A 143043-nucleotide genomic window follows, 5' to 3' on the forward strand; every position below is an offset into this window, starting at 1 on the left:
AAACCCCGTCTCTACTAAAAATATAAAAAATTAGCCGGGATGGTGGCGGGTGCCTGTTGTCCCAGCTACTCGGGAGGCTGAGGCAGGAGAATGGCGTCACCCTGGGAGGCGGAGCCTGCAGTGAGCCAAGATCGCGCCACTGCACTCCAGCTTGGGCGACAGAGTGAGACTCTGTATCAAAAAAAAAAAAAAAAAAGTTGTCAAAAAGATAAAATGGTCTCTGCAAGCTCCATGTCCTAGGTATAGTCCTTCCTATCCTGCTGCCAGATCAGTGTGATCCCTGCAGGGTGGAAGCCCAGGGCCCAGCACCTCAGGGTGATATTACAGTCAGAGATGGGGTCATAGTGGGTGCTGGTGGGGAGTACCTTTGGGGGTCTGAAGAAAAGGGTCAGAGGAAATTTAGAACATTCATTTCCCTTCCATAGGCCATTCAACAGGGCTCATTGATCGCCCTAAGGAAAGGATTTTAGGAAGAGAAACTCAGATACCCACATCTACTCGAAGAGTCCAGGGGGAACACTTTCCTGTTTCAAAGCAGAGTGAGGCAGGATATAGTTGGGTGCACCAGGTCTGAAAAGAGGTGAGGGGGTCCTAATTAAGTAGTGAGGGCCAGGGTTAGAACAAGCTCCAAAAAGAATCAGGATGGAGGCAGAAGATAAGGTCTGAGAGAGACAGTTCAGTTCTTCAGGAAGTAGCTGCAAGATCATGAACATTAAAAACTTTTATACATCAAAATATACTATCAAGAGAGTAAAAAGACAATCCACGGAATGAAAGAAAGTGTTTGCAAATCATATATCTGATAAGGGTCTAGTATTCAGAATATATAACGAATTCTTAAAACTCAAAACATAAAGTCAACCTATTTTTTTTTTAAATGGGCAAAGGTCTTAAAAGGACCTTTTTCCAAAGAAAATATACAAATAGCCAACAAACACATGAAAAGATGCTCAACATCATTAGTCGTTAGAGAATTGTATATCAAAACCACAAAGAGGTTTTGTGGTTTTTGTCTAGTGTTTTGGACTGACTTCTAGTGGTTTTATACCCACTAGAATGTATTATAGGATGGCTATAATAAACAACGAAACAAACTGAAAGTAAGTGTAGATGAGGATGGAGAGAAATTAGAACCATGTGCACTGCTGGTGGGAGTGCAAAATGGTGCAGCAGCCATGAAGAGCAGTTTGGTAGTTCCTCAAAAAGTTAAAATATAAAACTATCAAATGAACCACACCTATATCCTCCAACAAAAAAATTAAAAACAGATACTCAAACAGAACCTTGTACACAAATGTTCATAGCAGCACTGTTCACAATAGCCAAAAAGCAGAAATAACGGAAGTGTCCATTGATGGCTGAATGGGTAAACAAAATGTGGTATATCCATATAATTGGCTACTATTCAGCCATAGAAATGAATGAAATACTGATATTTGCTACAGCATGGATGAACCCTGAAAACATTATGCTAAGTGAAAGAAATCAAGACACAATAAGCCACAAATTGTATGATTCCATTTATATGAAATATACAGAATAGACAAATCCGTAAAGGCAGAAAACAGATTAGTGGTTGCTAAGGGCTGGAATAGGGAAAAATTGGAAGTGACTCTTTAATGGAAACAGGTTTCTGTTTGGGATGATGAAAAAGATCTGGAACTAGATAGTGGTGGTGATTGTATAATATTGCAAATGTACTTAATGCCACTGAATTGTACACTTTAAAATGGCTAAAATGATACATTTTAAGTTAAGTATATTTTACCACAATAAAAAGAGGGACCACTGCGGGGCACTGGGTGAGGATGTAGGGGACATTTCAGTATGCTCTTTGCAGCTTCCAGTGAATCTATAGTATTTCAAAATAGTTTTGAAAATTTATTAAGCAGTTACTAAGCATAGGCACTATCTTCATAGTGATACAATTGTTTTAAATTAGAGATACACACTGATTTATTATGGTGACAATAACTCAGATTCCTCAATGTCCAAGACCTGTCTTTTCTAACGTTTTTGCTACTTGAATTCAGAATAACAGTCTCTCAATCCTTCTCTCTTTTGCCTCCTGACAATAATGATACTCGTTTTTACTAGTTTTGAAAGTGCTAAATGAACTTAATGTTCAGGGAGTGACTAAGGCATAGTTTCTATGGTTACTGGAAGACTTCATTTCTTGATTCGATTTGAATAACCTAAGTTTCTTCTCTCTCCTTTAATTTTATTTAGAGTCCTAAAAGGGCATAAATTTTGAGTTATTGAACTGCTAGAAACACTTGAGAAAGCTACTGCATTCCAGGGATTCAGTTTATTTTCATCTTTCATCTAGGAAATCTATTTTTGCATATAATATGCCACTATCACATATCTTTATGATGTATCTGTATTAATACATAGAATCATATATCAATGTATAGAATATAAATGTTATATATGTAATCACATATTTATAATTAAACATGAAAAAGGACAGTTTTGGAAAGAGGAAGAGGGCTGTGATCTTTAGAGTTATATATTGATGGAAACCTACAACAAATAAACCACAAAGACTCACAAGTGAACCAGATTCCAGATCCTGTTTTGTCTGCCCCTCGTCCTAACTGGGACCTGATTCCCATGATCTCCCACATGAGAGGAATCACTTAGTGACTGAGCCATGAAATCAAAACTCAGTTTCCCCACTGCTATCCCACTGTAGACATGTTCAGTCACGTGCAATCATAGCACACTCAAGACAAACTTAGCCAAAGATCAGATTAAGTGTGCAAGAGTCAACGAGCTCAGTCATCCCAAATTAAACTAACTGGAGGAGCCATGGAAGGTAAGCTGAGGATGCAAAGGGCCCAGGTATGCATGAGGTGTTACTTTCAGGCTACACATTTTTGTTGGACTGAAAGTTGGCCCAGGTAGGCACTATTTCCAGAAATAAATTGTCAAAGGATAACTCAGAAACATTTACTTACATGTACACTGTTTAGTATTTTCTACACAAATAATTTACTGACACGTGAAGGAGGCAGTGGAGAGACCAAGTCAGGGACAAAGGCAAAACAAGGATGTGGTAGATCAGTGATCCCCAACCTTTTTGGCAGTAGGGACGGGTTAACCAGGGACTGGTTTCGTGAAAAGCAATTTTTCCATGGAGCAGGAAGGGTATGGTTCCGGGATGAAACTATTTCACCCCAGATCATCAGCAATTAGATTATCGTAAGAAGCATGCAACCTAGATCCCTTGCATGTGCAGTTCACAGTAGGGTTCATGCTCGTATGTGAATCTAATGCTGCCACTGATTTGAAAGGAGGTAGAGCTCAGGCACTAATGCTGGCCCATCCCTCCCTTCCACCCCTGCTCACCTCCTACTGGACAGCCTGGTTCCTAACAGGACACGGCCCAGTACCAGTCCACAGGGCCTGGGGGTTGGGGACCCCTGTGGTAGATTGTTACGTCGGTGATCCCCAGGGAACTAATGAACCTCCCAGCGTTCAAACTCCAGTGTAGCCCCTTCCACATTGAATCTGGCATTGGCACTGTGCCTTGCTTTGGCCAAGGGAACATTAGCAAGTGTGACTCCAACAGAGGCTTGATAAGCACTTACTTTTTTTTTTTTTGAGACAGAGTCTCACTCTGTCACACAGGCCTGAATGCAGCGGCGCAATCTTGGCCCACTGCAACTCTGCCTCCTGGGTTCAAGTGATTCTCCTGCCTCAGCCTCCCGAGTAGCTGGAATTACAAGTGCCTGCTACCACGCCCTGCTCGTTTTTTTGTATTTTTAGTACAGACAGGGTTCCACCATGTTGTCCAGCTGGTCTCAAACTCCTGAACTCAAGGCAGGCCCCTCGGCCTCACAAAGTGCTGGGATCACAGGCGTGAAACACAGCACCCACCCAAACACTTACATATTGGGATGCTTCTGTAGAAGCCAGAGGGGATGTAAGAAATACAACTACCCTGAGACAGCCATGCTGTGAGAACATCAAAGCTAGCGAGGGAGCAAGGCTACTTGGAGAAGCAATGAGGTGCTAAACATGTGAGTGAAATTTCTTGGGGCTTCTAGACCACCTACCAGACACCAGCTAAATGCAGCTATGTAAGCTCATTTCATATGGAACAGAAGAACCACCCAGCCAAAGTCTTTCAGAATTCCTAGTTCACAGAACCAGAGGAAATAATAAATCATTATGTTTTAAGCTCCAACATGATGAACTGATTTTTTTATACAGCAATCGATAAGCAAACACAGGGTTTATAAGAGAAATAAAAGAAAACTGCATTCTGGAAGTAGTAAATTTTGTTTGTATGCTTTTGGCATAACCTTATTAGCTGGCATTTAGCAAAAAGGTCAGTCTAGGAATTCTGTACTTCAGTAGGCTTTCTAGGGATATTGAAGAAAACATTTTAGTTGTTTATTCTTAAGAAAACTCTGAGAGTTTACCTATGGGACATAATTGCAAAATGTCCGTCGGTGTCCTTTGTTAGCATCTTTGACTTTGTTAGTTCAGGTTTGTGCCATTTCCTTTATCAGAATTTTATTAAAGACAACTTTGAGACTGGGAAAAGACCTGAGTCTTTTCTATGAGTGGGCCTAGAGGATACAAACACTCTCCCCTGCCCCATATTTTTCCCCTTGTTTAAAAACAGCAGCAGTGGCATCATTCTCTCCAGCTCTTCAGTCAGCAATTACGGCTGCCCCAACACGGAATGCCCTAAGGTGGCTCAGGACATTGATAGGGAACTGGGGCCATGGCCTTGGAAATGCAAGCTGCTGAGTGAGGCCAAGTGGTCTATGGAAATCACGATCTCCCTGCATGGTGGGATTATAAAGGTGACCAAAAAACAGAGACAGAAACAGAAGAAAATGGAATTAAGAGTTGAAATACCCACAGAACAGAATCATGGAATGTAAAACAAGTAAACTTTATTTGGGAGATGGGGTGAATCCATCACTGGTTACTGGGACCCTGAGTCTGCATTTTCTCCTCAGGAAGGCAGTCTGAAATGGAGTGGGCTGTGTTTGGCAAGGGTTGTAGTGGTTTGGAATCTGAGTAAATGAGCGGAATCAGAGAAGCAGAATTAGTTTTCTGACTGTGGTACTTCTCACACCAACCCAGAACCTGTCCATGTGTCCTCTTCACTCTACGTTCTCCGTTGTCCCTATTCTCTGGGGGTGTCCTCCATTTTCTCCCTCACCTCTCACCTGCTTGGCTCCCGAGCTGGGCCTCAGGCCTGTCTCCCCAGAGTAAATGCCCAGGATCATTGAGGAAGCGTTGGCTGCGCTGGCATGTTAGGCAGGTCTGTACCGTCCAGCGCTGTCCCCTGCAGCCTAAGGTGAACATGGGAAAAAGAGTGTCCATGTTTAGAAGTTAACAGTCTCTTGCTGCCAGTTTTGCCTCCAGTGTTTTTCAGTAGGTATCCCGGCTCCCCCACCACACCCCGAATTTGAATGCACATTTGATGGTGTCAGGCCTCGGCATAAGCTCCATCGATTTCCTGGAACTCTTTAAGATAAAGTTCAAACTCCCTAACAAAACTTCAAGAACTGGCCTGTTTCCCTCTCCAGTCTCATGTCTTGCCCTCCTACCTCAAACTCCAGCCTCCTGAACTCTCATTTCCTTGACAGCACCACAAGCTCTCTTGTCTCAGTCTCCACACATGCCTAGAATTTCCATCTCTCATTCCCTTTGCTTATCATGAACTTCGCTACCACTGGCATGAGTAACTGAGCATTCTGCTCCCCCAGTTAATCTTTTTCTACACCATTCTGTTTCTTAGTCTGTCCCATCAGACCGTAATTTCAATGAGAATAATGAATCTAGCACAGTACCTGACCTGACACATTTTAGAAAATAAGTATTTGCTTAATAAATGAATGGTGATGGGAATCATGTCCTCCACAAAGCCGAATAACATCTATTATTGTGCATGGGTGGGGTTGCCTCTTAAAAGTTATTCTTTATTGCCCACACTGGAAGAAAAAAAAAAAAAGCCAAGCCCAAACCCTAGTTTGTGCAAGTGGCATTAGCAACTTAATCCAAACCCGAAGAAGGAAGACTCCTGCGAATCCCACACCCAACATCCATCTAAAGTGAGAAAGGCGTTGTTGGCCTTCAGTGCCCGCCCCCCACCCCGCCCCCCCACGCCCCCAATGCTCCGCAATCTTCCACCTCGGTTGGAGCACTCACGTCTCTGGCGCTGGGTGCAGGTGAGGCCCGGGACAAGGAGGGAAGAGCAGCCTCGACAGAGAGTCCTCTTCACCGAGGGGTCCCTGGGGGCAGAAGAGGATAGTGGTCCGGCGCCCGCGCTCCCTCTCGCGTTCCTCCCGCGTCCCGCCCGCCGCCGACCCCGTGGCTGTCTCACCGCCGCAAGACGAGCCGCTTCGCAATGGTCCTCTCAGTGTAGCAGTAAAACCTCGCCAGCGCCTGGTTCTCGGGGTCCTGGGCAAGGACACAATGGGCGGCCTGCGGGAGGGGAGCGGTCACTCTGGGACGCCGAGCACCGTCCCCGTGGGGCCCTTGTCGCAGACTCACCTGGTACAGGAAGTTGAGCCTCTGGAAGGCCTCTCGGTCCTTCACCGGCCCCGCCATCAGCGCCGCGCTCCAGGGCCGCCCGCAGCCCCACCCCTCGCACAGCCCCGCCCGGGCGTCCGCGCGAGGCCTCCTGGGAAGCGTAGTCCCCACGCCCTCGGGCGCCTCCCGGAGGCCTCACAGACTCATCTGTTTCTAAACCCAACCCCAGCAATCCATGCCCAGGGTCCCTTTATGAATTTTCAGTGGTTTTGTCTTCCTCAAGCTCATGACCAATTATATCACGTAGAGACCTAGTGGAGCAGGTGAGGATCTTAAATCGGCTATTTTCAGGACAGAAGGCTGGTCTCTTTATGTAGCTAGGTTGGGGAGATGGTTATGTGCAATTTATACCCGGCTAGAGCTTCTGCCCTACTCTCCTGAGGTCCGAAGCAGATGCCTGTAAGATCTACAGACGGAAGGCACAGAGGTAATACATTAAAAAAAAGCACTGGTGCCAGTGGGGGTGAAAGTGGGAAGGATCATGAGGATGCTGGAGGGAGGGAAAAGGACTCCCGGTCCTCAGAAAGCACAGTTTACTCCTACTATTCCACCTACCAAAGAAACACACTTCCTGTTATGCAGCGCTGGACACACAGTAGGTGATCCTCACTTTCTGAGTGAATGGTTTCCAACTCCTAGGCTTAGGTACAGCACAGAAGTCTGTCAACAGCATCCCCTGCCCCTGAAACTTCACCCCACTCCCCACACTGACATTCACCTCACACCCCTCCCTCTGACCTCTTCTATCTTCCATTTCTTCTGTCTGGTGTCCTGTGACTCACAGTGACTATCAGTTACTGAAGTCAGAAGCAGAGGGACATGAATTGGAGGGGTAGAAGATGAATGAACCCTGAGATGGGGAGGGCAGCATAAGTCAGGAGAGGATAAGACGTCTCTCCACTTTCAGACCCAATGCCAGGTGGGAGCAGACAAGCAGGGCTCCAGCTGGGAGGAAGGACATGGCTGAAACCTCCTCTGGAACTAGTTTCACAAGGGTCCTCAGACTCAAATGAGAGAGGTGTGTTTAAAATGTAGATGTAGGCTGGGTGCGGTGGCTCACACCTGTAATCCTAGCACTTTGGGTGGCTGAGGCAGGCAGATTACTTGAGTTCAGGAGTTCGAGACCAGCCTGTCCAACATGGCAAAACCCTGTCTCTACTAAAATTAGCCGGGTGTGGTAGTGCATGGCTATAGTCCCAGCTACTCTGGAGGCTGAGGCAGGACAATCGCTTGAACCTGGGAGGCGGAGGTTGCAGAGAGCTGAGATCACCACTGCACTCCAGCCTGGGCGACAGAGCAAGACTCTGTCTCATAAATAAATAAATAAAATGTAGATGCCCAGGCCCACCCCAGACCTTGACTAACCACTAAGGGTGAGACCCAGGAACATGCATGTCTAACACCCAGTGATTCTTACACATCAGTACAAGGCTGTCACCAAATTACCACACAACACAGAGATCACTTCAGTGGATCCTTTGTTCCATATTATTTTAACCAACCAAAGTATCTTGCCACAAAGAACCACAGTCAAGGCACAAAGGTAAGAGGAGGAGAGTCTGGACAAAGTCCTGTTGAGGTGGTAGGAGGAACTGAAATGTCCTCAGTAAACTGCAGATTCTTCTCTCAGTCATTTCTGTGAAGATTACCTGAACAGCAGATAATCCAAATTGGTTTAGTTTGGTTTGGCATGCATCACTTTTACCTTTTATGACAACATATGTACCCTATAAGTTGTTTATTTTGGCCTAACATGAAAATCATTTACATTCTCTGAAAAGGGAAATGGCAAAGGGTGAGGGATGGCAACAAACAAGCAAAAGCCTGGCTTAACACCAGTTCCAGGCCAGACGCACACAGATCAAATGAAGTTGCCTATCTGGCCCTTCCCTATATACCACCCTCTTCCACCCTGTCCTTAGGGTGAGAAAGACTCCATAACTTTCTTCCTTTCTGGCTTGGACACCTTGGCCAGGTAAGAAGGCTGACAATTTGGGAGCAGCCACTTAGTAACATTCTTTAAGGCCAGGGCTTTGGATACAAATATCCTTCTCCTTCCTCTAATACCTGACTCTCCTTTCCAAGTTCCCTTGGGAACACCGTGAAAGGATAGATGTGTCTTGTAGGATCTCTTCCACTTTGCCTCTGGAGAGGAGCAAGGTGACTGACTTATTGGTATAAAGAGGCAGGCAATAAGCCAACTCTGCTGAAGGCTGAGGCAGGGACCTGGGTTCTCCTCTGCTTTCTTTTCAGCCTCTCCTTCTCCCCACATTCCTACCTCTGGCCAATCCTACCCATAATGGCAACCTTACCCTTGGAATAGAAGACCAAAGAAACCTCCCTCCCCTTCATTAATCTCTAGGAATCTGTTCCTTTAGCCCACTTCCCTGACCCTTCTAGCCTTGTTGATGTCCAATCTCTGCCCTCAGAAAAACTCCTCAATATCTAGACCCATGAGAGCATCTGTCATTCATCTCTCTTGAATTCAGAGGTACACAGACCCCTGTGATCTACCTCAAGAAGCAAGACTATCCTGGGTCAAATAACCCCCTAAAAAGATGTGCAGGGGTTTCTGTTTCCTCCTCTGGTTTGAGCAAGTCAGACCCTCACGGATTTTTTGTTTCTGGAAAAGCCTCTCCTTCCTTCCCAACCCGTCCTTGTGCAACAGAAAACCTGATGGACTTCAGGGTAGACAATCCTCTGGGAACCAGCTCCCCACCCTGACAGTTAGGAGGAAGTCACAGCTGTGCTCTCTCATCCAGCCCAGTCCTACCTCCCCCTCCACACAAAACCATCCTAGAAACCGAGGTGTTTCTCCAAGATGATTCAGGACTGGAACCAGGTGGACACGAAGACGTTCCAGCAGGACACAGGAAGGAGGCCCGTAGCACTTGACCCTGCCTCACCCCAGTCATTCCCACATCCCAACCTGTCACTCCCAATCTGTTGGGGGCCTGATAGTAAGTGGTGCAGCATTCTTCCGTCCAGCCCGGATGCCTGGGTAGAAGAGGGGCCAAAGTTTCTCAGTAAAAGTATCAGTGAAGGTGTAGATATGAGAGCGGTCTGTGACATTGTAGAAAGACAGTGTGCCGGCCTCATAGTCTAGGAATATGCCTACCCGCTTGGGTTTCACCTTGATGTGCAAAGGGGTAAAAGGTGTGGTGGTGGCCGCATATTTGTCCCCATTCCATAGCCGCACCCGCCAGTAGCCAGTCTCAGGGAGTGGAGTCAACTCGCCCTTTCGGCTCACGGAGTCCCGGCATACACCCACTGCCCAGTGGGTCTTGTCGCCCACCTCCACCTCCCAGTAGTGTCGACCTGAGGTGAAACCCTCAGTAGCCAGGACGCAAGGGTAGAAGGTGAAACGCCTTGGTGTGTCAGGGAGATCCCGGAGTCTTGTCTCCACAAACTTGACGCTCTTACGATCTTCTGACAGGACTAGGTTAGGATGAGCTGTCTCAGGGTCCAGGGTCACATCCGCTGGCGGGAGAAGCCAGAGTGGGGAGCTAGATGAGGATGGGAATAGCTAAATGCCCCTGCCTCACTCTTCCAGCCTGCCTTTACAGAGCCTGGTCCCTTAAAGGTCCCCAGAACAACCTGGTTTGGTTAACTTTCTCAATCCATGGTGTCACCTAAGGGAGGGGAGAAAGCAATGGCTCACTTCTCACACTGACCCTAAAGTAAACAGATAATAATCTCGAGTCTGCAGTGGCTGGTAATCTAGGTTCCTGCCTGGTCCTCTCTTCATCTCCCTCTGACATTATCATTTATCTCACTATGTAGAGAAGTACAAGGTGTAGTCTGAGGTGCAGAAAAAATGCAAAGTGTTAAGAAGGATGCAGAGCAAGACAGCATATGGTCTAGGGATAGGGTGACCATGTGTCTGTTTTCCAGGAACTGGCCTGGTTTATGACTATTTTTCCCTGCATATTCACATTAATATAATGACACTCCCTTTCAGTTTCTTTTTTTTTTTTTTTTTTTTTTGAGATGGAATCTCACTCTGTCCCCCAGACTGGAGTGCAGTGGTGTGATGTCAGCTCACTGCAACCTCTGCTTCCTGGGTTCAAGCAGTTTTCCTGCCTCAGCCTCCAGAGGAGCTGGGATTACAGGCACCCACCACCACATCTGGCTAATTTTTATATTTTTAATAGAGATGGGGTTTCACATGTTGGCCAGGCTAATCTCGAACTCCTGACCTCAAGTGATCCGCCAGCCTTGGCCTCCCAAAGTGCTAGGATTACAGATGTGAGCCACCGCGCCCGGCCTTTCAAGGTAATGCAAGTTTACATGGTAAATTATATAATCACTCTACCCGATGACTTTGGCAAATTATTTAACCTTTCTGGGTCTCTATTTAGAAAAGAATGGACCTAAGAGTAGATAACACTTAAGGCTTCCTCTCACTCCAAGTTCTGTGACTCAGGGTGAGACTAAAAGCCAGATAAAGCGGTAGGTGTGTGTGGGATAAGAAAAGTGAGACATGGGATAACTGAAACCCATATAAGGTAGGACCTAAAAGCTTTCTTCTCTCTAGTGGTTCCTTCTAGTTTCCTTTTGGGAACAACTCACCAATTAGCTGTTTAAGGATTTTCCTTAGGGCAAAGTACTGTCGGGGGAAATTGCTGAAGTTCTTTTCCAGCTCTATGGATACTGAAGTCACCTCCATGGTCTTCACCTTTTCACATCTAGGAGGGATAGGGAGATAGGGGAAGAAAGGGCAGGGTTAGGGGGAAGCTCCAGCCAAGTGACTATTCAGATGTTAACATCTTTAGGGAGAAATTAAAATTCTCCATCTTCCCACTTTCTTCCTCCTCCCTGAAGAGCTCACCTGTTGCTTTCTTTTACTAATCCAAGGAGAGCCTTATGATCCTGTGGACAGATCCTTGAGAGTGAGCCTCCGAACCTTCTAGGAATATTCCTATATTTCATGCAAATGGATGATTGCCCTCCCTGCTCTCCCAACCCCTTCCTCCTGCCATCTTGTTTGGACACAATTCCACCCATTGGCACAAGCAGAATCTGATTCTACCTTATCATTCTCCTTCTCAAGAAGTCTTGATGTTCAAAGGGGAAAAGGGATTATTATGCCCAATAATTTGTTCTCTACCTGGCTTCATGGGCACAATGAACATTCTCCCATACCCTGCCCAGACACTACATGACTTTCCCAACCTTACCCCAACCCAAACTCCTGACTGTACCCCTCCTCTCTAAGCCAAGACCTAACTCACTCAGAGAGATACAACAATCACTTACTTTTCCAGGGTACTTTTGACATCCTAGAAGGAAGGAGAAAAGAAAGCAATATTGGTCCTGGTAGTCAATGGTCCTGAAGGCAAAAGGATCCCCCCTCCTCCCCAAAGTTCCACAGCTATAAAATAGGGATAGGATAAACTGAGGGTCACACACTGCAAGAAGAGCTCCAGAGGGACCTGAGTGCACTTCTCCCAACCTAATCCCTACTTTCAACTGTTGGTCATCATGAAGCTTGGTCATTTATATCACTTCCCAATGATTTCTTTTATGCTTGTCTTTGCTCCTCAAGGATGCTGGGAGCTCCCTATAAGGGACAAGGATTGTGTCAATTCTTTACTCTGTCCTCCAAGTACCAACCACATATCTCACTCCCCTTGAGGATCAGTACAGAGAGTTCCAGACTGGTGGCATGGGAACAAATCACACATTCCTGTTACGGTTTGGTATCCCCTGTCTTGCATTAGTTAATAAACATTAATAACTGGCCGGGCACAGTAGCTCACGCCTGTAATCTGAGCGCTTTGGGAGGCCAAGGCGGGTGGATCACTTGAGGTCAGGAGTTCAAGACCAGCCTAGCCAACATGGTGAAACCCTGTCTTTACTAAAAATACAAAAATTAGCCAGGTGTGGTGGCATGCGCCTGTAATCCCAGCTACTCAGGAGGCTGAGGCAGGAGAATCGCTTGAACCCGGGAGGCAAAGGTTGCAGTGAGCCGAGATCACGCCACTGCACTCCAGCCTGGGTGACAGAGCAAGACTCTGTCTCAAAAAGAAAAAAAAAAAAGGAAGAATAAACACATTAATAACTGTGTGCTAATACTGATTTGTGAATACTTGGGGTCCAGAAGACAAAGAAGACAAATCTCTGTCCCACAAGGATTTCCCAGTTTAATGTGAAAGGCAGAACACACATACATGAAAGGCCATAGGAACAAATACCAAGCAATACGTAACATAAAAATAAATGTACAATGAAGCCTCACTGATTCAAATGCTGGTAATCTAATCTCTAAGATAAAAAATATGTTCCCTAGTTTTGCTAACACCATTCATTTACTTAAGAGAACAAAGTATTTCAAACACTTTAGAGGTATTATTAATATATACATATCAAAAGCAATATATTATTTAAACATAATTTCAGGCATACCTCATTTTATTGCACTTTGCTTTATTGTGTTTTGTTGACTGTGTGTTTTTCAGCTAGATGGTTTGTGGCAACCTGTGTTGAGCAAGTCTCCTGGCACCATGTTTTCCAACAGCATGTGTTCACTTCATGTCTCTGTGTCACATTTTGGTAATTCTCACGATATTTCACACTTTTTCATTATTATATCTAGTATGATCTGTGATCAGTGATCTTTGATGTTACTATTGTAATTGTTCTGGGAGCACTGTGAACTGCATCCATATAAGACGAACAACTTAATCGATAAATATGATATTTTATGTGTTCTAACTGATCCACTACCAGCCATTCCCTCATCTTTCTCCATCTCCTCTGGCCTCCCTATTCCCTGAGACACAACGATATTAAAATTATATCAATTAATAATCCTGCAATGGCCTCTAAGTGTTCAAGTGAAGGAAGAATCACATGTCTCTCACTTTAAATCAAAACCTAGCAATGTTTAAGCTTAGTGAGAAAGGCACATTGAAAGCCAAGATGGGCTGAAAGCTAGGCCTCTTGTGCCAAACACGAAGCCAGGCTGTGAATGCTAAGGAAAAGTTATTGAAGAAAATTAAAAGTGCTACTCCAGTGAATACATGAATGATAAGAAAGTGAAACAGCTTTATTGCTGAGATGAAGAAAATTTTAGTGATCTGGATATAAGATCACATGATTCCCTTAAGCCAAAGCCCAATCCAGAGCAAGGCTCTAACTCCTTCAGTTCTATGAAAGCTGACAGAGGTAAGGAACCTGCAGAAGAAAAGTTTAAAGTTAGGTAGGTTGTTTTAAGAAAAGAAGCCATCTCTGTAACAAAAAAGTGCAAGGAGAAGCAGCAAGTGCTGATGCAGAAGCTGCAGCAAGTTATCCAGAAGACCTTGCCAAGATTATTGATGAAGGTGGCTATACTAAACAACACATTTTCAATGTAAACAAAACAGCCTTCTATTGAAGAAGGTGCTATCCAGGGCTTTCACAGTTAGAGAGAAGTCAATGCCTGGCTTTAAAGCTTCAAAGGACAGGATGACTCTCTTACTAGAAGCAAGGGCAACTGGTGACTTTAAGTTGAAACCAATGCTCACTTACCATTTCAAAAATCCTAGGGCTCTTAAGAATTATGCTAAATCTATATTTCCTGTGCTCTAGAAATGGAATAACAAAGCCTACATGACAGCACATCTGTTTACAGCATGGTACACTGAATGTTTTTAATTAAAAAAAATTACTTTTTGTATAGATGGGGTCCCGCTATATTGTCCAGACTGGTCTCGAATTCCTGGCCTTAAGCAATCCTCCTGGCTCGACCTCCCAGAGTGCTGGGATTACAGATGTGAGCCACTGTGCCTAGCCTTTACTGAAATTTTTTTTGGGGGGATGGAGTTTCACTCTTGTCACCCAGGCAAGAGTGCAACTGCATGATCTCGGCTCACTGCAACCTCTGCCTCTCGGGTTCAAGTGATTCTCCTGCCTCAGCCTCCTGAGTAGCTGAGATTACAGGCGCCCGCCACCATGCCCAGCTAATTTTTGTATTTTTAGTAGAGATGGGGTTTCACCATGTTGGCCAGGCTGGTCTCAAACTCCTGACCTCAGGTGATCCACCTGCCTCGGCCTCCCAAAGTGCTAGGATTACAGGCCTAAGCCACCGTGCCCAACCCTTTACTGAAAATTTTAAGTTGAGACCTACTGCTCAGAAAAAAGATTCCTTTCAAAATATTACTGTTCATTGACAATGCACTTGATCACCCAAAAGTTCTGACAGAGATGTAAAATGAGATTCATGTTGTTTTCATGTCTGCTACACAACATCCAATCGGCAGCCCATGGATCAAGAAGTAATTTTGACTTTCAAGTCTTAATAAATGTATTTCATAAAGCTGCTATAAATAGTGATTTTTCTGGTAGATCTGGGCAAAGTAAATTGAAGGCTTTCTGGTAAGGATTCACCATTCTAGATGCCATTAAGAACATTTGTGATTTGTGAAAGGAAGCCAAAATATCAATATTAACAGGCATTTAGAGAAGTCTATTCCAACCCTTATGGATGACTTTTAGGGGTTCAAGACTCCAGTGTTGTAAGTAACTGCAAATGTGGGTTTTCAAAGATTTTCAAAGAAGTTCTACTGTGAGTAAATGCTATTAAACAGCATCACATGCTCAGAGATATCTTTCATAAAAGGAAGAGTTGAAAGTAAACTTCGTCGTTGTCTTATTTTAAGAAATTACCACAGTCACTCCAATCTTCAGCAACCACCACCTTGATCAGCCAATATCGATACAAGACCCTCCACCAGCAAAAAGATTATGATTCCACTAGGAAACCCAACAAATTAATGTGACTTGCTTTATCAAGATACTCGCTTTATTGAAGTGGTATGGAACTGAACCCACAATATCTCTGAGGTATGCCTGTATCCTTTAAACTACGTTTCCGTTCTTTTTCAGCAGTACATAAATCAAATTTCAGGACTTAAAAGTAATGGTAACTGCATTTACAAAATTTTTAATGCGCAGTTTTTCACTAACTCAGGCTAGACTTCCCTCCTTTCAAAAGAATGAATCTTTTCTTTGGAACAGATTAAGCACATAATTGCTGACAAGAGATAAGAACACAAAAATGTTAGAAGGGGATGGGAGAAATCACTTTTCCATAGCAAAGACCCTTTGAGTACACCTGGCAGAAAGAACTGGATTTTGAGAAGCAGAGCAGAAGAATGAGTATCCCAGGCTGACAAAACAGCCTACACAAAGCTATACTGCACTCGGCCTGAGGGGCTATGCAGGGGCAAAGGTCGAACCTTAAGCATCTCGAAGCCCGACTGTAAGCACTTGCCCTCCACCTCGGCAGCCAAGTGGGCCAGGTCCCGGCGCTTGTCCCCAAGGTGAGCAGCATTTTCTCGGAGTCGCTGCAGAATGTCCTGTTCCTCTTCTTCCAGTCGTGAAAGCAACACCTGCTGCTCTTCATCCAGCCGCCTATGAAGCTCTTCAAACTCCCTTAAGATCTGCTGTCGGCGACTTTCCACTAGTCTCTGAGAAGAGAGGGAAGATGTTGTATTAGCAGGGTCAGTGTGGTATAAGGAAGCCTTTCTCTCACCCACCATATGTATGAATTAACACAGACTTCCAGTTTCATTGAAAATGGTTTAACAAAGGCTGGGTGTGGTGACACATGACTGTAATCCCAGGACTTTGGGAGGCTGAGGGAGGCGGATTGCTTGGGATAAGAAGTTTGAGACCAGCCCAGGTAACATGGTGAAACCCCAACTCTACAAAAAATACAAAAAATTAGCTGAGTGTGGTGGTGCATGCCTGTAGTCCCAGCTACTGGAGAGGCTGAGGTGGGATGATGGCTTGAGCAAAGAAGGCAGAGGTTGGAGTAAGCTGAAATTGTTGCACCATTGCACTCCAGCTTCGGCAACAGATCGAGATGAAAGACAGACAGAAAGACAGGAAAGAAAGACAGAAAGACAAAGACAGGAAGAAAAGAAAAGAAAAAAGAAAAGAAAGAAAGAAAGAAAATGAGAGAAAATGGTTTAACAGAACACTCATTTTTTATTCCATTGTAATTTCCTTCTGTAAAGAATGGCTCCATCACTATCACCCCCCTACTGATGACTTGGTAGTGAAGACCACTGGGGATATATATATTTGTTTTAATTTAAGATAACTCAATAATATGATGACATTCACTATTACAGATATCAGAGATATCTGTGTTATTATCAACTGTAAAGTTCTAGTTAATTCAATCTGTCGAGAAAAGGAAAGTACAGGCTGAGCGTGGTGGCTCATGCCTGTAAACTTAGTGCTTAGGAGGCCCGGGTGAGAGGATCACTTGAGGTCAAGAGTCCAAGACCAACCTAGGAAACATAGTGAGACCTTGTTTCAACTAAAAAGAAAAAAAATTAGTCGGGCATGGCAATGCATATCTGCAGTCCTAGCTACTCAAAAAGAGACAAGAGGATGGATGGCTTGAACCCGGGAGTTTGTGTTAGTGTGCTGTGATCACTACTGCGCTCCAGCCTGGGTGAGTGAGATTCTGTCTCAAAACAAACACACAAAAAACAACGAAACGAAAAGGAAAGTACAAATAATAAAAAGTTAAAAATATTGCAACACATGCACCAGATAAAAACCGGAGAACTGGGAAAGTGCAAGAATCAGTAAGAGTTATATGGGTTATTATAAAATATACATATGTAGATTTCAGGGCTGAACTTGTTAAATTGTTTCAAGTAACTTCAGAGAACTGGCAATTCCTACCCCAGGAACAGGTTACAGAAGTTTGTTAGTAATTTAGTTTCTTGAAATTTGAAACATGCTTTCTTTAAGCCAGCACACAGACTTAAGCCTCTAACATTCCTGAAATTTGATAATATAGGACTCAAACACCAGCCATCACACTTTCTGAGAATTATCAGCACATCCTCTCTTCTGCATCTCCACTACAACAAATAGTGATCTCCCTAAAGAAAGAATTCCCCAAGCATCATGTGACTGATGATGAAGCAAAGTGAGAAGCAGAGACTGGGACTCTGGAAGGAAGTGAATAGGGAACGAAAGGCAGGCTTGAGGGTGGAGAGAGAGTCCGGATGCAAAGCCAGGATGGGTCTGACAAGCGTGGCATTTGTGGATTCAAGCTAGTTCCTGGCAGAGGCTGACCAGCTCTTCTAGTTTAGGGCCACTTGCTGCTTCACTTTCCACCACTGCCTTCTCAGTGTACATCTGAACAAAATATATTCTCACATTTGCCCTCAATAAAACACAGCCTTTGTGTGTGTGTGTGCACGCGTGCATATGTGTGTGCATGCATGTGTGTTTGTTTAGGTATGGGTGTAAGTTTAACATTCATGACTGTGATAAATAGGAAGCAAAAAGGCTCTTCCTCTTATAAACTGGTAATCTCTTTTTTTTTCACTCTATATTTTAGGGCAGTGGTTCTTGATGAAGGTGTTATCACACTCTGAGGACATTTTGGAAATAGGCACATCTTCTTGTTTTCCATGGTTGGGGAAGTTCCTGACAATGACGCAAGCACTCCTCCAATGTGTGAGACAATCCGGCATAGTGAACTGACCTGCAACATTTTCTAATGTTCTGCTGGATATTCAAAAACATAGGCCTGGGGGGCCGGGCACGGTGGCTCACGCCTGTAATCCCAGCACTTTGGGAGGCCGAGGTGGGCAGATCACGAGGTCAGGAGATCGAGACTATCCCGGATAACACGGTGAAACCCTGTCTCTACCAAAAATACAAAAAAAATTAGCTGGGTGTGGTGGCGGGTGCCTGTAGTCCCAGCTACTCGGGAGGCTGAGGCAGGAGAATGGCATGAACCTGGGAGGCAGAGCTTGCAGTGAGCCGAGATGGCACCACTGCACTCCAGCCTGGACGACAGACAGCGAGACTCCGTCTCAAAAAAAAAAAAAAAAAAAAAAACAAAACAAAAAACCCACAAAAACAAAAACACAAAAACAAAAACATAGGCCTGGGCTTGAATGCCATTTTATATAGTATAAACACAGAGTAATTCTTACTTGGTTTTACTATACATGAATTTTTCAGCAATAGCTGAATAAAACTCAAGATTATATTCTGTTATACTTAGAATTTTACCAAAAGTTATTATTATGAAAAATCATATCACCCAGAGCTAAGCTACTTATGGTGTTTCAATCATATTGGCACACATCCATCTCAGTCTGAATTTACTGCGTTGCTGATAATGACACATATAGGTGCAAGCATATAACCAGCTACACTGTAAAGTCTTTCAGGGTAGTCATGCCCAAATATTACATACCACATTTTATCATCAATTATGTTTCATTATATTATGTTTCGACATGATAGACTCTTTAAAATTTAAAATTATGCACATAGGTTATTTTACCTGTAATTTTCAGTTCAGCATAATTACAAATTATTTTTTAAAGGGGCATTGAGTCTGATGAGGGAGAAGGAGGGAGTATTCAAATGGTCACAAGAGGAATGTTGGTGGTAGTTTTGGAGACCACTGAAATGACAATTTACAATTTAAAAAACAGGACAGTTCTGTTCAAGCATTTAGAAGGTTTTAAAAAGGTGTATTTCTCTCTCCATCCTTTACCTTGAAGAAGGTGATCAACATGAAGAAGAAAGTTAATGACTAGCAATAAGCATCATTTTCATATTTTTAGGTTTCTTGGAAGGCCTCTAAAAGAACAAAAAACTGTAAAAGTTCATATTTCTAACCAAAATTGGTTCAAATTTTAAAATTTCAAATGCTTACTTTGCTAAAATGTATAAGGCACTACGGTAATAATACTTGCTTTCTGATGAAATGTTGTCATTCATTTAAAAATTCGTGTTTCTATGAATCAAAACTTGTATTTAGCTTCTGGTGATCTCTACATGTCAACTCTTAAAAACTCATTACTTCTTCAGGAAACCTTTAATGAGGCCAAATTTCTATGCTGTCTTCTTATGAACTTGCAGCTGTGCATTTTGTGCCATTACTTTTATTTTCTCCACTTAACTTTAAGCTCAAAGAGGGCAGGAACTGTGTTTTTGCTCATCATTGTTCCCCAGTGTCAAATATCGGGTTTGGCCTAAACCAAGAGCTTAACAAATATTTACTGATTCACGAAGAACTAGTATTCCTGGTTTTGCCACTTACTGGCTTTATGATCTTGGACTAGTCACTTACCCAAGATCCATTTCCTTCTGTGTAAGCTGAAGGTAATAATACCTACCTTAAAGAAAATCTAAGTTTATCCCTACATCTTACTAAAGATGGCCTCAGGATTTCCTGTCTCTTTCTCGTAGCTTTTCTGTGTCTCACTTATCCCAATTTGGCCTGAACTCTAAGACCCTAACAACCCTATAAATCTGGAATGTTATGGATATCTAATGAATTAATGCATAGGACTCAATTCTAGTTATTTTTGCTATAAATGATAATTGTTCACTGTTCAATGGAAGATACACACCAAAATACCATGCTACAAATAAGGCAATGCTATAAAAGAGGTGCAAAATTGTATGAAAATTAAGAATGTTAATTTCTGAAGGGTCAGGAAAGACTGCATAGGAAGTGGCTTTCATCCCGCCTGAGAGATGAATAAGATCCTATGGTGAAGGATGGGGAGGGGAAGAACATTCTAGGACCAATATCATCTAGCATACTTAAGCTTACTTGAGTTTTAAGAATGTGGTCCTAATGTCATTGGATAGTTCTTCTGAGACTCTTGGTCAGCTCCTTTTCCCTTTCTCCCCAGTGAATCTTCCATTCTCCTCTCTTCAAGTCCTCTAAGAAACTCCCATCCCTGCCTTCTCAGCAGAAAGCCTCCTTTGCTGCTTTAACAAAAAAAAGGAGACCAAGAGGCACGAACTCTCTCAGCTCACCAGATGTAAGATATTCTGTCCGTTCTTCACCTCTTAAAATCCCTCTTAATACTTAATTCATGACAAGTAATTTAAGTACAATGTTTAATGACAATCAAGCCTAATAAAATGCCATCATTTTTGAGAGAACTACATTTTCTTTCTTTCTTTCTTTTTTTTTTTTTTTGTTTGACAGAGCCTTGCTCTGTTGCCTAGGCTGGAGTACAATCGTGTGATCTTGGCTCACTGCAACCTCCGCCTCCCAGGTTCAAGCAATTCTCCTGCCTCAACCGCCCAAGTCGCTGGGACTACAGGCACATGTCACCATGCCCTGCTAATTTTTTGTTTTTAGTAAAGACAGAGTTTCACCATGTTGCCCAGGGTGGTCTCAAACTCCCGAGCTCAAGCAATCTGCCCACCTTGGCCTCCAGAATTGCTGGGATTACAGGTGTGAGCCACCACGCCCAGCGAGAACTGCATTTTTCTAATGAACTGGAACTGGTGGATTAAATAGTGTACAGTTAATTCCCTCATAGGCAAATACCCTTCAGAGCAGCCTACATGGGATTGCCTGCCTTTACCTTGAGCTCACCAGGCTTCTTCTCCTCAGAGGACTTGCAGCGAGTGATCTCCTGCAGCTTCTGTTCCAGGGGCTCCAGACACTTCTGCAGTTTTTCCTGAGGGGTAGGGAGGAAGTGGGAGAGGTGACATTTGGGGTTGACTGGTACACCTATCACTCAGAGATTAAACCATTTGTTTTAAACCATTTATTTGCTTCCTAGCCATCTTACTGCCTCTTGATCTGACTTCCTTCCTTGCCTGTCATTTGGGATGTCAACTTCCTACAGTCCCTCCTCCTGCCACCAGCCTGTCCACATCACCTTCTCTGCTCACCCAACTGTCCTTTTACTGAATCTGAGATAGCTGTCGCCAACTCTGTGTCCTTTCTCAACTCTTTCCATTTTCTTACTGAGGCAACTGCCTATTACCATCAAAACAACCTTCTGTACCCTAATATCTTTCTTTAAACCTGTCCTCCCATCCACCTCTATCCACCTAAAATAAAAACATGGTTATTATACTGTAAGTTACCTGAAATCTTGTTTTCAAGAGTAATATAATTAAGCAAAGTATATGATAAAATGCTAACACATTAATATCTCTGTTCCCTTTATTCAAACATTTTCCTTTGTCTCAGCAGTAAGTTAAATGATATGCCATGTTACCCATTACCTGGAGAAGCTGCAAACAATAGAATGGTTCAGCTTAGTCTGGTAGGTATCAGTCTCAAGCAATATTACCTACGCCCAATAACCAACGTGAAAACAAGGAGCATTCTGAGCAGGCAGGCAGAATGAAGAAACCAGACTACTTTTCAGTTCTTCCAAAGTTTAATCTTTTCCATGTGGTTTCATTCATTTATGAAAAGTATGATACCTTCCAAGACCACACATACCAATATTCACCCATAAGACTCATATGTATTGCAAAAGTCAGAGAGAAATTTTAGGGCACTTCTCACCATTGTTCTTTTTCAGGCTAGAGGACAACTGATCACACATACTCTGTGCCCCTGCATATGCCGCTCTGAGAATACAAAGTGAGTAGTAGGAGCTTACGATCTCTACCTAGGGAGTATCTCATCCTCTGCCGCTCCTCCCTTTTTACCCACACTGACATCATGTGTCTGCTTCCCCACCTTGTATTCCTGTGTAGCGTCGTCCAGTGGCACAACGGTGTGGGCCCGGTGGGTGTGGGAAATTGCACATATCAAGCATACAGCCTCCTGGTCCTCATAACAGAAAAGGCTGAGGGCCTCATGGTGTTGGGGGCAAAGGCTCTCATCCCGGATCTTCCGCTTGACGGCCTGGAGCTGCTTGGCAATTTCCACCATACTGCCTAGTTGCCGATTAGGTCGGAGACTGCGGTAGCGCGATGTCTTTCGACAGACAGGACAAGGGAAATCCCTCTCTAGGTCCTCCCACCAACGGGTGATGCAAGCTTTGCAGAAGTTGTGCCCACACTCAATGATGACAGGTTCCTTCAGATACTCCAGGCACACAGAGCAGCTCGCCTCCACCTGTAAGTTCTCCAAAGCCGCAGCTGTAGAGGCTGCAGAGGCCCCAGCCTCTAAGAGACTTGTCTCTGCCATAATTTACCTTGGGAGTGGGGAAGAGGACAGAGAAAATAAAAATATTAATTGGAGGTTTTTTTTTTTTGCATCCCTGACCCAACATTTATCCCTATGTTAAGTCCTAACTCCAGATTTGCCCCTTCTTGTTATTCTCCATCTTCTCTTCCAATCAATTCAAACTCTGTTTCTCCATTTCCAAAACTTATAACTCCCAGCCATCAACCTTTTTTTTTCTTGTTAGTAAACTGACACATAACCCCCAATTGATCTATCTTGTCTCTTACCTCTGCTTTCTCTTGTTAGAAAGAGAAGCTTCCTTCAATTCTAGCTTAGCATACTTCTCCTGATCCAGGCTCATTCCACTTGTATCTTAGAACCAATAGTTCCAGACCACTGTATCCTCGTTTGACATACGTTTCTAATAGATAAGAAAGGAATCTAAGAAGTAAAAAATGTCATAAAAATATTAACATTTCCTAAATTAACCATATTTTAAAGTTTAATGTTATAAGAGCTTTATGATGAATCCACTGGAGTCTAAGCTTGATTCTCTGACACTGTTCTCTCATCCTTCTAAATCACAATATCCAACCTTTTGGCTTCCCTGGGCCCACTGGAAGAAGTGTCTTGGGCCAGACATAAAATACATTGACACTAATGACAGCTGATAAGCTTAAAAAAAAAAAAAAAACTCCATGCATAACTTTTGTTCTATCAGCTACCACAGAAGGTCCATGCATAATTTTTGTTTTATCAGCCACCACAGATAAGCAGAGTCCTCATATTGAAAGGGTTAGATACCACTGTTCTAAAGGCTAACAAATGGAATGAATGAGGCAAAGGCAACCTCCTCTTTTCAGGAAAATCTGAAATTATTCTTCCTTTTATCCATCAGACTAGCCTAAAGGAAGTCTGCTCTCTTCTTGGAATCACATTTCATGCAACATTCCATTTCTATTGTGTTGATTTGGACACTCAGAACTGCTGAAAACCGATAAATTATGGCAACTATATTAAATATTACTGAGCTCAGGCCAACAACTTCTTGAAAAGAGAGCAACAAGTCTATTTGTAGTGACTGGAATCTTTCAATATAGCTATTGATAACTAACACCCTGGGCATACTGTGTCTGCAACTAATAGGTTCTGGAGTGGTTGGGAATTAAGAGACACAAAAGCAGCAATGAGATCTCCCTCAAGTGCAGCCTCAGAAGAATTGGAAATGCATAGAAGAGATTTATAAAACACAAGGCTGGCCCCCCACTCCATCCTTAAAACGTCCATACTTTTAGCCATGGGTAAGTTGATTTAACTATCCCCATAACCCTTTCTCCTCCCGACCCCCATCCTTCTCCAGCGACCTACTGGAAGGAAGGAAAGAAATTTGGTAGATCTATGTGCTGAGAGATAAGTGCCCATGTAATGAGGTAGGTTAACAACAGTTGTTCCTGTATATATTGTTGGCATATACAAATGTGTTTGATTTGGAGTAGGAACTGATAACTTCTTTGGATTTGAATTTCTTCTGTCAGCAATAGGAAAGAAGTTCAGTCAGATGATTTCTCTTTATCTGTGGGAATCCAACTTTGACTTGTGGTGGCCCTACCTCTTCCTCAGTCTTTTACAAATTAAGTGGCCTCCTCACCTGAGACGAGTAGAACTGTATGCACAGTAAGGCACCAGGACAGATCTAGACTGGCAAAGAAGTGGTGAGAGAAATGAGGAAAGGGTTAGGGAAGAATGGACAGGACTCTCAACTACAGTCATAGTGAGACCTTCAGTGCCTCTGGATTAGTCCTTCCTCTCCCTCTACTCCTTGTGTCTCAGCTGAAGGGCAAACTTCAGGGACAATCTCATTTTGTTTCTACCACTGTTCAGCGTCCCACCTTGCGACCCTCTCCTGAGAGGTTGTCCACAACTCTGTCCCACCCCCGTTTCCATCTTCTTCCGCCAGATCTGGGGCAGGGGGATTGGAGAGGGGAAAGAGGAAACGTCGTGGCTGGCAGGGTAGGAAGGGATGCGTGTCCAGGTGAGAAAGAGGTGTGACGTGAAGATGGGATGCCCGCCGCTATGACGCAGCCGAGACCCGCGGTGACTGCGTCAGAGTTTCACCCGGGGAGCTGAGCAGCAGCGGGACGGGGGAACGGCGGGGTAGCCAAGCAACGCCGGACGCGCTGACGTCGCCGGGGCGGCAAAACGTCCGCCCGGGCCCGAGGCGGGCGGAGGCAGCTGTGGTTACGTGCGGGGGACCGGTGACGCAGTCGCGGGGCGCTGGGACGCGGCTTGCGGAGCCGGCCGGCGGGGGCAGGCCCCAGGCTTGGGCGCGGCGGCGGGACAGCACCTACCTTCCCGGCTTCGGGTCCGGGAGTGCGGGGCGCGGAGCCGCCGGAGCGCTGCCTCCCTCCTTCCTCCTCCCCTCGCCCCCGCCCCGCGGCGCGACACACAATACTCGCCGGAAGCGGAAGCCGCGCCGAGGCTCGTGTCAGTGGAAGCTGGGTTGTCGGCGGGCGGCCGCGGCCGGGTCTAGCGGTGCCTGCGGAAGGAGGAGGAGGAGGAGGGCTGGCGATGAGAACCAGCAGGAGGAATCAAGGGCAAGGAGGGACCCAGAGGGGCAGGTGGCTGAGATGCTGGCGTCCAGGTGACCCGAAGAATCCTCTGGAGAGAGGCCCGCGCATGCGCGTGCTCGAGCGCTGAAGCCCATTGCCCGCAGGGCGGTGGACTGGCGCCCCGGCCGGCGAGGCTGTCTCGTCCAGGCTCAAGGCCCCGGCTCTGGCCAGGCGCCACCACCTCCCGGTGCAGCTGAAAGTCGACGAAGAGGGCGGGGCGAGGGCGGCTTGTGGACTTCCACACTTTTCCTCTCTTCGGGCCAGTCCGGGGAGAGGGTGGCTAGCTGTGGCGGCGGCCAATTACGTGGCGGACCTGCGGGGCTAAGCTGGCACGTCACTTCCGACTAGTGGAGTTTTTAGCCTTTTAACATTCAAGGATTAGGTAAGTTCTCCCCGCGGTAGACTTCAGATACTCTTTGTCCTGCCCCTGCTTGGCGAAATTTACCGAAATTATCTACCTATCCCGCTGGAGTGGGAGCCGGGAGAGAGCTGGAACCGCGTCTCTGCTGCTCACCTTTGTATCCTTAGCTCCTTCGCGTGGGGTCCGACCGCAACACGTGCGCTGAATAAACGCTTGTTAACTGGGTGAGAGCCAAGGCCTGTTCTTTCCACTTCTGGGGCTGTGACTTGAGTTTCTCCGCAGGAGCAGATAGTGTTTGTGAAGGGACTGCGGACTGATGCATTACAGCCTCCCTGCTTTGCTCGCCTGATGCTGGAAGCTTAGCAGGTCTGTGATTTGGAGGAAGTGGATGAGGTGATGAGGCTGGGGAAGAGTATGCTGGGAGAGGTGTGAGGGGCCCGGGAAGAGGTGATGGGGCTGGGGAGGGGCTAGTAGTGGATAGAGGTGTGAAGAGGCTGAGGAGGAGGGGTTAGTGCTAGGAGGGGTGTGATACGGCTGGTAGAAAAGATAGCTTGCTCCACCTCCCCGCCGCCATCACTAGTCATGGAGAATATTGATTGAAAGAGATGAGCAGATTTTGATGTACTCTCCTCGGTGAGAAGGGGCCCTACTTTCCGGTGTAAGTTGTGCTGCTGTTTACAAACACCCTGCATTATTTAACGTCTCATCTTGGGAGCCAGAAACTATTTACTTGCAGAAAATATAATCCAATATGTAAGGTATAAAGATTTGGGATCACACATGCTAATTACAGTTGTCTACCTTTACTGTTCCTTTTTTTGTGCCAAGAATTGAAGAAGATTAAATTTGAGAAAATTACATTTGATATCTTTTTTCACATTGCTATGTGGCCGTTAGGGATTTTAGTAGCAGCACTTGTTCTAATTCACAAGATGGCTCACTTGTAAGGGTAGTTTGAAAGCCACTAACTGGGCAGTGAGCCTTCTTAGCCGTGGCTTCGGAGGGAGAGATTTGGTTTTGATTTGTTAATTTGTGGCGCTTAAGATGTTGATAGCCCTCCTTTCTGGCTTTCTGTTTGTAGATAACCAGGAGGAATGTGATTAGACTAAGGAAATTAACAAGAGGAGGTCCAGTTCTAAGGACTATGAAGAATGTGCTTGCCTAGAGACTGATATTAAGGGGATTTTATGCTGAATATGGAAGGAAAAAAGGGAGACTGTCTAGGTAAAACTATAAAATTATTAAGCGCAAGTAGTATGACATATAACAGGGCTTGGCAAATCTTTGCTGTAGAGAGCCAGAGAGGACATCTTTTTGGCCTTGTGGTCCGTACTCAGCTTTCTCCTTGGAGTATGAAAACATCATTAGACAATACTAAATGAAGGCTGGGCGCGGTGGCTCACGCCTGTAATCCTAGCACTTTGGGAGGCCGAGGCGGGTGGATCACTTGAGGTCAGGAGTTTGAGACCAGCCTGGCCAACATAGCGAAACCCTGTCTCTACTAAAAATACAAAAATTAGCCGGGCGTGTGGCGCGCACCTGTAATCCCAGCTACCTGGAAGGCTGAGGCAGGAGAATCGCTTGAAAGCAGGAGGCAGAGGTTGCAGTGAGCCGAGATCTTGCCACTGCACTCCAGCCTGGGCGACAGAGCGAGACTCTGTTTCCAAAAACGAAAGCTAAATGAGCATGGCTGTGTTCCAATAAAACTTTATTATGGATGCTAAAATTTGAATTTAATAACATTTTCAAATGTCATGAAATACTCCCCTTGGATTCTGGCCCTCCCTCCCCAATCATTTAAAAATGTAAAAACCATTCTCAGCTTTTGACTCATACCAACACAGATAGTAGACCGTAGTTTGCCGACTCCCGACAGGATAATAATGAAATATCCAGTATTTTTCAAGCGATAGTAATTGGGAAAGAGTGAAAACAAGCTATAATCTCTTAATTTCATCTGTCTGTTTACCACAATAATAAAGAGGATCTGAATTCTTAACAGAAATTTGTTATGGCCTTTGAAAGTTGCCAAGATATATGAATGTACTTATATTCTCTAAACAAGAAAAGATATATTCCTTGTTTAAAAAGGATTGCAGTTCAAGAAAAGTGGAATAACACCGAGTTTTGATGTTGATTTATACCAAAGGATTTTCAACACAGGAATATGCAAAAATGAACTGTAATAATGGGATGTAATTAAACAAATTTTAAATATACATTTTTAATGTTTTTATATCAGTAAGGGAAAACAGAAGCAATCTTGAAATAGGACTGAGTCATATAGAGCAAATGGGCATATAAGCAGTGTAGGTAGGAAACTGGTTGAGGTCAGATATGAGATGGGAGGGATGAAGGCGGGGTTTAATTGTCCAAGACTTTTTAGATTTTTACTCATGAAAAGGCAATATATCTAATCCCCCTCCATTTTTTTATTATGAAAAATTTCAAACAGAGACAGTTTTCAGCTTGCTTTTTATACTTTATAGTGGCTTTTATTGTTCCAGTTTGGTGACATAGCGCTACCTCACTCTTTTTCAAGTCTGCGTTATTCATTTTGTAGACATGTGATTTATTCAACAATTTTGAGCAGACATTTAAGGTTCTTTCCACATCTTATTAAATAAAGGCTGTTGAGAACATCCTTGTACATATCTCTTTAAATCGTCATGCCATTATATTAGTAGGATAAATTCCTGGAAGTTTGGCTGCTGGGTTGGAAGGCATGGAAATTTAAAATTCTATTAGATTCTTCCAATTATCTTTCCGTAAGCGCCTGGCAAGGTGTCAGAGCCCTGGCACTGGGAAGTGGTCAACTCTCAGGTTGGTAAAATGAATTTACCATACCTACAAACAGTATAGGTTTGAAAAAAGGAAAGTTTATTAGAAAGGAAGAACTGAAACAGCCTTTGCAAAATGATAACTGAGACAGTGAAAGAGATCTAACGTAACCAACTCCATCTTGCTTCTAAGCTCCAAGCTGTTCTTTTTTTTTTTTTTTTGAGACAGAGTCTCGCTCTGTCACCCAGGCTGGAGTGCAGTGGCGCGATCTCGGCTCACTGCAAGCTCCGCCTCCCGGGTTCACGCCATTCTCCTGCCTCAGCCTCTCCGAGTAGCTGGGATTACAGGCACCTGCCACCACGTCTGGCTAATTTTCTTTTTTTTTTTTTTTTTTTGTATTTTTAGTAGAGACAGCGTTTCACAATGTTGGCCAGGCTGGTCTCCAATTCCTGACCTCCGGTGATCCACCCACCTTGGCCGCTCAAAGTGGCTCATCTGATCATGTGGCCCCCACCCAGGAACTGACTCAGTGCAGGAAGACGGTTTTGACTCCCTACGATTTCATCCCTGACCAATCAGCACTCCTGGTTCACTGGCTTCCCCCCCACCCACCAAGTTATCTTTTAAAACTCTGCTCCCCTGTGCTCGGGGAGACTGATCTCCCACACAGCTGGTTCTGCGTGAATTACTCTTTCTCTATCACAATTTCCCTGTCTCGATGAATTGACTCTGCCTAGGCAGGGGCAAGGTGAACCCCTTAGGCGGTAACAGAACACTGCAGAAGAGTGCAGTGGGGCGCCTCAGCAAGAGGACTGAGTGTGCTGCCGTGGATTTTTCTTTAGAGGTATTTATGGACCTTAAGGCAGGAGCTTAGGATAGTAAAATGAGTTTCGGCATGGCATTTCAGAGATGTGTAGAAATTTTAGTTACTTCTAAAAGTTGAAAGAGGCCTGGAACCAGACTTTAGATACTAGGAAAGTTTAATTACTTCTGAATTCCCAGAAAAGGAGTTTCACCTACGTCTGGCCCGCCTACGTCTGGCCCGCCTACGTCTGGCCCGCCTACGTCTGGCCCGTTTGGTGGTCACCAGGTGGTCTTTGTTCCCTTTGAAATTCCTCAGATAAGGAGCTTTTGTCTGTAGGGCCTATTCAATGGTCAACAGGTGATCAACCTCATGGTCAAGCTCAGTAAGGTTGCACTTATTTTTATCCACACCAGCATATCATGAAATACGGTAGTCCTCACCTTATCCTCGGTTTCATTTCTCAAGGTTTCATTACTCTTGGCAACCACAATCTGAACATTTTAAGTGGAAAATATCAGAAATAATTCCTAAGTTTTAAATTGGCACCTAAACAATTCCTGGTTTAAATTGGGCACTGCACCATTCTGATGAACATGATGAAATCTCATGCCGTACCACTCCATCCCTCCCCAGGATTTGCATCATCTCTTTGCCCAGTATCCACACTGTATATGCAACCTGCCTATTAGTCACTTAATAGCCTTCTTGGTTATCAATTTTACTGCCTAAGTATCACAGTGCTTATATTCATGGAACTCTTATTTTACATGACAGTGGCCCCAAAGTGCAGGAGTACTAATGGTGGCAACTTGGATATACAAAAGAGAAGCCATAAAGTGCTTCTTTTAAGTGAAAAGGTAAAAGTTCTTGAAATTTTTAAATGCTGAGTTTGCTAAGATCCATGGTCAGAACAAATCTTTGTATCCCTGAAACTATAAAGAAGGAAAAAGAGCTGGGCGCGGTGGCTCACGCTTGTAATCCCAGCACTTTGGGAGGCCGAGGCGGGCGGATCACGAGGTCAGGAGATCGAGACCACGATAAAACCCCGTCTCTACTAAAAATACAAGAAGGAAAAAGAAATTTTTGCTAGTTTTGCTGTCACACTTCAAAATGGAAAAGTTGCAGCCACAGTGCATGTTAAGCACTTAGTTAAGATAGAGAAGTCATTAAAATTGTGGGTGGGAAATATCACCAAAAAAAAACTTCCTATTAACAGCAATCGGGTTCAGTACTATCAGTGGTTTCAGACATCCACTGGGGATCTTGGAACATATCTCCCAAGAATAAGAGGGAACTACTATAGTCTGTTTTCCTACAGTGGTGCCATTCCTGATATTTTCATATTTTTAAAAATTTGCTAATATTTTTATTTATAATCCTTAATAATTCCATAACAGGTCTTGTTTTGCAGGTAATGTTTTTAACCTTTTGTCCGTAGATAGGTGTTTACTTCATTTCCTATTGATACTTAGTTTCCTCTTTTTTTCTGCTACACAGTATTACAATAATAACTTTCTGAACACGTCTTGTGCTGGTAGATTTTTGTGAAAAAGGTTTCTGGGTTGAAGGATATGGCATGTTTCTAATTTGATGGATGTTGCCATATTGCTTTCTCAGTAGCCTGTTAACCTTTACATTTCCTTACAACAATGTATGATCCTTGTCCATTCCCACTTGCGCAGCAAAGATACGTATTATGTATGTTTTTATTTTTTTCTCAGCCAATAAAGAGAAGTCTTAGTTACTTTTAATTATGTTTTCTCTTCCTTTAGTAATTTTGATTATGTTACTATTTGCCATTCAGATTGTTTTTCTGTGCATTTTCAATTCTATCCTTTGCCCGTTTTTCCTGTTGGATTGATTGTTTGGATCAGTCTGCATACATATGCACACATGTATGTGTGCTTGCCCTATCCGTGTGTCCATGCATGCAAACGCACACATGCACACACACCCCTACCTGTCCTCATTAAGAAATCCATCCTGACCTCTAGATTCTGATTTGCTTTCTTCGGTTTTCTTACAATATTTTTTATTCCTTACATTTAAATATTTTTTAAAAATATCATATAAAAGGAGAATCTTAATTTTTCTCCAGAGCAGTGCTGTCCAATAGAAATATAATGGAAGCAAGCCAGGTGCGGTGGCTCACGTCTGTAATGCCAGTACTTTGGGAGTCCAAGGTAGGTTGATCACTTGAGGTCAGGGGTTTGAGACCAGCCTGGCCAACATGGCAAAACCTCATCTCTATTAAAAATACAAAAAAATTAGCCAGGCCTGGTGGCTCATGCCTGTAATTCATTCCAGCTACTTGGGAGGCTGAGGCAGGAGAATCGCTTGAACCCAGGAGGCAGAGGTTGCGATAAGCCCAGATCGCACGACTGTACTCCAAACTGGGTGACAGCAAGACTCTGTCTCAAAAAAGGAACTATAATGCAAGCCGCTTATATGATTTTAGGTTTTCTAATTATACTGCATTAAAAAAGGTAAAGAGAAACAGGTAAAATTAACTTTAATAATATATTTTTTATTTTACCAACCTAACCCATTATATTTAAAATATTATCATTTTAACATGTAATCAATTCTAAACAATTACAAATAAGATATTTTATGTTCTTTTGTATACTAAGTCTTTGGAATCTTGTGTGTATTTTATACTTACATCACTAGGTCTGTGGTAAAGTGCTTATGGCCATTGTGGGGCTCAGAACTCATACCCGAAAATGTGGTGCTGTGGCATAGTGAACTGAAGAAACCCTAAGTTCTCTGTGACCTCCCCATCCCCTACCTCCTCTCTCAAATAAGTTGAAGTTTCTTTATCTGCCTAAGATCTACACCCACCAAGGAGAACTGTTGTTTTTTCTTGCCCTCCCTTGTAAGATCCAGAATGTACTCACACCTGAACAGACCCTTTCACTGTCAAAGAGAACTATTTACATGTTGATCTCTGTTCCCAGATCCATTCATTCTCCCTGGTATCAGCTCACAGCAGCTCCACCAAGTAGTACAGAGTCCCCATTGCTTCACATTCTCTCAGTACTTGGTATTTTCAGACTTTTGAATTTTGGCCATTTTTACTGAGTATTTTCCATGATTACAAATGAGATAGTGTATATTGTCCTATGTTTATAGGCCATTTGGTATTCTCTATTCTGAAACATCTGTTCTGCTCACATTTTTCCATTGAGTCATCAATCTTTTTCTTATGAACGAGTTTTTTGTTTATTTTTTAGAAAAATAACATTCATTCCTGACAGTTCCGGAGGCTGGGAAGTCCAAGGTCAAGGGGATGCATCTGGTCAGAGCCTCCTTACTCATGGGAACTCTGCAGAATCCTGAGGTGGTATGGGGCATCACATGGCAAAGGAGCAAAGCATGCTAGCTGAAGTCTCTTTTCCTTTTATAAAGCCACTGGTCTAACTCCCATGATAACCCATTAATCCATGAACATCTCTTAAAGGCCCCACCTGTCAATACTGCCACATTGAAGGTTAAGTTTCAACATGAGTCTTGGAGGGGACAAACATTCAAACCATTGCATTCTGCCTGTGGTCCCCCAAACCCATGTTCTTCTCACATACAACTACATTTATTTAATCCCCATATCCCCAAGGTCCTAACTTGTTTCAGCATCAACTCAGAAGTCCAAAGTTCCATCTGTGAAATCAAAACAAGTTATCTACTTCTAAGGTACAACAGCAGGACGGGCATAGGATAGACATTCCCATTTGAAAAGGTAAAAGTAGGCCAAAAGGAAGGGTTAGCAAACCCCAAGCAAGTCCAAAGCCTAAGAGGGCAGACATTAAATCTTAAAGCTGGGGAATAATCATCCTTGACTCTATATCCAGCATCCCCCGTACCTGGAGGAGTTCCTTTTTTTTTTTTTTTTTTTTTTTCTGTTGTAGAGACAGAGTCTTACTGTGTTGCCCAGGCTGGTCTCAAACTCCTGGCCTCAAGTACTCTTCCCACCTTGGCCTCCCAGAGCCCTGGGATTACAGGCGTGAGCCACTATGCCTGGACTGGAAGGGTTCTTTATACATTCTGTGATACGGATTTGTGTCCCTTCCCAAATCTCATGTCGAATGAAAATCCCAAATGTTGGAAGTGGGGCCTGGTGGGAGGTGATTGAATCTTGGGGGTGGATTTCCCCCTTGATGCTGTTCTTGTGATAATGAGTTCTTGTGAGATCTGGTTGTTTAAATGTATATCACCTCTGCGCTCTCTCTCTTGCTCCTACTTCTGTCATTTAAGATGTGCCTGCTTTCTGTTCACCTTCCGCCATGATTGTAAATTTCCTGAGGCCTCCTCAGAAGCAGAAGCCACTGTGCTTCCTGTACAGGCTGCAGAACCATGAGCCAATTAAACCTCTTTTCTTTATAAACTGAACTACCCAGTCTCAGGTATTTCTTTACAGCAGTGCGAAAACAGACACATACAGTCTGGATATAAACTCTTTGTCCTTTGTATGTGAATCTGGATGTAGTAGTACAGGTGCATTTAGTTTTGCTTCATAAGCATTTATTATGATTCCTGCATCTTCCTGTATATGCTTTACTTAAGTAAACAGATCTATAATAAAATTCTGTAGAAGATTTTTTAAATCTTCCTGTCCCCAAACTACTATAATAAACAGCTAGTTGCCTTAGAGACCACTGCAGAGTTTACTATTTTACAACCTGGCCTTTAGTACTGACATTAGGCAAACTTAATGTTGTTTAATAGTGTCAAAGAAAATACTGAATGGTCTCCTCATAATCACACCAGAGATTTTCCAATTTGTATTGATAGTAGGGAGCTTCTGGTGATCTGGGCTAAGGAGTAAGATAATGAAAATAGAATTTAGAATGTTTTGCATAGGAATAGATGTCCAAATGGATAAGACAAAAACGGGACCAGAGACAAGAATATCAGAGAGGAAATGGATGCTTAATGTGAATTGAAGGAATGTCTGAACTAGACTAAAAACCAAAATTACAAATGAGAAGTGCAGGGAAACCAGGTGTTAAGTGTGTGCTGAGCAGTAGCTAGAAGCTTGGTGTGGCTGTGACTGGAGTGCCTGAAAGGGCCTGGGCTCTGCAGAGGTGTGTTGGAAGGTGATGGGCTAGGAGGTCCCCTCTTCCCTTCCCACCTTCCCTCTTTCCATGAGGTAATTGCATGCATGGGGTTGGGGACTGGCAGACAGGTAAGGACTTTGTCTGGTAGGAGAGAAGAGAGTGAATGGGAGGGTGGAAGTGGAACAGGAGGAGAAAACAACTTAGACAGAAAAACTCTGCAAAGTAATATAGCTATATCATGATATACAAGGTGCTCCGTGCTATAATTTTAAAAATGAGATTTTTGAAGCCAGACCATCAGAAGTTCAAGTCTAGAAGTTTAGTCCTTTACTAGTTATAACTTAATTCAATTTACTCTTAATTAAGTTATAACTAGTAATTTACTAGTTATGTGACTTCAAACAAATGACCTTTTTAAACTTAAGTTTTTAATCTGTAAACAGTATATAATACTAGAGTGTTATTAAGTGATTTTCTATAAAGCAGTGGTTTAGTTAATGCCATATTTGTAATGTGAAAGTTATTTGTAAATAGCTTGATAATACGTTTTACTATTAAAAAAATCACTGTCACTCATGATTAGTATATTTTATTTCATTTAGGCTAACTGCAGCATCCAAGATGCATGGTGATGAAATTACAATTGGATTGTGTCTGTATTTCTTCTGGACAACAGGACTTGAATGCAAAGGCAGCACCAAGCAAATCTAGAGTGAAGAGTCTCAACAAGTAGCTTAACAAGATAGTTTCAGGCCAAAGATGATGTATTTAGTGGAATTTAGAGAATATCCCTTTATTTGAAGTTTTCCTATATTGTTGTGCTGGAAATGCTTCACTGTATTCAGTCAATTACAGTGGGTACATGGAATTTTGATATTGCACCTGATTTTGTCCCATAGAACAATTTATTCCTCCAACACCTCACTCAGGTGAAAATTCAAGAATTTGCATGGGTAGTCATTCTGATGCATATCTCCAAGCTTGTATCTTCCTCCCGCTGACAATGATTCGTTAGTCTCTGGCTGTATCTACATGTGATGTGTAAGATGTCTGACAAAAGTCAGAGAAGCCCGTTGTTGAGTTTTGTCTCCAAATCTAAGGATCAGTACTTTTGCCAGATTGGGCTGCTTCTGTTTGAAAAAGACAAGCATGGGGGTGGGAGAGATTGCTGGTTATCTTCCAACACCTGTCTTCCTCTTTTTCCTGAATAAAAAATTTTAGCTGGACACATGGCTGGCTGAATACAAGTTACATTTTTCAGCATCTCATGCAACCAGGTATGGCCACATGACTGGCCAGTGAGAGTGAGCAGAGATGGTGTATGCAGCTTCTGGTTCATGCCCCTTGCTTTGTCCCACTGTTTGGAGTGCAGTGCAGGTATGGTGGTAAGCCCTCTCAGACCCTGTGGTGGGCCCAGTTCCTTAGGGTAGTCATCTCCAAACTTTGCTGCACGTTAGAATTACTTTTAAAAATCCCAGTTCCTGGGTTACACCATGTGTACCAATCAAATGAGAATGTCTCAGGGTGGAAGCCAGACATCATTGTTTAAAAAAATAAAGTGATTCCAGTGTGCAGCAGAGTTTGGGAACCACTGCCTTGGGAGTTCCAGAGCAGGAACACTGAGGAAGTCTGTGTTGCTGACAGCATTTTAGTCCAAGACTACCTACAACAAGACCATCACATGTCGGAGAAACAGACTTCTACCTTGCCAAGCTAGACGCTATTTCAGTGTCTCATGGAGTGATCTTCTCTAAATTCCTAAAAAGTCAAAAGATTTAGTGTTCAGTAGGCCCATTGTGATATCATCTTTAGGGTACAAGTTGTTCTTTTGATTTTGCTAAGTACTCTGTGGTGAAAATCAGTGGTGGATGCGGCAGCATTGTCAGTGCTTCGTGTTCCTAATTTGGTCTTAGTATCAAAAAGAGCCATCAGTTCCCAGTGCTCATCATCGGCCCCTTGGCCTTCTTCATTTCTCACTCCTTGCTAGTTAAATTCAGGAGTTCAATGGGTAGGTGATCCCAGTACTTGTGGCCACTTATGCGACACAGATTGATTTATTCTTGACAACTTAGTTTGCTTTCTCCATTTTGGTCAATGATATGGGTAGTCATCCAGGTAGATATCTTATCCTATTTACCAGTTGCGAGTTTCTCATTTCCTAATTGGTTTTCCTACCTTCAGTCTTGCCACCCTTTGATCCACTTGTACATTATGGAAAGAAGTAGCTCTAAAACAAATAAGACCCTGTAACTGCTGCTTAACAGCCTTCATTAACAGCTTTTTGTCTCAAAGTCCAAACACAAGGTCTTTCATCATTCAGATTTAAAGAGCCACCACTTTCCTTGCCATGGTGAGGGCTAATGTTACTATATTACATTCATTCCTGTTGAATGAGATGCAGCTTTAGATTTTTTTCATTTTACTGTATTCCAAGTTAGAGTTGGCTTGAAAGATGAAAGATGTCATGGGTTTGGGTTTACCAAGAAGCAGACTGTGAGATAAGAATGTGAGTATAAATAGTTTATTTTAGAGGTGATCTTAAGAAATCTCCCAGTTACACTGTGGACACTTGCATCTCAATCCCACTGGAAAACTCAACACTAGAATAGTTCTCAGTTATACCATCCAAGGGGGGAAGAAGCTGGAGTATTTATCTACCAACTGCCATTTTGCTGTTGGTTGAGTGCTGCTTTCAGGGATATTAAGCTTTCCCTTGGTGCAAATTAAGCATCCCAATCAGCCAGAAAAAAGCTTACTGAAAGAGCAGTTAGTAGTCTTCACACAGAGGTGAATGCCTGAGGCAGGGCTAGCTTCATGGACATATACCTGTGGAGCTGGTTTACTGGTCTGCTGCTATCCTCTTGAAATTCTTGAACAAGGGACCCCACGTTTTTGTTTTGCACAGGGATTCACAAATTCTGTAGCCAGATCTTGGTCTAAGGGAATATAAATGGTACAGCAGTAGCTTCTGTTACAAAACCTATTAGTCATTCCTGTGAATTTCTAAGCAGGGACCATTTTTATGCCTGCTGTCTGGTACTATGCTTGCCACTGAATATACTCAATGAATGTTTGTTTTAAATGATTAAATTTTCTTTCCTATTTTAATTTTTTTCACAGGTAAAAGTCTCACAGTGAAAAACCTGAGGACCCTTACCACAAGTGTCCTTTGCTCCTAGCTACTGATACTGGATTCCACTCGTGATTCTCCCTTTCTTAGCGCATTCATGATATAGACGTCAGTCTGTGAGCTGGAGGAGGACAAAGGCAGTGGTCCTGTGAATTCTATGCTGTAGCTTGGGTTAAGGGATTTGGAATTGCACTTGTTCCAGAGGTATGTTAGAGGCAGGAAGAAATCACATAGTGGGTGTCTTGTAGGCAGAAAGAGTACTTACTAGGACTTGAAGACTGTTAAAGGTTCTTATGTTAATTATCTATTGCCCTGTTTTTCTCCCAAGATTAATGGTTGAAAACAATAAACTTGTATCGTCTCACAGTTTGCGTGGTTAGGAATCTGGAAATGGCATAGCTGAGTGGCTCTGGCTCAGAGTCTAATGTGGTTCCATTCAGTATCAGCTGGGGCTGCAGTTGTGAAAGTGTGAGCAGGGCTGGAGGATCCTCTTCCAAGGTGGCTCACTCATGTGCCTGGCAGGGTGTGCTGGGTGTGCCTGAGGCAGAAGGTGTGTTTCCTGTCACATAAATCTCCTTTTAGTGTGTCTTCATGGCATGGCTGCTAGCATCCCCCAGAGCAAGTGATTTAAGAGCAAGAGCAGGGAGAAAGCTACAGTGTTTTTAATGACCTAATTTCAGAAGTCACATCTGTCACTTCTGTTTATTAGAAGCAAGTCATCGAGCACTGACCACACTCAAAGGGAGGGGAATTAGGCTCTGCCTTTTCAAAGGAAGCATATCACAGAACTTGTAGATGTATATAAAAACACCATAGGGTTTTTAAAGAGTCTCGTATTATAGAGCCTTCAGAAGTAAATTCCCATGCCCTTTACCTTACCTGTGAAGTTGCTAATCTGATACTAATTGTTCATTCTCTTGCTGTTCTGCTCAGTGTCCCTTCCTGTGTGTTGATACAATAACTAGGGTTTATAACCATCCTCTGAGAAGATAAAAAAAGTTAGGCACATGGAAGGAAAATGGATGGAGTGGTGGTAGTATGCATTTATTTCCTAGGGCTGCTTTAACAAGCTACCAAAAACTGGGTGGTTTAAAACAACAGAAATTTATTCTTTCAAAATTCTGGAGTCCAGAAGTCTGAAATCCAAGTGTCAGCCAGGTTGGTTCCTCCTGGAGGGTCTGAGGGAGCATTTGTTTCATGCCTCTCTCCTAGCTTTTGGCATTTGCTGGCAATCTTTGGCATTCCTTGGCTTGTAGATTCGTCACTACAGTGTCTCCCTCCATCATCACGTCACACTCTCCATGGGTATGTCTCTCTGCATCCAAGTTTCCCTCTTACAAGGAAACTAGTCATTGAATTAAGGGTCCACCCTTAATTCAGTATGACCTCATCTTGATTATATCTTCAAAGACCCTATTTCCAAATAAGATTACATTCTGAGGTTCTGGGTGGACATGAGTTTGGGGGACACTGTTCAAACCAGTACAGGGTATAGATATTAAAATTCATGGGTGTCTCTAGATACTCTTCACCAGAGAGGAGAGTTTCCATAACACTACAATAGCCAGATGTCCCTGATGCAGGCATGTTGTTGGGCATGAACTAGTCAGATTGTAGGACTGTGGCTGCTACTAGCTCATATGTACGTATCTAATTATAGGAAGCTAAGAAAATTAGTATTAAGTACAAGAGGTTGAAAATGGTAATAGCATGAAGATTATTTCTCAGAGCACTCTTCTGTGCCCTTATTGTCAAGTGGTCCTGGGAAATGGACTTTTATCAAGTCTGACTCTTATGTTACCACCTTGCTTGAGTGCTCAGTGCCATGAGATCGTCCCAGAGGTGATCTCTTGCATACCCTGGTCTTTAGGCAAAGCCTTGTTTTCAAATCACACAAGTAAAAGATGTGCTCCACTAAGTGACATTTCAGTGGAAGAATCAGGATATTGATAGAGGAAGCACTTTTACCTCTTGACTGGTGTGTCATAGACTAGGAAAGTGTGGAACTTGATTTTCCTGTTTCTCAAACTGGCTCTATTTCTTTAGGAAGGGACCAAAAGGAGCTGCCCCTAGTACAGGGAGCAAACAGAGGTTTTCTATAAATGTTAAATTAAGGAATTTTTTTCTCATAGGGATAGCTGTTGGCATAATAGTAGCTAATGATTATCTATAGTGACTCACTGGACTTCCACAACATCAGTATATGATAGGTTTCATTACCCCATGTCTCTCCCCACCACCATTGCCATCCATCAAAACTAAATTATTGATGGTTTCCTAAATCTAATGCCCTGTCACACCGCTTGATGCTTTTACTGTTTCTTCTTCCTGGATTTCCCTTTGCTTATATTGTGAAGCCCTCCTAATCTTGCTCTAAATGTCAGGTTATTATTGTTTGTCTCTGTACTACTTTTATATGTTTAACTAGTATTGTTGGATTATTGATCTTTTCATATCTGAACTGTGCTACACTGGAGAGCTACTTTAGCATGGAGATTGATTTTGTTTTTCATTCCCTAACAGTGCCTGACACATGGGGTGGGGGTGGGGGCTTAGTTCAAAGAAGGAACCCAAGGCTCAGCATGATTGAGTAATTTGCCAGAGGTCACACATCTGGTGTATGGCAGAGCTAGAAGAAGAATCCAGATCTTTAGCCACTCACCAACTATAAAGAAAAAAACACTGCACAGAAGTCAGGATGTCCAAGGACTAATCCTGGGTCGACAGCTCTTGTGTTACTCTACCTTGATGAGATATTTTACCTTTGTGAAATTTTCTTTATCACTTGTAAGGCTATTTCTAGATCCGTGAACTGCAAGTTATATTTTTATGCATTTTTCCCCAAGGAATTTGAAAAAGTGTCAATATTCTATTCTATATAGTCTTTTAAAAATCAATGTCTGAAGAGGCAAGTTGGCTGTAATGTAGGTGTAGAGAATGTCCTCCTCTGGCTCAGAGTATTAGGAAGTCAGACTAGGCATTCTGTAGGGCCCAGGGCTCCTCTTGACTGTTGTAGCCTGAGTCTTCATACCTCCCCTGAACACTCTCCATTGATGACTATATGGCCCTTTATTCATCCTTTCCCTCATCAGCATGTTGAGATGTCACATTTTCTCAGCAGTCTTGCTGGCGTGGGTGTCCTGTGTTGTGGGGAGATGGGGGAATGGGGCGGGGAAGAGCCTTTTTTCTGCTGTCCAAGGTCCTGAAGACATGTTTCTGTGTTTCCTGAAAGTTTCTCAGTTTCCCAAATGCAAGTTTGAGATTTTATTTGTTTTTGAAGAAATTAAAGAGATGATAGGTGATCTGCTAATGACTTATTGGAAGTCATAGGAGAGTGGAGGGAACTACCCAGGTGATGGTGATAGAGTTTGATTTTCTCTTTCTTTCTTTTTTTTTTTTTTTGAGACAGAGCCTTGTTCTGTTGCCCAGACTCGAATACAGTGGTGCAGTGGTGAATTCTTGGCTCCCTGCAACTGCCGCCGCCTCCTGCGTTCAAGTAATTCTAATGCCTCAGCCTCCCAAGTAGCTAGGACTATAGGCATGCACCACCATGCCCAGCTAGTGTTTTGTATTTGTATTTGTATGAGGTTTTGCCATGTTGCCTGGGCTGGTCTCGAACTCCTGAGTTCAGGCAATCTGCCTGCCTCGGCCTTCCAAAGTGCTAGGATTACAGGCATGTAATCCTACATCTGGCCCAGATTTTCTATTCTTTTGCATTTCTCTCTCTCCTAGTCCCTTTCCTTTGGCTGTCTTTTTTTTTTTTTTTTTTTAGACAGAGTCTTGCTGTATCGCCAAGCTGGAGTGCAGTGGCATGATCTCGGCTCACTGCAACCTCCACGTTGTAGGTTCAAGTGATTCTCCTGCCTCAGCCTCCCAGTAGCTGGGACTACAGGCACATGCCACCATGCCCAGTTAATTTTTGTATTTTTAGTAGAGACAGGGTTTCACCACATTGGCCAGGATGGTCTCAATCTCTTGACCTCATGATCTGCCTGCCTCGGCCTTCCAAAGTGCTGGGATTACAAGCATGAGCCACCTTGCCCCGCCTCCTGTGGCTGTCTTATTGAGTCATTTGTCTCTGCTTTTCTTGTTGCTCTGGTCTCAGTCTTGTGATTTACTCCTAGAGGTGCTGGCAAGCCTGAGCTCAGATTTAGGAATAATGGGGTTGGGACAGGAGAAGGATGAGATAGGGACTAGCAGCTGATGAAAAGGAAAGGTGGACATATTCATCATAGGGGTTTCAGGAACTCCATTATCTCACACTCAGCCTGTTTGTCATCTCTGGGATCAACACAGTGTTATCATCGATCAGCCCCCAGATTCACTTCAGTGAATCTGTAAAGAACAAGCATGTCCTCCTCATCCCATGAATTCTCCTGCTTAGAAAGTCACCTGAAAGTGATAGCCCTTAAAGTCCTCAGTCTGCCCCTTTAGAACACCACAGAAAGATCCCTGGATGGAGATCCTGACCCTTAAGTATGGAACTACTGGGAAGAGATACTTGGAGATTATCATTACCTGGAGGGCTAGTGACATCACTTTCTTTTCCCTTTATCCTCATTTTTTTCCCTTAAAAAACACACACACACACACAATTTCTTTGCTATTTGCTGTTGGTATCCAGTATGCCATTGCTTTCTTAATTAATGAGATATGTTTTCCCTCCCTGTATGCCTATTTTAATTGTCAATTTCTGATATCTCTAAACATGTCTTTGTTGTCCCCTCCCTCCATTTCCACTTCCACTGCCCTATTTCGGTTCTGGACTATAACAATTGCCTCCCTACCTTTATCTGAGCATTTGGTCTCACTCTCTTGCCACACTCCCAGCCTTTCCCCTGTATGGCCTCCTTAGTGATATTTCTAACAAAAAACTCTGACTAGTATTCCCCTACTCAGTCATCTTTAATGATTCCCCTTCACCTCTTGAGTAAAATCTAAATCTCTTTGGAAGGGTGTTTGAGGTTCCTCATGGTCTTGTCCTTTAGGCTGGACTAAGGTTATGGATGAGAGACTTGTGAGGAAGAAAAACCAGTTCTAGAGAAATAAAGGCATGGCATCTTTGCACACTTACAAATGCAGGAAGAGAAGATTTAAAACCATCTTTCTAGAATCTGCCCTTTGGCTGGTGAAAAGAGCAAAGTTGATCCTTCTGTGTTGTTGACCTGAGACTGCACCTTTTTCAGAAACCCAGATCTTTACAAACTCCTCATGGAAATTACCCTATCTCTGCAATAGAGGAAGGGCGTGGAGCATTGAAGATACCCATTAAGCGTTCACTTTCCAAATACTGAAAGAGTCCGTAGGAAACAAGTTTTATTAAGGTTCTGTGTTAGACACTGTGCTAGTTCCCATGGATATAGGGTGATCAAGACCAATATGATCTCTTGTTACAGGAAGCTGAGCCCATATCTGGGAAGACAGACAAATGATTCCAAAATATTTCTCTAGGAAAATAGCCTATTCCACACCAACTATAGTCTTGATCATAACTCTTTTTAAAGTTGGATATTTTCATATTCCTCTTTTTTCTTAAAATCATAAATCTCTCCTCTACTTCTTTCTCTTTTGCTGTCAAATCAGCATTTTTAAAAGCCATTTCTTGGCCTGGCACAATGGCTCATGTCTGTAATCCCAGCACTTTGGGAAGCCAAGGTGGGTGGATCACCTGAGGTCAGGAGTTTGATACCAGCCTGGCCAACATGGCAAAACCCCCATCTCTACTAAAAATACAAAAATCAGCCAGTGCAGTGGTGTATGCCTGTAGTCCCAGCTACTCAGGAGGCTGAGGCAGGAGAATTGCTTGAACCTGGGAGGCAGAGATTGCAGTGAGCCAAGATCACACCACTGCACTCCAGCCTGAGCAATAGAGCTAGACTCCGTTAAAAAAAAAAAAAAAAAAAAGCCAGGCCAGGTGCGGTAGCTCATGCCTGTAATCCCAGCACTTTGGGAGGCTGAGGCGGGCAGATCACGAGGTCAGGAGATCGAGACCATCCTAGCCAACATGGCAAAACCCCATCTCTACTAAAAATACGAAAACTATCCAGGCATGGTGGCGCATGCATGTAATCCCAGCTACTCAGGAGGCTGAGGCAGGAGACTTGAACCAGGGAGTCGGGGGTTGCAGTGAACCGAGATCATGCCACTGCACTCCAGCCTGGCGACACAGCGAGACTCCAAATAAAACAACAACAACAAAAAAGCCATTTCTTAATCCTGCTTACCTGTGTAACACCATCTTATCTTTTGCTGCAGTGAAGTTGTCTGTGTTTATCTTCATTTCCTCAATTCTCATCATTCTTGAACTTCTGCAGTCCTCCTTCCTCTTGCTACCCAATTTACACTATCCCCGTGGTCATCAGAGGTTTTTCCCTTGGTCTTCTTTCTGGCATCTGACACCACTCAAGCTACTACTTCCCCACGTCTACATTTGCTCTCTTTTGTCCCAGAAAATTATTGGATACAGTCTAGGATACAATTTTCCCTTTGTTTCCACATATACCACACACACCTTGCCTCTCCTACAAACCTATCCAAAATCTTCTTAATTCCCCTCACATTCCCAAAATGAGCTGAGTAGTCTTTGAAGTAAAAATTAAGCTAAGTTTCACCTCCATTTCACTTGTGCATTTTGCTCCTTTTTTTATTTTTTTAAACCTCTTTCAAATGATCCTTGGGCTTCGAGTACCACGATCTACCCAGACTTGCATTCCCTGGGCTGTGTTCTAGTTCTGGTCATGTCAGCTTTTCCCTTCTGATTGAATCGTTGTAATTACTTGAGTCTCATTCCGTCAGGCAATATCCACAGTGAAGAAGCCAGTGTGCGTTGTGGCAAAGCCCAGGAAGACCTAGGTGTGAATTTTTGTTTTACCGTTTCCTGCCTGTGTGACTTATGCTATGGGGCTTCACTGGTCTGGGCCCCAGTTTCTCAGCTCTTAGATGACATCATTTTGTTGGGAGGATTACATGGAGTAATATGTATAATATATCTGATAACTAAGCAGTTTCAGTTAGTGGTAGTTGTTTTTATTTGACATAGTCTTGATAAGTATTAATTTCTTCCTAAGCCCAGGGTATTTGTATTTTGACAACAAATAAGTTTTAAATAAATCAATCTATAGATATTATGGAAATCTGGACCCCTATATCCTAGCTGAGGAAAGGTATCTGGCACCCATTGCCACATAGGAGCCCCTGGGCTCCAGGACACCAGGGAAGAGAGGTTAAATAGGTCCCCCTCCTCTGACATGATACCCAGTGATTCAGTCAGGGTACAATTGGGAAAACAAAACCCATACCACATGGACTGGTTACAAAAGTCTTGAATAGCTAAATGCAAAGCAGGATGGCTAGGTTGCATTATGTAGACAACGGTGACTCAGGTGGGCAGGCCCTACCTCCTTGAGGTGTTATCTGTGGACAGATTTTTGTGCGATTGTGGCACAACCCTGGGTTTCTTTCTTCATGTGCCTGTTCTTAATGGGCGCAGGAGAGATAATTCAAGGGAGCAAGGGACCTGTAGAATGATCATATCCTCTTTTTTCTAGCCATAAGGTTATGAATCATATATCTTGGGGGTCTGATTCTAAGGGAAAGAAGTGTCTGCCATAGCAGGAGAATGGAAGGCAGACAGCTGTTGCTATTACTAGAGTTTTAGCAGCCCCCATAACTCAGCTAGCCCAGACTAGGATCTCAATATGGGGTGAGATGTATTTTCCAATATTTAATAGCAAATGATGTAACTTTGTCATCTTCATGTTGATCTTAAACATCTCTCTGATGAACAGTATAAGAAAACAAATGATCACTTAGAGGATTCTGTTTGGTAGTTAAAACCGTATTAAAATAGAGAGGGAAGAAATTAAGCCTCCTTGATGGTGAAGAGATTGGGAACCACCACTCCAGTGTTAGAAAATATCAAATGACAGAAGGTGGGCTATATTAAGTGGGAATTTCCAAACCCCACCCCCTGGAAGGAATGCTTGGTGACAAGCCTTAGAGGAGAGAGATGCTTGTCTAGCCCATTGCCTGTGTGCCCAGGAAGAGATGTGCACACCTTGAGATACAGAGAAGACTCTAGTGGGGAGAAGCCCCAGGCCAGCTTGTCAGCACAGGGCATCGGAGGCCCCCAACCAGCTCCAAGTTCTGAACAGCACACAGCCTTCAAAGGCTTGTACTGCTGCTCATACCCAGCAGAGGCCTTGCACTAGGCCTCCCCATGCAAATCAGTGTCCCTGCAGGGTAGGTAAAGGACCTCTAGCTGTGCTCCCTATGGGGGAACAAATATCCCGTGGGACACTGAGAGACTGGAAGATTGCCCAACATTTATTTACTGATCTGTGTTCACCACAGAGCCTAAGGTATCTATTGGTATTGTTTCAACCAGTACAAGTGATTCTTTCATTTAGTGGTCATCTCTGCACTCCACCACAGACTTTTGGGAATTACAAGATGAAAAGGGCCACATTCTCACCCTGGCATAGCTCAGAAAATTTGGTTGGGGAAGTAGGGACATAGACGGGATCACTACACAATAATTTACTAAGCTGTGAGAACTGGAGTTGCATCAGTGACCAGAGTGCATTTGAGCCAGAGGTAGAAGGTACTATAGACAAAAGGAACAACATGCACTGTAGGCTGTATCATTAGGTACAATTTTCTGTCCTTGGGGGAGTCTTTTTAACGCTAAGACAAAAATTATGAATATAGAAAGAGGCCACGGTTCATCTTTGCAATTCTTTCAGGAGAAAACTTGCTGCAACTCACTTCCTAAGTTTAAAAAAAAAAAAAAAAAAGAATAAATGATATGAATATCACCTGAAAGAATTTGAGGTCTCAAACTTGAGAGGATCTTTGAACAACAATCTTGGGGAATGCCTAACAGTTCATACTCATTTCTTGATGTCTGCAGATGGAAACTCTACAGCCTTACATATATTTCTTTTTTCTTTTAACTACTTTATACTCACAGAAAATCAGTGTTCAGCACTTCTAATAGCAGGTCTAGTGGAAGCTTGAGATCAGAACAGAGTTCCAAAAAGAGAAACTGAGGACACACAAGGCAGAGCAGTACCCCCTTATCCATGGGGACCTGTCTGACTGGAGGTAAGGGAGAAGATTCTACTTCACAGAGAATCAGGGAAGGTTAAAACTGTGTGTGTTTGTGACACTTTTGCTCTCTTGGGCCCAGATACAGGCTGGAAATCCTTTGGGTTCTGGTGACTCAAAGTGTGGCCAAAAGGACCAGCAGCCTCAGCTTCTCTGGGAGAACATATGAGTGCAGAATTTCAGGCCCGCACCAAGTTTTTAAAGGTCTTCATTTTAACAAGCTGCTCTTAATTTGCTTACATATTAAAATTTCCAGAAGCACTGTTCTAGGACCATCTTTAAGTGTTATCCAAAAACATGTAAGATCTTTTTTCAAAGCAAATTCTCAAGCTCTACCCTAGAGGGATTGCGTCTGGTTCTCTGGGGTTGGTGTAGGAATCTACATTTTTGGCAAGTGCCTTAGATCCTTGTGCACACTAGCATTTGAGGATTGCTGCCTTAGATGGTGGGAAATCTGAGCAGGGGAGGGCTGTGGGCTGAAAATGAAATGATGATGTTTAGGAACTGGCACAAGCATGCTTCTGCTCCTGGTGGGAAGCAGTGGGACAGATCCAGTTGATTGTAGAGAATGCAGACCTCATGTCATGCTCAAGTGTCACCTTAATGTAATGGCTGGAGACAGCCACATATGACCCTCTCATTGTCCAGTCAGTAAGCTCAATCAATGATAGGAACCACTGACTCTGGTAATTAAAAACTTATTGCGGCCAGGCACAGTGGCTCATGCCTGAAATCCCAGCACTTTGGGAGGCAAAGGTGGGCAGATCACCTGAGGTCAGGAGTTCAAGACCAGCCTGGCCAACATGGTGAAACCCCGTCTCTACTAAAAATACAAAATTAGCCGGGCATGGTGGGGGCGCCTATAATTCCAGTTACTCAGGAGGCTAAGACAGGAGAATCACTTGAACCCAGGAGGTGGAGGTTGCAGTGAGCTGAGATCGCATCATTGCACTCCAGCCTGGGCAACAAGAGTGAAACTGTCTAAAAAACAAACCAACAACAACAACAAAAACACTTATTGCGGGGCAGGTTCTCATAAGAGGCCATGGGAAAGCCATGTCTGATCTCAGGGACACAGGGTCATCTGGGCCTCTGGCTAATAGAGGCCAAAGAATGGGACTATTTTCCCTGTGAAATCCTGAAGACCAAAAATGGTGGCGTCTTTATCTGCATTAGCAGAGGTAATTTGCTCTTTCTTGAAATCCAAGGTCACTTCTACTGTCTGGGGATTTTGATCCAGGGTCAATGTGGTTTCTCCTTTACAGGAAAGCTGAGTCAAAGAAGGGTGAGGTGGTTTATGTTGGTCATTGGCTACCTCAGATTTTAGAGCAGCTCTACCTTGATTGTGGGGTTGACCTTATTTTTTTTCCTGTCTTCTTCTCCAGGTGAGGAAAGAGGACTTCCTGTATATCTCTATCCTTTTGTTTCCATTACTCACTTTCTGTGGCTGCTGCTGCAGAAGCCACTGCTGACTGATGTGGATACCTCAACTTTTGGTTTACAGAAAGCCTAGGTGTCTTTTGGCCTCTCTCCAGGTCGATAGCCATGGCTCCTGAAAGAAATAAAAGATGATCATCTTTCTAAAAAGTCTTGTCTGAATTATTAATAACTTAACTGGAGAATCTCACTTTTCCTACTCTCATATTTTAACCACAGTTGCTCTAACACAGACCTTTGAGGATCTTTTCATGACTTCATTCACAAATACCTATTTATGTTGTACAGATGCTACTAGGAAGGAAATAGGGCTGTCTGTTTTGACTGTGGAACTTAATTTGGTCTCTTATCTTTGTGCATGCAACCCTGTCCTTGGGATAGCTTTCTTGAGCATATCTACTTATGTTCAAGAGGTAAATTGTCCTGAAACCCCCATTGCTATAAGTATTTATTTTATTACTCATAATACTTAATGCTCTTAAAAGTTGGGTTTTTTTTTTTGTTTTTTTTTTTAAATACCTAAACTTCATTGAGATACTTTGAACTATTTATACAGAAAACGGAAACTTCTAATACCTGGCTTCTGTTTCTTAAAATGTTATGATCATACATGGCTTAGGGCTTTATGGCCAAATAACTTCACTGAACCCAGGAAAAAGAATAGATCCATCTGAAGCAGACCCGTAGCTTCCAGCAGCCTAAATTTTCCGCTCCATTTGTATCCTACATTTTCTGTGAGGAAAAGAAGTGGAAGGAGACAAGCCTCAGCCCTTCCCCTGGCACCTTTACTCTTTACCCTTCCTCCTGGCATGGTGGAAAGTGCACTGGAGGAGGAGTGAAGGGCCGTAGGTTTGCATCCATGTTCTGCCACTTGCCAACCTTAATGGCCCTTACAATTGATTTACCCCCATGAAATTTGGAATGATTTCTAAAGTCTTTCCTCGCCCTGAATGTTAACATTTTCTGATAGTCAGGACTTTCTGTAGCTTCACCTTCCTTATTTAGTGTTACTTGTTTCTCAAGACTGAACAGAGAAGGAAGCTGTCAAAGTGTGCTGGGCACACACCCTGCAGCAGGGCAATGGCCAATTCTAATCTCAAGTCATTAGGCTGCAGTAGCATGACCACTGCTTCCTGTCTACCCCCAGAGGGTAGAGACAGCTGAGCTCCTGTAGTTGGGGTCAGGCCCAGCCACTGTGTAGGGACAGTGATTAGTGTTGTGTCACCAATTCAGGGAAGGAGCCACCTTGTCTTATTTTCCCTCTTGAATTATCTTGATATGACCCCATTATAAATTTCCTTTTGTAAACCTCTGTCTCCCAATTTCTCCTTTTAGCTTACTTTCTACTGAAGTAGAGGAACAGAAAGTACAACTTCCATCCTCTTTCATCAGCCCTGAGAGCAGAACACAAGCCCCATTACTGGGAACTATATCCTTGGCTCCCTGGATGTGGCTATTAACTTCTGGCCTGCCACTCTATCACATATGCATATGGAGATGGTGTCATCCATGTCCCTTACCCTGTATTTACAACTTCTATCACCCAACAATGCCAGTGGCCCTGATAGTCCCTCTGGGAGGGAGAGAAGAGTAAGCTGGAGTCACCCCTTCCCTGTACTTCCCACCTCGCCAGGCCTGTTGGTGTTAGTGTCCCTTCTGATCTTGGCCTGACCCTTGTCCCCTGGGCACTGGGCTGCAGGTTGGAGAGGCAGCATGATGGAGTGGGGATAACACATACTCCAAAACCAAACAGAAGCCAGACCTGGGTTGGGTCCTGGTGAAACAGTCTAGAGGCTTGGTGACCTTAACCTCCTAATTAATCTTCCTAAGCATAAGTTTCCTTATCATAAGTTACGTATGGTAAAATTTTCCTTGGATGTATTCATTTTAGCATGACTTGAAATTATGTGTGAAGGAACCTGGTCCACAGAAGTTGCCCTGTAAATTCAGATTCACTTTCCCTTGGACATATGGATGACATTAGCTCATTACAGTTATGACCTCCCTAAAACTCCCAAATATTCTTTAAGTTCTTCTCTTATTTTCCCTTTAGTTTGTTTGTAGTCATATTTCTTAGTTCTTATATCAGGTAGGATTCGCACATCTTCTAGTTGGACAATATTGGAGAAGACACCACATTTTGACTGAGTTCCAGTGATATGACAGCCTTTCAATTCTCTAATCTCACAGAAGTTAGAAAAAAAAGTAGATAATCAAAATCCACAGAAAATACAGAAGATTCCATTAACTCTGAGGATGATTCTGAGGTATCCTTAGGACCTCAAGAAAGTTGTTCTCTCCTGGGCCTGTAGAGAGTTCAAGTGCCAGGAATCTACCACAAAGTAGGGGGGAGGTGTGGGGCGGGGGGGTGGGGAGCGCAGTGAAGTGCTGAGGGGCTTCTCAGTCTTCTTTAATTTGAGTGAGAAGAAAAGAGCACTTCCTCATTTTAGAGTACAAGGTGTGAACTCACTCTCAGCTGCCAAGTGAGCTTCACCTTGGGCTGTTGTGCATGCTTTCTCCTGGTGCTTTAAGCCACCTTGAGATGTACAGACCAATACTGGCCATCACAAAAATATACTCGAGTACATAGACCATTGACACTATAAAGCAAATAAACAATGAAGTCTACATAACAGCCAAATAACAACATGATGATAGGATCAAATCTGCACATATCAATATTAACTTTGAATGTAAATGAGCTAAATGCCTCAATTAATAGAGTGGCAAGTTGGACAAAGAAACAAGACCTAACTGTATGTCTTCAAGAGACCCATCTCACATGCAGGGACACCAATAGCCTCAAAGTAAGGGATGGAGAAAGATCTATCAAGCAAATGGAAAACAAAAAACAGCACTCTCTATCCAACAAAAACAGAATATACATTCTTCTCAGCTGCACATGGTACATACTCTTAAAATTGACCACAATTGCTTTATTGGCCAGAAAGCAATTCTTAACAAATTCCAGAAACCTGAAATACAGGCCGGGTGTAGTGGCTCACGCCTGTGATCCCAACACTTTGGAAGGCTGAGGTGGGCAAATCACTTGAGGTCAAGAGACCAGCCTGGCCAACATGGCGAAAACCCATTTCTACTAAAAAATATAAAAATTAGCCAAGCATGGTGGCATGCGCCTGTAATCCCAGCTACTTAGGAGGTTGAGTCACGAGAATTGCTTGAACCTGGGAGGAGGAGGTTACAGTGAGCTGAGATCATGCCATTGCACTCCAGTCTGGTTGACAGAGTGAGACTCATCTCAAAAAAACAAAACCTGAAATACCAACCACACTCTTGGACCACAGTGCCATAAAAATAAATACCAAGAAGATCTCTCAAAACCATATAATTAAGTGGAAATTAATCTACTCCTGAATGACTTGGGTAAACAAAGAGAAATTAAGGCAGAAATCAAGAAATTGTTTACAACTAATGAAAACAAAGATAAAAACATACCAGAATCTTTGGGACACAGCTAAAGCAGTGTTAAGGGAAAACTATAGTGCTAAATGCCCACATCAAAAAGATGGATCTCAACCTAACATCACATCTAGAGGAACTAAATAAACGAGCAAACCAGCCCCAAAGCTAGCAGAAGAGAATACCCAAAATCAGAGCTGAACTGAACAAAATGGAGATGAGAAGAACCATACAAAAGATCAAAGAAAGCAAAAGTTGGTTCTTCAAAAGAATAAATAAAGTTGATAGGCACTAACTAGACTAATAAAAAAAGGAGGAGGGAGAAAATCTAAATAAACACAGTCGGGAATGACAAAGGGGACGTTGTCACTGACCACTCAAAAATACAAAAACCGCTTGGAGACTGTTATGATCACCTCTGCACAAAAACTAGAAAACCTAGAAGAATGGATAAATTCCTGGGAACATACAACCTCCCAAGATTGAACCAGAAATTGAAACCCCAAACAGACCAATAACAAGTTCCAAAATTGAATCAGTAATAAAAAGCCTACTAACCAGAAAAAGTCCTGGACCAGATGGATTCACAGCCAAATCCTACCAGACATATAAAGAAGAGCTGGTATCATTCCTACCAAAACTTTTCCAAAAAATTGAGAAAGAGGGACGCCTCCCTAACTCAGTCTATGAGACCAGCATCATTCTGATACCAGAGACACAACAGAAAAAAAGAACTTCAGGCCAATATCCCTGATGAATATATATGCAAAAATCCTCGACAAAATACTACCAAATGAAATCCAGCAGCACACCAAAAAGCTAATCCATCATGATCAAGTAGGCTTTATCCCTGGAATGCAGAGTTGGCTCAACATATCCAAATCAATAAATGTGATTCATCACATAAAGAGAACTAAAAACAAAAACCACATGATACCTTAATAGATGCAGAAAGGCTTTTGGTAAAATTCAATATTCATTCATGTTAAAAACCCTCAACAAACTAGGTTTGAAGTTATAGTCCTCAAAATAATAAGAGCTATCTCTGACAAACCCAAAGCCAACATAATCCTGAATTGGCAAAAGCTAGAAGTATTCTATTTAGGAACTGGAACAAGACAAGGATGCCCACTCTCACTACTACTATTCAACATAGTACTGGAAGTTCTATTTGGAGCAGTCAGGTGAGAGAAAGAAATAAAAGGCATCCAAATAGGAAGAGAGGAAGTCAAATTATCTCTCTTCATAAATATTGATTCCATACCTAGAAAACTCCATGGTCTTTTCCCGAGGGCTTCTAGATCTGAAAAAGAACTTCAGCAGAGTTTCAGGATACAAAGTCAGTTTACAAAAATCAGTAGCATTTCTATACACCAATAACATCTAAACTGAGAACCAAGTGAAGAATGCAGTTTCATTCACAGTAGCCTCAAGAATAATAAAATACCTAGGAATACAGCTAACCAAAGGGGTAAACAATCTCTACAATGAGAATTTTACAAGACACTGCACAAAGAAATCAGATTACATAAATGGGAAAACATTCCATGCTCCTGGATAGGAAGAATTAATATCGTTAAAACTGCCATACTAGTCAAAGCAATTTACAGATTCAGTGTCAAACTACCAATGACATTTTTCACAGACTTAGGAAAAAAACATTCAAAAATTCATATGGAACCAAGAAGGAGCCCAAATAGCCAAAGCAATCCTAAGCAAACAGAACAAAGCTGGAGGCATCACACTACCTGTCTTCAAATTATAAGGTTACAATAACTAAGACAGCATGGCACTGGTACAAAAAGACACATAGACTAATGGAACAGGTTAGAGAACTCAGAAATAAAGCCACATACCTAAAACCATCTAATCTTCGACAAAATTGACAATAACAAGCAATGGGGAAAGAACTCCCTATTCAATAAATGGTGCTGGGATAACTGGATAGCCATATGCAGAAGAATGAAACTGAACCCCTATCTTTCGCCATATATAAAAATCAACTCAAAGTGGATTAAAGACTTAAATATAAAACCTAAAACTGAAAATACTAGAAGAAAACCTAGGAAATACCATTTTGAGCATCAGCCCTGGCAAAGACTTCATGAAGAAGACTCCAAAAGCAACTGCAACAAAACGAAAAATTGCCAAGTAAGCCTTAATTAAACTAAAGAACTTCTGCACAGAAAATGGAACTGTCAACAGAGTAAACAGCCTACAGACTGGGAGAAAATATCTGCAAACTGCGCGTCTGACAAAGGTTTAATAACCAGAATCTATAAGGAACTTAGTAAGCAAAAAAGAACCCCATTAAAAAATGGGCAAAGGACATGAACACTTTTCAAAAGAAACAAGAAAAAAATGCTTAATATCACTAATTAGGGGAATGCAAAACAAAACCACAATGAGATACCATCTCACACCAGTCAGAAAGGCTATTATTAAAAAAGTCAAAAACTAACTGATGCCGATGAGGTTGCAGAAAAAAGAGAACACTTATACACTGCAAATGGGAATGTAAATTAGTTCAGCCATTGTGGAAAGCAGTCTGGAAATTTCTCAGAGAACTTAAAACTACAGTTTAACCCAGCAATCCCTTTACTGGGTATATCCCCAAAGGAATATAAATAGTTCTACCTAAATACACACACACATGTATGTTCACTGCGGCATTATTCACAATGGCAAAGATACGGAATCAACCTAGATGCCCAGGTTCGGTGGCTCACGCCTGTAATCCTAGCAGTTTGGGAGACCGATGTGGGTGGAGTTCGGTGAGGTCAGGAGTTTGAGACCAGCCTGGCCAACATGGTGAAACCTTGTCTCTACTAAAAATACAAAAATTATCTGGGCATGGTGGCGGGTGCCTGTAATCCCAGCTACTCAAGGTAGGAGAACTGTTTGAACCTGGGAAGCAGAGGTTGCAGTGAGCCGAGATCGCGCCATTGCACTCCAGCCTAGGCGACAGGGTGAGACTCCGTCTCAGAAAAAAAAGAAAATGTACATTAGAATACTGTACATCTAATCTAATACCGTGGATTAGAATACTACACAACCATAAAGAATGAGATAATGTCTTTTGCAGCAACATGGATAGAGCTGGAGGCCATTACCTTAAGACAATTAATGCAGGAACACAAAACCAAATACTGTATGTTGTCACTTTTAAATGGGAGCTAAACATTGAGTACACATGGACACAAGGGAGCAACAGACACCAGGACCTACTTGAGGGTGGAGGGTGAAAGGAGGGTGAAGACTGAAAAACTACCTTTTGGGTATTATGCTGATTACCTGGGCGACAAAATTATCTGTATACACAACCCCCACGACATTGTAATTTACCCATATAACGAACCTACACATGTACTCCTTGAACCTAAAATGGAAGTTGAATAGTGAAAAAAAATAAAAAAAATTTTTAATGAGGGAGAAGGGGACTGGGCATTGTGGCTTCTACCTATAATCCCAGCACTTCAGGAGATTGCGGCGGGAGGATTGCTTGAGGCCAGGAATTTGAGACCATATTAGGGAACATAGTGAGACCCCATCCTTACAAAAATTTTAAACACTAGCAGTTGTGGCATGCGCCCATAGTCCCAGCTACTCAAGAAGATAAGGAGGGAGGATCACTTGAGCCAGGAGTTTGAGGCTGCAGTGAGCTGTGACCATGCCACTGCAGTCCAGCCTGGATGATAGAGCAAAATCGTGTCGAATGAAAAAGAGGGATGGGGGCAAAAAATTTTGCCTTGAGCTGGCCCTGCCATTAGATGAACCCATTAAGAGCAATTTCTGTTTGGTAGACTCAAAGTTCACTGATGGATGCTGTCGTTGTTAGATCACTTTTAAAACTGTACAGTGTGGTCCAGCACAGAGCACAGTCTTTCAAATGAAAGAAAGCTGGATTTAAATTCTGACTGCCTCCTAGGGCGTAGCCTTGAACCAAGGACATTCCTTCAACTCTTGCTTTGATCATAAGTAAAATGAAGGATAATCAGTAATGTGAGTATACTGAAAAAAATGAAAGCATTGAGCATGGTACTGGCATCCAAAAGAGGCTCAATAACTTTCTTTATTTTTATTTCATAGAATTCCTGACCTCAAAGAACATATCTGTGAGTGATTTCTGATAGGGAAACATGTTGACCTTGCCCCAAATACCTAGTACTTTCAAAAAATAGTCACATGTCTAACAATCTATACAAATTCTTCTCTCTTGTCAGGTAGAAGTGAGAGCAAGAGTCTAACAGCAAACACCCTTCTGACCTCTGAAATGCTTCAAACTAGATTACAAAGATTTTGTTGTCACGGATGGGGGACACAGCTGGGAGTGTTGGAAACCACACCCACTTCTGCCTGAGGGAAAGACAGGATAGTAGCTAGGTGACCACTAGATACCCTCTCTCAGAGTTGAAGGGTCCTTAAGCCTGAGAGGTCATTATTGTCATCATCTGTGCCCTGTAATGAGGTGTTAGTAGGGGTGATATGTATTTCTTCTGGACTGGGAATTTAACTGCTGGTTTATGTTCTTCCAGAGCTCCCTCTTTGCCCACTAGCAGGGCATTAGCTGGTGCTGAAGACAGTGGCTGCTTGGTGAGCCTGGATCTCCAAGTGACTCCAAGTGACCCCCTCAGCAACTCCTGATGAACAGGTAGCATGTAAAAGAAACCTTTTTGGTTTATACCAGTGAGATATGGGAGTTGTATATCATTGCAGCATAATCTAGGCTATAGATGATCCAATACTGCTACATTAGGGTCTTTGATTTCCAGTCAGGCCCTATGCCTAGGATAGCTTACTGCTGGCACACTCTTCAGCCAGTCTCTCAGCTCTGCACAGTACCAGATATGCCAGGATTTTGGCCTTTGATTCAGAGCTCTTTTCTGGAATTTTCATCATGACCAGAGAATAACTCTGTCTTGCTTTGCTGACAAGAAGTATTAATCTAGAAATGGCTATAGTTATAGTTCATACAGGAAATGTGTTGCAAAAAATTGAGCTAATCTAGAGAAGAGAAAATAAAAGATGGGAAGTCTTAGTTGCATTCAAATCCCTGGTTCCAGTTGTACCTGAGGTGCAGTTACATTATTGTTCCTTTAGTTTGCTAAATAAGATAATGAATCCCCATGTTGACAAGGTTAAGTTAGATTTCTATAATTTTTCTAGGAATAACATAGTGTTTTTATTTGCCCAGATGTTATAGCTCACCTAAAAAAACCCTATGTATCCAGGGCTTTTGTTGCCTTTTTTTTTTTTTTTTTTTTGAGACAGAGTCTCGCTCTGTTGCCCAGGCTGGAATGCAGTGGTGTGATCTCAGCTCACCACAACCTCAGTCTCTGGGGTTCAAGTGATTCTCCTGCCTCAGCCTCCCTGGTAGCTAGGACAACAGGCATTCACCACCACACCTGGCTAATTTTTGTATTTTTAGTAGAAACGGGGTTTCACCATGTTGGCCAGGCTAGTCTCAAACTCCTGACCTCAGGTGATCTACCCGCCTCAGCCTCCCAAGGTGCTGGGATTACAGGCATGAACCACCATGCCTGGACTATTGCCATTTTCAGTGTTGTGTCCAGTGACGTTTCCTTCACACCAAGAAGTCTTCAGGGGATTCATATATGGCTTGTGAAATCCTCTAGTGACGTGGAAGTTTCTATGTCATGGAGATAGAGAAATTGTGATGCCTGGATGCCTGAGGTTTTTTGGAGTGAGGTACTATGCATTTGCAAGTAATTGTAAACTGTATAATGCAGGATTAAAAGATAAACTATTGTTGCATTTAGAACTGTGTTTAGAATACAATAATTTGTTGTTGTTGTTTTGTAATAGGACTGAAGCCAATATTAAAGCAAGTCAACCAAAGGTTCTCTGGTGTAGACAAGACAGCAAAAGGACAGACGACCTTGTGGAACCTAGCATTGTTCTCCTTCTGCAGCACTAAGTAACATTTGTGCTCTGTTAAGATCTTTGCAAACCACACACAAGAATTGCTGGTCATCCTGCCAATAGATGCTGCTCACAGAACCAAATTTCCTGTGCTGAATTGTCACTCATGGGCTTGAGAGTAGGAGACTGGAGACCAAGGTGGCTAGAATCCAGTTGGGCCTGAAGTCTCCCTGTTGAAAGGGCTCCTTGTGGAATGAACAGCACATGACTCCCGTGGTGGATCTGATAGTGGCACAGCACCAAGTGATGCAGGCCTGCCAGGGGCCACAGACACAGAAGATGCTCCCAGGGTCCCCCGTGTACTCCAGACACACTGCAGGCCACCTCTCCCAGCAGGTTCCCAGTCATGGGCCCCATCGTCATGACTTCTGTCCAAGGTGTGCTCAGAAATCTCTTCCTTAACTGTGACTTTCTGACAGGTGGAGGATGTGGTCAGGAGTGGGAAAAGGATTCGAGATGGGAAGAGGGAGGGGTTCAGAATGAAGAGAGATAATCTGTGCCACAGATGCTGGCCCTGCAGTTAGCTCCCACCTAGTCCGTGCACACATATTCTAATCCCCTCCCATTCCTCTACATGCTGCGGCCAGAGAGGCGTTTCTCAAAGTGGAAGTCTCATCCTCACTTCTCCGGTTACAGTGCTGGGCCATGGATAACTTACAAGGCTTAGCAGGAACTGTCTGCGCACTCCCCCTTCCTGCCCACTACCTTGTTTCCCTCCAGTCGCGAGAGCAAACATTGATTGAGCATTAACTATGTGCCAGGCTTGTCCTAAGTCCTTCACATGTATTCACTCAAACAATCCTCACAACATTCCAATCACATCTCCCATTTCACAGTGAGGGTTCTAAAGCACACAGTGGGTGAGGAACTTGTCCAGGGTCACACAACTAAGTAGGGGTGGAGAAACATCAAATCTAGGTGGCCCAGGTGGTGGCCAGAACCCATCAGCACCTCACTACAGCTGCCTCCAGTTTCTCCCTCTAAGAAATACTCTTCCCTGTCAACTCCTGTTGTCCCCTGGGCTCAGTTGACATGTCATCTCCTTGAGGAGGACATCCTGAGATGCTCCCCGACTAGGGTGGGCACCCACTTCCACACTCCAAATGCCTATTTGACCTATGTATTGCTGCATCCCCACTGCCAGGCAGATAGCGGGCCCCTAATAACTATGATTTGAGCAAATAAATATGGTTCTTCAAAAAATAGGGAGGACTCCTTGCTTCTGATAATGGTGGGCTAGGACATTGGACCAACCCTCCTGCAGAAAATAGCCATTTATTTTGATGCAATATACCTGGCTATGACTAGAGATTTCAAATATTTGGAGGGCTATTATGTGAAGAATTATACTTACTCTTTGTGACATAGAGGTCAGAAATTGGTCGTTTCCATAGAGGATGAGAGACACAGAATTGTGCTCATCATAAGTACCTTTTTTAAAAATTAGACTTAGTAAAATGGGCTGCCTTGGTAGGTGGTGAGTTCTCTGTCACGAAAGAGATTCAGCCACTTGCTCTGAGAAAGCATGGAGAATATCAACATTGTAAGGGTCGACCACCTCATCTCTGAGGCCCCCTCCTCACTTAGGTTGCCATTGCAGGTGGAACACTGGGCTGAGTGTCAAAGAACCTGGGTTCCACAAGCTGTGCGATCATGGCTGGTTGTTTTGGATCTCATTCCTTATCTGTTATTTAAGCTCACCCATCAATACTGACCCACTTCACAGAGTTATGAAGGGATTAAATTAGGTATTACATATAAATCTTTGTTTTGTTTGCTTTTTGTTGTTCTTTTTTGTTTTGCTTTTTTCTTTACATTATGAAATCCCAAGTCAACTTTTTCCATTCTTTTATTTTTTAAAAAATTGACATCATCATTATAACAACAAAATCATTTTTAAAATGAAAAAACTCACCTGCAACCCCACAATCTAATACAATAATCACACTTTTTTCCCTTTATTCTCCTTTATTGTGACCAAGGATGACTTTGGGCATTGCTGTGAGGAACTATTTCGTTTAACACCCTGCCACTTGAACATGATTCACACTCAGCCTTTCACCACCCTCCAAGTAGCTACACATGATATGATAATAGTATTGGTGGTGGTTTTAGAGAGTTGGAGAGAAAACTGAAGTTGGATTTGGGTAAAAGAAAAAAGAGTGGGAATTATTTTTTCTCCATTCTAAAGCCCATAGAGCAATGTTAATTGTTACCACCCCTCTGCTATTCTGTCTCCTCAGGTACTGTGTGCAGAAATGTGATTGAGATTCAAGTCAGGGCCTCTCTGCCCTTTTCCCTCCAGAAACAAAACCAAGATAATTTATCCAGAACAAGGTGAAAAAAGGAAGGGAGGGAGGAGAAAAAGTCCGGGTCTTACCTGGGATTCTCTGTCTCCTGCAACATGAAGGGTTTAGCGTGGGAGGAGGTGGTGAGAACTCTGGGAGAGAAAAAAGGAAAGAATAGTTTTACCCATGCTGAAGTTAAACCTTCACCTAGAGAAGCAAAAAAAAAAACCACACTTCTCCATTTTGTGCCTCCCTTCCTAGAGTTTAGCTCTTTGGCTAAACTTTTTAGCCAAAAACCTTTTTAGCCAAAGGTTTAGCTAAGTAATTGGTTTTACCAAGGCACTCACTCCTCCTATCCCGAGTCTATTTGACTCCCTCCCCATCATCCCCCTCACCTCTTTTCAGGCAGGGTGGGAATAGCAGCAGGAGGAGATTTTGGGAGCCTGGCAACTCCTGCAAAGACCGCAGGACAGCCCCTCTGTGGGGATGCATGGTGCCCCATCTGCTGCCCTTCTGAAGAATGCACTGCCTTCACTACTGTGTTAGAGTCCATCCAGACTGTTCTATCCAAAAAAGAGTTTCTTTTTCCCCCACAGGCAATCAGGAAATGATTCCTTTCCCGACTGCTTCTGTCTAGTGCCTGGGAATCTTGAGTCAATCCCTCAGTAAGTCAGTGACTAGGGAAATCTACCCTCTCTGAACCTCCCAGTTCATGTTGCTTAGGGAACCTGATATTTTCATGAAACCTGCCTACACATGGGCAGCCCAACAGCAGAGCAAATGGTGGTGACCAAAGTGAACAAAGAAGTATAGTTGTGCCAGCTTCCTAGTTGCCCATGTGGACAAGTCAGCAGGATCAGGACACAAGGAAGAGTAAACGTGAGACAGCATGTGACTTCTGCGATTAACAGATTTTTAAACCCTGAAATTTTGCTAAACTTTTGGTGAAACCTGAACTTTCTTCGTTGCATATACTGGCACTATCTGTACCATCATACAACTGTCTCACATTAAAGCTATTTTTCTTGAGCACTGATGAGTAAGGTTGGTATGTTTGAGTTCCTCAGATCAACAAAATCTCATTTTCCTGTAAGTCTTACAGTTAGTATTTAAGGAACTAAAACTTAAATACATTTTGTGAAGTGGTTGACACTTCATTGATAATGATTTATTGCTTGGATTAATAAATTTTCCAAAAGTTGTCTTATTATGTAGAATACGGTTTGCAACCAGCAGAACCATTGATCTATACTGCAATGATATGCACTATGTATAATTGTTTAAAAGCCTCTACTTAATGATGTAAAATGCTCTAATTACACATTTGGGTAAACTGTATACTAACATCTGATGGCATTTTTCCACTGTTTGTTGCTTTTTTCAAATACTTTATTGTACAAAGCTGTTCTTAATATTTTTCAAGTTTTTTTCTTTGAATTTTGCTAATGTTTTCCTTGAATTATGAGCACTGACAGAATGTGCTTAGCACTTTTGGCTATTCACACAGCTTTTGAGCATGATTTGCATCCAATATTTACACTGCTAGCAATAATAAGCCATCTGTGAGTTTTGTCAAAAGTTATTGGGGAGTTTTTAAATTTTAGAAGTGCAAATTACTGTTTCTTTGAACTATTACGCAGTTGCAAAGGCATTTCCAGTTATATTTTGTGTACAATATCAGCTGTTCCAGATTATGATTCATTATTAATATCATTGCTTCCTTCTTCCCTCTGAGGTCCAGAAGATTTATGTTTACAATATTTAGAAACAATGTTAAAAAGGTATCCAAAGTTTGTCACTTTATTATTAGTTTGTTCTTAATAATCTGTTTAGGTTTTTGAATTCATAGATATCAAAACACTGCACAATTATGATTTCCACAGGAATAACAACACACCAACAATAAGAACCAAAAAAAGCAAATAGGCTGCCTACAAGTTTTGACAATATTAGGATAATGATAATGACAGTTTCTCTAAATCTCCCAGTAAAGAATGTGCAGCAACCCAGCAACACTGCTACCTGTGGCCTCAGGCTGCAGTGTCAGCTCTTCCCTGGGTCTCCAGCCTGCCAGTCTATCCTGAAAATTATGTACTTGCCAGCCCCCACTGTCACGTGAGTGAACTGGCCCAGGCTGGTCACCAGGGTCACTTTCTCTGTGTGACATTAATTCATTCAATGTTCAGCAGTCTCTTTGGAGTTGAGATGTACCTATCATCTGCCTTTTGGGTGCTCAGGGTGGAGAACCAGAAAAGTATAACCTAGTGTGTATCCTCAAAGAGCTAACAATATGGAGTGGTACCTATAGGTCTGGAAACACTTTACTGACTGTGAGGCATACCAAGAGATGTCAGAGACCAGTCCCTCCTCAAATGCCAAATGAGATGCAGAAGAAATAGTTTGCTCAAGTTCATAGGCCAGATATCCCAGTGGTCAGGGAGTTTCATGAATGAGATGGAACTTTGCATGGAACCCGAGGGATGTGTATGATTTAAGTGGATGAAGAAAATGAGACTTTCCAAGCAGCTAGAAGTTAGGGAGCAGCAAGATGTGTGGTGGGATTGAGCACAGTGGGTTCAGAGGATAGATTGCAGTTTAATAATTTTTAGTAAATATCTCCCAACTGTTTGGCACTAGTGGAGCAAGTTCTTGAATGCCAAATGAAGGCATAAATCAGTAAGAGGCATAATAAAAGCTGAGCAGTGCTTGGCTTTTTATGAGCCGATCTTGATAGGAGCAGCTATTCGACAAAGTTGCCAGGTCATTGTTACATAGTCTCTGCCTTCTAGGGGCTCACTGCCTACTGGGAGAGACAGTCTGAAAGTTGGTGCAGCATGTAACTGTTGGATCAGGAGTTTGAGCCTGTGGACTGTGGGACCCCCAAGGAGGGTGTGACTACTCTAGGCAGAACAATCCCACAGTTTATTTATATTTAACCTTGAAATTCATTAGAGGATTTTTCAGCAGAGGTTTGGTACTTGTTAAGGTTTGCATTCTCTAGAACCTCAAGGAAAGCTGTACTGTGCATAATGTATCCTCTTATGTTAATGTTGTGTACTGTGATCCTGTTTCAGGGACTTGCACTTAGAATCTGTTACAGTGAGCACAGAAGCAGACCTGTGGGCTCATAGTCTTTACCCTCCACCCATATATACAAGATGAACAGAGTGGAGGTTAAACAACTTGACCAAACAACAGTTCATGGTAAAGCCCAAGACTGTACCTGCCCGTCCAGTGCTTTTTCAGTGTATCCTGGAACTGAGCATAGACCTCTTCCCAGGCAGAGCTGACAGCAAGTAAACAAGATCATAATCAGGGGACCAAACAACGTTGTCTAAAGTGTGAATGTCACCTGAGGAGAAGCTGTGAGATCAGAAGGGTGGGGCAGAGGAGTAGACACCATGAGGGAGAGTCCTTGGGGGTGCGTCTGCCAGACTGACACTGTCTGGTCTGGGCAGTGGAGGGGCTGGCAGGAACCACAGGTACTGGTGGTGTGACTACTACAGTTACAACTGTCTGTGCTTGGACATGGACCCTCTGCAATATGCGGCAGTCTCATTCATTGCCCCCTACATTCTTTTTTTTTTTTTTTTTTTTTTTTTTTTTTGAGACGGAGTCTCGCTCTGTCGCCCAGGCTGGAGTGCAGTGGCGCAATCTCGGCTCACTGCAAGCTCCGCCTCCCGGGTTCACGCCATTCTCCTGCCTCAGCCTCTCCGAGTAGCTGGGACTACAGGCGCCCGCCACCACGCCCGGCTAATTTTTTGTATTTTTAGTAGAGACGGGGTTTCACTGTGGTCTCGATCTCCTGACCTCGTGATCCGCCCGCCTCGGCCTCCCAAAGTGCTGGGATTACAAGCGTGAGCCACCGCGCCCGGCTGCCCCCTACATTCTACACCAAGTAGAAATGGAAGGCGATTGGATGCTTCACAGAGAGACAAGATCTAAGTGGAGAAGGAATGCGTCCTGTGGCTGCGGAGATCCTTGGAGCTTGGAGGGGAGAGCTTGAGCCCCACTGGTGATGACCTCCCACAGCTCGCCAACTCAGCCCTCCCTAAGTCCCCATCGGGGGCCAATTCTCTCTCCGGGGTTGGGGGGACTCCCCCATAGCTCATCCATCATAGGGATGTTGGTATCTACTGTGGGTTGGGTAGGGCTGATGTGCTGAGGATGGCTCCCCCACAAGCAAGAGATGTGGATTTGGGGAGCTTCCCATCTTGTGTTGAAGGAACATAACTCAGAATAGTAAGAGCCAACTATAACAAACCCACAGCCAACATTATACTGAATGGGCAAAAGCTGCAAGCATTCCCCTTGAAAAGTGGCACAAGATAAGGAAGCCCTTTCTCACCACTCCTATTCAATATGGTGTTGAAAGTCCTGATCACAGCAGTCAGGCAACAGAAATAATAAAGGGCATCCAAATAGGAAGAGAGGAAGTCAAACTATCCTTGTTTGCAGACAATGTGATTCTATATCTAGAAAACCCCATAGCCTCAGCCCAAAAGGTCCTTCATCTGATAAACAATTTCAGCAAAGTTTCAGGTGACAAAATCAATGTACAAAAATCACTAACATTCCTATACACAATAGCCAAGCCAAGAGCCAAATCAGGAGCACAATCCCATTCATAATTGCCAGAAAGAGAATAAAATACCTAGGAATGCAGGTAACCAAGGAAGTAAAGGATCTCTACAATGAGAATCACAAACGCTGCGGAAAGAAATCAGAGATGACACAAACAAATAGGAAAATCTTCCCATGCTCATGGCTAGGAAGAATCAATATCATTAAAGTGGCCATACTACCCAAAGCAATTTATTGATTCAATGCTATTCCTATCAAACTTATCAATTACATTTTTCACAGAACTAGAAAAAACTTAAAATTCATATGGAACCAAAAAGCCTGAGTAGTCAAGGCAATCCTAAGCAAAAAGAACAAAGGTGGAGGCATCACATTACCTAACTTCAAACTACAGGGCTACCATGACCAAAACAGCATGGTACTGGTACAAAAGCAGACACACAGACCAGTGGGACAGAACAGAGAGGCCAGAAATAAGGCCACAAACCTACAGCCATCTGATCTTCAACAAAGTTGACAAAAACAAGCAATGGGGAAAGGTCTCCCTATTCAATAAATGGTGCTGGGATAACTGGTCATATGCAGAAGATCGTAACTGGACCCCTTTTACTATGTACAAAAATTAAGATGGTTTAAAGAGTTAAAACCCAAAATTATAAAAATCCTGAAGATAACTTAGGCAATACCATTCTGGACACAGGAACCGGCAAAGATTTCATGATGAAGACACCAAAAGCAATCGTAACAAAAGCAAAAATTGACTAATCAGATTTAAGAGCTTCACAGCAAAAGAAACAACAGGGCAGACAATCTACAGAATGACAGAAAATTTTTGCAAACTATGCATCTGACAAGGGGCTAATATCTAGCATCTATAAGAAATTTAAACATGGAAAAAAAGCCACTCCATTAAAAAATGGGCAAAGGACATGAACAGACACTTTTCAAAAAAGACATACATACAGCCAACTAGCATGTTAAAGAAAACCTCAGTTATCACTGATCATTAGAGAAATGCAAAATCAAAACCACGATGAGATATCATCTCATGCCAGTCAGGATGGCTACAAAAAAGTAAAAAAATAATAGATGTTGGTGAGGTTATGGAGAAGAGGAACACTTACACACTTGTTAGGAGTGTAAATTAGTTCAACCACTGTGGACAGCAGTGTGGTGATTCCTCAGAGAGCTAAAAACAGAACTACCATTTGACCCACCAATCCCATTACTGGGTATTTACCTAAAGGAATATAAATCATTCCACCATAAAGACACATGCGAATGTATGTTCACTGCAGCACTATTAACAATAACAAAGCCGGGCGCAGTGGCTCACCTCACGACTGTAATCCCAGCACTTTGGGAGGCTGAGGTAGGCGGATCACCTGAGGTCGGCAGTTCAAGACCAGCCTGACCAACATGGAGAAACCCCATCTCTACTAAAAATACAAAATTAGCCAGGTGTGGTGGCTCATGCCTATAATCCCAGCTACTTGGGAGGCCAAGGCAGGAGAATTGCTTGAACCCAGGAGGCAGAGGTTGCGATGAGCCAAGATCACACCATTGCACTCCAGCCTGGTGAAGGAGCAAGCCTCCATCTCAAAACAAACAAACAAACAAAACAAAACAAAAAAAAACAACAAAAAGAAAAGGGAAAAATACACATTCAGAGGAGATAAAAAATAAAAAACCATGATGCATGCCTACAGGATCTAGAAAATAGCTTCTTAAGGGCAAATCTAGGAGTTATTGGCCTTAAAGAAGAGATAGAGAGAGAGGAATAGAAAGTTTGTTGAAAGGGATAATAACATAGAACTTCCTAAACCTACAGAAAGATATTTATATCCAAGTACAAGAGGGTTATAGAACACCAGGCCAATTTAACCCAAAGATTACCTCAAGGCATTTAATAATCAAATTCCCACAGGACAAGGGTATAGAAAGGATCCTAAAAGCAGCAAGAGAAAAGAAACAGATAACCTACAATGGAGCTCCAATACATCTGGCAGCATATTTTTCAGTGGAAACATTACAAACCAGGAGAGAGTGACATGACATGTTAAAGTGCTGAAGGGAAAAAACCTTTTACCCTAGAATAGTATATCCAGCAAAAATACCCTTCAAACATGAAGAGTAAACAAAGACTTCCCCAGACAAACAAAAGCTCAGGGATTTCATCAACAATAGACTGGTCCCATAAGAAATGTTTAAGGGAGTACTTTGGTCAGAAAGAAACGGACATTAATGAGCAACAAGGAATCATCTAAAGGTACAAAACTCACTGTTAAGAGTAAGTACACAGAAAAACCCAAAGTATGATAACATTGTAACTGTGGTGTGTAAGTAGAAAGAATAAATGATAAACCAATCAAAAATAGTAACTACAACAACTTTTCAAGACACAGTCAGAAAAAATAAGATAAAATTAGAAACAACAAAAAGTTAAAAAGTGGGGAGATGAAGATGTAGAGTTTTTATTAGTTTTCTTTTTGTTTGTTAATGCAAACAATGTTACTAGGTTAAAATAATGGGTTATAAAATAGTATTTATAATCCTCATGGTAACCTCAAACCTAAAAACATACACTGGATACATAAAAAATAAAAAGCAAAAACCTAAATCATATCACCAGAGAAAATTACCTTCCCTAAAGGAAGACAGGAAGAAAAGAAAGAAGAAGACCACAAAACAACCAGAAAACAAATAAATAACAAGGCAGGAGTAAGTCTTATCAATAATACATTGAATGGAAATAGACTAAACTCTCCAATCAAAAGACATACATAGACTGGCTGAATGAATGGAGAAAACAAGACCCATAGATCTGTTGCCTACAAGAAACACACTTAACCTATAAAGACACACATAGACTGAAAGTAAAGGGTTGGAAAAAGTTATTCCATGCCAATGGAAACCAGAAAAAAGAGGAGTGTTGATTTTGACACAAAAACTATAAGAAGAGACAAATAGGCCGGGCGCGGTGGCTCACGCTTGTAATCCCAGCACTTTGGGAGGCCGAGGTGGGCGGATCACGAGGTCAGGAGATCGAGACCACGGTGAAACCCCGTCTCTACTAAAAATACAAAAAAATTAGCTGGGCGTGGTGGCGGGCGCCTGTAGTCCCAGCTACTCGGAGAGGCTGAGGCAGGAGAATGGCGTGAACCCGGGAGGCGGAGCTTGCAGTGAGCTGAGATTGCGCCACTGCACTCCAGCATGGGCGACAGAGTGAGACTCCGTCTCAAAAAAAAAAAAAAAAGAAGAGACAAATAAAGTCACTATACAATGATAAAGGGGTTAATATGGTTTCCATTTCTGTGTCCCCACCCAAATTTTGTGTTCTATTGTAATCCTCAATGTTGAAGGTGGGGCCTGGTGGGACATGATTGGATCATGGGGGTGGATCTTTCATGAATAATTCAGCACCGTCTTAGTGCTGTTCTCATGATAGTGAGTTCTTCTGAAATCTGGTTGCTTAAAAGTGTGTAGCACCTCTCCACACCACCCGTTTGCCTTGGTCTACTCCTGCTATGTAGATGCTTGCTCCCACTTTGCATTATTCTGTGAGGAAAAGCTCCCTCAGGCCTTCCCAGAATCAGATGCCACTATGCTTCCTGAACAGCCTGTGGAACTATGAGCCAATTCAACCTCTTTTCTTCATAAACTAACAAGTCTTGGGTATTTCTTTATAGCAGTGTGAGAACAGAATAATACAGAAAATTGGTAAAGAGGAGTGAGGCATTGCTAGAAAGATACATGAAAATATGGAAACAGCAGTGGAACTGGGTAATAGACAGTGGTTGGAAGAGTGTGGAGGGCTCCGAAGATAGGAAGATGAGGGGAAGTTTGGAATTTCTTAGAGATTTGTTAAATTGTTTTGACCAAAATACTGATACTGATATGGACAATGAAGTCCAGGCTGAGGAGGTCTCAGATGGAGGTGGGGGACTTATTGGGACATGGAGTGGAGGTCACTTTTATTAGGACATGTGGTTGGAGACATTGTGCCCCTGCCCTAGGAATCTGTGGAACTTTGAACTTGAAAGTGAAGATTTAGGGTATCTGGCAGAAGAAATTTCTAAGCAGCAAAGTGTTCAAGATGTGGCCTGGCAGCTTCTGGTAGTCTGTGCTCATATTTGTGAGCAAAGACATGACTAGAAACTGGAACTTATATTTAAAAAGGAAGCAGAGTGTAAAAGTTTGGAGAATTTGCAGCCTGGCCATGTTGTAGAAAAGAAAAAAAACATTTTCTGGAGAGGAATTCAAGCTAGCTGCAGAAAATTGCAAGTAACAGGGAGCAAAATGTTGATAGCCAAGATAGTGGGAAAAACACCTTGAACACATTTCAAATGCCTTGGGGGCAGCCTCTCCCATCACAGGCCCAAAGGCCTAGGAGGGAAGGATGGTTTCCTGGGCCAGGCTCATTGTCCTGCTGCCCTGCACAGCCTCAGGAAACCGCTCTCCAAATCCCAGCTGCTCCAGCTCCAGCTTCAGCTCAAAGGGCCCCAGGTACAGCCCAGGCTGCTGCTCCAAAGGGTGCAAGTTGTAAGCCTTGATGGCTCCCATGTGGTGTTAAATTAAGCCTGTAGGTGCACAGAGTGCAAGAATTGAGGCTTGGGAGCCTACCCCTAGATTTCAGAGTATGTGTGGGAAAGCCTGGATGTCCAGGCAGAAGCCAGCTGCAGGGACAGAGCCCTTATGGAGAACCTCTACTAGGGTAGTGTGGAGGGGAAATTTGGGGTTGGAGTTCCCACACAGCTTCCCCTCTGGTGTACTGCCTAGTGGAGCTGTGAGAAGGAAAGCCACTGTCCTCCAGATTCCAGGATGGTAGATCTGCCAATGACAGCTTGCAGTGTACACCTGGAAAAGCCACAGGCAGTCAATGCCAGCCTGTGAAAGCAGTGACAGTGGCTTACCCTGCAGAGTCCCAGGGGCTGAGCTGCCCAAGGCCTTGGGAGCCCACCCCTTGCACCAGTGTGCCCTGGATGTGAGATATGGAGTCAAAGGAGACTATTTTGGAGCTTTAAGATTTAATGACTACCTGCTGGGTTTCAGACTTGCATGGGTCCAGTAGCCCCTTTCTTTTGGCCAATTTCTCACTTTTGGAATGGGAGTATTTACCCAATTCCTGTACCCCCACTGTATGTTGGAAGTAACTATTTTTTTATTTTGTAAGCTCACAGGTGGGAGAGACTTGCCTTGTCTCAGGTGAGACTCTGGACTTTGGACATTTGAATTAATGCTGGAATGAGTTAAGACTTTGAGGGACTGTTGGGAAGATATAACTGTATTTTGCAGTATGAGAAGGACATGAGATTTGGGAGACACCAGAGGTGGAATAATATGGTTTGGATCTACATCCCCACCAAAATCTCATGTTCAATTGTAATCCTAAATTTTGGAGGTGGAGCCTGGTGGAAGAGGATTGGAAAATGGGGGTTTCTCATGGTTTAACACCATCCCCCTGGGTGCTGTTCTCATGACAGTGAGTGAGTTATTGTGAGATCTGATTGTTTAAAAGTGTGTGCCACCCCATCCCACTTTCCTCCTGCTCCAGCCATGTAAGACAGGCTTGCCTCCCCTTCACCTTCTGTCATGATTGTAAGTGTTCTGAGGCCTCCCCAGCCATGCTTTCTGTACAGCCTGCAGAACTGTGAGCCAATTAAACCTCTTTTCTCTATGTATTACCCAGTCTCAGGTATTTCTTTATAGCAGTGCAAGAATAGACTAATACAGGGTTCAATTCAGGAAGAGGATATGACAAATATAAATATATATGCAGTCAACACTGCAGCACCCAGATATATAAAGCAAATATGATTAGAGCTAAAGAGAGAGAGTGACCCCAATACAATAATAGCTGGAGACTTCAACACCACATTTTCAGCACTGGACAGATCTTCCAGACAGAAAATAAAAAAGAAACATCAGACTTAATCTGCACTGTAGATCAAATGGATCTAATACATACTTGCAGAACATTTTATCCAATGGCTGCAGAATACACATTCTTTTTTAGCACATGTATCATTCTCAAGGATAGACCATATGTTAGGTCACAAGTCTTAAAACATTAAAAAAATTGAATACTATCAAGCATCTTCTCTGACCACAGTGGAATACAACTAGAAACTAATAACAAGAGGAATTTTTGAAATTATACAAATACATGAAAATTAAACCATATGCTTCTGAATGACCATTGAGTCAATGAAGAAATTAAGAAGGAAATTGAACAATTTCTTGAAACAAATGATAAAGGAAACACAACATACCAGAACCTATGGGATACAGCAAAAGCAGTACTAAGAGGCAAATTTATAGCTCTAAGTGCCTACATGATAAAAGAGGAAAAACTTCAAATAAGCAATTTAACAATGAACCTTAAAGAATCAGAAAAGCAAGAGCAAAACAAACACAAACTTAGAAGAAAAGAAGTAATAAAAATCAGAGCATAAATAAATAAAATTGAAATAAAAATCAATGCAAAAGAACAATGAAACAAAAAGTTGCTTTTTTTTTCAAAAGTTAAACAAAACTGACAAGCCTTTAGCAAGACTGAGAAAAAAGAGACAAGATACAAATAAATAAAATCAGAAATGAAAAAGACATTACAACTGACACTGCAGCAATTCAAAGGATCATTAGGGGCACTATGAGCAACTATATGCCAATAAATTGGAAAATCTAGAAGAAATTGACAATTCCTAGACACATACAACCTACTGAGACTGAACCAGGAAGAAATCCAAAACCTGAACAGACTAATAACAAGTAACAAGGTTGAAGCCATAATAAAAAAGTCTCCCACTAAAGAAAACCAAGGACCCGATGGCTTCACTGTTGAATTCTACCAAACATTTAAAGAAGAACTAATACCAATCCCACTCAAGCTATTGAAAAATAGAGGAGGAGAGAATATTTCCAAAGTCATTCTAGGAGACCAGTATCACCCTGATACCAAAACCAGACAAAGACACATCAAAAAAAGAAAACTGCAGGCCAATTTCTCTGATGACTATTGATGCCAGAATCCTCAACAAAATATTAGCAAACTAAATTCAACGATACATTAAAAAGATCATTCATCAGGGTCGGGTGCAGTGGCTTAAGCCTCTAATCCCAGCACTTTGGGAGCCAAGGTGGGCAGATCACCTGGGGTCAGGAGTTCGAGACCAGCCTGACCAACATGGTGAAACCTTGTCTCTACTGAAAATACAAAATCAGCCAAGTGTGGTGGTGCATGCCTGTAATCCCAGCTACTCAGGAGACTGAGGCAGGAGGATCGCTTGAACCCAGGAGGCGGAGGTTGCAGTGAGCTGAGATTGTGGCACTGCACTCCAGCCTGGGTGACAGAGTGAGACTCCATTAAAAAAATCATTTATCATGACCAAGTGGGATTTATCCCTGGAATGCAAGGATGATTCAACATGTGCAAATCAATCAATGTAATACATCATATCAAAAAGAATGATGAAAACCATATGATTATTTCTATTGATGCTGAAAAAGTATTTTATAAAATCAACATCCCTTCATGATAAAAACCCTCAAAAATCTGTGTATAAAAGAAATATACTTCAACGTAATAGCCAGATATGACAGACCCACAGCTAGTATCATACTGAATGGGAAAAAGTGAAAGCCTTTCCTATAAGATCTGGAACACAACAGGGATGTTCACTGTCACCACTGTTATTAAACAAAGTACTGGATGTTCTAGCTAGAGTGATCAGACAAGAGAAGATATAAAGGCCATCCAAACTGGAAAGGGAGAAGTTAAATTAGCCTAGTTTGCAGATGATATGAACTTATATTTGGAAAAAACCTAAAGGCTCCACAGGAAAACTATTAGAATCAATAAATTCAGTAAAGTTGCCGGACACAAAATCAACATATAAAAACCAGTAGCATTTCTATATGCCAACAGTGAACAATTTTAAATTTAAAAAGGTAATTTCATTTACAGAAGCCACACATAAAATTAAATACCTAGGAATTAACCAAAAATGTGCAAGATATCTATGAGGAGAATTATAAAACATTGATGAAAGAAATTGAAGAGGACACACAAAAAATGGAAAAAATTCCATCTTTATGGACTGGAAGAATCAATATTGTTAAAATGTCCACAATACCCAAAGCAATCTACAGATTCAATGCAATCCCTATCAAAATACCAATAATTGTCTTCGAGAAATAGAAAAAAAATCTCAAAATTTATATGAAAACACAGAATGCCCAGAATAGCCAAAATTATCTTAAGCAAAAAGATCAAAACTGGAGGAATCACATACCTGACTTCAAATTATACTACAGAGCTATAATCACCAAAACAGCATGGTACTGACATAAAAACAGACAGTCCAATGGAACAGAATAGAGAACCTAGAAACAAATCCACACACAGGGAACTCATTTTTGACAAAGTTGCCAAGTACTTATACTGGAGAAAAGAAAAGACAGTCTCTTGAATGAAATGGTGCTGGGAAAACTGGATATCCATATGCAGAAGAATGAAACTAGACCCCTACCTCTCACTGTAGACAAGAGTCAAATCAAGGCTGAGCATGGTGGCTTAGACCTGTAATCTCAGCACTTTGGGAGGCTGAGGCAGGCAGATCATGAGGTCAAGAGATCGAGACCATCCTGTCTAACATAGTGAAACCCACCCCCCCCTACTAAAAATACAAAAATTAGCTGGGCGTGATGGCACATGCCTGTAGTCCTAGCTACTCAGGAGGCTGAGGCAGGAGAATCGCTTGAACCCAGGAGGTGGAGGTTGCCATGAGCTGAGATCGTGCCACTGCACTCCAGCCTGGCGACAGAGCAAGACTCTGTCTCAAAAAATAAAAAATCAAATAAAAAATCAAAATGTAATAAAGACTTAAATCTAAGACCTCAAACTATGAAACTACTATAAGAAAACATTGGGGAAAACCTCCAGGACAGTAGTCTGGCCAAAAATTTCTTGAGCAATACCCCACAAGCACAGGCAACCAAAATAAAACTGGACAAATAGTATCACATCAGGTTTAAAAGCTTCTACAAAGCAAAGGATACAATTAATAAAGAGACAACCCACAGAATGGGAGAAAATATTTGCAAACTACCCATCTGACAAAGAAATAATAACCAGAGTATATAAGAAGCTCAAACAACTCTATAGTAAAAAAAAAAAAAAAAAAAAAAAAAAATCTAAAAGTCTAAGTAAAAAATGGGCAAAAGATTTGAATAGACATTTCTCAAAAGAAGACATACAGGCCATGCGTGGTGGCTCATGCCTGTAATCCCAGCACTTTGGGAGGCCCAGGCGGGTGGATCACTTGAGGTCAGGAGTTCGAGACCAGCCTGACCAACATTGTGAAACTCCGTCTCTACTAAAAATACAAAAATAAGCCAGGCAAGTGGTGCACATCTGTAATCTCAGCTACTCAGGAGGCTGAGGCAGGAGAATCACTTGAACCTGGGAGGCAGAGGTTGCAGTGAGCCGAGATCACACCACTGCACTCCAGCCTGGGCAACAAAGTGAGACTCCATCTCAAAAAAAAAGAAAAAAAGAAAAAGGAAGAAGACATACAAAGCCAGGTACAGTGGCTTATGCCTGTAATCCTAGCACTTTGGGAGGCCAAGGCAGGTGGAACTGAGCCCAGAAATTTGAGACCAGACTGAGCAATATGGTCAAACCCCATTTCTGCAAAATAGAAAAATAAAAAATAGCTGGGAGTGGTGGTGCACACCTGTAGTCCCAGCTACTTAGGAAGCTGAGATGGGAGGATCACTTGAGCCTGGGAAGGTTGAGGCTGCAGTGAATCATAATTGCACCAATGCATTCTAGCCTGGGCGACAGAGTGAGAGACCCTGTCTCAAAAAAAAAAAAAAAAAAAAAAGGATGTAAAAATGGCAAACAGGCATATGAAAAGGTGCTGATGATTATTGATCATCAGAGAAATGCAAATCAAAACGACAATGAGATATAATCTCACCCCAGTTAAAATGGCTTATATCCAAAAGACAGGCAATAACAAATGCTGGTGAGGATGTGGAAAAAAGGGAACCCTCATACACTGTTGATGGGAATGTAAATTAGTACAACCACTATGGATAACAGTTTAGAGGTTCCTCAAAAAACTAAAAATTGAGTTGTGATATGATGCAACAATCCTACTGCTGGGTATATACCCCACAAAAGAGAAAACCAGGGTTTTGCATGGTGGCTCACACCTGTAATCCTAGCACTATGGGAGGCCGAGGAGGGCAGATCACTTGAGCCCACAAGTTCAAGACCAGCCCGAGCAACATGGCAAAACCTGATTTCTACAAAATACAAAAAAAAATTAGGCAGGTGTAGTGGTGCACACCTATAGTCCTAGCTACTGTGGAGGCTGAGGTGGGATCACTTGAACCTAGGAGGCAGAGGTTGCAGTGAGCCAAGATCATGCCACTGCACTCCAGCCTGGGTGACAAAGCATGACCCTGTCTCAAGAAAAGAAAATCAGTATATGGAAGAGATATCTGCACTCCTATGTTTGTTACAGCACTGTTTACAATAGCTACGATTTGGAAGCAACCTAAATGTCCAACAGCAGATGAATGGATAAGGAAAATTTGGTATGTATACACAATGAAGTACTATTCAGCCATAAAAAGGAATGAGATCAGTCATTTGCAACAGCATGGATGGAAGTGGAGATCATTATGTTAAATGAAATAAGCCAGGCACAGAAAGGCAAACATGGCATGTTCTCACTTATTTGTGGGACCTAAATTCAAAACAATTGAACCAATGGACATGAAGAGTAGAAGAATGGTTACCAGAGGCTAGGAATGGTAGTGGGGGGCTGAAGGGAAGGTGGGGATGTTTAATGGGTAAAAAAAATTTTAGAAGAATAAGACCTACTATTTGATAGCACAACAGGGGACTATAGTCAATAATAATTGCACATTTAAAATAGTGTAATTGAATTGTTTGTAACTCAAAGGATAAATGCTTGAGGGAATGGATACCCCATTCTCCATGATGTGCTTATTTCACATTGCATACCTGTATCAAAACATCTCATGTACCCCATAAATATATGCAGCTATTATGTACCCACAAAAATTGAAAATCAAAAATAAAACATATTTTTAAATGTATTATTATTTGTCCTCTGTGAATATAACTCGCTTCTGGCCCTCCTTTTTATAGGTATTTAAAAGAATGCATTTAGGCAGATCAATGGCGTTATATAATATACAAAAACAATAAATCTGCTTTTTAAACATATCACATTCAGCACAGCTGCTGAAGTTGGGGCTAATTATAGGTTACGTTTTCATTAATCCACTGTCATCTGTTATCATCCATCCAATTTTTGTTAGAACTGGAGTGGTGAATTCAATAGTTGATGATGAAACCACAACCCCTGCATCTTTTATGTCTTTGAGTGACAGTTTATTTCATTGCCCCTCAAATACTACATTGTTTTAAAATTTCTATCTTGGTCGATATTAGAAGCTCTCTTAGGGGCATCCACTGGGCCTTTCTTACTACAAATCCTTTACTCCACCCGTGAAATGACTAATGTGTGAGTGAAATAACTAATGTACAAAATAAATCCATCAATTACATATTTGGAAACCAGAAAAATAACCACCAAGCGGATGTGTGGACACAGAGAATCCACTGAGATAGGGGTGCACCTCAGACAGGAAATTATTTTCAGTTCCCCGTGTGCCTCTCCTCTAATGGAAGTCCATGAGGGTGCTTTGGTTCCCCAGGTATCAGTGTCAAATTGGACCCTATAACCAATAGACCTAAAAATATCTGGCCATTCCCCTTTATCAGTGTCTTGATACCTGAGTAAATGGCCATTGATCCCTTTAGGGAAGGGTGTAGAGAGTGTCTACTGTACACACTTATGGTGTTGCAGATACTTCATCAGGGGACGTGACTCTCCTTCAGTGAATGGATTCTGGATCTAAGAACTGGCTCAGGTCTGGAAACTGGGCGAGGGATTCTAAACTTCTATTGGAAAAATTAATCTCAGACTTCAGCTCATCTATTTTTCATCTATTGATTCTAATATTAAACAACAGTCTTACAGGCTGCCCAACTAGAAACACCATAGTCTTAATAATTTCCCTAAATCCCTTGCAGTCAGGATTTCCTGGCTTCCATTCTAACATTACTCACTATTTTGGGAATTTTGTCCATTTTGATTCTGCCTTGCTGCCAGCTGGCCTCTAGCTTTCTGGGACCCTACTGTCCCATTGTTGCTAGGGCACCAAGTTCTCCAATATCATCTCATAGAGTCAGCTCCAGCCCACAAAGGACAAAATTAGGTTAATACCCCGTTCATCTGCCCATGACTTGTTGCCTGATAGAGTTTCCTTTGGGCCCTTCCAAATAAACAGTCACCCAGTGCATGATCCAGTTTTATAGAGTGTATCTATCTATGCCAGCATGCTCACTGCTCTGAGCCTTTTGGTCTCTTTCTCCACAATCTGCCATGGCAGCTCTGGCACATCGATTTTATTTCATGTGAGCCATCACTTTTCATTAGAACAGTTTCATTAAGATAAAATTCATATATCATATTATTCAACCATTTAAACTCAATGGTTTTTAGCATATTCATAGTGCAATCATCACCACAATCAATTGTAGAACATGTTCATCACTCCAAAACTATTTTTAGAACATTTTCATCACCCATGTACATTTATTCTCAAGCAGTCTTCCCCATTTTTCCCTCCATTTCCTCAGTCCTAGGCAACCACTAATCTACTTTCTCTCTACAAATTTATTTCTTATAGACATTTCATATAAATGAAATAATATAATGGATGGTCTTTTGTGACTGGCATCTTTCACATAGCATAATGTTTTCAAGGTTCGCCCACATTGCAGCATTAATTAGTACTGCATTTCTTTTTATGGCCAAATATTCCATTCGATAGATTGACCACATCTTATTCATTCGTTTGTTCATGGGCATTTGTATTGTTTCCACTTTTCAGCCATTGAGAATAATGCTGCTTGACCATTATGTACAAATTTTTGCATGGACATGTTTTCATTTCTCTTGGGCATATACCTAGGAATGGAATTGCTGGGTCAAATACTAACTCTATATTCAAACTTTGAGGAACTGCCAGACTGTTCTCTAAGAGGCTGCACCATTTTACATTCTTACCAGCAGTGTCCAAGAATTCCAATTTCTCCACATCCTCACCACCACTTACTGATATCTGTCTTATTTATTCTAGCTATTCCAGTGACTGTGCAGGGGTATATCATTGTGATTTAAATTTGCATTTCCCTGATGATTAATAGTGCCAAGCATCTTTTCATATTCTTATTAGCCATCTTTATATCTCCTGTGGAGAAGTATCTATTCAGCCCTTTGTTCATTTTTTACTTGTATTATTTGTCTTTTAATTTTTGACTTCTAAGAGTTTATGTGTTCTATATACTAATTCTTTTTCACATATAAGATTTATATATACTTTCTTCTAGCCTGAGGGTGGTATTTTTGCTTTTTTGATTGTATTCTTTGGAACACAGAGTTTTAAACTTTGTTGAGATCCAATTTATCAGTTTGGTTTACTGTTACTTGTGTTTTGGTGTCATATTTAAAAAAACATTGCTTAATCCGAGGTCATGAAGGTTTTTGCATACATTTTTGTTTGTGAGTTTTATAGTTTTAGCACTAACATTTAGGCCTTTGGTCCATGTTAAGTCATTTATGTATATGATATGAGGTAGGGTCAAACTTCATTCTTTTGCAGGTGGATATACAGTTACATCAGCACAATTATTTTTTAACCATTGGCCATTTCATATTTAAAAAACATTTAATTGACAAAGTTGTTCATGGCATACGTCATGATGATTTAATACACATATACATTTTATGATTATTATTGCAATCAAATTAACAAATCCATTACTGCCCATGTTGAACATTAGATTTCTAGGACTTGTTCATCATATAACTGATAATTTGCACCCTTTGACCAATATCTCCCCATTTCTCCCACCCAAGCCCCTGGTAACCACCATTCTACCTCTGCTTCTATGAGTTTCACTTGTTTTAGATTGCAAATATGAGATTATATAATATTTTTCTGTCTGGCTTATTTCACTTAATATAATATCCTCCAGGTTCATCCATGTTGTTGCAAATGTCAGTACTTCCTTTTTCTGTGGCTATTATTCCATTTTGTGTGTGTATGTATACATACACACCACATTGCTATGGTTTGAATTTTTGTCCCCTCCAAAACCCATGTTGTTTCAACCCATTTATATTTCAACATGGGTTGAAGTATATATATATTTGTAGAGATGGGGTCTCACTATGTTGCCCAGGCTGGTCTTGAACTCCTGGACTCAAGCAGTCCTCCCACCTCAGCCTCCCAAAGTGCTGGAATTACAGGAGTGAGCCACCGCACCCAGCTGCATATTGAAATTTAATTGCTATTGTAACATTATTAGGAGGTGAGACTTTTTAGAGGTGATTGGACTATGAGGGTTCCACCCTTGGGGGTGGTTTTAATGCCTTTATAAAAGGGCTTTCAGGAGTGTGTTCTCTGTCCTTTACTTGCCCTTCTACCTTCAGCCATGTGATGATGCAGCAAGATGGCTCTCACCAGTAGCCAGTGCCTTGATCTTGGATTCATAGCCTCCTGAACTGAGAGAAAATACATTTCTATTCGTTATAAATTACCCAGTCTGTGATATTGTGTTATAGCAGCATAAAACAGAGTAAAACATATTTTTAATCCATTCATCAATTGACAGACATTCAGGTTATTTCCAAGAAATAATGCTATGATAAACATAGGGGTGCAAATATTTCTTTGAGATACTGATTTCATTTTCCTTGGATACATGCCCGGAAGTAAAACTGCTGGATCATATACTGGTAGTTCTGTTTTTAATTTTTTTAAAGAAAGATCATTTTAATTTTTTGAGGAAAGACCATACTGTTTTCCATAATGCTGGTACCAATTTACATTCCCACCAACCATGTATAAGGATTCCCTTTCTTCTACACCCTCATTAACACTTATTACCTCTTATCTTTTTGATCATAACTATTCTGACAGGTGTGAGGTAACACTTCATTGCAATTTTGATTTGCATTTTTCTGATTAGTTACATCCAGCACCATCTCATATACATGTTGGTCATCTGTATGTCTTCTTTGGAAAGATGTCTATTCAGGTCCTTTGTCCATTTTTGAATTAGGTTATTTGTTTTATTGCTATTGAGTTGTGTATAATTTCTCGAAAAGATTTTTCTTTCCCCCACTGAATTGCCTTGGCAGTATTTTTGAAATTTAATTGACCACAATTATAAACTTTTATTTCTAGCCTCTCTATTCTATTGATCTGTATGTCTATCCTTATGTCAGTATCACTCTGTATTGATTATTGCAGCTTTGTAGTAACTTTTGCCATGAGCAAGTGTAGTTCCTCAAACTGTTCTTTGTCAAAAGTTTTGTAAATTTTGTAGTTCACTGAATTTCCATATAAATTTTAATATCATCTTGTCAGTTTCTGCAAAGCAGTTAGCTGGGATTTTGATAGAACTGCATTGAATTTGTAGACCAATTTTGATATACTGCCATCTTAATAATATTGTCTTCTGATCCATAAAAATAGAACATCTTTTTATTTATTTAGTTCTTTGATTTCTGTAAAAATATTGTCGGTTTTTTTGTAGTATAAATTTCATACTTCTTTTATTACATTTATTTCTAAGTATTTTATTTTTCCCTAGCTTTATTGAAGCATAATTGACAAACAAGAATTATATATATTCAAGTTGTACAACATGATTTTTAAAATGCGTATATATTGTGAAATGATTACCACAATCAAGCTAATTAACATATCTATGACACATAGTTAATAGTTTTTTGTGTGGTGAGAATACTTAAGATCTATTCTCTTAGTAAATTTCAAGTATACCAATAGTTGCCATCCTGTTGTAAGCCCAAATCACTTTGGCTTAGTGATTTTGGGGACCGGAGATTATTTTTCCTTTCACACTGTACATTAGGTTTCCAGAACTTATTCACCTTATAACTGCAAGTTGGTAAACTTCTACCAACATCTCCCCATTTCCCCTAGCCATGACTCCTAGTAACCACTAAAAAAAAAAAAAATCCAACAACTTTAGACAAATCAAATTTAGAAGAGTTTATTTGAGCAAAAAATAATTTACAAATTTGGCAGCACTCAGAACCAGCAGAGGGTCAGAAAGCTCCACCCAGGAGTGTGCGCAGCAAGCTTTTATATGCCAGACACAGAAGAAGAAAAATCACCTGATTGGCTACAGCTAGGCATTTGCCTTATTTGGGCATGGTGTGATGAGTTGGCTGCTTGTGATTGGGTGAACCCCAGCTAACAGTTATACTCCTAACTTAGGTTTTGATTTGTTTACCTACTAACTTAGGTACACAGGCAGCCTCAGGTCAAAGTTCAGTTAATTCAATTGACTGTTTCTACCTCTGTTTCTCTGAATTCCACTTTATAGATTACACATATAAATGAGATCATACAGTATTTTTCTTTCTGTGTTTGGCTTATTTCACTTAGCATAATGTCCTTCAGGTTTATCCATGTTGTTACAAATGGCAGTATTTCCTTCCTTTTCATGTCTGAATAATATTCGTGTGTGTGTGTGTGTGTGTGTGTATCACAATGTCTTTATTCATCCATTAATCAATAAACACTTTGTTTCTATATCTTGGCCATTGTGAATAGTGCTGCAATTAATATGGGGGTACAGAAATTACTGATTTCATTTCTTTATATATGCCCAGAAGTAGGATTACTGGATCATATGGTAGTTATGTTTTTAATTTTTTGAAGAACATCTATATTGTAATCCATTATGCCTTTACCAATTCACATTCCTACCAATCATGTATAAGGGTTCCCTTTCTCCAGTTTACCAATGCTGATTATCTCTTGTCTTTTTGTTAATGGCTATTCTTACTGATGTGAGGTGATATGTCAATGCAGTTTTGATTTGCAGTTCTCTGATAATTCATGATGTTGAGCACCTTTTCATATACTTCTTGGCCATTTGTATGTCTTTTTTGAAAAAACGTCTATTCAGGTCTTTTGCCCATTTTTGAACTGGGTTATCTGTTTTTTGCTATTAAGTTCTATGGATTCTATAGACTTTACATATTAACCCATTAGTGAATATAAGGTTTGCAAATATTTTCTCTCATTCTGTGGTTTGCCTTTTCATTTTGTTTATTGTTGTGTTGCTGTGCAAAAACTTTAATGTAGTCTCACTTGTTTAGTTTTGCTTTTTTGGCATATGTTTTTGAGGTAATACCCCCAAAAAAATCATTGCCAAGGCCAATGTCTTGGAGCTTTTCACCTGCTTTCTTCTTCAATTTTGCGGTTTCAGGTCTTACATTTACATCTTTAATCTATTTGGAGTTGACTTTGCGTATGGTGTAAGATGGGGATGCAGTTTTATTTTTTTCCATGTGGATATCCAGTTTTTCCATCAGTATATATATGTAGGAGAGTATCCTTTCCCTATTATATATTCTTGACACCTTTTCAAAGATTAGTTAGTTGTATATGCATGGATTTATTTCTGAGCTTTCTGTTCTATTCCATTATTCTACGTGCTGTTTTTATGCCAGTACCATACTCTTTTCATTAATATAGCTTTGTAATATCATGTTAAATCAGGAAGTGTGATGCCTCCAGCCTTGTTCTTGTTGAAGATTGCTTTAGCTATTGCAGTTCTTTTGTGGTTCCATACGACTTTTGAGATTGTCTAATTCAGTTAAAAATCCCATTGGAATTTTGATAGGGGTTACATTAAATCTGTTGATTGCTTTGGGTAGTATGGACATTTTGGCAATATTGATTCTTCTGATCCAAGAACAAGGATATCTTTCCAATTATTTGTGGCTTCAATTTTTTTCATCACTGTTATGGCTTTCAGTGTGCAGCTCTTTCAGCTCCTTGATCAAATTTATTCCTAAGTAATTTATTCTTTTTGATACTGTTATAACTGAGATTGTTTTCTTGATTTCTTTTTTTTTTTGAGACAGAGTCTTGTTCTGTCACCCAGGCTGGAGTGCAGTGGCACAATCTCGGCTCTTGATTTCTTTTTCAGATAGTTTTTTATAAGCATATAAAAGTACTACTAATCTTTGTATGCCGATTTTGTATCCTGCAACTTCACTGATTTTTTTTCAGTTCCAACAGTATTTTGGTGGAGTGTTTGTGGTTTCTACGTATAAGATCTTGTGATCTGCAAACAGAGGCAATTTCACTTCTTTTTTTTCCAATTATGGTTCTTTTTTTCCAATTATGTTATGGTTTTCAGTGTGCAGATTTTTCAGCTCCTTGATCAAATTTATTCCTAAGTAATTTATTCTTTTTGATACTGTTATAACTGAGATTATTTTCTTGATTTCTTTTTCAGACAGTTTTTGGTAAGTATATAAAAGTACCACTAATTTTTGTATGCTGATTTTGTATGCTGCAACTTCACTGATTTTTTTTTTTTTCAGTGCCAGTAGTATTTTGGTGGAGTGTTTGAGGTTTCCATATATAAGATCTTGTGATCTACAAACAGAGGCAACTTGACTTCTTTTTTTCCAATTTAGATCCCTTTTCTTTTTCTTCCCTAATTACTCTGCCTAGAATTATCAGTACAATGTTGAATAGATGTGGCCAGAGTGGGCATCATTGCCTTGTTCCTGATCTTACAGGAAAAGTATGCAACTTTTGCCACTGAGTATGATGTTAGTTGTGAGTTTGTCATAGTCGGCCTTTATCCTGGTAAGATACATTCCTTCTATACCTAAGCCTCCCAAAGTGCTAGGATTACAGGCTTGAGCCACCGCACCTGGCCCAGAAAGTTTCTATTTCTATGTCTTCAAAGTCACTGTTTAATCTACAACATAAAAGTTTACCATTAATCTCACCTCACATCCAGTGTATTTTATGTCTGACATTTTCATCTTTGGAAGTTTGATTTTGATGTTTTATATCTTTCATGTCTCTGTGTAACTTTTCGAACATATGGAATACATTTACAAAAACTGTTTTATGTTATTGCCTGCTAATTCTGACATCTATGTCAGTTCTAGGTAACTTTAGACTGATTGTTTTCTCTGCCTTCTGAGTTGTATTTTCTTGTTTTTATTATATGCCTGGTGATTGTTTTTATTTAATGCCAGACATTATGACTTTACCAGGTTAGGTGCCAGATATTTTTGCATTCTGTAAGTATTCATGAGCTTTTTATTTTATTATTATTATTATTTTGAGACAGAGTTTGACTCTTGTTGCCTGGAGTGCAATGGTGAGAACTTGGCTCACTGCCACCTCCGCCTCCTGGGTTTAAGCAATTCTCCTGTCTCAGCCTCCCGAGTAGCTGGGATTATAGGCATGTGCCACCATGCCCAGCTAATTTTGTATTTTTAGTACAGACGGGATTTCTCCATGTTGGTCAGGCTGGTCTCGAACTCCCAACCTCAGGTGATCTGCCCACCTTGGCCTCCCAAAGTGCTAGGATTACAGGCATGAGCCACTGTGCCTGGCTGAGCTTTTTATTTTTACTGGGACAAATTAAGTTATTCAGGAGCTGTTTGATCATTTTAAGTCTTTTAATATCTGTTAGCCAAAAAACAAAAAGTGTTTAGTCCAGGGCTAATTATTTACCACTGCTGACATAAGACCCTTCAGAATACTCTATCCAATGCTCAGCAAATTATGAGGTTTTCCAGTCTGGCTAGTGGGAGCGGGCATTATTTCCAGCCCTGTATATCACTGGGTACTATTCTCTGAAGTCCTTTTGGATAATTCTTTCCCTGTCTTTGGGTAGTTCCCTTGTATAATATGCTGATTAACTGAAAATTTGAGGGGTACCTCCTGCAGTCTTCCAGTGGTTTTTATCATCAGCTGTCTTTTCTTTGTGCCTTCATCTTTGCATATTCTGAATGTCCTGGAGTCTCCAAGTTCACAACTCTGCCCCCTCACCTCAGTGAACCTCCTGGTTAGGGCTCTGCCTGTCTGCACTCTGCCTTGGAAACTCTGTCCAGGAAGGAAGCTGGACAACTGTAGACCTTACCTCTTCCATTCCCCTTCTCCCATAGATCACAGTCTCTGGGATACCTGCTGTCTAGTATCTGAGTACATAGCTATTTTTTCATATATTATTTTGAGTTTGTTGTGCTTAAGGCATGAGAGTAAATCTGGTCCTTGTTATTCCATCATAATCCAAAGCAAAAGTCAATAGACCATGACTTTTTAATTTTTAATTCAACTAAGTTAAAAATTTTTAAATCAAAGTTAATTTTACTTCCTAAAAACTAAATTTAGTTCTTTTGAAAAACAGTTCATTTTTAGGTTAATACATTCTGTAGGCATTTTCAAGCTTGTCATAATAATTATTATTATTATTATTATTTTGATACAGAGTTTTGATCTTGTTGCCCAGGCTGGAGTGCAGTGGTGCAATCTCGGCTCACCACAACCCCCTCTTCCCAGTTTCAAGTGATTCACCTGCCTCAGCCTCCCATGTAGCAGGGTACAGGCGTGTGCCACCATGCCCAGCTAATTTTCTATTTTTAGTAGAGACGGGGTTTTTCTATGTTGGTCAGGCTGGTCTCAAACTCCCAACCTCAGGTGATCCGCCCACCTCAGCTTCCCAAAGTGCTGGGATAACAGGCGTGAGCCACCGTGCCCAGCTCATAATTATTTAAAATGTAATACTAGTTACATTATTTTGTTTCATAATTCAAATATTGAAGCTTTATGAGGCGCTTATCTATTGTTTCCACTGGTTCTCAATCAGACTGACTTTTCTCCACTTGTGCTTTATACAGTTCATGCTCTGAGCAGCTTTTTCCTTGTAGAATTATTTGGGCAAATTCTTTGACATATGGGTTAAAATATGCATTCCTATAGAGATTTTTGTTTCCTTCTTCCAACTTTTGGATCACCACTAATCCAGGACAATTATTAATCAAAATCATGCTTTGAGGTTATTTTGGCCCAAAATGGTAAAGCTAGTTTGGGCAACAAATCTGCAGGAGTGCTGGCTGGTGGTTGTAAATTCTCAAAAACAGGTTTTGCTGACTCAAAGGTAAATTTCTTTAGAATACTCTTGTGCTGGGGGATGAAACAGATTTTCTTTTCTTACTCTGAGGAAACACATCTTTTGTTTCCCATATTTCATGGGGTACACAAAAGTGTCTCTTATACTCCCTATACAAACAAGTTCTGAGAATCATCTCCTTTGCACTATAGCATATGAAGCTGAGAAAACCAAAGCTAAGATTTTTCCAGATTTGGCAAATGCCCTCAAGATAAAAGCAACTTCCCTTTTTCTAAATCCTGCCCACATTTATATTTTGACCAAAAAGATTATTCCCTTTTTTATATTTCTATACTTTTGGGTGATTTTCATATTTCATCTGTTTTTTAGTTGTTTTTGGTAGATGAGGCAGCCTTAAAACCTAGTTCACCCTATTACTGGAAATGGAATCCCCATTTGCTACTGATTAATTCCTGCCATTAATCTGACACTGAGGTAGATGCTGGAATACAAGTACATCTAGACCAATGCTACTCTCAAAGTGCAGTCTGTGGGCTAGTACTGGTCTGTGGGCTGTTTGTTAGCAGCCCACAATAATATACATATAGAAATTGTGAGTGAACTATGCAAGTAAACTTCTACTTTATCTCATCTCAGACTAGTAACAGTCAAGCAAAAGATGAGCATTTATACCAGGTCACTGGGTCTGCTAAAAACAGTATGGTTATCAGCTGTTCATACAATAGTTTGAGTAGCATGGCATCTAAATTAGGATGGTTTTTTAGGCTTCTGTGAGCAGTCACATTAAAACTGGTGAATGTATAGATACTATACCCAGGAGCATGTACAGATAGAATAAAATATTAAAAATTTATATAAAATGTCAGTGTATACATGGATCCAGTGTAAGACATGGATGTCTTACAGAATCCTAGCAAGAGACAAAGATAGGGAAAAAGCCTTTCGAGTAATCATTTTACCATCACACAATGCTTTTCCATGTATCTGTGTGTGTAAACTGGGGTAGACAAAAGCTGGACCCCAAAACAAACTATCAAGGGAATAAGTTGAACTATGTCATTTATTATAAACTCAACCAAACCCAGGTGCTTGCAATGTACTAGATAAAGTTCTAGTCTCAGATCACGATTCTAGGAATTGAAATTTGTCAGTCTTTTTCCATCCCTCACCCCCTACCTCCAGCACCTGAATTCTCTTCCTATGCTGAAGAGTCTTATTAGAAGGCAGGGACTACCTCCTTCTACAAAAGAGAAAAATTCACCTTCCCCAACATTATTGCAGTTAAACACTGCAAGAGGCTTTGGCTGCACAATTTAGATAACCACATGTGGGCTTCTAATCAGGACGAGATGACACAGAGAGGCTGGGACAGTAAATACTGCATTTTGGTAAAGATGGCTGAGGAGCAGTAGTGAAGCAGTTCTCAGGAGCAGCGGTGATAGCAGTCCTCGCCACAGGGCCCAGTGTCCGCCATCAGGGTATCAGAGGTATGTGCAGTAGCATCTGTGCCCAGGAGCAGGGGCAGTAGTTCCTGTGAGAGATCTGAATTAGGGTGGCTGTGTATTATGTTCCTGGCTGTGTAGCTTCAAACATAGTTCTGTGCCTGATGTGGTTTGGCTGTGTCCCCACCCAAATCTCAACTTGGACTGTATCTCCCAGAATTCCCACGTGTGGTGGGAGGGACCCAGGGGGAGGTAATTGAATCATGGGGGCTGGTCTTTCCCATGCTATTCTCATGATAGTGAATAAGTCTCCTGAGATCCAATGTGTTTATCAGGGGTTTCGGCTTTTGCTTCTTCCTCGTTTTCTCTTGCCACCACCATGTAAGAAGTGCCTTTCGTGTCCCACCATGATTCTGAGGCCTCCCCAGCCAAATGGAACTGTAAGTCCAATTAAACCTCTTTTTCTTCCCAATGTTGGGTATGTCTTTATCGGCAGTGTGAAAACGGACTATGGACTAATACAGTGCCCTTCCCCAAAATAAAATGAATACTAATACCAATATGTACACTCCTTTCATGTTTAAATTAGAAAAATTTGCAAGTCATTGTTTGCTCCAAGGAGTGAGTGTGAAATCATTCTGGGGAGTAGTTTCAGAAAGCAGCATTCAGATATTTTTTCATTATGCTGAGCTGTGAGTCACTTCTAAATCTTCCATTTGGCTATACCCCATGACAGAGAAAATGACATTTATCTCTCAGCATCCTGTCTTACAATTAAAGAAACACATCATCCTTTTAAAAAAACAAAAAAACAAAAAAAACAGAATAAAGCAACATTTAAATGTGGGTCTGAGACCCCTCCCCATCCTGGGCATTCTCCAACTACTGATCTCAGTGATATCAAATGTGGCTGAGCACCAGGTTTGCTGTGGGCTTGTTATAGAATGCTCAGGCCTCTCCACAGATGCCCCTGTGTCAGAATGTTGCGCACGGAGTCCAGGAATTGCTTATTAACAGGCCTCACAGGCAAGGCTGATGCACAGCGTAGCAATCCTGGTCTGCGTTCTTGCTACCAAAAGTGGGATCTGAAGACCAGCAGCATCAGCACCAACAGCAACATTTTATAAGCAGGAAATCTCATTCTCGATTCCAGATCAGCTTAGACTTAGGGTGATGTCCAGGTGATTCCTGTCCACAGGAAAGTCTGGAACTCCCTGGTCTATGTACCTTCTAGACGTGGGGTCAGGACTATGCAGTCTGATCTAAGTGTGTTGTCTGATCAGATCCTTTAGCAACGGAGGCCTAGTGTTCAGCCCTTGTTCCTGTTCTCTTCTATAGCCAATCAATCCCTTGCAGACGTCATCCAGACTCAAGGCTTTAAATAACTTTTATATGACATCACCTCCCAAGTCTATTTCTCCTAAATGTCTCCAGATTCATCTGTCCAACTGCCAACCTGACTACCTCACTGGTATTTCTCAGCGGCATCTCGGATCCCATATCTCCCATAGTGACTGCCTGTGACGTCCCCTCCTCTCATATGCTCCTGATAGTCTTCTCATTCTCGGCTGATGGCAACTCTTTTTAGTCGCAGTCTGACATTTTTGGTATCCTTTCCTCTTCTTTCTCATACCCCAGATTTAGTCCATTAGAAAATGCTGTATAAAGTGATTGGAAATAGTAGGAATCCAATCACTTCCCACTATTTCCACTGCTCACACCGCAGCTGAAGTAACCGACATCTCCAGCCTGAAATACTGCACTCATTTCCCACAGTTTTCCCACCTGCCTTGCTCATCTCCGGCCTTTGGATTCTGTTCTCAGCAAAGCAGCTAGAGTGATCCTTTTAAAAGAGAAGTTGTGGCATGTCTTTATTCTGCTTAAAACTGTCTCATTCAAAATCAAAATCCTTCCCACATACTCGAGCCCTAGGCCCACATGATCTGACCAAATCCCTGACCTTATCTCAGTGACTCTCTGCTCTAGCCATACCCGATCCCGGGTTCTTCCCAGAACACACAGCCATGATCCTGCCCTGGTACATTGACACTGAAGGTTCCTACTCCCTAGAAAAAACTTCTTCCAGATACCCTCATGACAAATTCCTTTATGTCCTTCAAATATTTCATCAAAGGTCACCTTCCCAACAAGGCCCATGCTGACCACCCCAGCACAATAGCTACCTTCTCTGTGCCACAACTCACACTCTGATCACCTGTTCCACAGCACTTACCACCTTCTCACACTTTCCTCATTTACTCTGTGTATATTAGAGTGTATGTACCGTCTGCCTCTTCCCACTGGAACACATGCTCCACAAGGCTAGAGATTTTTCTGATTTTACTTCAATGACTTTCCCCAGATGCAAAAACATTCTGTCACATGTCTGGCAGACAATAAATGTCGGCTGAATGAATGATCACTGTAGAGCACCTCCTATTCTAAAGGCAGTGTCTTTATTAACAGCCTCTGGCCAAATGCGGTTTCGCAGCAACTATAGCCCAAGGTCCCCTCACATTGACATTGAGGCTGCCTGTGCTTTTCTCAGCAGTGCTGCTTGTGTGTCCTCCCTCCATCTCCACATCCCTCCTCCCACACCAACCCCTCTGCACACTGCAGCATGCAATTATATTTCCCTCTTAGGAAACAACAATCTTTGACTATGAATCCCAATTTCCAAACAAATATAAATCTAAGTTAGACTCTGCTTTATAAATCCATGAGTTTGCATTAGAGCCAGTGCTAGGATTACTACAACTCAGGGAAGGGAGAGTGGGTAGGACAGCTGAGCAGAAGAGGAGTTTCACTAGAAAGTTACCTAAGATGAGAACTTGTGGCAACCCTCCTCTCTGCTAATTTCACAATCTAGTTCCTTTAAAAACGTTGGGGAAAAGATAGAAAATACAATCCAAGAAAGAGCCCTGGAACTAGGGTAAAAGCTGCATGGGCTTGAAAATTCATCTCTTAATACCACAGACTTCTGTGTGCAGGGACTGCCTTCCACCTTGTGGGGACAATGACAGGAAAAATGACTTCTGCTGCTGTCAGAGATGAGGGACACCCAGGGGAGAAAGAGATCAGAACCCAGACACCAGAAAAGGAACAGGCATAGTCCTCTATAGAAACAAAGAAACCAAAAATAATGATACAAAATATTAGGGCCAGACCATAGCCTGACCTAGCCTATGAAGCCCTCGCTGTCCACGGTCCTAGAGACAGGACAAGGCCCAGGCAATGTCTGTGTCCCTGTGATCACAGGTCCTGGTGAAACAAGGTTCTACTGAAGGGACACAAACAATGGAGCAGTCAAGATGATCAACCCAACGAATGACCGCGTCAAATTCCATGATGTACTGAGCACCAACTGAGCATAGGCTGTCCACACTCAGCTCCTCACAGCCTCTCTCTCCTGTCTCCATCTACAACAGGCCCAGCACAGCAAAAATGGATTCTGGAAGGCTCTCAGGTTTTACTTCCTCTCTCAAGTTTTAAGAGTCTTGCTCTCCTTTCATTAAACCATCAACCCAACCTCATAGCAAGAATTTGAAAAATTCATATCCAGGTTCTTATTTTGAACAGAGAAGTTGCAGCTCAGTGAAACTTAAAGTGAAGACATGAATAGAAATGTCCCAGCCTCACCTCTGCTGAAACAAGAAACTTGACTGGGGAAGGGAGCACAGGTCAGTGTGGGGTGGTGGTCCTGGTGGCAGTGGTGGACCAGTCGCCCATTTCCTCACATTATGCTAACTGGAACACAGGCACATAGATATATTCACATGTCAGGTGCAGATATAGAAGTCAGGAGCTCTTGAAATTACAATGGTGTATGTCAGAGGAAGGACTTGAAGAAATTTTGTATCTCTCAGTCCCGCTCAAGGCAGCTGTCTCAAGCTACAGGAGAAAATAATCATAAACAAATCCAGGGCAGTCACTGTCCCTCATGACACTCTGAAGAGCCTACCACATGCTTGAGATGTCCAAATCCAGAGAACTCCTCAACAGAGTCATGTCCCCGCTGCCTCACCCCCACCCACTTCAGGCCCCCCAGTGTCTCACCTTTACAAGCCTCATGAGACGCATCAAAGTCCTGGGCACAGTTGCTGCCTGGGGTAGAACAAAAATAGGAACTGGTCAGAGCCCACAGGAGATGTGGCTAGAGGAGGAATCTTGTCTACACTGTCCCAGTGTAGATAGAGGGCTGCTCTAATCCCCCCTACTAACAGGCAGCCTGAGCATAACTCCCTCTTGTTCCATCTGTGAGAAAGAAAACAACCTGTGAGAGGTCAGGGAGGACACAGGGCATGAGGTCTTTAAGAAAACAGCAAATCCTGCACCCCAGGAAAATTTCCAGAACTATGACTGCAGACCCACAGCAGCATCAGGAAACCTGAGGAAAGCAGGTGTGGGGACTGGACCAACTGTCCTCCTGAGGTCTGTCCTCAGTAGGGATCTTCCCCTGTGACCTGTGACTGCTGGGAGGTCCCCGTCACCACAATGATCAAGGTGATAAATTTGTCCTTCGTTTTCACATGTGCTTCACAAAAGAGCAAGTGTTGGCACACAGGGCTCCAGGCTGGGTCGGCCTGTGTGTGGATGGTGCTTCCCAGTGATGAAGCAAGTCACAATTCTATCTGTGGCTTGAAACCGACAGTGGAACAAGAAAACTCAGACCCCACCCCTCACCCCTTCCCTACCTGAGCTTTTCTTCCTCCACATTACAGCAGCGACCACAACTCCAGTGACCACAGCTCCAAGGAGAACCAGGCCAGCAATGATGCCCACGATGGGGATGGTGGGCTGAGAAGACGGCTCTGGGAAAGGAGAGGAATGTGAGGGGTTCTGACCCCCAGACCTCAGCCCTGACCCTGCTGAAGGTCTTCTGCTTTCCCTGAGAAGAGATAACTTACACCCCTCCTTACCCCATCTCAGAGTAAGGGGCTCTGGCAGCCCCTCATGCTGCACATGGCACGTGTATCTCTGCTCCTCTCCAGAAGGCACCACTACAGCCACCCACTTCTCGAAGTTTCCATCCCCTGCAGGCCTGGTCTCCACAAACTCCGTGTCCTGGGTCTGGTCCTCCCCATCCTGCTGCCAGGTCAGTGTGATCTCCGCAGGGTAGAAGCCCAGGGCCCAGCACCTCAGGGTGGCCTCATGGTCAGAGACGGGGTGCTGGGTCACGTGTGCCTTTGGGGGATCTGAGGCGAAGAGTCAGAAAATTCAGGCACTTTGCATTCCTCAAGGGACACTCCAGCAGCATACATGTGACCATCCTGAGAATGGACAGGACACCTGGGGTGGGGAAGGGAGCACAGAACCCAGCCTGGACACAGGAATCTGGGATAATCTCCTATTCCTTGGAAAGTTCTAGTCTCTGACAAGAGAGCAGGGACTTTTGGTCCTGACCTGAGTGGAGGCCGAGGGACTCAGAAGAGCTGGAATCGGAGCCACAGACACACTGAGTGTGTGAAAGAGAACAAGGCCTGAGAGGAAAATTCCTGGTGCCCAAGGCTGCTGCAGGGGTCAAAGGGGACCACGGATCAGTATTTCAGGGACTACCTTCCCTTCCATTTCCTCAGGGACTTCATCCCTTAATTGTCCCAAAGAGCAGGGTGGGCTCTCAGAGTCACTCTCTGGTACAGGATCTGGAAACCCAGGATTCTTCCCATTCAGGACCAGAGGGAGGGCAATATTCTAGCATTGGTCCCATTTTCCTACTCTCCTGATGGGAGGCCAGCCCGGGAGATCTACAGGAGATGAGGGAGGGGCCCCGTGGACCCTGGTACCCGCGCGCTGCAGCATCTCCTTCTCGTTCTCCAGGTGTCTGCGGAGCCACTCCATGCACTTGCCCTCAGGTAGGCCCTGATCTGCTCTGAGTATTTGTCCGCTTCCCACTTGCACTGGGAGATCTGAGCCGCTGTGTTCGCGGCGGTCCAGGAGCGCAGGTCCTCGTTCAGGGCGATGTAATCCTTGCCATCGTAGGCGAACTGTTCATACCTGCGGAGGAGGCGCCTGTCGGGCCCCACATCGCAGCCATGCATCCTCTGGATGTTGTGAGAACCATGGCCGCGCCCCCGCCGTCAGCCCCGAACACCAAACCCCGCTCCTGCCCCGACCAACCCGCGGGGATTTTGGCCTAAACTGAAAATTAAACCGGGTAAAGGCGCCCGAGTTTCTTCCCTGGTCGAGGGTCTGGGCAGGTCCCGCAACCTCGGGGTGGATCTTAGACCCGGAGACTCTGGGGGACCTGGGCCGTCCGTGAGGGATGGGGAGGGATCGTGACCTGCGCCCCGGGCCAGGGTCACTCACCGGCCTCGCTCTGGTTGTAGTAGTGGAGCAGGGTCCGCCGGTTCACTCGGTAAATCTGTGCGTGGCCCTTGGCGTTCCGTGTCTCCCGGTCCCCAAACTCCAGCCCCTCCTGCTCCACCCACGGCGCCCGCGGCTCCATCCTCGGACTCACGGAGTCGCTGTCGAACCGCACGAACTCTGTGTCGTCCACGTAGCCCATGGTGATGAACCCGGGCTCCCCGCGGCCGGGCTGGGACACGGCGGTGCTGAAATACCTCGAGGAGTGGGAGCCTGGAGGCGAGGAGAGGCTGAGACCCGCCCGACCCTCCTCCCGGCGCGGCTGCCCGGGTCCTGCGCCCCCGCCGGGCGGGCCCCTCGCTTCTCCCCGCAGAGGCCCTTTCCCTCCCGACCCCGCACTCACCGGCCCAGGTCTCGGTCAGAGCCAGGGCCCCCGAGAGCAGCAGGAGGAGGGTTCGGGGAGCTATGACCCCCATCCTTCGCGTCTGAGGAGAATCTGAATCCGGGTGGGTGCGCCAGGACTGTAGTGCCGGGATCGCGGCGACGCTGATTGGCTTCTCTAAAAACCCGGCACCCAATGGGAGTGAGAAATGGGATTACGTCACAAGTATCCAGGAGGAAGGTTGGGCGAACCGAAACTCAGGGGAGTGGGCAATCCCCAACCCTGTGCTTCCCCAGTGCAGTCATCGCCCTCGGGGCCTGAGACCCAGAGAGCCACGCCTGGGACCTGGGACTTTGTCCTGATCCCTCTTTTCCTACGCCAGCCTCTTTGTCACACTGACTGCCTGAGTCCTGGTCAAGGATCTGTCTGTGGAAACCAGGGAGAGAATCCCCCGGCTGGCCCAGCCCCTTCCCATTCACTCTCATCCTGGAATCCTAGTCCCTGAACTGGACTTCCGACTCCTTACCTCTCCCCTTGGACTATCCTAAAAGAAAACTCACCCCAGGGAACTTTGATGCCAGAGTGAGCTCGCCTTGGGAATGGCGGTGTAGTGAAAGGGGTTTTCTCTTTAAACCTGAAGTTGTGACTGAAGGCACAAGACAGAGATTCTCACAGAGACCAGGTTTTTTTGTTTGTTGGTTTACTAATACAGTGGTTAGCACAATCTAACCCCTGAATGATCAGGATTCTAATCTGTAAAAGACCTGATTTTGCCTGCTTCATATATAAATGTGAGAGGTGACAGCGTGCTGGCAGTCCTTACAGCCCTCACTCGCTCTCGGTGCCTCCTCTGCCTGGGCTCCCACTTTGGCAGCACTTGGGGAGCCCTTCAGCCCACCACTGCACTGTGGGGCCCCTTTCTGGGCTGGCCAAGGCGGGAGCCGGCTCCCTCAGCTTGCGGGGAGGTGTGGAGGGAGAGGCGCAAGCGGGAGCCGGGGCTGCGTGCGGCGCTTGCGGGCCGGCTGGAGTTCCGGGTGGGCGTGGGCTCGGCAGGCCCTGCACTCGGAGCACCCGGCCGGCCCTGCCGGCCCCAGGCAATAAGGGACTTAGCACCCGGGCCCGTGGCTGCGGAGGGTGTATTGGGTCCCCCAGCAGTGCCAGCCCACTGGCGCTGCGCTGGATTTCTCGCCAGGTCTTGGCTGCCTTCCTGTGGGGCAGGGCTTGGGACCTGAGCCTCCCACTCCTCCATGGGCTCCTGTGCCGCCCGAGCCTCCCCGACGAGCGCCACCCCCTGCTCCACGGCGCCCAGTCCCATCGACCACCTGAGGGCTGAGAAGTGCGAGCGCACGGTAAGGGACTGGCAGGCAGCTCCGCCTGCAGCCCCGGTGCAGGATCCACTGGGTGAAGCCAGCTGGGCTCCTGAGTCTGGTGGAGATGTGAGGAACCTTTATGTCTAGCTCACGGATTGTAAACACTCCAATCAGCACCCTGTGTCTAGCTTGAGTGCACCAATCGACACTCTGTATCTAGCTGCTCTGGTGGAGATGTGGGGAACCTTTATGTCTAGCTCACGGATTGTAAACACACCAATCGGCACTCCGTATCTAGCTCAAGGTGTGTGAACACACCAATCAGCACCCTGTCAAAACAGACCACTCGGCTCTACCAATCAGCAGGACGTGGGTGGGGCTAGATAAGAGAATAAAAGCAGGCTGCCCCAGCCAGCAGCGGCAACCCGCTCGGGTCTTCTTCTACGGTGTGGAATCCTTGTTTTTTTGCTCTTTGCAATAAATCTTGCTACTGCTCACTCTTTGGGTCCACACTGCTTTTAAGAGCTGTAACACTCACCGCCAGGGTCCACGGCTTCATTCTTGAAGTCAGTGAGACCAAGAGCCCACCAATTCCGGACACAAGTGTATCCAAATAGCACTGCAATTCAAGTCATAAAGCTTCTAAGTTTACTTTCCTCAGGCTGTGGATCCATGACTCTGGGTTGTTGCATTTAAAATTATCTTCATTCCATAGCCTGAGTTTCTCTGTGTGAGTCCAGGACACCTCAATACAAAGAAGCAGGATTTGTTACTGTATATTGTAACAAAGAGCCTCAAAATTGCACTGAAGTCAAAATGCCTATCATCAGTGCTTAAGCACTGCTTGTTTTTATGAATTATGCACATCTAAGCAGTGTGCATATTTTATTTGCATACTTGGTATTTTTTTACTCTTATGTTTTTAATCATGAGGCCATTAGTTTTTGGCAGTCCCACAAAATGTATTAAATACTGAATGCATGCAAAGAACCCCCTGCTAGGCTCCTCCACTGCTTTAGGATTATTTCCCTCTGCTCCTTTTCCTCACCTCCTGCTTCTCCAGCCCTTCTCTCTGCCCCTTTCATCCCTCACACCCTCCTCTCCCCTTAGTCCCTGCCACCCTGTCACTCCTGAATTGTGGCACTAACACTGTCCCTCACTTCCTGCCTATGTCTGTTCTCCCTGCAGTGCTCAGCAGTCCTGCTAATGTGACTCAGGTCGTGTCATTTCTTCACTTACAATGGTTGGATTTTGGTCTACCATTTTGCTATATGCTTTCAATTTGTCTCCTATCTTTTTGTTTCTATTCCTCCTTTCCTACTTTCTTATGCGTTAAACATTTTTTTAGTTTATGGTTTTAATTCTAGAGGCTTTTAGGTATATTTCTTTACACGAATTTTTTATTGTTGTAAGAATTGAAACCCGATTCCTTGACTTTTCACGGTGAAGTTCAGGTTATATTAAGCTGCATCCAGCAAAATAAATGACACTTGTAACAGTGTAGTTTCTTTTAGCCTACCACTATGTTATTATTGTTGTATATATTACATCAATATACTTTATGAACTCAATAATACAGTAACACTTTTTGTTTTAAGCATTCATATTAAGTCATTAAGAAAATGAGTGTGTGTGTGTGATCTGTGTATGTGCATAATTTCTGTTGTTAATTGTCCCTTTCTATATATCTAGGTCACCATCTAGTATCATTTCCCTTCAGCCTGAAGAACTTCCTTTAAAATTATATGTCGTATAAGACCCCTAGGAAATGAATTTTCTGATTCTGATGATATAAAAGTGTCTTCATTTTTGCCTTCTTCCACCACCATTTTTTTTCCTTATTGGAGCATTTATGTATAATAAAACTCACCAGTTTTAGCTGCAATGTTTGATGAATATTGGTAATTATTTATAGTCATGTAACTACCACATTGCCCCGATAGAGAACAGTTTCTTTTCCCTAAAAACTTTCCTCCTCTCCCTTTCTATTTAATCCTTGCCTCCCACCCTCACCTCCTTCCTTCACTCAACCACTGCTCTGCTTTCTATTACTGTAATAATGAAATTTCTAGAATTTCATTGATATGCAATCACATGTCATGTAGTCCTTTGTTTGGTCTCTCACTTGGCATAACAATATTTGAGATTTTTCCATGTAGTTAAGAGTAATAACATTTCATTCATTTTTGTCGCTGAGTAGCTACTGAGTATTGTTGGAATTACAGTTTATTCATTGGTTTCTCTATTCTCCAGCTGATAAACATGTGGGTTATTTCTGGCTAGGATCTGTTATTAATGAAGGCACTATAAATAATTGACTACAAGTCTTTGCATGGCCTTACATTTTCATTTCCTTTGGATAAATAAATATTTGTGGAATTGTTGGGTGATATGGTAAACGGATGGGTAGCTGTTTAAGAAACTACCATATTATTTTACAAATTGACTGCAACATTTTTTTGCATTCCTAGCAACAATATAACAGATTTTTATTTTTTCCATATTCTTACCAGTATTTAGAATTATCATGTCTTTTTAACTTTACTTATTCTAGGCGATGTGTGATGGTTTCTCACTGTGGTTTTAACTTGCACTTCGTTGATGACTAGTATCATTGCTATCTTGTCATGTTTGTCTAAGAGACTTATTACATATCTTTTGTGAACAATCTTGCAAATTTAATTATTAATTCCAGAGACTTTTTCAGAATTCCTTATTGTTTTCTACATATGTAATTAAGCTGAGAAAGATTTTATTTCTTCCTTTCCTATTTTTTCTTTTTAAAATTATTAATTTTTTTTTTTTTTTTTTTTTTTTTTTGAGACGGAGTCTCGCTCTGTCGCCCAGGCTGGAGTGCAGTGGCGCAATCTCGGCTCACTGCAAGCTCCGCCTCCCGGGTTCACGCCATTCTCCTGCCTCAGCCTCTCCGAGTAGCTGGGACTACAGGCGCCCGCCACTACACCCGGCTAATTTCTTTTTGTATTTTTAGTAGAGACGGGGTTTCACCGTGGTCTCGATCTCCTGACCTCGTGATCCGCCCGCCTCGGCCTCCCAAAGTGCTGGGATTACAAGCGTGAGCCACCGCGCCCGGCATAAACATTATTAATCTATTCCCTTAACCATAAACATTTAGAGGCTGGGAGTAGCTATGTTTCCGAAAATGTAGCCCAGCAAGTCGCAGCCTCATTTTCCTAGCCCTCACTCAAGATGGAGTCGCTCTGGTTCGAATGCCTCTGACAGTCTTTATGAATGATAAAAAAGTGTAGTCAATCATAAAGCTCTGACTCACTCCCAGTTTGCCCTTTCCTTCCTAGAGAACGTCTTTCAGGCCCTTCCTCCCCTCAGAAGCTTTCAACATCCACTCCATTCCCCTAAACTGGGGACCGGGTACATTGCAGCTTCTTTGGTGCTTCTAGGGACAGGAACAGGGCTTCTTTTAGTTGTGGATTAGGTTTTTATTGCTGCTGTAACAAATTACCACAAATTTTGCTGTTTAAACAACACGAATTTATTCTCTTACACTTCTGCAATGTCGTCGGTGGGCCAGATTCGGATTTTGGGCCACACAAAAGAATTTGAGAGTGAGTCCAAAATAAGACTAGGCAAAGGAGTTTATTGCAAAGTGAAAATACACTCTGAGAGGCAGAGTGGGCTGCTGAAAGCTAGCTCAAAGCTAGAGGCAGCAGTTAGTGCCTTAAGGGGAATTTTCTTTGTGGAAACTGTACATACATATTAATAAAATACTGGTGAGATCAAGTAAGCAAAGGCAGACCTGTGGTTGGCACATGAGCTACATGCTCTAACACTCATCCCATGTATCATTAGTGTGTAAAATCCCCACGTGGTGGTGTGTTTTTTGCTATTACAATGAGGAAAAGGTCACCATAAGCTAAACCTTGAGCCTAGCTGTATATGCAAGACCCTGGAGAAGTTCCTAGTCACCCCTCCACCCTGCCAACCAAGGCAGAAGTTTGTAGCTAATAGCTTCTTGGGCTTTTGGTGCTGATTGGCAGAGATGGGGTAGCTACATCATGAATAAAGGCCTTTTGTTCTCTTTCCCAAGCTGTATAAGGTATCAAGAACTTGTAACCACCTGGCAGAATCCTGTAGGACTGCTTATCTTGCAAGAAGACTTCAGTGCTGATGCGGGAGGGTGCAAGTGAAAAGAATTCACTGTAAAAGGAGCCATGGGGCTTCACACACGGGGCAAGTTAGTATGGCCTCCTAACCTTACTTATCTTGCCTCAGTAGGTCAGAAGTCTGAAACAAGGCTCAACGGGCTAAAATCAAGTTGCCAGTGTGGTTGCATCTTTTTTTTTTTTTTTTTTTTTTGAGACGGAGTCTCGCTCTGTCGCTAGGCTGGAGTGCAGTGGCATGATGTTGGCTCACTGCAAACTCCACCTCCTGGGTTCAAGCAATTCTCCTGCCTCAGCCTCTCTAGTAGCTGGGACTATGGGCGCGCACCACCACGCCCGGCTGATTTTTGTATTTTCTTTAGTAGAGACAGGGTTTCACCATGTTGGCCAGGATGGTCTCCATCTCTTGACCTCGTGATCCACCCACCTCGGCCTCCCAAAGTGCTGGGATTACAGGTGTGAGCCATCATGCCTGGCCTGTTGTTTATTTTATTTTATTTATTTATTTTTGAGACAGAGTCTTGCTCTGTAGCCCAGGCTGGAGTGCAGTGGCATGATCTTGGCTCACTGCAAGCTCTGCCTCCCAGGCTCACGCCATTCTCTTGCCTCAGCCTCCTGATTAGCTGGGACTACAGGCGTCTGCCACCACGCCCAGCTAATTATTTTTGTATTTTTAGTAGAGATGGGGTTTCACCTTGTTAGCCAGGATGGTCTTGATTTCCTGACCTCGTGATCCGCCTGCCTCTGCCACCCAAAGTGCTGGGATTACAGACATAAGCCACCATGCCCGGCCCCTGTTGTTTATTTTTATCTACCATCCTTAGTGGATAGCTCCCTTCCGCATACCCTGTCCTCCCAGTGTAGTTATTTTCTTATTTTGGTAAGCTCAGTGTTCAGTGTTTACATTATTATGACTGTGTAAATGGTATTCACAACTAGGCTAGCAGCTGTGATTACTTTCCCTCTGTCAAATTTACTTTTTAATTTTCCTGAGGTTAATAAATGTCTTGTTCCTTCCTGTGCTTAGTTTCTGCCTTACTAATTACAAGATCTCTCCCAAACTTTCCCCAGTGGCTTCTGCTATGGTTTGAATGTGTCCTGCAAAGCTCATGTGTTGTAAATTGGATCCCTGTATTAGTCCATTCTCATATTGCTGTAAGGAAGTAACGGAGACTGGGTAATTTATAAAGAACGGTGGTTTATTGGCTCATGGTTTTGCAGGCTGTACAAGCATGGTACTGGTATCTGCTTGGCTTCTGGGGAGGCCTCAGGGAGCTTTCACTTATTGTGGAAGGAAACAGAAGCAGGCATATCACTTGGTGAAAGCGGGAGGAAGTGGGGAGGGAGGTGCCACATATTTTTAAACAACCAGATCTCAGGAGAACTCACTATCACAAGGACAGCAGCAATCCATGAGGGATCCTCCTCCATGACCCAAACACCTTCTACCATGACCCACCTGTAACACTGGGGATTAAAATTAAACATGAGATTTACAGGTGACAACACCCAAACTGTATCAGTCTCCAATGCAGTGGTGTTGGGAGGTGGGATCTAATGGAAGGTGTTTGGGTCACGAGGGCTTTGTCCTCATGAATGAATTAATACCGTTGTTGAAGGAGCAGGTTCACCCCTTTTGGCCTCTCTTTGTCCTCTGTCTTGCCCTTCCATCTTCTACCATGTGAAGACACAGCAAGAGGTCTTCAACAGATGCTGGTGCCTTGATCCTGGACTTCCCAGTCTCCAGAACTGTGAGAAAATAAATTTCTGTTCTTAATTGACTCAGTCTGTGGTATTTTGTTATAGCAGCATAAACAGACTATATTAGTTCGTTCTTGCATTGCTACAAAGAAATACCTGAGCCTGGGTAATTTATAAAGAAAAGAAGTTTAATTGGCTCACGGTTGTTCAGGTTATATGGGAAGCATGATTCTGGCACTTGCTAGGCTTCTGGAGAGGCCTCAAGGCCTCAGGAAACTTACAATCAGGAGAAGGCAAGGCAAAGCAAGAAGCAAGGGGGCGGGGGAGGTGCTACACACTTTAAAACAAACCAGATCTTGTGAGAAAATCAGAGAACAGCACCGAGGGGATGGTGCTAAACCACGAGAAACTGCCCCCACGACCCAATCACCTCCCACCAGGCTCCACCTCCAACAATGATTATACAATTTGACCTGAGGTTTGGGCAGGGACACAGATCCAAACCATGACACAGACTAAAACAGTCTCCCTGACTATATTCAAGCATATCCGCGATTCCATCAACCTCACTGTTGTGAAGACGTCTGGCCCACAGCCCTCAGTCCTGCTACCTGTGGACTGGTGCCCACACGCCTGGGGCAGTTCTGGCTTCCTGGATCTTATTCACCTTATCTTGGGCATTCCTTTGCTGAAAATGTTATAAAAAATAATAAAAAAAAAATATTCCTACTACAAGTCTGTGTGAGGCTGGATTTTTTTCATAAACCTCAATCAAAATAACAGATTACATGCAGAAACAGACAGGAAAATCCACTGGTCTTCTAATGAGACAGACCAGAAAAGAACTTGTAAGCATGTAAAATGTAAAAAAAAAAAAAAAAAATACACTCCTCTCACTATATTGTTTTATTTTGGAAAACAGTGATTTCTCATAAAAATATTTCTAACATGTAATGGGTTATTAACACTCTAGATGAATTAAATATTTTGAGTTTTAATTTCTAATATGGGAAATATTAACAGACATAAACAAAATTACCTTTGGCGTCTTCACTGATTCCTAAGAGCATATAGGGATCATAAAACCAAAGCTTTTGAGAACCAATGACATAGCTCCTGGGCCAGGACTCAGGGAGACAGTGTGACAAAGAGCGCTCCGGGCAGGAGGAGAAGGGTCAGGGCGAAGTCCCAGGTCCTCAGGCATGACCTCAGCTCTCAGGGTCTCGGGTCCTGAGGGCGGTGTCTGGATTGGGGAGGCCCGGCCTTGCGGATTCCCCATGCCCGGAGTTTCTTCTCCCTTTCGCAACCTATGGGACTCAGACTATCTGCAGATCCCGAGGATGGGGTCGTGGAGCCCCGAATCCTCCTCCTGCTACTACTTGGGGGCCCTGGCCCTGACCGAGACCTGGGAGGGTGAGTGTGGGGTCGGGAAGGAAACTGCCTCTGCGGGGAGGAGCGAGGGGCCCGCCCAGCGGGGGGCGCAGGACCCGGGGAGCCGCGCCGGGAGGAGGGTCGGGCGGGCCTCAGCCCCTCTCGCCCCCAGGCTCCCACTCCTTGAGGTATTTCAGCACCACCGTGTCCCGGCCCGGCCGCGGGGAGCCCCGCTTCATCGCCGTGGGCTACGTGGACGACACGCAGTTCGTGCGGTTCGACAGCGATGCCGCGAGTGCGATGATGGAGCCGCGAGCGCAGTGGGTGGAGCAGGAGGGGTCGGAGTATTGGGACCGGGAGACACTGAGCGCCAAGGCCCACGCAGAGACTTTCCCAGGCAACTTGCGGACCCTGCTCCGCTACTACAACGAGAGCGAGGCCGGTGAGTGACCCCAGCCCGGGACGCAGGTCACGACCCCTGCCCACCCCCCAAGGACGGCCCGGGTTGCCCTGAGTCTCCGGGTCCGAGATCTACCCGGAGGCTGCGGGACTCGCCCACAGCCTCGATTTGGGAGAGCCACAGCTGCGTTTACTCGGTTTCATTTTCAGTTGAAGCGAAAATCCCCGCCGGTTGGTCGGGGCCGGGGCGGGGCTTAGTGGGCGGGGCTGACTGTGGGGGCGGTGCCAGGGTCTCACACCTTCCGGGAGATGTTTGGCTGCGACGTGGATCCAGAGGGCAGCTTCCTCCGCGGGTATGAGCAGCATGCCTAAGACTACAAGGATTACCCCGCCCTGAACGAGGACCTGTGCTCCCGGACTGCGGCGGACACGGCGGCTGAGATCACCGAGCCCTAGGAGGAGGTCGAAGAGACAGAGCAATCCAGGGCCTACCTAGAGGGCCTGTGTGTGTAGTCCCTACACAGACACCTGGAGTACGGGAAGGAGATCCTACAGCTTGCGGGTGCCAGGGTCTGTGGGGCGCCTCCCTGATCGCCTGTAGATCTCCTGGCTGGCATCCCACGAGGAGGGGAGGAAAATGGGATCAACGGTAGAATATCGCTCTCCCTCTGGGTTTCATATCCTGAGAGTGACTCTGAGGAACAATTAAGTGGTGAAGTCTCTGAGGGAATGGAGGGGAAGACAATCCCTAGAATACTGATCAGTGATTCCCTTTGTCCCCTGCAGCACCTTAGGCACCACAGGGCGATTTTCTCTCAGGCTTTGTTCTCTGCCTCATACTCAGTGTCTTTGGAGGTCTGATTCCAGCCTTTCTGCGTCTCTTGGCTTCCACCCGGGTCAGAAGCTTAAGTGCTTGTCAGAGACCTGGAGCCTCTCAACCTGTGCTGAGTTATCCAGATTCTAGCCCTTCCAAGGAATAGGAACATTATCCCAGATTCCAGTGTCCAGGCTGGTGTCTGGGTTTTGCGCTCTCTCCCCGACCCCAGGTGTCCTGTCCATTCTCAGGATGGTCACATGGGCGCTGCTGGAGTGTCCCATGAGGAGTGCAAAGTGTCTGAATTTTCTGACTCTTCCCCTCAGACCCCCCAAAGACACACGTGATCAACCACCCCGTCTCTGGCCATGAGGCCACCCTGAGGTGCTGGGCCCTGGGCTTCTACCCTGTGGAGATCACACTGACCTGGGTGTGGGACGGGGAGGACCAAACTGACAGTGATTGAGTCTCATGAGATCTGATTTTTTTTTTCTGAAAGGGAATCTCACTCTGTCACCAGGCTGGAGTGCAGTGGCGCAGGCCAGAGTGCAGTGGCGCAATCTCGGCTCACTGCAACCTCCGCCTCCTGGGTTCAAGCGATTCTCCTGCCTCAGCCTCCCGAGTGGCTGGGACTACAGGCACGCACTACCACGCCTAGCTAATTTTTGTATTTTTAGTACAGACGGGGTTTCACCATGTTGGCCAAGATGGTCTCGATCTCTTGACCTCGTGATCCCCCTGCCTCAGCCTCCCAAAGTGCTGGGATTAGAGGCGTGAGCCACCACGCCCAGCTGAGAACTGATGGTTTTTTAAAACTGGAGTTTTCCTGCACCAGCTCTCTCTCCTTGCCTGCTGCCATCCACGCAAGATGTGACTGGCTCCTCCTTGCCTTCCACCATGATTGTGAGGCCTCCCCAGCCATGTGGAGCCATGAAGTCCGTTAAACCTCTTTCTTTTGTAAATTGCCCAGTCTCGAGTATGTCTTTACCAGCAGTGTGAAAACAGACTAATACACAAGTGAAACACATTATACATTTTAATCCATTAAAGACTAGTAGGCAGCATTCCCCACGAGCTGACACAAGAGCCCGTGGGCCTTAAGGGAATATTGGCTGGTAGTCTACTACAAACGGGTAGTCTGACTTCCCCTCTTCCTATTTGGATACACTTTATTTCTTTCTCTTGCCTTATTGCTGTGGCCAGGACTTCCAGTACTCTGTTGAATAGGAGTGGTGAGAGAAGGCATCTTTGTCTCGTGCTGGGTTTCAAGGGGAATGCTTCCCCCATTTGGTATGATGTTGGCTGTTGGTTTGTCATAGATGGCTCTTATTATTTTGAGGTATGTTCCTTCAATACCTAGTTTATTGAGTGTTTTTAAATAAAGGAATGTTGAATTTTATCAGAAGGCTTTTCTGGATCTATTAAGATAATCATGTGGTTTTTGTCTTTAGTTCTATGTATGTGATGAATCACATTTATTGATTTGCACGTGTTGAACCAATCTTGCATCCTGGATATGAAGACTACTTGATCATTGGAATTAGCTTTTTGATGGGCTGCTGGATTTGGTTTGCAAGTACTTTGTTGAGGATTATTGCATCAATGTTCATCAAACATATTGATCTGAAGTTTTCTTTTTCTGTTTTGTCTCTGCCAGGTTTTGGTATCAGGATGATGCTGGCCTCATAGAATGAGTTGGGGAGGAGTTCCTCCTCTTGAATTTTTTGGAATAGTTTCAGTAGGAATGGTACCAGCTCTTCTTCATCCATCTGGTAGAAATCACCTGTGAATCCATCAGGTTCACGGATTTTTTTGTTGTTGGTAGGCTATGTATTAAAGATTCAATTTTGGAGCTCATGATTGGTCCTTTCAAGGAATCAATTTCTTCCTGGTTCAGTCTTGGGAGGGTGTATGTTTCCAGGAACTTATCTATCTCTCCTAGGTTTTCTAGTGTGTGTGCATACGGGTGTTCATAGTAGCTTCTGACGGTTATTTTTATTTCTGCAGAGTCAGTGGTAACATCTTTTTTGTCATTTCTAATTGTGCTTATTGGGATCGCCTCTGTTCCTCATTAGTCTAGCTAGCAGCCTATTTATCCTATTAATTTTTTCAAAAAACCATCTCTTGAATTTGCTGATCTATTGAATACTTTTTTGTGTCTTGATTTCCTTCAGAACTTAACTCATTCTCAACATTTCACAGCCCACTTTCAGTTAATAATGTACTAGTTCACATAAATATAGAAATCTTGCAACCATTTATCCTCTGTACAGCGTCCATCTTTTATACTATAGATATTATATGTAGTGTATCTACATAGGTTATAAGCCCCATAAGAAAGCCTGCTTATTTTACCTTTAAACAGTTCTATGTATATAAAGTAAGATTAAACAGGGGGGAGCAAGATAGCTTTTTGTACTTAGTGTCTACCACTTCTGACATCTTCATCTTTTCTGATAATATCATTTTCCACCTGGTATCATTTGCTTTCAGCCTGAAAAATTTTCTTTACCAATTTTTATTGTACAGATCTGCTGGTGACAAATTCTCTTAATTTTCTTTTACCTGAAATATCTACTTATTTAGCCTTTATCTTGAAGGACATCTGTACTGGATATAGAATTCTTAGTTGACCTTTTTTTTCTTCCAGCACTTTAAAGATGTTATTCTACTTTATTTTGTTTCTCTGGTTTCTGATGAGAAATCATTGGTCAGGACAAGAGAAACAGAGAAACAAAAACTGAGAAAATAACATGATAGACCTAAAACCTATCATATCAATAATGACAAAAACCTATATAAATAACACTCCAATTAAGGGCAGAGATTGGTGACTGAATTAAAGAAAAAAATAACCCAACCGTATGCTCTTTTCAAGACATGAACTTTCTTTCTTTCTTTTTTAATTTAATGCTTATTTTTAGTTCAGGGTACATGTGCAGGTTTTTTATATAGGTAAATTTGTATTATGAGAGTTTGTCATATAGTTTCTGTACCCATTAGTAGCCACCCAGGTATTAAGCCTAGAACCCATTCATTGTTTTTCTTGATCCTCCCCCTTCTTCCACCCTCTATCTTCAAGTAGGCCCCAGTGTGTGTTGTTCTCCTCTATGTGTCCGTATGTTCTCATCATTTAGCTCCCACTCATAAGTGAGAACATGTGGTAATTGGTTTTCTGTTCCTGCATTAGTTAGCAAAGGATAATGCCCTCTAGCTCCATCCATGTTCCTGCAAAGTACATGATCTCATTTTTTTTATGGCTGCATAGTGTTCCATGGTACATATGTGCCAGATTTTCTTTAGCCAGTCTACCATTGATGGGCATTTAGGTTGATTCCATGTCTTTGCTATTGTGACTAGTGCTGCAATGAACACACATCTGCATGTAAAACATGCAATTTCAATATGAAGACACAGATAAATAAAAATTGATGGAAAAAGCAATGCCATACAAACAGTAAGCATGGGGGATTGAAATGGTTATTTTACCACCAGTAAAAGATTTTCAAATAATATATATTACCAGAGAGAAAAAGAGGCACTTCATAAACAAAAGGGTGAATTCAACAGAAAGACACACAACCAGAAACGAGTCCAATAGCAAGTCTTCAGAGTTCATGAAGAAAAATTGACAAAATTACAGAGAGAAGTGGAGAATTCTACAAACATGATTATTGATTTTAAAGCTTTCTTTCAGCTATAAATATAAAAACTAAGAAAAATTTAGCAAAGACACAGAAAATTGAAAAGCATTATCAAGCACCCAGACTTAATTTATTTATATACCTATGCACATCAATGAAAAATACATATTATCTCAAGTATGAATAATACATTTACCAGGAGAAACCATATTTCAGGCCATAAAACAATAAATTTGAAAACATTGAAATCATACAGAATATATTTTCTGGCCATAATGGAAATACATTAGAAATCTGTAACAATAAGTTGATCCTGTGGGACTGAATGCTTTTGTCATCCTTAAACTCACAATTGAAACCTAATCTCTAATGTGATGGTGTTTGGAGGTGGTGCCATTAGGAAGTGATCATGCAATGAAGGCAAAACCCTTATTAATGAAATGAATGCCCTTATAAAACGGACCCCAGATTGCTCGTTGCCCCTTCCACCATGTGAGGACACCAAGAAAAGGCAACATCCATGAATCAGGAAGCAGCCCCTACCATACACTGACTCTTCCCAGGCCTTGATCTTTGACTTCCCAGCCTCCAGAACTGTGAGAAATAGATTTTTGTTGTTTGCAAGCCACATAGACTATGGTATTCTGTTATAACTGCCCAGATTGACTAAGATGATCATGAAAATACCAAGTATTGGAAATTAACATCAAAATTCTAAATGACAATTTATTCAAAGTGGAAATCACTACAGAAATTAGAAAGTCTTCTGTATTCTGAAGGATAATGAAACACAACATATCAAATGTATGGGATGCAGCTGAAGTAGTACTAGAGAAAAAACCGATATCCTTAAATGCCTATATTAAGAAAGAAGGTAGGTCTCAAATTAGTAAATTAGTTTCTGCTATAAGAAACAAAGAAGAACAAATTAAACCAAAGCATGCAGAAAGAAGAAAATAAGAATTAAATGGAAAAAATGAAGCAGAAAGACAGAGAAAATTAATGAGCCCAAATATTGGTTCTATGGGGAAAATCAGTACACATTATAAATTTTTAGCTAGACTGATCAAGACAAAAAGATGCACATTAACAATGTCAAGAAAAAACGAACATCAGTGCACACTCTCTAGATCTCAAAAAGAAATATTGATAATCTCATGTCAATAAGTTTGACAAGCAAATGAAACGAACAATTTCCTTGAGAGAGAAAACTTATGAAAACTGACCTGAGAAGAGATAGAAAATGTGGCCAGTCATATATTGATTGTAGAAATTGAATTTGTAATCAAAATTCTTCTCATATAGGAAACTCCAGGTCCAGAGGGCTTCACTGATGAACTGTATCAAACAAATAATTTAGAAATAACATCAATTTTACACATACCTTTTAGAAATTAAAGGAGGCAACAATTTTAAATTTAATCTATGAAGCCAGCTGTATTAGTCAGTTTTCATGCTGCTGATAAAGACATACTCGAGACTGGGAAGACAAAGAAGTTTAATTGGACTTACAATTCCACATGGCTGGGGAGGCCTCAGAATCATGGCAGGAGGTGAAAGGCATTTTTTTACATATCAGCGGCAAAAGAAAATAAGGAAGATGCAAAAGCAGAAACCCTGATAAAACCATCCGATCAGCCAGGCATGTGGCTCATGCCTGTAATCCAGCACTTTGGGAGGCTGAGCTGGGTGGATCACCTGAGGTCAGGAGTTCGAGACCAGCCCGACCAAGATGGTGAAACCACGTCTCTACTAAAAATACAAAAAAATTAGCTGGACTTGGTGGTGGGCACCTGTAATCCCAGCTACTGACAAGGCTGAGGCAGAAGAATCACTTGAACCCGGGAGGTGGAGGTTGCAGTGAACTGAGACCACGCCATTGTACTCCAGCCTGGGTGACAGAGCAAGACTCCATAAAACAGCAACAACAAAAAAAATCAGGTCTTGAGCCTTGTTCAATACCACAAGAACAGTATGGGGGAAACAGCCCCCATGATTCAAATTATCTCCCACTAGGTACTTCCCACAACACATAAGAATTATGGGAGTACAATTCAAGATGAGATTTGGGTGGGGATACAGAGCCAAACCATATCATTCCATCCCTGGCCCCTCCAAATCTCATGTCCTCACATTTCAAAACCAATCATGTCTTCCCAACGATCCCCCAAAGTCTTTCCTCATTTCAGCATTAACCCAAAAGTCCACAGTCCAAAGTCTTATCTGAGACAAGGCAAGTCCCTTCTGCCTATGAGCCTGTAAAATCAAAACCAAGCTAGTTACTTCCTAGATACAATGGGGGTACAGGTATTGGGTAAATATAGCCATTCCAAATGGGAGAAATTGGCCAAAATGGAGTTACAGGGCCCATGCAAGTCCTAAATCCAGTGGGGCAGTCAAATTCTAAAGCTCCAAGATGATCTCCTTTGACTCCATGTCTCACATCCAGGTCATGCTGATGCAAGAGGTAAGTCCCCATATCTTGGGCAGCTCTGCCCCTGTGGCTTTGCAGGGTATATGTTCCCTTCTGGCTGCTTTCACAGTCTGGCGTTGAGTGTCTGTGGCTTTTCCAGATGCACAGTGCAAGCTGTTGGTGGATCTACCATTTTGGGGTCTGGAACACGGTGGCCCTCTTCTCAAAGCTCCACTAGGCAGTGCCCCAGTAGGGACTCTGTGTGGGGGCTCCAGCCCCATGTTTCCCTTCCACACTGCCCTAGCAGAGGTTCTCCATGAGATCCCTGCCCCTGCACCAAACTTTTACCTGGGCATCCTAGCATTTCCATACATCTTCTGAAATCTAGGTGGAGGTTCCCAGACCTCCATTCTTGACTTCTATGCACCTGCAGGCTCAAAACCACATGGAAGCTGTCAAGGCTTAAAGCCAGCACCCTCCAGAGCCATGGGCCAAGCTGTACCTTGGCCCCTTTTAGCAACAGTGGGAGCAGCTGGCATGCAGGGCACCAAGTCCCTAAGTTGCACACAGCATGGAGACCCTGGGCCTGGACCATGAAACCATTTTTTCCTCCTATACTTCTGGGTCTGTGATGGGGAGGGGCTACCATGAAGACCTATGGCATGCCCTGGAGACATTTTCGCCATTGTCCTGGGGATCAACGTTTGGCTCTTTGTTACTTATGCAAATTTCTGCAGCCAGCTTGAGTTTCTCCTCAAAAAAATGGGTTTTTCTTTCTACTGCATTGTCAGGCTGCAAATTTTCTGAACTTTTATGCTCTGTTTCCCTTTTAAAATGGAATACTTTTAACAGCACCCAAGTCACCTTTTAAATGCTTTGCTGCTTGGAAATTTTATCTGCCAGATACCCTAAATCATCTCTCTCAAGTTCAAAGTTCCACAGATCTCTAGGGCAGGGGCAAAATGCCACCTGTCTCTTTGCTAAAACGTAACAAGAGTCACTTTTGCTCCAGTTCCCAACAAGTTCCTCATCTCCATCTGAGACCACCTCAGCCTGGACCTTCTTGTTCATATCACTATCAGCATTTTTGTCAAAGCCATTCAAGAAGTCTCTAGGAGGTTCCAAACTTTCCCACATTTTCCTGTCTTGTTCTGAGCCCTCCAAACTGTTCCAACCTCTGCCTAATACCCAGTTCCAAAGTCAGTTCCACATTTTCGGGTATATTTTCAGTAGCGCCCACTCTACTGGTACTAATTTACTGTATTAGCCCATTTTCACGCTGCTGATAAAGAAATACCCAAGACTGAGAAGAAAAAGATGTTTAATTGGACTTAGAATTCTACATAGTTGGGGAGGCCTCAGAATCATGGCAGGAGGTGAAAGGCACTTCTTACATGGTGGTAACAAGAGAAAATGAGGAAGATGCACAAGCAGAAACCCCTGATAAAACCATCAGATCTCATGAGACTTATTCACTACCATGAGAACAGTGTGGGGGAAACCAACCCCATGATTCAAATTATCTCCCACTGGGTCCCTCCCACAACACATGGGAATTATGGGAGTACAATTCAAGATAAGATTTGAGTGGGGACATAGAACCAAACCATATCACCAGCATTATCCAGATAAAAATCCCAAACAAGAACATCGCAAGAAAAAGAATCAAGAACAAATATTCCTCTTGAATACAGACTCACAATTCAATACAAAACGTTATCCAATTAAGATATACATAAAATGAATAATATGCCATGCCACACTGGTTTTTTTCATGGGAAAGTAAGGTTGGTTTAACATCTGAAAATTAAACAATACAATTCACCCGATTAATAGAACAAAGAACAAATGTTGCACAATTATTATAGTCAATGCAGAAAAAGCACTTGCAAAATCGAGACTGTTTCATGACAAAATATCTCAGCAAACTAAAAATCGAAAGCAATATCTTCAATGTGGTTAAGGACATCCACGAAAAGTTTACAGTTACCCTCATATTCAATTATGAAAGGCCAGATGCTTACTTCCTAAGATCAGCAACAAAGCAAAGATGTGGCTTTCCTCATTTTTGTTTAAAACACCTTACGAGCATCCTAACCCATGCAATATGGCAAGAAAATGAAATAAAAGACCAACAAAAGGACCAGGTGTGGTGCCTCATGCCTGTAATCCCAGCACTTTTGGAGGCCAAGGTGGGAGGATCACTTTAGTTCAGGAGTTCGAGACTAGCTTGAGCAACATACTGGACCCTTGTCTTTACTATTAATAATTTTTTTTTTTTTTTTTGGCCGGGCACGGTGGCTCACGCTTGTAATCCCAGCACTTTGGGAGGCCAAGGCGGGCGGATCATGAGGTCAGGAGATCGAGACCACGGTGAAACCCCATCTCTACTAAAAATACAAAAAAAAATTAGCCGGGCGTGGTGGCGGGCACCTGTAGTCCCAGCTACTCGGAGAGGCTGAGGCAGGAGAATGGCGTGAACCCGGGAGGCGGAGCTTGCAGTGAGCCGAGATTGCGCCACTGCACTCCAGCCTGGGCAACAGAGTGAGACTCTGTCTCAAAAAAAAAAAAAAAAAAAAATGTTTACTAGGCCAGGCAAGGTGGCTCACACCTGTAATCCCAGCACTTCAGGAGGCCAAGGTGGGTGGATCACAAGGTCAGGAGTTCGAGACCAGCCTGGTCAATATTGTGAAACCCATCTCTACTAAAAATACAAAAATTAGCTGGGTGTGGTGGCACTCGCCTGTCCCAGCTACTGGGGAAACTGAGGCAGAAGAATCGTTTGAACCCAAGAGGCAGAGGTTGCAGTGAGCTGAGATCGTGGGCAACAGAGGGAGACTCTGTCTCAAAAAAAAAAAAAAGTTTACTAAACTGACCCAGATTTAGCAATGTCCAGATAATCCTGATATCTGGAGAACAAAGGCATTCCTAATTTTGCTTTAAAGATAATAATATTGATTCTTGCAAAACACAGTAATTAAGGAAATTAATCCTTTATCACAAACTCTTGCAGCAGAGCACATCTTCCCATGATCTTCTTTTATCATATATATATGTAAGCATATCATATATATATATGTAAGCATATCATATATATATATATATATATGTAAGCATATCATATATATATATATATATATATATATATATATATATATATGTAAGCATTGTACCTAGGGTGGACGCATTCCTCCTCTTACTTTCTTACTTTCTGGAACGCCCTACTCTGTCTATGGAGTAGCTATTCTTTCACCACTTTACTTTCTTAATGAACGTGCTTTGCTGTGCACTCCAGCAGACTTGCTCTGAATTCTTTCTTGCACGAGATCCAAGAACCCTCTTTCAGGGTCTGGATTGGGACCTCTTTCCTGTAACAAGACCACCTTCCACAAGTGGACCCAGGTTCAGTGTCCACTCTGATTCACTGTCCCATGCTGCCCTCCCTAAAGCAGGCACTTTGCCACTGGTTTCACACATCTGGGGTGAAGAACTCTTCTTGGTTTGTCCGGAACCTTTCTGGTTTTGCGTGGAAAGTCCTGCATCCTGGGAAACTCCGCAGTCCCAGGCATCTTATACCATGCTTCATTTGCCAAAAACTGTGACCCAAAAAAATTGCGAACAATGATTTTACTGCAAAATGCTGGAAACTCTGTATAAAGTAGTTGTATGGTATGCTGTGAAAATAGGGAATTTTTATTGGGTATTTGATTTTGTAACACTTTTCTGATTATAAAAGCATTAAATACACATTTGGAGGTACTTGGAGAGACAAACGAAAGCCTAAAGCAATGCTTTTCAAGCTTTGTTATGTGTAAGAATATCTTGCTTGAAATGTAGAGTCCCAGGCTGCAACTCAAGAGTGTGCATCAGGAAGAGTGGAGTGTTGCCCAGAAATCTGGAAGGTAAGAGAAAAGGGTAGCCACTAATAGTAGCTTAAATGAGTTGAGAGTCTGATCTACGTTTTGCGTGTCTAATAGACATCTCAAAATTAGCATATCCAAAATCAGATCCAAATCCTCTTCCCTGGTCTGTCCCTGCCCACGCCCCTACCCTCTGTCAAGTCTTTCCCATCTCAGCATCCTTCCAGTTGCTCAAGCCAAACACCTGGGCATCAGCCTTGTCTCTATTGTTCCTATCACGCCATACCTAATCATGTTAATTCTATCTTCAAGTGTATTCTGAACTTGACTATTTCCCGCAACTCCCATCATGACTTGCCTAGTTTATTTCAATGGCCTTCTGACAGGTGTTGCTACCTCCATTCTTGTTTCCTTGCTTCCATTTAAAACAGAGGAGCCAAAGAAATTAAAACATGAGTTAAAGCCTATAGTCAGAGCCTATCAGTCCTTTGTCCTTTTAGTGCCATCCATCTCACTCAAAGTAGAATCAAAGTCCTTAGAATGGTCCACATGGTCCTACCCAGCGTGGACCCACTCACTTCTGTTGAGCTGATGACCTCATGTCCTGCACTTCACCCCTCCTTCACTCTGGTCCAGACACACTGGCATCCCTACTGCTCCTTATACTTGCTAGGCATGCTTCTGCCTCAAGGCCTTTGTGTAGACTCTTCCCATTGCCTAGAACACATTTCTCTCAGATATTCTCAAAGCTCGCTCTCTTACCTCTTTCAGGCATTTGCTGAAATATCGCTTTCTCTGTGAGGACTTCTCTAACCTCCCTATTTAAAATTGTAACATTTTCTCCCCACTCCCTATTCCCCTTCTTGGTTTGTGTTAATTCATAGTACCTATCACCATCTAATATTACAAATTTTTTGTTTTTTGAGACCAAGTCTTGCTCTGTCGCCCAGGCTGGAGTGCAGTGGCAGGGTCTTGGCTCACTGCAACCTCTGCCTCCCAGGTTCAAGCGATTCTCCTGCCTCAGTCTCCCAAGTACCTGGGACTACAAGTGCGTGCCACCACACCCAGCCAATTTTTTGTATTTTTAGTAGAGACAGGGTTTCACCATGTTAGCCAGGATGGTCTTGATCTCCTGACCTCGTGATCCACCCGCCTAGGCCTCCCAAAGTGCTGGGATTACAGGTGTGAGCCACTGCATCCGGCATATTACAAATTTTTTATTACTTTGTTCGTGGTTTGCCTTCCTCCAACAGAACACAAGCTCCACTGGGATTTTTGTCTGTTTTGTCACTGCTTTATTCCCAGCACCCAGAAGAGCACTTAGCATAAAGTAGATGCTCAATGAGTATTGGTGAAGGCATGGATGGATACATAACATATGACACAGCTTGCAGTGTAAAACAGTGGGGAAAATTAAAGGCTGTGCATTAGATGACACTGAGATAATTAGTTAACCATATGGAAAAAAGGGGAAACAAATATATATTTTGCTCTAAACACAAAAATTAATTCCAGATCTATAAAGGTTTACATATGAAAGGCAAATGTCTTAGTTGTTCAGGCCTCTATAACAAAAATACCATAGACTGGGTGGCTTAAATAACAACCGCTTATTTCTCATAGTTCTAGAGGTAGGGGAAGTCTGAGCTCAGGGTGCACAGTCAGTTTTAGATGAAGGTTCTCTTCTGGGTTGCAGACTGCCAACTTCTCATTGTGTCTTCACATGGTGGAAGAGACAAGGGAGCTCTTTGGGGTACCTCTTTCATAAGGGCACAAATCCCATTCAGCAGTGCTCTGATCTCATGACCTAATCACCTCCCAAAGGCCCCACCTCCAAATACCATCACACTGAGGATTAGGTTTTAACATACGAAATTTGGGAGGGACACAAGCATTTGGTCTGTAGCAGCTAAACTGAAAAATATTTAGTCAATAATATAGATTATCTTTGTAATCTCAAGACAAGGTAGGACTCATTAAACTAGACCAAGAGTCCAAAACATAAAGATTGATATGTTCAGCTACTTTAGAATGAAAAAAAAAATGCTTCTCTCTTCGCAAAAGATGACATAAAGAGAGAGAAAATACAAGCCAGAAACTCCAAGAAGATTTTTGTAACACATATAACCAACAAGGAATTAGTGTCCAGAATATACAAAAAACAAATATTTCCCATAAATCTGAAACCAACGCATTTGTCCCATAGGACTGATTATGTTTTTTCTTTTTTAATAAACATAGAAATTTACCCTACAAGTCTTAAAACTTGAGAAACTTACATTTGTCTTATCTGAGTTCCTTTCTCAGGAGATTGACCATCAGGGCTCCCTGGTAGTATCAGAAAACTGAAACTTACCTTTCACTGCATCTGGTAAGACACTAGACCCCTCACCCTTCATGACTGCCTAACTGACCCCAGGCTGCCTGTTGACCAACTCCTCTTCCTTACCCCTCCCTAATTCCTGTTTTCCCATATGTAGTTACATTTCTCCCTGCTTTATAAACCCTTAATTTTAATCAGTTGAGAAGAGGAGACAGAGTTAAGACTGATCTCCAATCTCCTTGGTTGCAACACCTGAATAAAGCCTTCTTCCCTCGCAATACTTGTTGTCTCAGTGATTGGCTTACTGTGCAGTGAGCAACCTAGACCAAATCCTTGGCATTTTGGTAACAAATCCAAAAGAAAACTAAAAATAGCCAATAGAAGAAAGTATAAAAAACATAAAAGACATTATACAGAAAGAGAAATACAACTGGCCAAAAAAAAGGAAAAAAGAAAGAAAAGGAAAATGCTCAGCTTCATTAATAATTAGGAAAATGCACATTAAAACCAAATGTGATAACATTTCACACATATCAAAATGGCAAAAAGTCAAAAGTCTGACAATTCCAAGTGAAGCTGCAGATGTGGTTTAATGGGAATTTCATCTGCCACTAAAGGGAATGTAGATTATACAACCCCTGGGAAATAGTCTCCCCTCACAAAGTGACACTATATATACTGCAACCACATTCTAAGACTCAGAAATTTCACTACTAGTTATGTATTCTAAAAAGTCTTGCAGGTATGTGCCAGGGTACATGTATGAGAATGCTCATAGCATCATTGATCATAACAGCAAAACTATGAAGACAAACCAAGTTCTAAGAATAGTAAAATGGAGAAGAAAAACACATGGGACTTTCAAATCTGGAATACTACACAGCAGTGAAAATGAACAAGCCAAAGCTATATGCATCAAGATGGTTAATCTCAAAAATAAAGACAAGTCACAGAAGAACACGTACATTACAATTCCACGTATACAAAGTATAAAAATAGGCAAAACTAGACAATATCCTGTTTAGGGATACATACATGTATCAAGGAAGTATAAAGAAAAGCTAGGATGGCCGGTGTGGTGGCTCATGTCTTTAATCCTAGCACTATGGGAGGTTGAGGCAGTAGGATTGCTTGAGGCCAGGAATTTGAGACAAGCCTGGGCGACATAGCTAGACACCATCTCTACAATAATAATAATAATAATAAGAAAAGCTCACTGGGGCCAGGCACGGTGGCTCACGCCTGTAATCCCAGCACTTTGGGAGGCGGATGGGGCAGATTACGAAGTCAGGAGATTGAGACCATCCTGGCTAACATGGTGAAACCCCGTCTCTACTAAAAATACAAAAAAATTTGCTGGGCATGGTGGCATGTGCCTGTAGTCCCAGCTACTCAGGAGGCTGAGGCAGGAGAATCGCTTGAACCCAGGAGACGGAGGTTGCAGTGAGCTGAGATCACGCCACTGCACTCCAGCCTGGGCGACAGAGCAAGAGTCCATCTTAAAATAAATAAATAAATAAATAAATAAATAAATATAAAAATAAATAAATAAATAAAAGCTAGGGAATGATTATCACAAAAAAATGCAGCTCTAGCAGAGAGGGAGAGTGATCTATTGGTTAGGAGCACATAATAAAAGATACTGGAAATATTTGATTGCTTAGAGTGAGAGATGATTACATAACATCCTTTATTATCTCATCAATATTTTAAAATGTGTATATGGATTATATGTACACTTTTGAACATATATTTCACAGTTTTTGAGTAAAGAAAGAGAGAAAAGGAAACAGAGAGCAGGTACAGACAATATTTTCTAGTTTTGCTGTAAATGTGGAGCAGGAAAATAGGAGAGTACCTGAAGCAAAAACCTTTTAAAAACTTATGTTACCGGCCAGGCGCAGTGGCTCACACCTGTAATCCCAGCACTTTGGGAGGCCGGGGCGGGGCGGAGTGGGGGTGGATCACCTGAGGTCAGGAGTTCAAGACCAGCCTGGCCAACATGGTGAAACCCCGTCTCTACTAAAAATACAAAATTAGCTGGGAATGGGGGGGGGGTGCCTGCAATCCCAGCTATTGGGGAGGCTGAGTCAGGAGAATCGCTTGAAACCCAGAGGCGGAGGTTGCAGTGAGCTGAGATCGTGCCATTGCTTTCCAGCCTGGGTAACAAGAGCAAAACTCCATAAAACAAAAACAAAAACAAAAAAACTTATGGTATCAAGGAGTTTGTTTTGTTTTGGTTTTTAAAGCGATAATATTATAACATGTTTGTATGCTCATGAGAATAATTCAGTGAAACGGTAAAAAAAAAATTGCTGAAGCAGGAGAGTGGATATTTATAGATGGTTAGTCCATTTTTGAGAAAACAAGAGAGGATGGGATCTAGCCTTGTCAGGGAGAGTAGAGACATCAAGGTGGTTCTGCTATGGCAGAACTTGCTGGAAACCCACTCTCTAGGGTGCAGGCAAAAGCTGTTCATACCAGAGACACTCCAGTATAAAACCCCTTCAGCAGGGGTGCCTAAGGAAGCTGCTCGCTGCTGGGTGTTGCTGACTGTGACTGCAGTAACTGGACACTGGGTAAGTTTTGGGTGCTGCAGGAGCAGGTGCTGGTAAACTATGCACTCACTGCAGGAACCTGGCAAACAGCACGCCAGAACCAGGAAGCAAAATCGTTTTTCCCAGCAATGACTCTCCAGTGCCCTCTACTGACAAAGCTTCAGGGCCAGGTGGCAAAGAAAACATAATTAAAAGATTCAGGATCATTTTTGGAGCTGAGAGGCAGTAAATCCATAACTCACAAACTGGGGAATGGAGAGATCAGGCTGACAATACCTGAATCTTCCATCGAATCTACCATCACTAATAGTGGGATGAGATCATATACCTCTAAATGTGATACCATAGGTACACAGCACTGCTTTTGAAGTATTCTCCTTAAAAAATTGAACCCAGCCGGGAGCGGTGGCTTACACCTGTAATCCCAGCACTTTGGGAGGCCGAAACGGGCGAGTCACCTGAGGTCAGGAGTTTGAGACCAGCCTGGTCCAACATTGTGAAACCCCATTTCTACTAAAAATACAAAAATTAGCCTGGCGTAGCGGCGGGCGCCTGTAATCTTAGCTACCTAGCTCAGGAGACTGAGGCAGGAGAATCACTTGAACCCAGGAGGTGGAGGTTGCAGTGACCCGAGATCGCACCACTGCACTCCAGCCTGGATGACAGAGCGAGACTCCATCTCAAAAACAAACAAACAAAAAACTCCAAATCTGATAAAGCCTTTTAAGTAAATAAAAATAAAAGCTAAGGAATGATTATCACAAAAATGCAGATTAACGCTTACCTTTACAGCAGAGAGAGACGGACTAGTAGTATCTGGGTTAGGGACATACGGTGAAAGATATTGAAAATGTTTGATTGCTTAGAATGAGAGATGACTACATAGCATCCTTTATTATCTTATGAATCTTATCTAAGATACACAGGAAATAGAGGAACAAGTTAATTGATACCATGAGGAAGCAATCAACCAAATCCAGTACGGGGAACATTCTACGGGATAAATGAACTGGCTTCTCCAGCAAATTAATGGAATGAAAATAAGGGAAGGGTTGATTGTTATAATAAGATTAAGAGACATAATAATAAAATGCAATGTATTGCCAAAGTATAATTTTTAAGAGTCAATGACAGTATCCTATACAAAGAAAAAGTGAGCATGTATCAAAGATGTACTAACAAGAGACTAGTAAAAAAGAACTAGTTCAAAGAGAATTTGGAAGATTGAATATACATACACTGGACATACATCTTCTATACCTCCACTGAACAAAATTCACTGACATTGCTATTGACCAAGAATCATTTCCATTGATATCACTTTTCTACAAGTTACTGTCTACCCCTAAGGAGTACTCTAAATACCCTGAAATACTAAATCAAAGTTAAACTACCCTAGAGAATTAGATAATTTTTACGTAGGCCTATTAGAAAATGCTGCAGTGTCGGCCGGGTGCGGTGGATCAAGCCTGTAATCCCAGCACTTTGGGAGGCCAAGGCAGGAGGATTGCTTGGGTCCAGGAGTTTGAGACCAGCGTGGGCAACATGGCCAGACCTTGTCTCTACAAAAAACACAAAAATTAGCCAGGCATGGTGGCACACATCTGTCCCAGCTACTCAGGAGGCTGAGGTGGGAGAATTGCATTAGCTCAGGAGGTCGAGGCTGCAGTGAGCCATGATTGCACCACTGCACTCTAGCCTGGGTGACAGAGTGAGACTCTGTTTCAAAAAAAAAAAATGTTTTTTTAAAGTTGAATTTGTCATTATATATTATACAATATATTTTCACTAACTTTTGAGCTAATAGACATTTAAAAGTCACCAAATTTGGAATACAAAGTATTTTAAATGACATCCCAAGTCATATAAGAGATTGGTTCAGCCTACGCTTTCTGTTCAAAATCCAGTAGTTAATGCTATTAGCATTCAAAATGCCTTTTTTTCCTTTTAAAAAGGACAGTTAAACCTGTTATTTTTTATCCTGCAGCCAGTTCTTAGCACAAAAGCAGGCAGATTTTAGTAGCACGAAAGTTATTTATTAGCTTATGCCTCTACAAGAAAACAGAAATGTTGGCTTAAAATTGTTTCATTGATGTAACTTTTACCTTTTCCTTTACAGATATTCATTTATTCATTCTGGCCCTAATACCAAGGTATCCTTCACACAAAAGATTCAAACAGATTCTTTGCATCTTTACCAATGGGAGTTTCATGTTTTCAAGTTTTTTGTTTGTTTGTTTGTTTTTTGTTTGGAGGCCTCTTTCCAAGCACTCTAGTATTCTTAAAATCCTGAGATTCTGAATGCTATGTTTTAGCTCAATATGTTTATACTAAACTTAGGGGGAAAAACACTAATATATTTTCCTTACCCATCACAAGGTTTATGCTGAGACTCCAATAACAAAAAACAGACTAACAAGAGAAAAGCATGCACATTTATTTTATCCAAGTTTTACATGACATGGGAACTTTCAGAAACGAAAACCCAAAGAAATGGGGACATTTGCATCGCTGTATAGACAGTCAGGCAGATGTATGATTGCATGGACAAAAGTGTATGAGCTAACGGTGATAAACTGAGAAGTTGGAAAGGCCTGTCTATTCAGTTTCTTCTTGGCATACCTGTGTGGTAGTCCCTCCCTCAGGGCATAGGAGAGGATGCCTGTTATATAAGGGCCTTCAGATGAAGGAGGGAGAAGGAGGGAGCAGGTCAGAGAGTGACCTTCCTAGATTTTGTGGCCTGCTTCAGGGAAGAAGGGGCGAGGGGAACTCTAGTTTCTATGGCTTGCTTCAGGGCAGAAAGGAGCAAGAGGTCAGAGAAACCCTCCTGTTTCTGCTATTTTCTCAATTTCCAAGGTGCCATATTTTGGGGTGGCATTTCTTGTACCCTGTCATATACAAACTCATTTTTAGACAGCAGCCATTAGTTCCTCCTTAGGTTAAACCAGAGCTGCTCAAGGAATATATCTACTAAATCTTCTTGCTCCATTTATTTATTTCAAATGCAAATAATTATACCATACCCTTTGGCCTAGTCAGCACTGATTCACTATTTCAAAGCTTTACATTTAAGCCTCATAATAACCGTACCAAGCAGATCTAGCTACTTCCACATTACAGAAGAAGAACCTGTGGCACACAGAGGTTGAGCAGCTGCCCCAAAGCCTCACAGAACATGGCAGACTGGAGAATTCAACTCAGAACTCTTACCCAGCCCCATATGCTGCCCTGGCCTCCCATCTGGTATGACCACAGAAATGGAGAGCTGGAGGAAGGAATTTCAACTCTGCTTCAGAACCTTAAATGAAGCAGGAAGCTGTAGAGGGGCACAAAGCTACAAAGCTGCTACAAAGCTGTCTCCTCCACCACAAAGCAGAAATTGTGTTCCCAGCCTCCATTTCTGTTACCGTTACTTGGACTTGAGAAGCTGTATCAATCAAGATGTAGTGTGGTGAGAGAAGGACTCAGTGCATGACTGATACCCAGCCAAGCAGGGCCAGGCAGCTTTAGAAATGCCCACACGGGGTAATTGAACAATGAGAACACATGGACACAGGAAGGGGAACATCACACACCGGGTGCTGTTGTGGGGGAGGTGGGAGGGGGGAGGGATAGCTTTAGGAGATATACCTAATGCTAAATGATAACAAACCTGCACGTTGTGCACATGTACCCTAAAACTTAAACTATAATAATAATAAAATTAAAAAAAAAAGAAAAAGAAATGCCCACACTGAGCTCATTTCATTTAACATACATTTATTTACATGGAAGCCATGTGCGTGGAAGACAGGTGTTGTCTCAACTCTCTTGGGGCTTACATTGAGGGGGAGGAAGATGGAAAATAAACACATTGACAAAGAAATGAACAAGGTGCTTTCAAATGGCAACAAATGCATGAAGAAAAGGAAACAGAATAATGCATGATGGGGAACTGGTTTCAACTGGGTGAGGGAGGAAGACCTTTCTGAGATGCCAATTAAACAGAGACATGACTGACAAGAAGCGGGCAGCCATGCAAGGGGCTGGGGCAGGGAGTTTCAAGACCAGGTGTAAGGTGAAAGCACAGGGACCGAGGGAGAAGTGGCATGAGGGAGGTCAGAGAGTTAAGCGGAGCTGTCATGTCATGAGCCCCAGCCCCTGCAAGGGTCTTCCATGCCCCTCTAAGTGTGCTGAGAGGATACAGAATTTTAAGTGGGGTGGTGGATTTGTGGCTGGAGTCTACCCAGAATGGTCTGTGAATAGGCCAAAGACCTCAGGACAGGGAGAGAAGGCTTAGTGGCACAGCATTATTTTTTATTTTATTATTATTTTTTGAGACGGAGTCTCGCTCGGTCCCCAGGCTGGAATGCAGGGGGCGATCACGGCTCACTGCAACCTCCGCCTCCCGGGTTCAAGCGATTCTCCTGCCTCAGCCTCCTGAGTAGCTAGGACTACAGGCGCGCGCCACCACACCTGGCTAATTTTTGTATTTTTAGTAGAGACGGGGTTTCACCATGTTGGCCAGGATGGTCTGGATCTCTTGACTTCGTGATCCGCCCACCTCGGCCCCCCAAAGTGCTGGGATTACAGGCGTGAGCCACCGCGCCCGGCGGCAGAGCATTATTTAAGGAGCATGTTAAACACACTTTCTTCCCACAACACCAACTAAAAAAGCAGGTATCAAGAGGGTCTAGGTAGGTGCTGAGACCACCTCCAGAGCACAGGCCCGCCAGAGTTGTGCTCAGCAGGTGAGGTCTACACCCCTCCCAGCCCGGAGGGGCAGCGTGAGTTATACTGCTGGACAAAGGGGAAAAAGACAAAATGCGGGGCTGGGGGAGAAGGGAAGGACGCGGGATGTTAAATGTGGGCGTGGTTTCTTCTGAATGTCCCACCCACTCCACTACACTTTGCTTAAATGCAGTGCAAATTTCCCTACCCCCAGCGGAGGAGGGGTGAAGATTCAGCAGGTTTTAGGGTGTAGGACCCTGAGCTCCTCCATTCATGAATACCCAAACAACTGTAGCCCACCCTCTCACCACGGCCTAGGCGGGCGACCAGTGTCCCCAGCTAGATCTCCACCCTTAGGAGCAGGGCACTGGCTGACCGGGAGAACCTGCGCCGCCTCTTCCCAGCTTGCTGCCAGCCCAGTGCACGAGTTGAACGCCGCTGCCGCCTGGCTAGCCGGGAAAGACTGGGATCTTGACGCGTCGACGCCTGGGACACGGCAACCGCAGCACAGGGCATGGCCCTGCAGCTGGACTGGACGCGGCGGCTGCAGGCAGAGCACGAAGCGAGCGCAGGCTGGGCAGCTGCGTACGCTTCGGCGGCGTCAGCTTCCGGGGCCGTGGGCGGGGGCGCGCCCGAGCCTCCTGGAAACCTCCCTACCAAGGACCTGGGGAACCCCAGTCTCGGCCCGCTTTGCAGCCTCTGGTTTCTAAATTCATCGTCGAGGAGCGGAAACAACCCCCCAGAACTGGGCCCAGACCCTTAAGCTCCTGGAACCTCAGTTTTTCCTTCCGTCGAATGGCGACAATGGCTGTCTGGTTGAACGTTATTTTACCTAGGAAGTAATAATTTTTGTAGATAGGTCTCTGAGAGTATTTGCTTGCTAAAATCCTGCTTTGTCCTGGAAGCAAATTTAGGCAACGTTAGGGGAAGGGACTTCGTATTTAATGTTGAGCACCTGGCGAGCGCCACCTTCGCCTCATACCTTCACCTCGGACCCTGATCCAGCATAAGGCCAGAGTTGGGCAGTGGGGGGTCTCGAGAGGTGGAAAGGGGATTATTGCCCTCTCAAGAGTCCTACGTAGGGGCCTCCTAAGCCTTAGCATTTACTCCCTTAGACCGTGTAACAGGCCACCCCGATTACGCGCCAAACTCAGGCTGCGGTTCTAGGCGCAGCCTTGGTCCCGCCTGATTTCGGTTTCCATTTCGCTGCCCCTGGTGCCCCACCGCCCGCGGCTGTCTGGGGATTTGCCCGGTGATCAGTGACGTAAAAGAGACTAAGGTTCCTACTGGAAGGCGAAGTTCGGCAGGAGCCAATCCCGGGGCTGGTCCGGGAGAAATCTCGGCGAAGGGCCCCGAATAGCCGGGAGATTACGGGGCGGGGACGAGCTGTCGCGCTGGTTGCTCGTGTAGGAGCGGGACCCGGAACAGACTGCCGCGAGAGAGGAGGGGCCCCGGCCGGGATTCGCGGCCCGGAGCTCGGGACCGGTGAGTAGGGGGTGTCAGATGAGACATACAGCGAAGCAACAGTCTCGCACGCTCGCCGGGTTTGGGGCGACCCAACGCAGCCTCCGGGCCCGGGTTCAAAACGGGGCCAGGCCCTCGGGCGGGCTCAGGAGGGGGTCAAGTTCGCTGCGTCCTCTCTGCCAGCCAGATCCCTCCTGTTTGCTTGTCCTTCCATTCTCTCCCTCCTCTTGGGTCTTTCTCGCTTTCTGGTATCCTACTCAGACTCCCATCCATTCTAGTCTGCGGAACCAGAAGTAAGCGGGGCCTGGATGACCGTCCGGTTGCTTGGAGCCTGGTAGATAGGCGACTAATCCAGCTCCCTGACCAAAGTGTCATGCTTTCTTTCTGTCTTTTTTTGTTGTTGTTGTTCGGAGTAAACCGGTTTAGCCGCAAATACTTGGAGCTGTGCTTTCACTCTTTCCAGCCCATTAGCATTTTTCTTACTGATTTTCTCCCTATTTGGCCTTAGAAAAAAGGTGCAAATTTAACTTTGTGGAGTAAATGGGAGAGACACACTTCCAAATCTCCAGTAGATTTCAAATTTTGACACCACGATTTGTGTGTACTTCAAAAGAGGGGAGAATGACATTCGTTTATGCATGCCTTAACCTCCTGTTTTTAACTGTTAGCTGAAATCATAATCCCTAACATGTTTTTCCCCAAGTTCAAAAAAATCACCTTTAAAAAAGCTAGGCTTTTTATGTTTCAAAAATTGCAATCTTATTGTTTAAATAGACTTTATTTCTTACAACACTTTTAGATTTACAGAAAAATTGAGAAGATAGTACGAAGTTCCCACATGCTCCAAACCGGGTCCCCTGTTACTAACATCTTACCTCAGTTTGGTACATTTGTTGCAATTAACCAATATCAATACATTATTATTGACCAAAGTCCATAGTGTGTTCAGATTTCCTTAGTTTTTACCTCACTACTTTTTCTGTTTCATGATCCCATGCAGGTTACCACATTACATTTAGTTGTCATGTCTCCTTATGCTCCTCTTGGCTGTGGGAGTTTCTCAGACTTCTTTTGATGACCTTGACAGTATTGAAGAATACTGGTCGTATATGTTGTAGGATGCCCCTCTGTTGGAATTTGATGTTTTTCTCCTGAGACTGGGCTTATGGGTAACTGGGAGGAAGACCACAGAGGTAGATTGCCATTTTCATCCCATCGTGTCAAGGGCATGTACTAACATGATTTATGACTTAATATTGATTTGGCTGAGATAGTGTTTTTCAGGTTTCTCCACTGTACAATTAGTCTCTTTTCCACTCTTTGCGTGTATTGTCCTCTTTAGAAGGAAGTCACTAAGTGCAGCCCATACCTAGGGAGCCGAGAGTTATATTCCCCCTTCTTGAGGGCAAGTATCTACGTATTATTATTTGCAGTTATTCTGCATGGAAGATTTGTTTCTCTCTTCTCCCCCATTTATTAATTTATTCAATCATTAATTTCAGTGTAGACTCAGGGACATTTATTTTATACTTTGGTTTATAATCCAATACTACTTTATTTTGTTGCTCAAATTACTGTGGCTTTGGCTGTTGGGAGCTCTTTTCACATTGGCTCCTGTGCTCCTTCTTAGTATTTTTATAGAGCTTTTTGCTAATGAGACACTTGTACTTATGTGACCTTGCCTCAACCTCAAATAGCCTGGTAAACTTGGCAAAATATTTTCCCCTCGTTAAGAGGTAAGGAGACTGAAGGCCCAAGGCAGTGGGTGACTTCTTAGATATCACTTCCTGCAGGGGAGTAACAGGTTGGACTCAGATTGTGTGTGACCACCACAGAAGACACTGCAAACCCCAGAAGAGAGTCCATGGTCTGAATTGAGGCTTCTTGGAATGACTTCAGACTTGGACCCCCCAGGATCAGAATAGAAAAGACACGGAGAATGGGAATTTGGTTTCAGAAGACAAAAACATAATTTGGCTGGCATCAGGATGAATTAGATTTTGCCAGCTTGATAGAAATGGAATTTTGTTCTTCCCCCCAAAATTGTGTGTATGTGGAGGGAGGCCAGGAGAGATCTAGGTAATGTGTGTGGCCAAGAATGTCTAATCTAAGGAGAGCCCTGGAAGCCTGCTGCTGAAGCAGAATTTTAATGTGGGAAAGGAGGGGTGTGTGGTGAAAGGGGGAAGAATGGAGATGGCAGGGCTCTGGAATTAGGGGAGGTCATTCATTTCACAAACATTTGCAGACCCCCTACTTTGTGACAGATATTGGAGATAAAAAGGTCAGTGAGGCATGACCTTTGGGTTCACATTCTGGTGGGAGAGAAGACAGATAAAAATATCAATTACAGCCACTTATCCATGGCTTAGTTTTCCGTGGTTTCCGTTACCCATGGTCAACCTCAGCCCAAAGACAGTAAACAGAAAATTCCAGAAGTAAACAATTCATAAGTTTTAGATGTGCATTGTTCTGAGTAGCATGATGAAATCTCTTGCCCTCCCACTGTTCCTTCATCACAAGAAGGGTGAGTACAGTACAAGATAGTTTGAGAGAGACCACATGTATATAACTTTTATTACAATATATTGTTATAGTTTTTCTGTTGTGTTATTATTGTTAATCTATTTCTGTGCCTACTTTATAAACTTTACTACAAGTGTGTGTGTGTAGGAGAAACATAGGTTTCAGACATCCACTGGGGGTTTTGGAATGCATCTCCTGAGGATTGAGGGGGACTCCTATATGAATGTATCTTTAGCGGATGGGGGGTGCTACTGTATGGAGCAGTGTGATAGTGCTATCGTAGAAATACAGTATATGCAAAGCTGCAGGAGGAGAGATACATTCAACTCAGAGATGGGAATGGGATGGGCACAGGAAACACCTCACAGATAAGGGGACAAATTGTATTCAAGCCTTCAAGGATGAGCTGGACTGGAGAGAAGAGCATGTACAAGGGAATGGGTGGAGAGTGGGGAGTGAAGAAGGGGCTGTCTTCCTGGTTCAGTGTATCTAATGGCCAGAGAATTAGGTAGGACGAGGAGGGATTTGGGGCTGGATGGGTAAGTTGGGGCTAGCCGGATGCAGGGCAGGGGAGGATGTCTGTGCATTTTTTTTTTTTTTTTTTTTAGAGTCGGAGTCTTGCTCTGTCACCCAGGCTGGAGTGCAGTGGTGTGATCTCGGCTCACTGCAACCTCCGCCTCCCGGGTTCAAGCGATTCTCCTGCCTCAGCCTCCCAAGTACCTGAGACTACAGGTGCGTGCCACCATGCCTGGCTAATTTTTGTATTTTTAGTAGAGGCTGGGTTTCACCATGTTGGCCAGGATGGTCTCGATCTCTTGACCTCATGATCCGCCCGCCTCAGCCCCCCAAAGTGCTGGGATTACAGGCGTGAGCCATCGCGCCCGGCCACCTGTGCAGTTTGGACCTCAGCTAGTAGGAGTTTTTTTGTTTTTATTTTTATTTTTTTATTTATTTATATTTATTTATTTATTTATTTATTTATTTTTGAGACGGAGTCTCGCTCTGTGCCCAGGCTGGAGTGCAGTGGCGCAATCTCGGCTCACTGCAAGCTCCGCCTCCCGGGTTCACGCCATTCTCCTGCCTCAGCCTCTCCGAGTAGCTGGGACTACAGGCGCCTGCCACCACGCCCGGCTAATATTTTGTATTTTTAGTAGAGACGGGGTTTCACTGTGGTCTTGATCTCCTGACCTCGTGATCCGCCTGCCTCGGCCTCCCAAAGTGCTGGGATTACAAGCGTGAGCCACCGCGCCTGGCTATTTTTATTTTTATTTATTTATTTATTTTTTAGAGACAGAGTCTCCCTATGTTGCCCAGGCTGGTCTTGAACCCCTGGATTCAAGGGATCCTCCTGCCTCAGCGTCCCAAAGTGCTAGGATTATAGGCATGAGGCACCAAACCCAGCCTCAGCTAGGAGATTTGAAGCAGGAGAATAACAGGATGAGATCCTGTGTGCTAGAAGGATGATCCTGGCAGCACTTTTTAGGAAATATGCCACATCTCACCAAATCTAAGATGCTATTTGTCTTAATCCATTTTCTGTTGCTGTAACAGAATACCATAGACTGGGTAAATTGTAAACAACAGATGTTTATTCAGCTCATGGTTCTGGAGGCCAATGGACTCTAGCAAGAATGGCATTAATCCATTCCTGAGAGTTCCACCCTCATGACCCAGTCACATCTTAAAGACCCCACCTCTTAATACTGTTACATTGGCAATTACGTTTCCAACACGTGAAGTTTTGGGGGACATGTTCAAACCACAGCACCACCAAATCTTTTATGTGCCCTTATTTTATGCTCCACATCAAAAAAATATTTTGCCAGTTAAATTATGACATGCGATTGATCACATTTCAGAGATGCTAAAATGTGATGTCACAGGTGTCTCAAATTTGATGAAAAGCATTAACTCCCTTGCTGATGGCTTAGATTCCTCCCTTTCCCTGGATTAATGGTTAGAATGTCTCCATCTCACTAACTCATAGATGGTAAGTTACCAAGGGAAAGAAGAACAGAAGCTGGGTGGGCCCTTCCCCTTCTCTCCCCAAAGATAAACATTTACAACATTTATTGGTTGGGTCGAGGAGCACAATATCTGGTCTGCTGCTATAGGATTCCTTGGCCTGTTACTAGGCCTGTTTCCTTTTGGGGAGTTAAACACACACACACACACACACACACACACACACACACACACACACATATTCTATATCCCATCCTAGCACAATATCTGGTCTGCTGCTATAGGATTCCTTGGCCTGTTACTAGGCCTGTCTCATGCTGTTTCCTTTTGGGGAGTTAAACACACACACACACACACACACACACACACACACACACATTCTATATCCCATCCTCCAGAGTGGCAAAAATTAAAGCTGATATTATCAGGTGTTGGTGAGGCTGTGGGGCAGCATGAGTGCTTGTAGCCTGCTGGGCAGACTACTTAGCCCTATAGTCACTTTGGAAACAGTTTGGCCTGCTTAGTCAAATTGAGGGTACATCTTGCCTGTGTGTGCTAGAACATGTATGCAGAAATATTCGCTGAAGCAGTGTTTGTAATTGTCCCAAACTGGAAACAACTCATATGGCTATCAGTAGACCGCATTAAAAATTGTATAGTTACAGAGCAGCAATTAAATAAAATCAGCTCATAATCACATGAATGAGCCTCACAAACATGATGTTGACAGCCCCCCAAATACATGCAAAAAAAAATGGAAAAAAATTCCATTCATTTGAGGCTCAAAACCTGAGAACATAAACTCTTGTTTATGGGGTGTATACTTAGGTCTGAAACTAAAGAAAAGGGAAGGAGTGATTCTCACTATTACAATTTACTCCACAACAACCATTTTCTCAGACACAGCTTTTTCTTCTCCTGGTTTCTGTAAGTTCCTGGAGCGAAACCTTGGATACGATGATTTGATGGTGACGTGCAGCCTACTGTTCTTGCTGCTACAGGGAATATGAAGAAATTGCTTCTCTCTCTACCAATTTACTACCATCTTGCTGGAGAGAAAGGGCAGGTGGCTAAGATTGTTCGCATTCCTTCAGCAGATGTGTAGGAAGCATCTTCTTTGTGTCAGATACTCTGTGCTTGTGCTTTGTTTTCTCAGTCAGTTTTTATTGTCTACTCTGTGCCAAGTACTATGTAGATTCTGGGGATAAGACAGACAATCTCTCTCCTTGTTTCATGGAAAAAGCTGGTGTTAAGCGAGTAATTACACTAATAAGTCAGGACTTAAAATTGCAGAGAAGTACAGGGTGCAGCATGGGGTGTTTTGGGGCTGTATAACTAGACTACATGTGGACCCAATCTGACAGGCCAGGAAAGAATTGCCAGAGGAGGTGGCTTTCAGCTGAGACTTCAAGCTAGAAAAAGGCCGTGATTATCTGGGAATCCAGCTAGGATCTCCTGGGACAGCCTCCTCACAGAAGAAAGGAAGGACAGGAGTTTTGACTTTATTCCTGGAGCACCAGAAAGCCATTGAGGGGTTTAACCTGGTTGGTCACCCGGGAAGATTGGCAGTTTAACACGTGACCGAGTGTGTTTGAGGATCAAAAGGCCAGAGTGGCTGCAGCACTGGGGCAGCAAAGGGGAGAGGAGGTTTATGTAAATCAGGAAACCCTTGAGGGTGTGATGATCCCACAGTTGGATCTGATTTCAGCTTCTAAAGGATTCCTCAGGTTACTGGATATAAGTTCTGGTAGGACAGGGAGTTTGCCATTTTTGTTCTCTGCTGTAATCTTGGTGCCTGACACATAGTAGGCACCTAATAAACATCTGTTAGCTGTTGAATAACTTTTAACATCCTGCTGCTTAAACCCTCAATGGCTTCCCAGGGCTGTTAGGATAAAGTCCAAAATTCTTAACCTGGGTCACAGAGTCTTACATAATCTGTTCCCTCCTGTTTCTCCACCCTCCCTCTGCTCGCCTCACTGCACTCCACCTGTGGCCAATTGTCAGCTCCTCAAATTCACCGCTACCCTTTCTCCGGCAGAGGATTTCCTCTGCCTGTGAGGCTAACCCTCCACAGCACTCCATATGGGCAAGGAAGAGTTCATTTTCCAGGCACCAAAGTGCAGTGTATGGTGGAATGGAAGGAGCCCAGAGCTGGGAGGTGCACCTCACCCCACCTCGTGCTAGTGCTGGCCTTGCTGCCAGCCAGCTCTGCTGCTGGGCAAATGAGTCTGAGCCTCTGGCACTCACTTTCTTCCTCTGTAAATAAGGGGTTCTAGTGATTCACAGTCCTGGATAGACTTTAGAATCTCCTGGGAAGTTTGTTTTTTAATACCAGAGCCTGGTCCACCTCTGGAGATTCTAATTCAGTTGGTCTGGGTATATTTTGAAGACTCACCAGTTTGAAGGCTACAAATCTGATGTGTAGTCAAGGTTTGAACCATTCCACAAGATGATAAAGGATTCCTTCCTATATTTGGTGCAAAGCACCAAGTGACACTTAGGAATATTTTAGACAAGAGAGAGCTTGGTTCATGTTTCAACATTAGACAGATATTCCGGCACAAATATGAAGAACACCCAATTTTCCCCTGTGGGTCAGCCGCAAGACCAGGGCACTTTAACGCCTTGTCTCATCCACCTCCCAGCTGGCTGCTACCTCCTGTTCCTCTTTGAGCCCTGTGGGGATTTCTAGTCTTCAGAGCCCTGGTGGTTTTTGTGGCCTGCACTGTGCTTGAGAGCACCACTGATGCTGAGCTCCGTGGGGAAAGTAAGCCAAGTGTGACCACAGGAACGCATCATCCACAGTCACTGGGATCTCCTGGGACAGCCTGGGATCCAGGCCTTTGGCCTGGCGAGTAGGGGTGCAGTCACTCCTCTAGTATGCACATCGAAATCACTTGCTTTTTGCCCTGAATTCTGGCCTCTCCAGGTTTGTTAGAGGTGTCTCACGGCAGTTTACCCCATGGAGAGTTTGCTTATCTCAGATTAAAATATGGGGATTAATCTGGGACCCCAAGAGCCCTTAAATGGAGTACCCACAGGGAATGGAGCTCTAGGCTAAGTGCTGTGGGATTACAGGTGCTTTGCTCTTGTTTGGAGGTCCAGACATATGCTTGAGAAGCAGCTTGGGATACTCAAGAGAGTCCTGAACTGGTACCCTGGAGGCCAGGATGAAAACCCAGGCCTCTCCATTTACTTTCTCGGGCTCCAGAGTCCACATCTGGGATTCAGTGTCTACCAGGGCACCTCTCTGGGTGGCATCTAGGAGCCGGAGGCAGGCCAGAGTTTCACCCAGGCTGGAGTGCAGTGGCGCAGTCATGGCTGTCTGCAGCCTCAACTTCCTGGGCTCAGGAGATCCTCCTGCCTCAATTTCCTAAGTAGCTGGAACTATAGGCATGCGCCATCACGCCCAGCTAATTCAGCTAATTTCTTTTTTTGGAGACAACGTCTCACTATGTTACCCAGGCTGGTCTCAAACTCCAGGGCTCAGGCAGTCCTCCTGCCTTAGCCTCCCACAGTGCTGGAATTACAGGCACAAGCCCCCGTGCCCGGCTTTCAGTTAGTTTTTGCTGCTCATAGTGATTATTCTTGGAGCCGATAATCGTGCATGCATCCACGTCTTGAAATTATGTGGTGTCACCTTGGCCAGTCTGTTGACATATGCAGATTAGGTATTTATGAGATCCAGAGACTTATAGGGAAGGGGTGGATTTCAGGGAAAGGGGAACCTCTTAGAGAAAGGTAGGGAGTGTCTCCAGTTCTGCCTGTGAGGAGGGTACCAGGACATTGCAGGGCTTGTTTGTTGCATCTTCCTGGTTCTATAGAATTGCAGCTAGCTTCTGGTTTATTTTTTTATTTTTATTTTTTGAGATGGAGTTTTCCTCTTGTTGCCCAGGCTGGATGGAGTGCAGTTGGCGTGATCTCAGCTTACTGCAACCTCTGCCTCCTGGGTTCAAGCGATTCTCCTGCCTCAGCCTGCCAAGTTGCTGGGATTACAGGCATGCGCCACCACACCTGGCTAATTTTGTATTGTTAGTAGAGACAGGGTTTCTCCTTGTTGGTCAGGCTGGTCTCAAACTCCCGATCTCAGGTGATCCACCCGCTTCTGCCTCCCAGAGTGCTAGGATTACAGGCAGAAGCCACTGCGCCCGGCTGCTTCTGGTTTATTGAAGAGACAAAAGAATGCCCCCTCACCCCCCAGGGATGTGTGACCTCTGGTGCAAGGGAGTTCATGAAGTGACTTCTTCAGGTTCAGAATTCTCATCTGAGTAAAGGGAGTGGGGGTGGAGTGGGTCATCTCTGAGGTTTTTTTTTTGGCTCTAATTTTGGTTTCTGTCTGCCCAGGAGCCAGGAATGGAGAGAAGGGTAATGGTTTTACCTCTTATTGTGGAAACCTGTTGAGATAATCACAGAGAATATACTGAAGGCATAAAAGGGGAGAACCATAGCAGGGTGTGGCAAGTTGGGGAAGAGTTTTTGGAGAGGGTGAATTTTGCATCGGACCTGACAGAATTGTGTATGGGGAAGGGGAGCGGTTATTCTGTTCTGCCCACATCTCTCATACTCAACCTCATTTCTCCTAATTCTGAAATCTTGAGAGCCTCCATCACTAAGAAGGAAAACTACTGTCCAACAGGGACACTTTATTGCTCACCCCATATGTGAAAGTTTGTCATAGCTAAGGCTAGGGTGCTTTTGGTCAGTATCAGCAGAATATAGGCCCCTTTTCTTTTGTCAGCATTACTCTGCTTACAAAGCCCTTCCATGTAGATGACCTCATCTGAGCTTCCTAACAAAGGAGCTGGTATTAGACCCCATTTTACAGTGTGCCTGGGTAGGGAAGAGAGCGTAGTGGATTGAGTGGAGGCCTTGGCACCAGACACTGCTTCCTAGCCATGTGCTCTTGGGCAAGTTGCTTAACCCTGCTGAGCCTCAGTTTCCTCAGAAGGAGTCTGTATAAGCAAGGGAAGGGATTGGTCATGGAAGTGGTACTGTGTTTTGTTTATCTAGTTATGGCAGACTCTCAAAAACAGATGGTTCTATACAATTAACGTTGTCTGCAGTTCCCCTGAATCCATTCACTTGTTCAGTAAATGTGTATTGAGCTTCTACAAGGTGTCAAGCACCATGATCTCTGTATCAGTGACTTAACCATTTTTGGTGGTTACTACAGACCTCTTTAAGAATGTGATAGAAAACTATAGCTCCCTCCCCAGAAAACTTTTCTAGCTTTTTATTTTGCTTTGCAGTGAGCCAAGATAGTTCCACTGCACTCTGGGGGACAGAGTAAGACCCTGTCTCAAAAAAAAAAAAAAAGAAAGAAAGGAACCATTTCAAATTAGGTGGGAGACATGGAGCTCTAAATACTACAGCATCCATTGCCTAGAAATACAGGTATTCTCAGCCGGGCGTGGTGGCTCATGCCTGTAATCCCAGCACTTTGGGAGGCCAAGGCAGGTGGATCACCGGAGGTCAGGAGTTTGAGACCAGCCTGGCCAACCTGGTGAAACCCCGTCTCTACTAAAAATACAAAAAATTAGCCGGACGTGGTGGTGGGCACCTGTAATCCCAGCTACTAGGGAGGCTGAGGCAGGAGAATCACTTGAACCTGGCAAGCGAAGGTCGTAGTGAGCCAGATTGTGCCATTGCACTCCAGCCTGGGCAATAAGAGAAAAACTCCATCTCAAAAACAAATAAATATATAAATAAATAAATAAGAAGTATAGGCATTCTCATACATAACCTCAATAAATACCATTAAGAAAATAATTTTAGACATGGTGCAGTTGCTCATGCCTATAATCCCAGCACTTTGGGAGGCTGAGGTGGGAGGATGGCTTGAGCCTAGGAGTTTGAGACCAGCCTGGGCAATATAGTGGCAACTCTTCTCTACAAAAACCTTTAAAAATTAGCCAAGTGTGGTAGCATGCACCTGTTGTTGCAGCAGCTCAGGAGCCTGAGATGAGAAGATTGATTGAGCCAGGGAGGCAGAGGTTGCAGTGAGCCAAGATAGTTCCACTGCACTCTGGGGGACAGAGTAAGACCCTGTCTCAAAAAAAAAAAAAAAGAAAGAAACCAAATAATTTTTTAATATGATCCAACACCCAGTCTATTTACAAATTTCCCACAATAGTTCCAAGACTATTTTTATAACCTTTTTTTTTTCTTTTTACAGGATCCAATCAAGGTTCACGTATTGCATTTGGTTATTATTTCTCTTTAGTCTGTAAAAATCAAGAGCAGTTCTTTCGAAGGTTTTTTTTTTTATGACATTGACTTTTTAAAAGACTGGGCCAGTTGCCATGTGCAATGTGCTGCATTCTGGATTTATCTGGTTCTTTCCTCATGGTGTGGTTTAATTCCTCCATCGGTACTTTTTCAGTTGTAACATACTTCAGAGTATTCCTTTCCTTTATATTTTTTATAAACTGGAAGTTAGATCTAAAGGCTTGACTAGATTCATTCAAGTGAAACATTTTTGGCACAAAAACTTCATAGGTAATGTTGTGTGATTCATATAGTGCCATGCCAGAAAGCACATGCCACTTTGCCCCGTCTGCTGATGACGCTGGATTTGGTCACTTAGTTAAGGTAACCACTGGATCTCTTCCTTATGAAGGTATGTCAGGAAGTAATCCATTCGTTGGTGCTTTGGCACCATGGGTGCTATCTCGTCCCCCAAAACCTTTCACCTAATAGTTTTAGCATCTATTGATGATCCTTGTGCTATTATAATGGCAGTCGCAAAATGATTTTCTAATTCTATTATCCCTCTTCTACTTATTCGCTGATTAATCTTACAGAAGGTTATTCTTCTGTAATCCCCAGACAATTTTAGGTATCTAGTACATATGCAATAATTTTTAGACAGTTTCAGGAGGTTTAGAGACCATCGAACCCCAGCATGGAGCCTGGGTGATGAGGTGTCCTATTTTGCATAGAAGAAGAGCTGTAGCTGAGCTCTTCATAGTCCTTTTATTCTTCTTATTTTGCAAGTAAATTGCAAAATGAGTTCCCAACCCAAAGATAACACAGGCTATCCTTCAACAAAAAAAAAACCCTTAGCTTTTAAACTTCTAGGCCATTTGGCAAAGAGGCATGATAAAGGGTTTGAAATCCCACAGACACGCCCAGTACCATTCCTTTTTCCTCTTTGCAAACACTTGAAGTATGTTACAACTGAAAAAGTGCTGAGTCAGGCTTATTTCCTCTTTCCTCAACAGTAAAGCCAAGGAGTTGGACCAGGCAATTCCTAGCAGCATTTCTTTCTTTCTTTTCTTTTTTTTTTTTTTTTTTTGAGACGGAGTCTTGCCTTGTCGCCCAGGCTGGAGTGCAGTGGCGCAGTCTTGGCTCACTGCAAGCTCCGCCTCCCGGGTTCACGCCATTCTCCTGCCTCAGCCTCCTGAGTAGCTGGGACTACAGGCGCCCGCCACCACGCCCGGCTAATATTTTTTGTATTTTTAGTAGAGACGGGGTTTCACCGTGGTCTCGATCTCCTGACCTCGTGATCCGCCCGCCTCGGCCTCCCAAAGTGCTGGGATTACAAGCGTGAGCCACCGCACCCGGCCTTCTTTCTTTCTTTCTTTTTTTTTTTTTTTTTTTCGAGATGGAGTCTCACTCTGTCACCCAGGCTGGAGTGCAATGGCATGATCTTGGCTCACTGCAACCTCTGCCTCCCGGGTTGAGGTGATTGATTCTCCTGAGTCAGCCTCCTGAGTAGCTGGGACTACAGGTGCATGCTACCACACCTGGGTAATTTTTGTATTTTTAGTAGACATGGGGTTTCACCATGTTAGCCAGGATGGTCTCGATCTCCTGACGTGATTCACCCGCCTTGGCCTCCCAAAGTGTTGGGATTACAGGCGTGAGCCACCGCGCCCGGCCAATTCCTAGCATTTCTACCAGCATTACTAACATGTAGGAACTTGATATTACTTTCACTTGACAGTTAAATTCCTTGATTCCTTCATTTGAGCTTTGAAGGTGCTTGATTTTCCCCTCATTATGTCTCTTAAAGTCGCACATACCTAGATCCATTAGTGCTTCCAGTTGGAATTTATTATCAGCACTATAATAGTCTCTTATATTTATGTAGTCCTTTTACGTTATAAAACACTTTTTATGTATTATTGTACTAGACCCTCAATGAGTGGACGTTATATCCCTGTTTTGTTTACTCTTGGGTCTTATAGACTGGGGGTTTTATTTCTGTCCCATTAATGTCACTACTGACAGAGGCCACTGAACTCTGTTGCGATGGACTTTCACCATACATAATCATTAATAGTATTGATTTGCCTGTAATTCAGGTTGCTTCATTCCAGCCTCGCAGTCACCTCTGTGCCCTGCTGGTTGTCTTCCCAGCGCTGCTCTAGTTGCCTTCCATGGATCTATAGGAGAGCAAGTCCTCCAGGTACTGCCCCGTGACGATGTTGTTGAACTCTGTAGCACGTGTGTCACTGTGGCTGGTTCTGCTCACTTCCTCTTTTGCTGCCACTTTTGAATTTAACTCTTTGTTTGTGGTTTGGACACTCACTGGATTTGGAAACCAGGGGTTGTGGGTTCTCTCCTACATTTCCGTCTGTGTACCAGGCTTGTGCTTAGTACTTTTCCCATAATTCTTTCATATGACCTGCTTAGAAACCCTTAAAGGTAAGTCTCACTCTTCCCATTTTACAGATGGATACACTGAGGCTCAGTACTTAAGTGACTTCTGTATTGTCACACAGAGTCAGGGGCAGGAGGCTGCTCTTGGGTTAGATGTACTGAGGCTCATAACCTCAGCCTGGAACTGGGCCAGGACTACAAAGGTAAACAGAAGCAGAGTCCTTTCTGTGTGTCCCCGCTCCCTGTACAAGCCAAGGCCTCACAGCACATAGCAGCCACAGCCACCTGAGGATTCCTCCCAGCTAGACGAGGCACTTACAGCCAAGAACAAGTCCATTGAGGCTAAGCTGTGCTCCTCTGGAAGGCTGAGTTTAGAGTCCAGCCTTCTAGGGGAAGCAAATTAAACCCAAACTATAGAACAGCCCAGGGAAATACTCACAAAGGGAAATGCTGACAGTCAGACTACTGAAGCTTCCTGATGCTTCTGGAGTTTTGGTAAAGAACCTCAGTGCTCTTTGTTTGTTTGTTAATGTTTTCTGGTTTTTTGTTTGTTTTGAGACAGTCTCTTATTCTGTTGCCTAGTCTGGAGTGTAGTGGTACAATCATGGCTCACTGTAGCCTCCACCTCCCAGATTCAAGTAATCCTCCTGCCACAGCCTCCTCAGTAGCTGAGACTACAGATGTACGCTACTACACTGGGGTATTTTTAAAAATTTTTAAATTTTTTTAGTAGAGACAGGGTCTCACTATGTTGCTGAGGCTGGTTTCAAACTCCTCGGTTCAAGTGATCCTCCTGCCTCAGCCACCCAAAGTGTTGGATTTACAGGGTGAGCCATGTCACATTGCCCTCTCTTAGTTCTTGAAAACTGAAACCTTGAGGAGCAAACAAAAGGGGTCTCTTGGCCGGGTGCAGTGGCTCACGCCTGTAATCCCAGCACTTTGGGAGGCCGAGGCAGGCGGATCAGGAGGTCGGGAGATCGAGACCATCCTGGCTAACACGGTGAAACCCCGTCTCTACTAAAAATACAAAAAATTAGCCAGGCGTGGTGGCGGGCGCCTGTAGTCCCAGCTACTTGGGAGGCTGAGGCAGGAGAATGGTGTGAACCTGGGAGGCGGAGGTTGCAGTGAGCTGAGATCACGCCGCTGCACTCCAGCCTGGGCGACAGAGCAAGACTCCACCTCAAAAAAAAAAAAAAAAAACAAGCAAAAACGGGGGTCTCTTGACTCTGTCAGGACCCCCATGACTGCTCGTGTGTCTTGTGCTTTGCACAGTTGAGTGAAGGAGCACTGTGTCCACAGTAGACGTTGTAGATTTGTATATGTATCATTATGAGTTTCCCAGCAGGTAGTGAGTGATTTTTCTATTATAGTTGGTGCATTACAGCGATTTTCCAACAGATAGAAGGAAAGGGTGTTGAGGCTCTCCCAACAGCAAGGTATAGGCTAGTGGCTGTCCTGCTCTTCACTCTACCAAGCTAATCTTTCTGGGTTTCCATATCCTTATCTATACAATGAGGGAGTTGGACTAGATCTATAAGGTCCTCTTCTCTTTGACATTGTGTGAACCTTGTAGAAGCTGGTGGTGTCTGTAGATTGACTGAGTGCTGGAGCTGGCAGCCCTGTGCAGGCTGCCACCTCTGCCCCTTTACTGTGCTTTCTCCTGACTCTATGTCACATCTCCAAGGAGAAGAAGTCCTCACCAGTGAACGGAGACCTCTCTGAACTAAGGATACCATGGCCACGTCAGCCCCGCTACGGAGCCTGGAAGAGGAGGTGACCTGCTCCATCTGTCTCGATTACCTGCGGGACCCTGTGACCATTGACTGTGGCCACGTCTTCTGCCGCAGCTGCACCACAGACGTCCGCCCCATCTCAGGGAGCCGCCCTGTCTGCCCACTCTGCAAGAAGCCTTTTAAGAAGGAGAATATCCGACCTGTGTGGCAACTGGCCAGCCTGGTGGAGAATATTGAGCGGCTGAAGGTGGACAAGGGCAGGCAGCCAGGAGAGGTGACGCGGGAGCAGCAGGACGCGAAGTTGTGTGAGCGACACCGAGAGAAGCTGCACTACTACTGTGAGGACGACGGGAAGCTGCTGTGCGTGATGTGCCGGGAGTCCCGGGAGCACCGGCCCCACACGGCCGTCCTCATGGAGAAGGCCGCCCAGCCCCACAGGGTAAGCCCTCCTCACCCCCGAGGGTGCCTTGCCACCTTCTCTGGACGCTCCACCTTGCAGTCCTCGGAGGACTCAGCCTGAGTCTCCCTTCCTGCCCCAGCCCAGAGCATCCACCTGTTCCCACTGCTTGTTTTTCCACAGGAAAAAATCCTGAACCACCTGAGTACCCTAAGGAGAGACAGAGACAAAATTCAGGGCTTCCAGGCAAAGGGAGAAGCTGATATCCTGGCCGCGCTGGTAAGTGAGGCTGTTTCAGGAAGCCCTGAGGCAGTGCGCCCGTGTAGGGCAGGGTGAGCCTGGGCAAGTAGGCGGCAGCTGGGAGGTGTTTCTAGGCGCTGCTCACAGGGAGAACGGGCATCAGCCTGGCAGTAGCAGACCTGGATTTTAGCCCAAGTGCTGTCTTTCTGAGCTGTGTGGTCTTGGGCCTGTTTCTTTCCTGTCTGAGAGACAAGTGGGCTGCCTGGATGTCAGCTAGAGTCCCTTCCGTTTTCTGTGACTCTCACCTTGATGGCAGTGCCCATGTCCAGCTGCTGGTTCTCTTCTGCCAGGGGACTGAAGAAGGTGTGGCTTCATTCTTCCTTCCTTTCAAAGAGAGAGAGAGAGAGAGAGAGAGAGAGACAAGGTTGCCTGAGAGTGGAGAGGGTTTAGAAGGATGGAGCTGGCTCCAGGGTAAGAACTGAGAGGGAAGGGCTGGAGAACAGCTAAGGCAGACCTGCCAATTCTGATGGCGCTGTATCCAGTGAGGACCAGGCCCAGGATTATGGTTGCCAGTACAGTGGGACCTCCTCCATATCTGTGGATTCTGTAACGGTGAATTTACCCAACCATGGATCAGAAATATTCAGAAAAAAGAAAAAGCATCTCTACTGAACATATACAGATTTTTTTCTTGTCATTATTCTCTAAACAATCCAGTGTAACAGCTATTTATATAGCATTTACATTATATTAGGCATTATAAGTAATCTAGAGATAATTTAAAGTATATAGTAGATTTTATGTGACTATTATTCCATTTTACATAAGAACTTCAGCATCCTTGGATTTTGGTATCCTTGGGGAGGGAGATCCTGGAACTCATCACCCACTGATACCAAGGGACAACTGTAGTTAGAAAAGAGGCAGCACATTATGTACTTGATTAGAGATGGGGTTGGGGGGAACTGATCAAATGGTTCTGATTTTCTGGGGAACTGTGTATGTTGAGGAAGTGGGCAGTGGAGGAGTAGTGGGGTCAGGGCCAGTGGTGAGTCATTAGGCCCGGGGAGAGGGAGAGAGTAAGCTAGAGATGGCTAAGTCCAAGGACCCCTCCAGGCCCTCAGTGTGCATGGCTGCCCCCAACCCAGCACCAGTCAACAGGGCCACTGAGGACTCCCCCAACCCCAGCTGGGGAGGAGATTTGGAGGCAGGAAAGGACATGGTCCCTAAGCACAGATGTCACACAGTTTTGCTGAGGAAACAGGATGCAGTCTTACATGGCAGGGGTGGGGTACATATAGATATTTTAGACTGAACAGTGGGGTGCTGAAGAGAGGACTGGTCAGGCTTAGATGACATTAATCAGGCAAAACTTCCTGGAAGAGGTGACAGATTTTGTCCAGGAGGGAAAAGTGCGTTGGCTCATGAGTGAGACCCACAGAGTTTCTCCAAGGGGCCCCAGAGCGTACTGGTTTCGCTAGAACAGATTGTGGCTGACCAGGCAGGTGGAGACAAGGTTTTGATCATATAGTGATGGGGTGAACTGAACTAATTCATTACTGGAGTCTTCTTTGAGAAGAGGAGTGTGGACCAGGAACCCTCTATAGCTCCTCCCACTCCAGATCCTGTAGAATTCCTGAACGGGGGTAGCAAGGTGAACGAGCCAGCCTTGCACACCTCCAGCACTGGGCCCTCCACCCTGAGCAGAGGTGTCAGCCCTTCTCCCCTTCCCGCCCCCTGCAGAAGAAGCTCCAGGACCAGAGGCAGTACATTGTGGCTGAGTTTGAGCAGGGTCATCAGTTCCTGAGGGAGCGGGAGGAACACCTGCTGGAACAGCTGGCGAAGCTGGAGCAGGAGCTCACGGAGGGCAGGGAGAAGTTCAAGAGCCGGGGCGTCGGGGAGCTCGCCCGGCTGGCCCTGGTCATCTCTGAACTGGAGGGCAAGGCGCAGCAGCCAGCTGCAGAACTCATGCAGGTGAGAGGCTGTCCCTGGGCAGGGCGCCAGGGACCAGGATGGTGGGTCCCAGCCCTGCCATTCACTTGCAGGACCTTTGGAGACTTGGGGGCTCAGTTTTGTCATCTGAAACTTCGGGATGATAATCCTTACCCCTGCCAATTAGTCTGTAGATTGCATGAGCATAAAATGAAATAACTGGCGTGGTGTCACTTCAAAAAATAAACTTTCTACACAAAACTGTTCAAAAAACTAAATGATATAGTAGAAAATGGAAGGGAAGATTATTAATATCATTTACCATCCTCCATCCTCATCACTGCCATCATGAGCCCTTCTAACAAGTCACTGGCAGACACTTAGCTGGTGGAAGCTTTTTATGGTGTTATGGTTGGGGGTGGCTGAGGGAGGGCTGACCAGCAGCTCCTCTCAAAGACCCCTAGGATCTGGAAGAGACAGGGTAACTGGGGAAGGGAGACAGAGATAGCCAGGTTTTCTCTGGGCCCGTGGGATTACTACACAGAGAACAAGATGGAAAGCAGACAAGGGGGCCTCGGGGCACCTCCTAGAGGAGGGGGCTTTGATAGTGAGAAAGGGAGGCTTTGGGGCTGAAGAACTGACTGTGAAGCTGAAATGGCACCACATCTGCCCCGGGAGCCTCTGGGGATCACATTACCCTGAAGAGGGCCCAGCAGCCTTTGGAGGGGTAGAGGGCTCAACCTTCCTGCTCTCATAGGCTGGGAGGAGAGAGGCTCTCTGATGGTATTCCCCCACTTGCACTGTTTAGGGTGGCTGGGTCTGTCTGTCAGCAGCAGAGCCACCCAGGATCTCAGGAAGGTGGAGTCCCAGGCCAATGGCAGGGCAAACCAATAGCCAGGAGGGAGAGATAGCAAGGCAGACTCCGCAGTATGTGCACCAGGACAGACTGCAGAAGGAGGCGGCCACCTGCTCCTCATTGTTGTGAATTCAGATGCACAGAATGAGGACTGGCAGGGATTTTAGACCTTCCAGTCCAGCCCCTACTGATGAAGTCACTGAGGTCCAGAGAGTGGAAGGAGTTTGTCGCAGGCCATGGGGCAGGTGTTAGGTCACAGCTCGAGCCCAGATGTCTTGACTCCTGGGCTCTGAGCTCTTGTTCTCATTTTGTCCAGAATGTCTCTCTGGCCCCCTCTTTTCCTCCAGATGTCATTCTGTTCCCCCAGATTTCTCTCGTCATACTCTTTGACTGGGTCATTTTCTGTATCTCCTTTTGTCCCTGTTTCTCTTCTCCTTCCTCTCCCCATGCCCCTGCCATGGGTGGATCCCTACTGTGTGTGGAACAGAGGCACACAGCTGAGGATGTAGTGGGGCTGAAATCCATTGTGTTTGCCCAGAGGGGTGCCTTTTCCTAATGCACCCAGAGAAGTGGCCCTCAGAGCAGAGGCCTGGCCCTCAGTGACTCAGAGCACTCAGATTGCAGCTCTCCCCCGGGTGGGATAAGGTCAAGGGGAGGGAGAGAAAATGGTGTCTGCTTGAAACTAGTATAGGAAATGTTATTGGTACTGGTAGGTTTCTTGTTTTGTGTTTTCTCTTTTAATTTTAGTGCTATGTAATGTATATATTTATGGAATATAGAGGTTTTCGTTTGTTTTTGAGACAGAGTCTCGCTCTGTCTCCCAGGCTGGAATGTAGTGGCGTGATCTCAGC

The 143043-nt window shown here is 43.5% G+C and overlaps 4 protein-coding genes, 2 long non-coding RNA genes and 1 pseudogene across 25 annotated transcripts in view; 3 read left to right on the top strand and 4 right to left on the bottom strand.

Annotated features, from left to right (window-relative positions):
- Positions 1-4894: 4894 nt before the first annotated feature.
- RPP21 (ribonuclease P/MRP subunit p21) lies at positions 4895-6722 on the bottom strand. Of its 5 annotated transcripts, none has more exons than XM_055264806.2 (5): positions 6526-6722; positions 6356-6456; positions 6181-6263; positions 5189-5321; positions 4895-5039 (listed from the first exon to the last, which is right to left on the bottom strand). In XM_055264806.2, the coding sequence occupies exons 1-5, from the start codon at positions 6580-6582 to the stop codon at positions 4979-4981; spliced, it is 435 nt and encodes a 144-aa protein (XP_055120781.1). In that variant the 5' UTR covers positions 6583-6722; the 3' UTR covers positions 4895-4978. The 5 variants fall into 5 exon arrangements, with proteins under 5 accessions (XP_055120781.1, XP_055120779.1, XP_055120777.1 ...); XM_055264804.2 differs by having other exon boundaries at positions 5196-5321; positions 6526-6643; XM_055264802.2 differs by having other exon boundaries at positions 5196-5321; positions 6181-6299; positions 6526-6643.
- Positions 6723-8025: 1303 nt separating this feature from the next.
- TRIM39 (tripartite motif containing 39) lies at positions 8026-25895 on the bottom strand. 10 transcript variants are annotated; one of them, XM_063632603.1, is made up of 10 exons: positions 24829-25393; positions 24129-24178; positions 22768-22901; positions 22049-22508; positions 20931-21026; positions 15786-16016; positions 11824-11846; positions 11396-11485; positions 11137-11252; positions 8026-10044 (listed from the first exon to the last, which is right to left on the bottom strand). In XM_063632603.1, exons 4-10 carry the CDS (start codon positions 22499-22501, stop codon positions 9497-9499), a joined length of 1557 nt encoding a protein of 518 aa, XP_063488673.1. In that variant the 5' UTR covers positions 22502-22508; positions 22768-22901; positions 24129-24178; positions 24829-25393; the 3' UTR covers positions 8026-9496. The 10 variants fall into 10 exon arrangements, with proteins under 10 accessions (XP_063488673.1, XP_063488680.1, XP_055120739.1 ...); XM_063632610.1 differs by lacking the exons at positions 11396-11485; positions 24129-24178 and adding an exon at positions 24370-24482 and having other exon boundaries at positions 24829-25895; XM_055264764.2 differs by lacking the exon at positions 24129-24178 and having other exon boundaries at positions 22768-22921; positions 24829-25355.
- LOC129473837 (uncharacterized) lies at positions 24944-60451 on the top strand. 3 transcript variants are annotated; one of them, XR_010119116.1, is made up of 9 exons: positions 24965-25471; positions 25733-25816; positions 26532-26674; positions 28637-31219; positions 34696-35470; positions 37214-37427; positions 46195-46328; positions 55724-55839; positions 57015-60451. It is a non-coding gene; the product is annotated as an uncharacterized lncRNA (long non-coding RNA). The 3 variants fall into 3 exon arrangements; XR_010119115.1 differs by lacking the exon at positions 26532-26674 and having other exon boundaries at positions 24965-25816; XR_010119114.1 differs by lacking the exons at positions 25733-25816; positions 26532-26674; positions 28637-31219; ... (1 more) ...; positions 37214-37427; positions 46195-46328 and having other exon boundaries at positions 24944-25471.
- A 23187-nt stretch (positions 60452-83638) lies between these two features.
- On the bottom strand, positions 83639-93359 carry LOC129473823 (HLA class I histocompatibility antigen, alpha chain G-like; annotated as a pseudogene).
- A 6498-nt stretch (positions 93360-99857) lies between these two features.
- On the bottom strand, positions 99858-101548 carry LOC129473838 (uncharacterized). Its single transcript, XR_008654373.2, has 3 exons — positions 101420-101548; positions 100288-100428; positions 99858-100146 (listed from the first exon to the last, which is right to left on the bottom strand). It is a non-coding gene; the product is annotated as an uncharacterized lncRNA (long non-coding RNA).
- On the top strand, positions 101527-102649 carry LOC129473827 (popy Class I histocompatibility antigen, A-1 alpha chain-like). Its single transcript, XM_063632642.1, has 3 exons — positions 101527-101793; positions 101924-102193; positions 102440-102649. Exons 1-3 carry the CDS (start codon positions 101583-101585, stop codon positions 102520-102522), a joined length of 564 nt encoding a protein of 187 aa, XP_063488712.1. The 5' UTR covers positions 101527-101582; the 3' UTR covers positions 102523-102649.
- Positions 102650-122684: 20035 nt separating this feature from the next.
- The window catches only part of TRIM26 (tripartite motif containing 26), a 30357-nt gene continuing 9998 nt past the window's right edge, over positions 122685-143043 (top strand). The window contains exons 1-5 of one of the 5 annotated variants that reach the window (XM_055264757.2): positions 122685-123957; positions 136737-136840; positions 138719-139206; positions 139348-139443; positions 141148-141378. In XM_055264757.2, the coding sequence (XP_055120732.1) occupies positions 138769-139206; positions 139348-139443; positions 141148-141378 (765 nt within the window). In that variant the 5' untranslated portion in view covers positions 122685-123957; positions 136737-136840; positions 138719-138768. The remainder of the gene's footprint in view (positions 123958-136736; positions 136841-138718; positions 139207-139347; positions 139444-141147; positions 141379-143043) is intronic. The other 4 variants (XM_055264760.2, XM_055264759.2, XM_055264761.2 and 1 more) reach the window with 4 other exon arrangements.

The sequence above is a fragment of the Symphalangus syndactylus genome, chromosome 23 (assembly GCF_028878055.3).
Source record: "Symphalangus syndactylus isolate Jambi chromosome 23, NHGRI_mSymSyn1-v2.1_pri, whole genome shotgun sequence".
NCBI lineage: Eukaryota > Metazoa > Chordata > Mammalia > Primates > Hylobatidae > Symphalangus > Symphalangus syndactylus.

Bases quoted from the DNA above. Each gene is read 5' to 3' on its own strand.
- RPP21 (XM_055264801.2), bottom strand. From the start codon at position 6,582: ATGGCGGGGCCGGTGAAGGACCGAGAGGCCTTCCAGAGGCTCAACTTC. The intron at 5,322-6,180 runs GTGAGTGCTCCA...TGTTCACCTTAG, and splicing joins CTGCACCCAGCGCCAGAGAC to GCTGCAGGGGACAGCGCTGG. The intron at 5,040-5,195 runs GTGAGAGGTGAG...TCATTTACTCAG, and splicing joins CCAGCTCGGGAGCCAAGCAG to ATTCCAAACCACTACAACCC.
- LOC129473827 (XM_063632642.1), top strand. From the start codon at position 101,583: ATGACCTCAGCTCTCAGGGTCTCGGGTCCTGAGGGCGGTGTCTGGATT. The intron at 101,794-101,923 runs GTGAGTGTGGGG...TCTCGCCCCCAG, and splicing joins CCTGACCGAGACCTGGGAGG to GCTCCCACTCCTTGAGGTAT. The intron at 102,194-102,439 runs GTGAGTGACCCC...GGGCGGTGCCAG, and splicing joins CTACAACGAGAGCGAGGCCG to GGTCTCACACCTTCCGGGAG.
- TRIM39 (XM_063632603.1), bottom strand. From the start codon at position 22,501: ATGGCAGAGACAAGTCTCTTAGAGGCTGGGGCCTCTGCAGCCTCTACA. The intron at 11,486-11,823 runs GTAAGTGATTGT...CATGAAATATAG, and splicing joins GTCAAAAGTACCCTGGAAAA to GAATATTCCTAGAAGGTTCG. The intron at 11,253-11,395 runs GTGAGCTCTTCA...TATCCCTCCTAG, and splicing joins TTAGTAAAAGAAAGCAACAG to ATGTGAAAAGGTGAAGACCA.